Source organism: Podarcis tiliguerta, assembly GCF_965153285.1.
Source record: "Podarcis tiliguerta genome assembly, chromosome: 2".
NCBI classification, from domain to species: domain Eukaryota; kingdom Metazoa; phylum Chordata; class Lepidosauria; order Squamata; family Lacertidae; genus Podarcis; species Podarcis tiliguerta.
Window position 1 is genome coordinate 1248750 of NC_139535.1, and position 141346 is coordinate 1390095.

The window sequence follows — 141346 nt, forward strand, 5'->3', positions numbered from 1 at the left end:
CCTCCTGCGCCCCCCGACCTTTCAGGGCTTCGGCCCCCCTTGGCGGGGCGAGGAGGAGGGTCGCCCAGAGGCAGCAAAGGGCTCTTCCTCCTCTTCTTCCTCCTCCTCCTCTTCTTCCTCCTCCTCCTCTTCCTCCTCCTCCTCTTCCTCCCCCTCCGGGCTCCATCTCTGCAGCTCTTCCTGGGCCGAGGCGGGCGAGGGGCGATTCAAGCCCAAGTGTCCCTTGCCCCTTCCTCCTGGATGCTCGCCCTCCAAGTGGCTGTGGGGCGGGGGCGGCCAGGGGGCGGCTTTGGCGGAGCAGAAAAGTCCCTGCCAGCTCGGCCAATGAGAAAGCGCCCTGGCGATGACCAGCCTGTCTCCAGGTAAACCAGCCCCAGGCAGGAGCCTCAGCCGGAGACGGAGCGAAAACAGCAGCAGGAAAAGGGCAGCGAATATTTGGGGGTGGGGGCTGGATCTCCCCAAGAGGGGAGGGGTCTCCTTCAGGGAAGGGGCTGCGGGGGCTCCTCTCTGTCTCCCCCCTGTGTGTTTCTTCCTGGGGCTCCTCAGACACCAGCGCCAGGGATGTTTCTTGCAAAGGGGGGCTGGAGGGGGCTTTTATTGGGGGGAGGGGTCTCCTTATTGGGGGGCTGCCAGGTCTCCTCGGGATGCAGGCTGGGGGGGCGAATGGGGGGAGCCCCCTCCCTCAATTCCCCCCTTGAAACTTCCTTCCTCTTTCCGGATACATTGAAATAACGAAGGTTTAGTGGCTTAAAACGCAGCAGAAGAAAAGCGCATCTCGCTGTTTTGAAGCCTGAGGCTGAAATTTCCCTTTTTTTTCTGTCATAGTAAACTTTTGGTTGGAACTGACAAGATTCCTGTTAAGCTTTATATCCCCTCAAAGGTTTTCTGGGGAAGATCTTGATTCACCCGCGACGCAGCAACAATGGAGAGCTCAGAAGCAGCTGAGAAGGCAAAGAGGAACTTGCAGGTCGAGCGAGAGCAGAGAGAGCCCTTGAGAATGCTCTTTCCAGGAGTTCCCTGCCTGGCGACCGATGACGCTGCCCCGGCTCGGAGGCGGATTGGACGCTCGCGGGGCGGGGAGGTGGAGTGGGCGGTGCTTGGGCAGGAGTTTCCCCCGGGGCTGAGCGGAGAAAGTCCCATTTGGGGGCGAAGAAGAGAGAAGGATGGGGGGCTCCGGCGCTGCGCCTTTGGCCTTTGGGGGGCTCCTGCTGGGGATGCTGGTGGTCTCCGCTTCGGAGGGGCTGGGCGTGGAGGCGCCTCCAGGTGAGGAAAGATTCTGCCATGGGGGGAGAAGGAAGAGGAAGGGAGAGGAAACTCCTTTGAAGATCCCTCCTGGATGGTCTTCCATGATCTTAGCAGGGAGTCCGTTAGTGACTGTGGAACCAATTCTGGATCCCCACGTCCTTCCACAGGGGGGACAGATGTTTCTGGGCGGGAGTTGATCCCTTGAGGGTTTGCCAGGCGTGCCTTCCTCTTAGCACGTTTCTCCCTTGTGTTCTGAGTTCGAGTGTCTTCAAAGCCCATGACGCCTTTGGTCAAGGCTGTTCTCCAACTGGAGCACTCGCAGGCCAGTGTTTCCCAGTTGTCAGTGTTTATACTACATTTTGTTAGATTTGCTTTGAGAGTCTTTTAACCTCTTTTGTTGACCACCAGCATTGCACTTTCCGTTTTTAAGTTAGGACTAGAGTAGTTAATCAGGCATCCAAACAACCTGGTTTAGTTCAGCAAAGTTGATGTTGAAGAATCCTTGCTTCCCCACGGGGGATCTTTGCTCCTTCCAGGACACTGGGGGCAAAGGGACAAGAGGGAAGGGGAAACACTCCCCCCCCCCCGAAAAGGAGCAGCTCAGGCTTCTGGGATTGGGAAGGAGAAAGCATTTAATTATTGCTATTAATTATATCCAACCTTTCAGGATTAAAATCCTACCCCAGCAGCTTACAAGTAACATTCAATTGAATTTTAATAAAACCACAATATTCACACATTAAATAGTCTTCCTGCAGGACAGCTGAGGGCAGGCAGCCCTAGGGGACTTTTGGGGGGCGGGGGGCGCAGCTGAATCTGGCCCTGAGCTCTTCTTCACCTGCCTCTCAAAATCATCCTCATCATTATTAGTCCATTTATCTCCCATCATTTCCAAGAGATCTCTTTTTTTAAAAAATAATAATATTTATTAGATATTTTATAGTTACAAAAAGAAAAAAGGGAAAAAAGAAAAACCAATACAAAAATTCAACACACAATACATCAAAGATAAAAAAAGAAACAATACAACAAACTAACGAGAAAAAACAAAAACATTTAAAAACACATCCAAATTTCATATCTTTATCTTTCATTTGCTTGTTTCCTCGACTTCCTCGCACCTCCCTTTTTTGTATTCTAATTCAAATTAACTGGTTCAGCAAATCCTTTCCCTCTTTCTCAAGTTTTTGATCTATAATTTATCTTAACCCAGTCTTACTTTAAATTTTCCAGTTTAACCCATTAACAATCAATTTTTGCATAATCCTTAATAACATTTCTGCTAAAACCATATAACTTCATTCCAGTATTCTTCTAACATTCATTAATTTTGCAATATTTCTGTAAATATAATTTAAAATTTTTCCAATCTTCTTCCGTCGATTCTTCTCCCATGTCATTTCCAAGAGATCTCATAACCAATTCTTAACTCTATAAAGGACTCCACATACCACATAAATATGCCTTTCTTAACACAGGTATGTGTGTAGTCAGGATTTTTGTTGGACGGGGGGGACAACAGGACTTTTGTTATGAGGGGGAACCTAAGTTTGCTACGTATTTTTATTGATTCTTATTGATGGGGGGCAGTTGCCCCTCTCTGTTCCCCTTGGCTACACCCATGAAGCAGCAGCGAAACTGGGGCCAATGGCTCCCTGCTCCTGGGACCCTGAACTCTCCCCCCCCCGTGGCAGGTCCCCTCTCGCTGTCATCCACCCCCCATTGAGGTCCCCTGGGTGCTGAAATGGGCTCCTGCGTAGACAGGCGTCGCTTCCTGCGCTCTGGCAGGGAAAGCGAAAGTGAAACCGGGTCTCCCGCAGCAGGAGGGGTTCTCAGTGAGGGGAGGGTTTTTTTTGGAGTGAAGCCCCTTCAGAGCAGAGAAGCGTCTCCCCCCCCCCTTGGCATCTCGCCCTTTTCCTGGTCTCTCTCCCACCCCCAACATTTCCTCTTCCAGCCGGAGGGCAATAAAAGGGGGGAGGGACGAGATAAGCATGGGCGTAGCTATTAGGGGCAGGGAGCAGCCCCCCCCCAAATAAATGAATAAATTAAAGCAGATAGGTCGGTTCTCTTCCCCCCCATAAGTCCTGGCTGCGCCCATGGGGTTCAGGGTCTTGGAGGTTGTGGCTCCCTCTCCACAACGGCTTTTCGCTGCCGCTCTCTCCCTTTCCTTTGGGAGGGGGTGAAAGGGGGGGTCTTCCTGCTCAACCCCCCCCCCGCCATGGGATCACGTGACATGAGAGAGAGAGAGAGAGAGAGAGAGAGAGACAGACAGACAGACAGACAGACAGACAGACCGACCGACCATCTCTCTCCTGCCCGGCAGGGGCAACTATCCGCTATTGTGGGAACTGTGTCCTTAAGGAAACCGGAAGTCTCCACCCCCCCCCATTTTCTCCCCCCTCCCCCCCCCAGAGCATTTCCTGTACCAGTCGAAGGGCGAGTGCCACTTCTCCAACGGGACGCAGCGGATCCGCTACCTAGATAGGTACTTCTTCGACCGGCAGGAGCTCTTCTACTTCGACAGCGACCGAGGGAAGTACGTAGCGGTGGCTGAAATGATGGAGTCCGACGTCGAGGGATGGAACCAGGACAAGGACTTCTTGCGGGGTGTGATGGCCAACGTGGATGTCTTCTGCCCGCACAACTACGGGATCTTCGAGCCCTTCTCCCAGGCCCGGGGCGGTGAGTCCAGAATCGGGGAGGGGGGGCGTCATGGGAAACGGGACCCCGGAAGGACCCCAAATGGGGGGGGGGGCGTGGGGTGGACCCGGGACTTTCTCCCCTCCCAACCCCCCCCCCCGCCGCTCTCCCGCTTTTCAGAGAGATAAAGGGGCCTTTCCTGATGCCCCACTTCAGGGGCAGATGCTGGCCTGTGGGGCAGGAGGAGTTTCTGCGTCCCTGGAAGCATCATAAACCACTTTGTGTATTGCACTGTGGGTGGTTTCTGCCTTACTTCAGTTATTTATTATTACAGTGGTACCTCGGGTTACAGACACTTCAGGTTACAGACTCTGCTAACCCAGAAATATTGCCTCGGGTTAAGAACTTTGCTTCAGGATGAGAACAGAAATCACGCAGCAGCAGCAGCAGGCCCCATTCACTAAAGTGGTGCTTCAGGTTAAGAACAGTTTCAGGCTAAGAACGGACCTTCAGAAGGAATTAGGTTCTTAACACAAGGTACCACTGTAATTAAAACTGCATCCCACCCTATACCTATAGGTCTCAGGATGGCTTGCAACAGAAAACTGCAGTGTTTACAATAATAAATAAATAAATATTTATACCCCGCCCATCTGGCTGGGTTTCCCCAGCCACTCTGGGCAGCTCCCAACAGAATTAAAAGCACAATAGAACATCAAACATTAAAAACTTCCGTAAACTTCATTTACTGCCTGTCCATTCCCACCGTTTCCCCAGAGGAGCTTGAGATGGTGTTCTGTCCATGGTTCCCCCTCTCCTCATTCCATCCCCACAACGACCCTGTGAGAGAGGCCAGGCTGAGGGGAGGGGCTGGCCAGGGACACCCAGGAGACTCAAGGCCCGGGGAGATTTGAACCCAGGACACAGTCCAACACTGAACTACATTAGAGTGGGGGGCTGCAAGGGGGAATAGGCAGCCTTTCAGGGAAGCAGAGAGAGCACATTTCAAGCAGAAACCATGAACATTTTTAAAGTACAAAATTCTGCCATATGTCCAGGTTTTCCAGGGAATCGGGGTGTTTAAATCGGGGTGTGTGTGTGTTTAAAAATTAACCCCATAATGTCAAAATCACATACATTCAGGATCACATACATTCCTTCCCACCCACTCATTACTATTATTACTATTTTCAGCTACCAGGCTCCCCTCCCCCCGTCCTCCATGGATCATCCGTAAAAAGGATACTGTGCAGTGAATTCTGAAGAGCATCCTGTGTGCTAGGAAAATAGGAAGGAGAAACTCCTGAGATTCTCAGCACTAGGAAATGAGACAGAAGGGGAGGGGCATCCCAAGGACCCCCAGGGAGGAGCAGTTCCCTGTTTGAGGAATGCCCAGTCTGACCACTGGGGAAACTGGACTGACTTTGGGTAGATGGGGGGGAGGTCAGAGATCCCACTGGTGGGAGTGGGAAGTTGGGGGCTGGGAGCGCAGGATTGACTGACTGTCCCAGGGCCAAATCTAGGCTTACTGTCACCTGGGACAAAGAACCTGTTTTGTCACACATCTCCCACATGCATTTGCGTATACACACCCACACACCTGGACACGTTTGTTCATAAAAGAGGTTTGAAAGAGGCTGGAAAAGAGAAATAGTCTCTCCAAATAGTAACATTGTCCGTGTGCGTATCTGGCTTTCATTCAACTTTAAGAAGATCTCCTCAGAGAGCAGTAGATCATTTGAGGAATTCTAAGAAATATCATGACTGTATGTAAAATAAAATAAATAAAGGAAACTGTGATAACGATCAGGCACATACCAGAGAGTAAGTTCTATTGAACTCTGAGTAAAAATGCTTAAGATTGCCTTATAAGACTACAGAATCTTTACACAGTTACCTGCGAGTAAGTTCCATTATATTCAGTGGGACTTCTGAGTAGTAAAGGCTTGCAGTTTAAGGCTTTAAAGAATAAAATAAAAGAATAAATACTCCACAAGATTCCTTCAAAAATTGCTGGCTGCTGAACCATTGCAAATAAAGAATTTAAAGTGGAGCCACCAGGAGGTGGTGCGGTTGGAGGAAGCCACCCCCCCTCCCTGGGCAAGCTGGGAGCCTCAGTGGTGCCCCTCCAAGTGGATGAGACCCTGGCTAGCCCCACCCGGCCGGTAAGGCCCTGGACTGCCCACCTCCCTGCCTAAATCTCTGACCCTCCTCCCACATCTCCCTTGCCTCCCTCCCACAGTCCAGCCCAAGGTGAAGATCACCCCCACAGACAACGTTGAATCTTCACCACACAACACTCTGCTGATTTGCACGGTGAACCGCTTCTTCCCTGCGGGGATCGAGATCAAGTGGTTCAGGAACGGGAAGGAGGAGCCCAAAGTGTGGACCACGGACCTCATCCGGAACGGGGACTGGACCTTCCATATTCAGGTGATGCTGGAGACAAAGCCAGAACGTGGAGACGTCTACACCTGCCAGGTGGAGCACGCCAGCTTCGAAGGCCCCGTCACGGTGAAATGGGGTAGGATGCCTTCCCAGCCCTGACCCATCTCCTGCCCAATGAATTGGGGGGGCATTCCTGGGGGGCTAGATGGGTTGCTCCCCCACTCACGACTTTTTCTTCCTTCAGAGCCACAGTCGGACTCTGCCAGGAGCAAGATGTGGACGGGGATTGTGGGGATTGTGCTGGGGCTGGTCTTTGGGGCCACTGGACTCGCCCTTTACCTGAAGAACAAGAAAGGTGAGGGTGGGGTGCCAGGGGGAGAGGGAGGGTTGGGTGTGGGGCTGGGGTGGGCTCCGGGCCCCCCTCCTCTTCTTAGGCAGAGGCTCTGGAGAGGGTTCTGTTCCTTCTCCACTCCTAGGAGGTCCCTCTTGGTGTCTCAGATGGAGCCTCAGCTCTTATGAAGATGGTCTGGGTTTTAAATCTGTAGATTAAGACCTAAACATCCCATTCAACATATGAGGGAGAAATTCTAAAGCATCTCTGGCTCTGAAGCCTTTGAGCAGATTAAGGACACAGAGGTTTTGCACCTTCCTGGTCCCAGCAGTAAGTCAAAGGCTCTCTCTCCCTGATGAGCGAAGGGCCTTTGAGACACTTACAGTCAGGAGGCGGAATTCATCTTTCTTGGGTCTGAAATAAATCCCCAAATCAACAACTGGGCAATGCAGAGCCCCAAAGGAGGCAGCTAAGGGAATATGGGGGGGGGGGGATTTGTGGGGTGGGGGCATTGGGTAATGGGAAAGAGGTTAGTTGGCAAGATGTTCCCCAGGGCCGTTTCTGTATTGGGAAGGAAATATTTATTTCCTATGAAGACTCTTCTTTCACCCCTCATACGCCATAGAATGGGGGGGGGGGAGTTCCTAGCAGTGCCTTCAGTGTGTTATCTTGATCTTGGGGGGGGGGGGGGTTGCCGTATTCCCTGAGAAGCTATTTCGGGGGATATCTGGTGCTGACTGAATCTTTCTGTTCTTTTTTCTCTCTCCCAGGGCAAGCTGTTCCTCAGCCTGCAGGTAACTTTCCTCTCTGCTCTTCCATCCTCCCCCTCCCCCAACCCCCTTCTCCTGGCTGCTTGCTGTGCCCCCGCCATGGCTTCCTTGTAGAACAGAGGGGAGGGGCTTTCTATGGACAAATCCATCCCCTGATGCACACACTCCAATATCATGTCCTGGAAGGGGGTCTCCAGGGGAATGTCCCACCTGGGAGACAGTCAAGGAAAGTGAGGAGACCAGGGCTGGCATTTGGCCACATTTAGTCCAGGGTCTGTGGTTCCCCATTTCTGATCTAGACCTGATCTAGATCTGATCTAGAGATCTCCTTGGTCTCTTTTGAACCTCCTCTTCTCCACTGCCAAAGCCAGCCAAGTCTCCCTCCCTCTGCCTCCTTCCCTCCTCAGAGCCCCCCCTGCCAGGCCCATAACTGGTGGCGATGGGAATTGTGGTTCACAATCTCTGGGGGCCGCTCTATGGAGTGTCCCCCCAATCTTGCCAGGGATTCTTGACCCCTTTCTCCCCATTCCTCACCCCACAGTGATGGCCTTGTCTCTCTCTTCTCTGCCTGCAGGACTCATCAGTTAGACTTCGCTGCTCCATCAGGATCCTGGGATGTGGAGAAGCTCTGTTCTTCCTGCCAGTTGCCCTCTGTCCATGCTCAGAGGGTGGAAACCTCCTTGGAAGGTGGATGGAAGGAGTCACAGATCAAGAACGACAGTGCCCTCTCCCCCACCTCTGTTGCTTGCTTGTCATTTGGGGAAAGTTTCTTTTTGTGTTTCCCTTTCCGCTTGTTGATTGCAAGTTATGACAACCTGATTCCTTCTTTGCACCTCTCTGCTAGAGAATTTGTGCCTTGAATCCTCCTGGAGGAGCCTGAGCTGTCCCTGAAAACAGCCATGAATCTGGTCAGTCTGCCAGGACTGGTCCTTCAAGCCCTGATGGGGAGACTCTGAGCTGGGTTGTGGAGGGGTCCCATGTGGCCTCCCAAACCCCTCCATGTGGCCCCTGGGACTCTCCCCAGCCTTGTGTTGCACCTTCCTGCAGAGTCTTTGCCTGGCTGCGATTTGTCCTTCAATCATGTTTCTTGCTTGCCTTGACGGAGAGGGGAGGGTGAGCTTGTGCAGAGACTGGTCTCCTGTGAAAACTTTACACTGGCCTTTGATGCTCTGCTCCTGCCCACCATTGGTGTGTGGCCCTCAGAATGTTCCCCAGAAGAGAATGTGGCCCTTGTGTTGTAGAAGGTTCCTCACTCCCAAATCCTTTGCTGCTCTTCTTGCTGTAGACTAAGATGGCTACCCACTCCCAGCTGCCCTTTGGGTGACCTGGGAACACAGGGTCACTGGAAACTGCCTTAGACCAAGTCCATCTGGCTCAATTTTCTCCAGAAGGCAGCATTTCTGGTCCCATATGCCCATACTGACTGGCAGTGGCTCAACTGATGTTTCAGAGGGCGAGTCTTTCTAGCCCTTCTTGAACGTTCCGGGGACTGAACCTTCTACACTCGAAGCAGCTGCCCTTCCATGTACGATACTTAAAGTGCAGTCAAACCAGCAATGCATGCTTTCATGGAAAGGCACGTGATAGGATCTGGAGCTCACAGAATTTCCCCGTAAGTTTTCCTCCTCGTAAGCTTTGACTCACTTTCAGCAAGCCCCTTCTTGGAAGGACCTGCCTTCTGGAGAAAATAGGAGTCAAAGACCCGTTTCCCCTTGTTGCAAATTAGTCCCAACAACTTCCTCGTGAACAAAGTGGGCATTACCCAACTATTTTGATACACTCCACCCAAATCTTTGAGTGGTGTGAGGTTCCAGGGGTCCAGGAAATGAGGAGCAGCGAAAACTCTGGTGTCTTTAGGTTATATGGTTTATTGACACACACACATATATATACATCCTGAGTCTATGATGGGCTCACAGCATCAAAACCCCAAGAGGTCCCTAGCCAAAGCAGCTTTGGATTCAGACAGACACCAGCCATGTTCCGAGACTCCTTCCAGCTTGCTGCTGACAGACTGAAACCTCCCCCCCCCCCATCAGGCCACAGCAACTGAAATCCCCAAAACTCTTGTCCCTGCTCACTAATTTGGACCTCAGGGTGGGGCTCCCCCCACTTTCTTCATGGCTCATTCTTAGCAGCCATTATCAGTATTCCAGCTTTTGAATCCCTTCTAGATCTGGAGAGACCTTGATTCAACCCATTACTGGTTCCAGGAATTTAGGGGTGCCGGCTCCCCCAATATAACAATAAATTAAATGTGCACACCCCTATTATTCCTCCTCTTTCCCCCCTCCCTCGCAACATGAGTCCATTTCCAGGGACAGCTCATCTCCTCCTTTTGCCCTGATGCTTTTGTCTCCACTGAGCTGGTGATTTCTTAATTGCTCCGTAAAGATTCAGCTATTTTGTGGTGATAACCATGTTAAGCCTTGGGATGATTTGCTCTGAGCTGCACCAATAAAGATTGTCCTCAATCTCCCTCTGTTGTCTTTGAACTGTTTCCTTCAATTAAAGGTCAATATTCACAGAATGCGTCACTTGTCCATCCTGCGGGGGGGGGGGGGAATCTGCCCATTTCCACACAACTTCACCTGGGAAAAGGTGGTTTTTGTTGGTTTCTGTGTGTTGCCACTGTGCAGTGCTCTTGGAGTCACAGGACTCTGTTTACATTCCAGAGATTCCAGGCTGTTGGAAGTCTCACGGAAGACAGGAGACGGATGTGATGTTACTGGTTTCCTGTTCCTTTGTTTTTCAGTTGCTCTCTGTCTCTCACAGAGAGAGGATGTATTTCTTTTCTGTCTGCGTAGCCTAGAAAACAAAACCTAGCAATGTAGCTCAAACTTCTCATCACTTCTGCTGCTTTGAAACTCTGCGTAATGGGAATCTGCCTGGAGCCTTATCAGAGGCTCAGGTCGTTAATCACGTCGGAGGCGATTCCAGATGAGCTCAGTCGAACGCAGGTTCTGACAGTTTTTACACCTCTGGTTATTCATTTATTTAAACCCTTCTGTAGGCGCAGACCATCTCCCAACTCAAAACTAGTTCATTAAGAAAATCCCCAAACTCGGTTCCATGGGTGAATCTGGGTCAGCGCCCTGCGGTAGTTTATCTTAAAGTTTCAGGTGCCTATACGATTATCGCATTTATAAATTTTAAATTTATTGTTGTACATTGTTCTAGTTGTTTGTTTTCCTACTGTGACTGTACCCCCAAGTATGTTTCTCCAACCATAATAAATTATCTATCATCTATCTATCTATATCTATCTATCTATCTATCTATCTATCTATCTATCTATCTATCTATCTACCCTTTTTAGGAAATAGGGGTCTTGGTGAACCACAAGCTGAACATGAGTCCACAGTGTGATGCAGCAGCAAAAAAAGCTAACACTATTCTAGGCTACATTGACAGAGGTCTAGTGTCCAGATCAAGGGAAGTAATAATACCACTCTATCTTGTTCAGACCACACCTAAAATACGGTGTCCAGTTCTGGGCACCACAATTTAAGAAGGATGCTGACAAGCTGGAAGGTGTGCAAAGGAGGGCAAGCAAGATGATCCAGGGTCTGGAAACCAAGCCTTATGAGGAACAGTTGAAGGAGCTGGGGATGTTTAGCCTGGGAAAGAGGAGACTGAGGAGATATGGGCGCCATCTTCAAATATCTCAAGGGCTGTCTCATGGAAGATGAAGCAAGCTTGTTTTCTCCTGCTTTGCAGGGTAGGACTCAAACCAATGGCTTCAAGTTGCAAGAAAGGAGATTCCGATTAAACTTTCGGGAAAACTTTCTGACAGTAAGAACTTTTAAGAAATGCTTCTGCTTGCCATGCGGTGTTGTTGTTTTTTTAGGACCTCTGAGGGGCCTTGGAGTCCTCCTGTTCCCACCCATTCAGTGGTCCCCCCCCCCCCCGACTGCTCTGATTTTAGTAAGCGTGTTTTCTACCTTTGGAAGCCTGATGCCACCTTCGCAGGGACGTAAGTGTATGATTTTCTCTCATGGAAGATTAAATGATTCAGGATGCTAAATTGTGTAGGCAATATCAGGTGCAGAATACAGACCCTTATGATGACTCTGGCCCAGGAAGGGTTAGTTTTCTCACTCTCCTGAGTTGCATGAGAGTCTATCTGCTCAGCTGCATAGGGGCCGCACAGGGTCCCATGGCTGATGTGGGTGGCCAAAGCTCCCCAGTGAAAACTGTCCTCACCAGAGGCAGAATTGGGGGACCACAACTGGTTTGGGCGCACTGGTCTAGCATTGTCAGTGAGCGAGAAGGAATCCTTGCGCCCTGATCCTTGGGAAGAGCATGGCAAAATCTCCCTGTTCCCATCTGTGGAAAGGCTGGAGAACACCTGAGATTCGACAGAAGGTGCGCAGCAGCAGAAAGGTTAATCCCCCAAAGTCAGAAGTTTGACAAGGACTGATCCAGAGAAGCAGAGTTGAGGGAAAGCTCTCTCTCTCTCTCTCTCTCTCTCTCTCTCTCTCTCTCTCTCTCTCTCTCTCTCTCTGCCTGCTTTGCACCCGCTGCCGTCATTTGCCCAGAGAAAGGCTTCTCCTCAGTCTGGGCTGTTCAGCGAGGATAGTGACAAGTGTTGGGTTTTTGCAAAAGTGACACCTTCCCTACCTAGCAACTGATGACCAGGCAGACTCGGAGCCTGGGATTGGCAGGGATCAAAGCTCAGCTGCAGGGAAAGTCCCCGGCCAGACAACTCAAGACTCACCAAGGGCTGGTCTGGAAATCCCCAGCACGGGGTTCAGCATGAGCGGGGGGGGGGGGGGGGGGGCGGAAAGCAAGCAAGGCGTAGCGAGCAGCAACAACAGCAGCAGCAACAGACTCCCTTCGCCACTGGCCCAACCGAGAGTTTTTGCTTCAGTAGGAAAAAACAAACTTCGCATGCACACACGCATTTTGGAATGTGCTGAGCTGTATAACCAGAGTGGATTAATTTACCAGGACGCCATTATCCTTATTCTCCCTTCTTTTTTCAGTAATTTAATCAGGTCCAGCAAGCATTGGCGCCATTTCCAGGGGGCCCTGGGGTCCCACAAAATTCTTGCTGTGGGTGCCCCCCTCCGCCCCCCACTGTCACTGCCCACACACTCACGGCAGCTGGCTGAGAGCTCTAACAACCTCAGCAGACCACAGCAACTGCGTAATTCAAATTAGGCCTTCTATTGCTTTCATATAATTAATTATAGGTTCACACAGTTTTGCAGTTGGGTCAGCTGCCTTATTTATTTCTGTGGTACATAAAAAAGAAAAAAATATGCGGTTTAGCTTCCTGAATCCTAGGCTGGTCGGTCCAACCACATAGGTGAAAAGAACAGACAACTAATTGTGGTGCCCAGTGCCTCGGGGTGCCTGTCAGTCGTGTCCGACTCTTCGTGACCCCCTGGACCAGAACACTCCAGGCACTCCTGTCTTCCACTGCCTCCCGCAGTTTGGTCAGACTCATGCTGGTGGCTTCAAGAACACTGTCCAACCATCTCGTCCTCTGTCGTCCCCTTCTCCTTGTGCCCTCCATCTTTCCCAACATCAGGGTCTTTTCCAGGGAGTCTTCTCTTCTCATGAGGTGGCCAAAGTATTGGAGCCTCAGCTTCAGGATCTGTCCTTCCAGTGAGCACTCAGGGCTGGTTTCCTTCAGAATGGAGAGGTTTGATCTCCTTGCAGTCCATGGGACTCTCAAGAGTCTCCTCCAACACCAGAATTCAAAAGCACCAATTCTTCGGCGATCAGCCTTTATTGGCGCATGTTTTCGTGTATTTACTCCTTTCTACATACATTCCTATTCCACCGTGTATGTCATGACTTGTTTCCCCATCCAGAGATCTTGAAAGGGTGGTCTATAAATGGAATGAATGAATAAATAAAATTTCTATTCTTTTCCACATTTATATTACATTTTTACCCCTCCTTACCCCACCGCTGTCTGAGGCAATAAATGCCTCTGAAGAATACCACTTCCTGGGAGTTTCAAGTGGGGAGAGTTGGTGCTGCTGTTCTGCTCAGCTCCTCCTGCTAATGGGTGTCTTCCAGTCTGGGGCACCTGAACAGCCATTGTGAAAATAGACTATGCTGGACTTGAGGGGTGGGGTGGGGAGTCCGTCTATGCCCTGATCCAGGTTTAGGGCTCTCCGTATATGTGCTTATGTGCCTCCTTCAGACCACATCCAGAGACCTCGGAGGGAGATGGGGATTCTGAGTGTGTTTGTTAGCAACCGGGGCATCAGGACGAGGTGGGAAGGCCAGATTATGGCACTGCAATAATAATAATTAATAATAATAATAATAATAATAATAATAATAATTGTACCTTGTCCGCCCATCTGGCTGGGTCTCCCCAGCCACTCTGGGCAGCTTCCAACAAAGATTAAAAATACATTTTAAATGTCACACATTAAAAACTTCCCTGAACAGGGCTGCCTTCAGATGTCTTCTAAATGTCAGTTGTTTATCTCTTAAACACAGAATGGCAATATCTTGCTCAACTTTTGCTCATGTGGATCGTGCTAGAGCAGGCTTCCTCAGCCTTGGCCCTCCAGATGTTTTGGGACTACAGCTCCCATGATCCCTAGCTAGCAGGACCAGTGGTCAGGGATGATGGGAATTGTAGTCTCAAAACATCTGGAGGGCCGAGGTGGAGGAAGCCTGTGCTATAGCTATCCTTATACAGCAGGCAATGCAGGCGTGGGTGTGGGGAGGGGAAGGCGGGGGAGTTTTTTTGGTTTTTTTAATCCCGGTGGCCAGACTCCCCCTGAACCTTCTGGTGGAAGTGAAAGTTCCCTAAACAAACAACCTCCATTTTAACTCTTTGCAGAATTTCTTTTGCTTCCCCTCTCAGCCACCTACCACTTTGTACCAGGAAGAGCCTTGCTTTTTCTCTCTCGCTGCAAAACAATGGCAAAACTTTGGCACAGGTTCGGAGGGAAACCCACATTTTGGGGCTCGTAGTCAGTAATCCTCCCCCTCTTGCCTCCCCAGAAGCATTATTGCCAAATCCACTCTCTGGGTGACCAGCGGGCTCTGCCTGAGCACAGCAAGATCTGAGGACTCCGGCCAAGGCTGGCTGCTCATCGTTTCTAAAGGGGAAGGAAAACCTGACGTCTGGGCTGCATATTGGTTTCTGTCCTTAAGCCCAAAGGCGTAAGCATACTCTGCATGTGCTCAGAGGCACTGTCCTGTCCAGCCAGCCCAAAGGTGGGAAAGCAGGTGCTGTACCTACGGGACCGCCTCTCCTGGTATGCCCCGCGGAGGACCTTAAGGTCCACAAATGACAACATTTTGGAGGTCCCAAGTCACAAGGTGGTTAGGTTGGTCTCAACTAGGGCCAGGGCCTTTTCAGTACTGGGCCCAATCTGGTGGAACGCTCTGTCCCAAGAGACTAGGGCCCTGCGGGACTTGACATCTTTCCACAGGGCCCGCAAAACAGAGCTGTTCCACTTGGCCTTTGGTTTGGACTCAGTCTGACCCTTACATTTCCCTCCCCTTATGGTTTTGACTTCTAAAATGAGGCTGCATTTTAAATTGCATTTTAACCTGTATTTTAAATTGTTTTTTCTTTTTCTTTTTTTCTTAATATGTTTTTCCTGAAATTTTATTGGTGTTAGCCGCCCTGAGCCCGACTCTGGCCAGGGAGGGCAGGGTATAAATAAAATATATTATTACCATTATTATTATTATTATTATTATTATTATTATTATTATCTCCCCAAGGGTTTGACTTCAGCTGCGAAGGTGCCTGCCTCCATTGTCTCCCAAGACAGACATCAACCACAAGGTTTTGATAATAGCAAGAAACTGGAAATAAGGTCTGGGAAATTTTAAAAAGGGGTCCTCTTGAATAAACATTACTGCACTTTGGAGCGATGGAGTCCCCCCAGTCTGGGCTGAAAACCAGGGCAGGGGGCAGTTTTGTTTTTCGGCCATGCCAAGCCAGAATAAAAAGCAGGACGTTGAGGTGCCAGAAGAGACTGGGAGGGAGGCGGCGGTTCCCCTTTAGCAGGGTAGAACAACTCCCTCACATACCCCAGTTTCCCACTGAGTCCGCTTGAGTTTCCTTTTGTTTTTTAAAAAAATAATTTTATTGAGTTTTAACACAAAAAGCAAAACAGAAAAGAAACAGAGACTAGAAAAAAAAACCAGAAAAATACAAAGTTACAAAAGGAAAAACAACAACAATAAAAACAATTCCATCTTCATGATATTTCTTGCATTAACTTATTTCACTGACTTCCCCATACCTCCCTTCACTGTATTCCAGATCTTATATTTAATCAGCAAATCCCTTCCCTCTACCTTAATTAATCTTTATCTTGATTTTGATATCTTAGTGTAACTTAATCTCCTTAAGTTGAGGAGGAGGCAGAGACCTGAAATGTGAGAACAGTGCAGCTGCTGCGCCATATTTTTAATGCCCCCTCATGTGAAGGAGAAGGGAAAAGTGTCCTGGCAACAGATTGGCGTGCAACATTTCTCCCTGATGTGCTAGATTTCTCACTGCAGGGAGTGCCAATGTAATTTTGGTGTACGTGCAGACCCTGCCTGAGGCTGAGAAGGAGGACTCTTGTTGGGTAAACGGACGGAGGGGTGTGTGGGTGCAAAGGGGGGCTCTGGACAGGAGACTTTCTTAAGCTACTATCTTGGCAAGGGGGGGAACTTCTCGTCCTTCCCCTCCCCCCTCCCCTCCACTGGTCACAGTCCCTGACAACAGAAGCAGGACCTCTAGGCGCAGAGTGTGTGTGTCCCCCACCCCCTCCTTCCTTCAGGCCCCACTGGCAGCTGAGGGGACGCTTCCCCATGCGTCAAGCACAGCTCAGCATTCAGGGAAATGAAAGAGGGAAGCTGGCCACGATCCAGGAGGCTGAGGTCAACAGTGAGCGCAGCAAAACCTCCTCACAGAGGAGTCATTTCTGCTTCCTGCTGGGAACGACCCCCACCCCACCCCAACCCAAGCAGAAAGGATTAGCACAAAGGATTGCGGGTGCAGAACATCTGCTTGGCATTCAGAAGGTCCCAGGTTCATTCCCTGATGGCAACTCCGGGTGGAGGAACCCCTGATCCTGAAAGACCTACATTGGCTCCCAGTATGTTTCCAGGAACAATTCATAGTGTTGGTGCTGACCTTGAAAGACCTAAACAGCCTCAGCCCAGTATACCTGAAGGGGCATCTCCACCCCCATTGTTCAGCCCAGATACTGAGGTCCAGCTCCAAGGGCCTTCTGGCGGGTCCCTCATTGCAAGAAGTGAGGTTACAGGGAACCAGACAGAGGGCCTTCTCGGTGGTGGCTCCCGCCCTTTGGAACGCCCTCCCATCAGATGCCAAGGAAATAAACAACTATCTGACTTTTAGAAGAAGACAGGGAAGTTTTTAATGTTTGATGTTTTATCTTGTTTTTAATATTCTGTTGGGAGCCACCCAGAGTGGCTGTGGAAACCCAGCCAGATGGGCGGGGTATAAATAAATAAATTATTATTATTTATTATTATTATTATTATTATTATTAACCCTGGAGAGTCACTGCCCGTCAGTGCAGACAGCACTGAGTTGGTTGGATCTGAAGGCAGCCCTGTTTAGGGAAGTTTTTAATATTTAATGCTGTATTGTTTTTAACACTTGATTGGAAGCCACCAGCCAGATGGGCGGGGTATAAATAATATATTATTATTATTATTATTATTATTATTATCTCCCCAAGGGTTTGACTTCAGCTGCGAAGGTGCCCTCCTCCGTTGTCTCCCGAGACAGACACCAACAACAAAGTTTTGATAATAGCAAGAAACTGGAAATCAGGTCTGGGAAATTTTTAAAAAGGGGTCCTCTTGAATTAACATTCCTGCACTTTGGAGCGATGGAGTCCCCCCAGCCTGGGCTGAAAACCAGGACAGGTGGCAGTTTTGTTTTTCGGTCATGGCAAGCCAGAATAAAAAGCAGGACAACGTTTTCATTGAGGTGCCAGAAGAGGTTGGGAGGGAGGCTACGGTTCCCCTTTAGCAGGAGAGAACAACTCCCCCTCTCTCCTCACACACATCCCGGGTGCTGAGACCCTTCTCAATCTGTGCTTTGGGCCAATTGTCACATACCCCAGTTTCCCACTGAGTCCGCTTGAGTTTCCAAACTGAATTCGCACTCAACTCCCCTGGCATCCACAGGGACGGATGAGAAGGCAGAGACCTGAAATGTGAGAACAGTGCAGCTGCTGCGCCATATTTTTAATGCCCCCTCATGTGAAGGAGAAGGGAAAAGTGTCCTGGCAACAGATTGGCGTGCAACATTTCTCCCTGATGTGCTAGATTTCTCACTGCAGGGAGTGCCAATGTAATTTTGGTGTACGTGCAGACCCTGCCTGAGGCTGAGAAGGAGGACTCTTGTTGGGTAAACGGACGGAGGGGTGTGTGGGTGCAAAGGGGGGCTCTGGACAGGAGACTTTCTTAAGCTACTATCTTGGCAAGGGGGGGAACTTCTCGTCCTTCCCCTCCCCCCTCCCCTCCACTGGTCACAGTCCCTGACAACAGAAGCAGGACCTCTAGGCGCAGAGTGTGTGTGTCCCCCACCCCCTCCTTCCTTCAGGCCCCACTGGCAGCTGAGGGGACGCTTCCCCATGCGTCAAGCACAGCTCAGCATTCAGGGAAATGAAAGAGGGAAGCTGGCCACGATCCAGGAGGCTGAGGTCAACAGTGAGCGCAGCAAAACCTCCTCACAGAGGAGTCATTTCTGCTTCCCGCTGGGAACGACCCCCACCCCACCCCAACCCAAGCAGAAAGGATTAGCACAAAGGATTGCGGGTGCAGAACATCTGCTTGGCATTCAGAAGGTCCCAGGTTCATTCCCTGATGGCAACTCCGGGTGGAGGAACCCCTGATCCTGAAAGACCTACATTGGCTCCCAGTATGTTTCCAGGAACAATTCATAGTGTTGGTGCTGACCTTGAAAGACCTAAACAGCCTCAGCCCAGTATACCTGAAGGGGCATCTCCACCCCCATTGTTCAGCCCAGATACTGAGGTCCAGCTCCAAGGGCCTTCTGGCGGGTCCCTCATTGCAAGAAGTGAGGTTACAGGGAACCAGACAGAGGGCCTTCTCGGTGGTGGCTCCCGCCCTTTGGAACGCCCTCCCATCAGATGCCAAGGAAATAAACAACTATCTGACTTTTAGAGGAAGACAGGGAAGTTTTTAATGTTTGATGTTTTATCTTGTTTTTAATATTCTGTTGGGAGCCACCCAGAGTGGCTGTGGAAACCCAGCCAGATGGGCGGGGTATAAATAAATAAATTATTATTATTTATTATTATTATTATTATTATTATTATTAACCCTGGAGAGTCACTGCCCGTCAGTGCAGACAGCACTGAGTTGGTTGGATCTGAAGGCAGCCCTGTTTAGGGAAGTTTTTAATATTTAATGCTGTATTGTTTTTAACACTTGATTGGAAGCCACCAGCCAGATGGGCGGGGTATAAATAATATATTATTATTATTATTATTATTATTATTATTATTATTATTATCATCATCATCATCATCATCAATATCAATATTTTGATTTGGTATAGCTTCCTGACTATCTTGGCTTTTTTGAAGTGACACATCCACCCCACGCATATGGGAGAGCATTGAGAGAGGAGACCTGCTGGATTAAATCAGCCTTTGTCTTGATCCATCCGTCCAGCTCTTCTGAGTGTCCAAGGCAGGTAAATGTCCTCAGTGCTTTTTCACTGTCACCAATAGTACTGGGCTAATGGACCAATGTTCTGACCCTGCACAGAGCACACAGATTGTTCCTATGATGTTCCTAATCACTGAGGAAGGAAGCCTTTGGGAATGCTAGAGCTGAAGGCAAGCATAACGGGGCGAGGGGGGACAGGCCCTACTGGAGGAATGGGGCACTGGCCCCTTTATTCAAAATAAAGGTAAAGGTAAAGGGACCCCTGACCACTAGGTCCGGTCGTGGCCGACTTGGGTCTACCCCCCCCCCGACCTGTAACTCTCCAGATGTTAAATGATATCTGAGAGTGGAGTTTTTAAGAAGCGTCCTTTCTGGTGCCAAGGCTTGTTCAGGGACATTACAGTGGCCAACAGACAAGGCCCAGCCTGCTGTGCAATCTTATACTTTCCAGCTGCCGAGATTTGACCAGCACTCCATCCTCTCCCTATTTTGCCACTATTTTTTGTGTGTGCCTTGTGGGGTGCTATGTGTTGGGCATGTTAGACCCTTCTAATAGCTGGATCCAGCAAGTGTTAAACTGTAAGCCAGGCTAGCTTCTGAATGAGACGATCCCCTGGGTGATGGGCCATTGAGGGAACAAAGGAAAGGGGCTCTCTGTAAGATGGCAAGTGGGTGGTACCCTCCCCGCTTCCTCAACTTGCAGATAGTGAGAAGGACAAAAGCCAGAGTTTAGAGTTGAGCTGCAGTGATGTGAGCCAAAGGGGAAAGCAGCGAGCTTGAGAGAAAGATCAAGGTTTGATTTCTGTTTGAACCCAAAGCTCCAGCTACGGGAGAAACAAAACGCTTTTTTGTTAATGCTATTAACTCCTCCATCGCAGGCTCAGGATGCATATATATGTGTGTGTGTGTAAATAAACCATATATCATAAAGATGCTACAGTCTCCCCTGTGCCTCATTCCCAAAAGGAATCACAAACTCTGGGTAAATGCATTGAACTCCGGGAATCTTGCATCACTCAGTGACTGAGGGGTGGGGCGTGAAATATGGGAATTGCTTCATTTTCAAAAAATATACTGCAAGTTGAAAGCGTTGTCCGTCCTCCTTCAGGATTCAGAACCCCTCCTCCCCCTGCCAAATCTTGGCCTTTCGCCTAAGATCAAATATTTGGGTTTTGGTTAAGAGCTCCCAGCGGTGTTTGCGAGAGGCGTCCATTCTGGAGCCAAGGCTTGAGCACGAACATTCAAGCAGCGAAGTTGCAAAGTAAGCAGAGCGAATGGAATTGTCATCTTATTGCAGGTTACCTTTCACCGAAAGAACAAACATTCTTCTAGATCTCAAATGGACGGGAACCAAACTGGTGAGAGTTAACGAATACAGCGAGACAATGGAGACCCTGTTAATGGGGGGCACCAGAGCAATAATTTGGGGCAGACGGCCAGGGTCCCAACTCAGCAGAAAGAGTGGGGAGGTGGGCTGGTTGGCCTAATCTATGCAATAATAATTGAAACAATAATTTCATTATTCACATGCTGCCCATTAGCCTGGTTGCCCTAGCAAGGCTGTCTTGAAGCCTTTTCTTGCCCCACTCCTGCTGCCCCACCCCACCCGTTGCCCAGAAAAAGGCTCTTTCTACCCTCCAGCTGCCTGGGATACGGTCAGAGAGGAAAACAAGTGTTGGTTTTTGCAAATGCTTAACCTCCCCTGCCTAGCAACTGATGACCAGCCAACTTTGGAGCCTGTCATTGGCTCAGATCAAAGCTCAGCTCCAGGAAAGTCCCCAGCCCTGCTGCTGCCCAATTCAGAGGAGAACACAGCAGGGGGGGGGGGAGGGGGGGGGGAGGGTAGAAAAGTCGGGCCAGGCCACCAGAAGCAATAGAACTATTTTGCTGTCAGCCCAAGAACCACTACACCCTGAACATTTACTGATCAGCATAACAAGAACAGATTAAACAAAATTAAAAAAATCATTCCAGTAGCACCTTATAGAGACCAACTATTTTTGTTATTGGTATGAGCGTTTGTGTGCATGGACACTTCTTCAGATACACAGTGTGCATGCACACGAAAGCTCATACCAATAACAAACTTAGTTGGTCTCTAAGGTGCTACTGGAAGGCATTTTTTAATTTTGCTTCGACTACAGCAGACTAACACGGCTACCTACCTGTAACAAGAGCAGATTAAGTTGCCATGCTGCCATTTCCTTATTCTTGTGTCATATTTTAATTTTATTTGTGCATTTTCTATTTTGCATATACAAGTGAAATAAAAACATAAACATACAATCCCCTTTGACTCCCCCCCCCTTGTGGATCTTAATATAATGAGTTCCCCCTCTGCAGCACTTTCATAACTCTATTCTTATAAATCCCTTTTCATTTCATAGTTCAATTTTTTGTTACAGGTTTTCTGTCAATCCTACCAATGTGTGTAATTGTTTGCACTGTTTTTATCCCCCCAAATAGATTATAAACTTTCCCCATTCTTTATTACAGACTGCCTCTTCCTGGTTTCTAATTCTTCCTGTAAGTTTTGCCATTTTGGCATAGTTCATCAATTTTATCTGCCAGTCTTCTTTGGCTGGAGTTGTACCATCTTTCCATTTCTGGGCTAACAGAATCTGTGCAGCCGTGGTCACGTACATGAATAGTTTCATCTGGTCCTTTGGGATCTCTGGGCCTATAATACCTTAAAGAAATGCTTCTAGTTTCTTAAAGGTAAAGGGACCCTTGACCATTAGGTCCAGTCACAAACGACTCTGGGGTTGCGGCGCTCATCTCGCTTTATTGGCCGAGGGAGCCGGCGTACAGCTTCCGGGTCATGTGGCCAGCATGACTAAGCCGCTTCTGGCAAACCAGAGCAGTGCACGGAAATGCCGTCTACCTTCCCGCCGGAGCGGTACCTATTTATTTATTTGCACGTTGCTGTGCTTTCGAACTGCTAGGTTGGCAGGAGCTGGGACCGAGCAACGGGAGCTCACCCCATAGCGGGGATTCGAACCGCCAACCTTCTGATCGGCAAGTCCTAGTCTCTGTGGTTTAACCCACAGTGCCACCCGCATCCCTCTGGTTTCTTAGGAAAAGTTATTTTCAATATTTTTTCAATTTATTATCTATCATTTCCCATAAATCTTTTATCACCTTACATGACCACCACATGTGATAAAAAGTACCCTCTTCTGTTTACATTCCCAGTTTTAGACTTTGATTTATACATTTTAAATAATTTACTAGGAGTGAAAAGCAATGATACATCATTTTCATTTGGTTCTCCTTCAAGAGAACTAAAATGTAACAAGCTGTACATTTTAACCCTGTTTGTCCGTAGTCTCTCCCATGTTGCCAATTCAATAGCATAACCAAAATCCTTCGCCCATAACCAATTTGACCTGTTCACCTTTCATTTGCCAATCTAACAAAAGTGTATACATTTTAGAAATTAACTTACGTCACATTTTTATAACTGAATTGGGTTCAATACCAGGCCGTATCCTGAACGCATGATCAGCCTGCCACTGCTACCTTTCAAAGAAAGAAAGAAAGAAAGAAAGAAAGAAAGAAAGAAAGAAAGAAAGAAAGAAAGAAAAGTCTCCATAGCCTGAAAGCCTTGTGTGACTCTATTTACAGCAAAGTAAATTCACTTTGTGCATGCTCAGGGACACTACTCAGTTGCAGGCAATGTGGACAGGGAGACCAGGTTAAGGTACTGGAATTAAGAACAAATCAACAAAAATTGGATTCCGCTCAGTGATTGTTTTTATTGTGCTATATCTATCGTTAGGCTGTTCAGCAACAGATAATGCACAAATCTAGCAGGGGGGAGAGGAAAACAGCAGAGCTGTGTGTGTGTTTTAATCGAGGTCAGCTAGACCTCCTTTGGGTGAAAGTGGAAGTTCTCTGAGCAAACAAACAAGATCCTTTTTCCTCTTCACAGAATTAGCGCTGGGCTCCCTCCCAGCCACCACCAGCCATTTCCAGGAACAGCACTGCTTTTCTGAGAACAGCAACCTTCCCCACCTTCAAATAAATTCCTGCCCAGTCCGCTAATGGATCGAGGCCAGCATCACCAGTTGCCGGGAGAATCTGCCTGAGCGCAGCAAGGCAACAGGACTCAGGCTCAGGAATCACAGAATTGTAGAGCTGGAAGTGTTGTAAACAAAATGTGCCCTTTCCCCCTTATGGGGTATCCAAGAGCCCATATAGAGTCCTTACGTGGGTTCCCTATTGGTAGGAGAAAATAACAGAGGCCAACCGGAGAATATTGAGAAGCAAAGCAGCTAGTAAGCTTGATCTTTATTGATCTGTTGCAACAGGGTGCTCCCCTCACACGTAGGAAAGGAGGAGGGCCCAGAACAAAGGTGCTCCTGCCCTTATATAGACATTTTAAATTCCCTGCCCTGGAGCTCAAGACCACCCCTCCATACATCATACCTACATCACAGAAGGGGTGTAACCCAAGACCACCACCCCAGATACATCATACCTACATCACAGAAAAGGCGGTCTACAGCAGAAATCTGAGTGTGTTGTTTATCTCATCTGACAGGTTACCTGTTTAATGGTCACTTGATTGGATTCCCTGAGGAGCCTGGCTAGTCTTTTGTAATGATAAATACTTAGTTCCTGAGCCAGGTCATAGGCTCACCCTATTCAAACACAGACAGACATACCCTTAAGACAGGATTTGTGAAGGAAAAGACAATGGGGAGGCTTTTCCATTTTCCTTTGACCTTGCAGAGAAAATATTTGGTCAGTTTGGGAATCAAAAATGGTTTTCAGGTCGGTCTTCCTGTGCTGATCTATGTACGTGCTTGGTTGGTACATTTATGAACATTTAATATATATCTAAGACCTTAAAATTCTTATCGCAGAAGGGACCCAACGGCCATCTAGTCCAACCCCCTGCAATGCTGTTCGCAATTCATAAAAGCGAAGGCATTGGGGTGGATGAAATCCCGAGGCCTGAGCTGGTCTCTCGCCCTAACCCCAAAGGCATGAGCATACTCTGCGTGTGCCCAGAGGCACTCTCTCCCATCCAGCCGGAAGCACGAGTCGGACTCCAAAGCTGGCATCTGATCATAGCAAGAACATAGAAGTTGGGCCTGGGAAATAAGGAGGAGGAGGGTTCTGCTGCCACCAGGCTGAAATCCAGGGCTGATGCAGCTGTTGGCTCTGATTCCACCTTGGTCACGCCAAGCCAAACTCAGAACACAGCAGCATTTCCATCAGGGTGCCAGGAGAGGGGAGATGATTCCTCTTGAGCAGCAGAGAGCAACTCCCTCTCTAGTTTCGTATATTCAGTATGCTCAAACTCTGTATCTTCAACTACCATCCTGACAAGGGGAGAAACTCCTCTCCTCTGGCCCCTCCCAGCCCAGAGCTTGTGTTCCCCACCCCCGCTTCTCTCTGCTCCATTGGCAGTGGGGGGGGGGACACTCAGTGGCGTTGCGTCGGTTGTCAGCACCCGGGGCAAGGCAAGTAATTTGCGCCCCCCCCCGCTGCACTGTCCCTCCCCCAGATAGTCCCTCGCTCTCTCTCCGCACCGCACCGCATGCCTGGCACCCCCCCCCCCACAGTGGGCGGCGGCTCGGATGGGATTCACACAGCCAGCACTGCAGTGAGAGAGAGTGAGTGAGCCAGGTAGGGGCAGACAGCTGCGAGTGCGAGCGCGCCCCCCCAGATGTTGCGCCCGGTGCGGCCGGCCCCCCCTGCACCCCCCACGCTACGCCACTGGGGACACTGTAGAGAGGCGCTGGGGGGAGTTTCGCTTCCCCATGCCTGAGCACCTCTCAGCATTCAGGGAAATGGAAGAGGGAAGTTGGCCACGATCCAGGAGATTGAGGTCAGCAGAGAGCAAAGCAAAGCCTACTCAAAGAGAAGCTGCTTCAGCTCCCCCTTCCCAGTCGCAGCAGAAATATATATATATATATAATAATTTCCAGGTTTATACATTTCAATAATTTTTACAGTCATTTTAACATTTTGAAACGTGACTTCCTTCCCCCTCTTTCTGAGGTTCCTTATATTTACCGTACTTTTCCATGTATAAGACAATGAATTTTTATTTAAAAATTATGTTTAAAAATACACACGGGGGCGTGTTATACATGTTAAAATATTGTATTTTTTATATTTTCTGCATATCCAAATTAACTTAATTTGGTCATTTATTTCATCTTCTTTCAATATATACTCTTATAAAACTGCAGGTTATTACACTAAAATCCTGCCAATGTTCTTATCTGTCTACAATTTGTTTGTAAATAATAAACCATTTCCATTGTTTTATAAAAAAAGTTTTTTATCGTGATATTTGATTTTTCTGGTAAGCTTCACCATTTCTGCATATTCCATAAGTTTTTGTATCCATTCTTCCTTTGCTGGGACTTCTTCTTCTTTACATTTTTGGTCAAGTGACATTCTTGCCACTGTAGTCACATACATAAATAATTTTCTATACAGTTTAGGTAGTTCTACACCCATTGCTCGGTCCCAGCTCCTGCCAACCTAGCAGTTCGAAAGCACATCAAAGTGCAAGTAGATAAATAGGTACCACTCCGGCAGGAAGGTAAACAGTGTTTCTGTGCGCTGCTCTGGTTCTCCAGAAGCGGCTTAGTCATGCTGGCCACATGACCAGGAAGCTGTACGCCGGCTCCCTCAGCCAGTAAAGCGCCGCAACCCCAGAGTCGGTCACTACTGGACTTAATGGTCAGGGGTCCCCTTTACCTTTACACCTATAATTCCCAAAAGGAAAGCTTCTGCCTGATTTGGTGGGCAGTGTCCCAAAGTCTCTGCCACCTCCTCACCCCCAGGGGTTTAGCCTGTATCTGGACTGCACCACTTCAGCTTGCAAGGAAGGGCCCCTATTTTGGGACACACACATTGATTCCACCACATGGGAAAGCAATGATTTCCAGCCAAGACCCTCCTCTCCTGGGGTCGTTAGGGGCGCACTGAAGAGCAGTCCATCCTCTGAGTTGCCTCCTCTGCAGTCTGAGGCAGGACAGATCCAGCCCTGCCACAGATCCACCACTTAGGGGAGGATGAGGACAGAGACCTCGGGTGCAACTAATAATAATAATAATAATAATAATAATAATAATTTATTTGTACCCCGCCCATCTGGGGGGGGGGGGCTTCCCCAGCCACTCTGGGCGGCTTCCAACAAAGATTAAAAATACATTAGAATGTCACACATTAAAAGCTTCCCTGAACAGGGCTGCCTTCAGATGTCTTCTAAATGTCAGGTAGTTGTTTGACATCTGATGGGAGGGTGTTCCACAGGGCGGGTGCCACCACCAAGAAGGTCCTCTGCTTGGTTCCCTGTAGCTTTCCTTCCTGCAGGTGTTAATGGAGGAATCCGAGGGTTCCCTTGGGCAAAAAATAAAGACACCAAACAGGACAATTTGGAGCAAAACAGCAGCCTGTAGGCTTGGCCATTATTGGAAACTGTCATGACAGGACTCCCACCCACAACAAGATGAAGCAAGATGGAAGTCCAGAACAAAAGAAGACCCCAACTTTTATTAGTTACTAATCCCCCAAACTACACCGCTAAGACTACATTACAACTACATCACTACATCACAAAAAGGAGGGGTTGAGGGAGGAGTTGTGAAGGTAACCTGAGTATCTTGTCACCTGGCTGGTTCCCCCTTTCCCCCCTCCCCATGAGTACTTTCCAGGTGACAAAGGGGAGTTTGCAGTGTCCTGCCCCAAGAGGGAAGAGCTGATCATTGTCCTTTGTTCCATTCTGTGCTGAATCCACTCCCATATGCAAGTTCTTTGTGACCTTGATGGTCTTCTGTCTAGGACCATCAGGGTTGGCATAGCAACTGGGCAGGGCTCCTGTGGATGTGCTGGGATGCTCAAGGGATTATGGCTGCCCTGTATCCAACCTTCCCCGTTTTGTAGTCTTTTCTTCATGGAGTAAAATAAAAGTGGAACAGTGCAAATCCGATGTATGGTTGATTTTCTATGCATTTATAACAGAAGTGTAGCATATGTCGTGTTTGAGTGTGTGTCAAGTTTGTACAAACTGAATTATGGGGGGGGGGGGGTTCCCTGCGACACAGGGAGGGAACCGCCAGAAGGCCCTCTGCCTGGTTCCCTGTAACCTCACTTCCCGCAGGGAGGGAACCGCCAGACAGGGGTCAGCAGTGGGGGGCAGCGAGAGAGGAAGGCGGAGGGCCCTGGATTTGGAGATTCCAAGACCATGGAGAGGATGAGGCCCTGCAGAGAAGAGGGGGGAGACCACCCCCCATTATTACGAAGGAATTTACCAAATCACAAAATCAAAGCTTTCACCCATCTAGGTGGCCCAGACTAGGAAATGAGAAATGCCCGGTGCGGGCAGCTAGATGGGCACCAGCCTGCAGAAATGCACACACAAAAAACACAACTTCCTTCCGCAGACCTGTTGTGTTGTTGTCATAGTAGTCGACAAGGCAACACTCAAGGAAAGCGCCGGACAACCAACCTCACGTCATTCCTCCACTGGCCACGAGAGGGCGAGCTTTCCCTATATGTATATATTTCCCTATGATAGCTGCGACCCTACCTTTGAGTAGCAAAACAACTGCAAAAGTTTGGCACAGGTTTGGGGGGAATCCCTAATTTTGGGGTTCGTGGTTAATTTTCCTTCCTCCCCCCTCCCAGAAAGCAAATATCTTCTTACCTCCAAGCAAGCTCTATACTGTAATCCCATTTCTTTCGTGAAAAGGTCGCAGCAGCAGCAAGGAATGAGACCCCCCCCCCCACCAAAAAAAAAGTCCTTCGGGAAATGAAGCTGGCATCCCTGTTGTTCCCACTGGTTTGGAAGCTCCGTCTTCATTACACCGCTTTTACCACGGCGGGGGAATCCAGTGTCCTTATGGGTAGCGCGGCTGGTGTTTGGGACTGAGCTTGCTTATTGCGGGGGGGGGGCATAGCTCTGTGCTGGAGCAGCTGCTTTGCATGCAGAAGGTGGTCCTCGATTCAGTCCCCACCACTGAAGAAGAGCCCCCCCCCCAAAAAAAAACCCAGGTGGGTGAAGCTTGCACAACTTTACAGACCTCCCCTCTGGAGTCACCCGCTCCCACCCCTACTTGGAGACTCCGCTGTGGGGAGGAGAGGCAACCTGGGGGGGGGGGGGCAGGACGCAAAAGGCTGCGCCTTCACGGCTGGTCCCCATCCTAACACGCAAACGGGCTGCTCTGCACCGTAGCTCTATGGGCTCCTGCGTTCGAAAAGAACCGCGAAGTGTCGGGAGATTCCTGGTGGCCCAAAGGAAGGACGCCCCCCCCCCGGGAAGTGGGAGGTTTTACAAAGGGGAGGAGGGGTGTCGGTGGAATAACACGCCCCCGATCCCGTATTTCCGGGAAGAAAACCGGTTTCGCGAGCAAAGCACGCGGATCACCAGAGAGGACAAAGAGGTAAAGGTGCGGCGGGAAGAGGGAGATTGGAGAGGGTGGGGAGAAAAGGACAGAGAGACACCCCCCCCCCGCAATACAAGCGCCTTTCCGGGGCCCCATCGGCAGGGGCTCCGATCCGCGCGACCCTGCTGCGAAGTGGGGACCCAACACCTACAGGGATTGCATTGCCCGATCTCCTTTGCAGCGGCCCCACCGCTTGAGGGCAAGCGATGCTCAACTGCCCTGCACCCCTGGGGCGCCTTTGCAGGAATTGGAATGTGATGCCCACCAAGGGGGTCCCGACGTGGACCCCTATCTCCAAGCATCCCTAGATTTGATCCCAGGACCCAAACATGACGCGCCCCGCTTTCTGCCGTTTCCCCCCTGGCCGGAACCCCTCAAGGCGCTCCTGATGGAGAGACAGAGTCCATGAAAGGGTTAAAGGAAGTGAAATAGGCCTGGATAAAGACCCACCTCCTCACTCTCCCGCCTTCCTGTCCGTCTTGGTGCGCCCGGGAGAGATTCGATTCTGCGCAGAGGTTGCAGGGGAGACTGGTTGCAGGGGAGACTGTGGGACGGAGGGAGGTGGGCAGAGGAAACTGGGGGGCTGAGGGAGGAATGGCAGCATCCCTGGGAGATAGAAGGCCAGCCGAGCAGAGAGAGAGGGAGAGAGACTCTTCCTTTTGGAGAGATGTCTCCATCCTTGGGCGCTGGAGGAGGAATCTCCGGTGGTGGGTCTGCCTTGGCTTCTCCCTCCTGCCCAGGAATCTGCCACTCTTCTAAGTTGACTAGAGAGAGATGCCTGATAAAGGGGGGGGGGGAGCTTCCACTGATTCCCCCACCCTTTTCTCCCTGGAAGCTCCATCCTCTCCCCACTGATCCTCGAAAGCTACTGCATGGCTGGCTGTGGGCTGCATTATACCAAGTCAAACTGTTGGTCCACCTTGGAGAGGAGGAGAAGAGAGAAAAAGGTGGAAGGTCCTGAGAGGGAGGAGGAAGGAGGAGGAGGCCTTCTCCAAAGCGCCTCTTTGCTTCTGGAAGCCCCTCCCAGGAAGTGGCTAGAGACCTCTTCCTCTCTCTCACGCTCTACCACTCTTTCAAATCAGAACCAGTGAAGGTGGTTTAGGTCCTGTGTGAGTGTCTGGAGGCAGTTGGAAGACGGATTGTGGCTAACAGATTAAGGTTGGATCCTGACAAGACAGAGGTACTGTTTTGGGGGGACAGGGGGGTGGGTAAGTATAGAAGACTCCCTGGTCCTGAATGGGATAACTGTACCTCTGAAGGACCAGGTGCGCAGCCTGGGAGTCATTTTGGACTCACAGGTCAATTTTGGATCCAGGGCAGCTCTCTACCAGCTTTGTCTGGTATGCCGGATGAGACCCTACGTGCCTGCAGACTTTCTCAACTAGTTTTTTTCTGCTTAGACTACCTTCTGCTTAGACTGCCATGCACTCTACCTGGGGCTACCTTTAAAGATTACCCAGAAACTACAACTAATCCAGAATGCAGCAACTGGACTGTTGACTGGGAGTGGCCACCGAGACCATATAACACCTGAAAGACCTACATTGGCTCCCAGGATGTTTCTGAGCACAATTCAAAGTGTTGGTGCTGATCTTTAAAGCCCTAAACGGCCTCAAAGGCCCAGTATACCTGAAGGAGTGTCTCCACCCCCATCATTCAGCCCGGGCTCTTAGGCCCAGCACTGAGGGCCTTCTGGCGGTTCCCTCACTACAAGAAGTGAAGTCACAGGGAACCAGGCAGAGGGCCTTCTTGGTAGGGGTGTCTGCTCTGTGGAAAGCCCTCCCATCATATATCAAAGAAATAAACAACTATCTGACGTTTAGAAGACATCTGAAGGCAGTTTAGGGAAGTTTTTAATGATTGATGTTTTAATGTATTTTTAATACTCTGTTGGGAGCTGCCCACAGTGGCTGGGGAGGCCCGATCAGATGGGCAGGGTATAATAAATAAATTATTAATATTAGTATCATTATTATTAAAGGGACACCGGATGCCTTGTTATACTTTCTTCAACACATGAATATTTTTGAATACTTTTCCAGTGACGTAAATAGCACTTCCGTTTTACCTATTCCGCACAGGAGAGAATCTGGTCTGCAAGTCTGAGCTCAACTCCTTCCTTGAAACAGAAAAATACAGAGACTTTGAGAGGTAGGTCCTTCCTCTTGCCTGGGAGACTGTAGGTCTCGTTTCAGTTTGTGGGAACATGAGAAAAGTCCTGCTGGATTAGGATCAGGGCCCACCTCGTCCAGCATCCTCTTCTCACAAGGACCAGCCAAGGAGAACCCCCCCCCCGCAGGCCAACAGCTGTCTCCCCACTCAGGACTCCCAGCCCCTGGGATTCAGATGAATAATTCCTCCGTAGGGGAGGGGGACTAATAGCTGGGAACTGAAGGACTGCTACTGAAATGGTGGGTGGTTCTGAGAAGGTGGACACAATGGAGCCAGGAAGTAAATGGTGCAGGATTAGGGAGTGTGTGTAGTTGCTTGGAGTGTATCAGGAAGATGTTACACATCACGGAGGAAGGAGGAAACAGAATACAGATATTTAGTGTTTTCAGAGGAGGAGGAAGATGGAGAAAGTGCGTCCCTCCAGATGTTGTTCCAGTAGAACTCCAGTCATCCCTGGTCATTGGCCATCCTTGCTTGGGCTGATGGTGCTTTGAGTCCAACCACATCTGGAGGGCCAGAGGTGCCCCACCTCACCGTAGATGGTTCCTCTAGGAGCTCAGACTCACTTGGGAGGTCCAGGTGGGTGTGGATACCAAGGGTTACTGAGACACATTTTCAGGGATTATGATTGATACCTAGACTCCAAATCCAAGGTGCCAACACTAAATGGAGGTCTGGATGATACCCTCAAAGAGGTCTGGTTTATATTCCAGAAGACTGCCAACCAGAGGATAGATCTGAAGGTGCAGAACTGAGTTAACATCGAGATTCTGAGTTACAATTCAGGCTGAGAAATGGAGGCAGGGATGCTTAATGTCATCTAAAGATGGTTTTCCCCCTCACGTTCTCTTCTGGCGGAAGCATCTCTGATTGCACATCCTCTCTCAAATGTCAGATACTTTCCTTCCACCCCCTTTTGTTGGCATCTGGACAGAGTTGTTGAGCTTTTTTAAAATGCAAATTCTCCCAAAAAGAAGCAGCTTTTGAGCTTTCCTGATGTTTCCCACCATAGAAATCTTCGGAATGTAATGGAGTCCGGCACGCTTCCCTGTGCCGGCTTGAGCCTCACACTCTCTTCCTGGCTCCAAGCAGAGTATCACAGCAGCGGTTTTGCCTTGTGTGGGTGATAAATCCCAGTCTGTACACAGGCTTCTTGCTTAATCGAAGAAGTCTTTAATCATTGTACAGAAAAAACATCATAAATCACCCCGGAGATCGGGCGGACATTCTCTCCGGCTCAACAGCTAAAAGCGTAAGTAACTCACACACAAAGGAAGATTCCCGTATGTGAACAAAACCAGGCCTCAGGATGTGAGACGTCACACAGAACTGTTTAACCCTGTTAGTTCTGGTTCTCCTCGCAAGAAACGGCAGCCTTGCCATACGTCTGGGTGGACCTTTTGCCGATCTTGTGAAAATCCTCCTCGATTCCCAGGGGTGGACAGACCTATGGCAGCCCTACCTTCTCAACCTTCTTGATATGGTCCAAAGGGCATATATTTTTGGCCCCAGCTTGGCCACAGGAGTTACCAGAAGGAGGCGTACAAGGACTCCATCCAACATGTTGCAATGTATTAGGACCGATAGAAGCTCCATATAAAGCACTCAGGAGTCCAGCTGTACAGTGGTGCCTCGCAAGACGAAAAGAATCCGTTCTGGGAGTCTTTTCGTCTTGCGGTTTTTTCGTCTTGCGAAGCAAGCCCATTGACGGAGTAGCGCTATTAGCGCTATTGGCTAAAAAAGGGCTAAAAACGGCTTTTCTTAGGGGGGGGGATTAGCGGTTTTGCTGCTAAAATGCTTTTAGCAGCTTAGCGATTCAGAATAAGGGGTTTTGGAGCAAAAAATTTTTTTGATTTTTTCGTCATTTTTCGTCTTGCGAAGCAAGCCCATAGGGAAATTCGTCCTGCGAAGCGCCTCTGCAGACGGAAAACCCTTTCGTCTTGCGAGGCATTCGTCTTGCGGGGCACCACTGTATTTCGTTTCCTGCTTGGCAGGGGGTTGGACTCGATGGCCCCTGTGGTCTATTCCAACTCTATGATTCTATGATTCAAGGAGGGCTTTATTCCAGCTGCAGTCCTGCAGCATCATAAAGTACCATAAATCAGCCTTCCTACATACAGGGGAGAAGCCATTGTGGAGAAGTCAAGCATACCTCTGTATACTAGCTGGCTGAAGACCAATTAGGCAGCGCCGCATCTCTTGGGATGCTGACTCACCACATGAAACTGAGTCAGCATTTCCACTTAGCATAGTGTTAACTCCTTGATACCCACAACACTCCAACACAATCGTCTTAAGGACTCCACTCCCGATTCGTGTAGCATTTACTTCTTAGCCTATTCTTTTCCTGAAGATATTCACGCAAGGCAGCAGAGGTGTAGGATCAGAGTTTTCCTTCTGCTGCTTGGCCTCCCTTCCCAGGTTGATGAGCCCCTCACTTCCCTCTACGGCACTTGCATAAACCACCTGCTTGACCATTGGAGACACTATTGGTCTCGTCTGCTCAATGTGCCAGAGCCTGTCATCACATGCAGTGAAAGTCCCCGACTCATCAAGGGATTGAGACCCATCAATTATCCTCAACTGGTTTAGATGGCCTGTCGAAGCTTTTCCTGGGTTGTGTCTGCTGTTGCATGCTGACAGCGTCTAGGACCCACAGGTGAGAGCTGAGTACAGGTTGGGGATTAATGGTGGACCAATCACCCCAGAAGGAGCCCTATATGTCCCCCACGAGAGATACTACCCCAGCCCCAACACCCCATGACATAACACTATTAATGTATTTGATGCCTCAGGAATAAATTTGTGTCTCCACCAATAAAACTAACAGCTTCATCCCATGAATGAATCAGTGCTAAATATCCAAGGCTGAAGTTTCCATTAAGTACAGTTATATATTGATGTTTAATATCGAGCTTCTTCAGTGTGACACAGATTCCGCTTTGAAATAGAGGAGGTACGTCCAGGAGTGATGCAAATGGAGAAAGGACAGTGAGAGAGGCCTGGGCAGAGAATTTACATTAGGATAGTCCTGTGTCAGAAAACGGGCACGAGATCAGGTGGCACATAATAATTATAAATACTAATTGGGATGAGTGCCAATTGAACTTGATGTGTATCATATTCCTTTGTTCTCTCCCTTGAAACACCAACAGGATTTTGTCTCGCTGCACTCTGAAGCAGACGATGGAGAAGACAGGCAAGAGTTCTAGGGGGCCATCTGTAAATTCAAAAGGAATAACGAAGAAAGCATTTGAATGTATAGAGTGTGGAAAGAGCTTCAGTCGAAGTGAAACCCTTAGAAAACATCATCGAACTCACACAGGGGAGAAACCATTTGAATGTATAGAGTGTGGAAAGAGCTTCAGTCTAAGTGAAACCCTTAGAAAACATCAGCGAACTCACACAGGAGAGAAACCATTTAAATGTATAGAGTGTGGAAAGAGCTTCAGTGATAGTGGGAAACTTCGACTACATCATCGAACTCACACAGGTGAGAAACCATTTAAATGTATAGAGTGTGGAAAGAGCTTCAGTGATAGTGGGAAACTTCGACTACATCATCGAACTCACACAGGGGAGAAACCATTTAAATGTATAGAGTGTGGAAAGAGCTTCTCTAGTAGTGGGAAACTTCGACTACATCATCGAACTCACACAGGTGAGAAACCATTTGAATGTATAGAGTGTGGAAAGAGCTTCAGTCAAAGGGGAAACCTTAGAATACATCAGCGAACTCACACAGGTGAGAAACCATTCAGATGCATGGAGTGTGGAAAGAGCTTCAGTGATAGTGGGAAACTTCGACTACATCATCGAACTCACACAGGGGAGAAACCATTTAAATGTATAGAGTGTGGAAAGAGCTTCTCTAATAGTGGGAAACTTCGACGACATCATCTAACTCACACAGGTGAGAAACCATTCAGATGCATGGAGTGTGGAAAGAGCTTCAGTGAAAGTGGACACTATAGACTACATCAACGAATTCACACAGAGGAGAAACCATTTAAATGTATAGAGTGTGGAAAGAGCTTCAGTCAAAGTGGACACTATAGACTACATCAACGAATTCACACAGAGGAGAAACCATTTAAATGTATAGAGTGTGGAAAGAGCTTCAGTCAAAGTGAGAAACTTCAACAACATCATCGAACTCATACAGGGGAGAAACCATTTAAATGTATAGAGTGTGGGAAAAGTTTCAATAAAAGTGGACACTATAGAGAACATCAGCGAACTCATACAGGGGAAAAACCATTTGAATGTATAGAGTGTGGAAAGAGCTTTGCTCATAGTGGGAAACTTCGACTACATCATCGAACTCACACAGGGGAAAAACCATTTAAATGTTTGGAGTGTGGAAAGAGCTTCAGTCAAAGGGGAAGCCTTAGACTACATCAGCGAACTCACACAGGGGAAAAACCATTTAAATGTATAGAGTGTGGAAAGAGCTTCAGTGAAAGTGGGAGACTTCAGCGACATCATCGAACTCACACAGAGGAGAAACCATTTAAATGTATAGAGTGTGGAAAGAGCTTCAGTCAAAGTGGAAATTATAAAAGCCACCAAAGAACTCACACAGGGGAAAAACCATTTAAATGTATAGAGTGTGGAAAGAGCTTCAGTGACAGTGGAACACTTAGAAAACATCAGCGAACTCACACAGGGGAGAAACCATTTAATTGTATGCAGTGTGGGAAAACCTTCAGTCAAAGGGGACACTTAAGAGATCATCAACGAAGTCACACAGGGGAAAAACCATTTGAATGTATAGAGTGTGGAAAGAGCTTCAGTCAAAGTGGACACTGTAAACGACATCAACGAACACACACGGAAAAAACCATTTGAATGTATAGAGTGTGGAAAGAGCTTCAGTTGAAGTGAAAACTGTTGGCTATTTGCTGTTTAGTAGCGCTGCAGAGAGCTTGCTGGCGAGACCATGCATTAAAAAGGGACTCAAAAATAACTTAAACAAGGTTTTAATAACAAAAACAAAAACTCCTTATACACTAAGTCCATCAACAACAAACCAGACCCAACCACCAACCCATCCCCCAGGGTAATGAGGGAACTAGGTGCTGCTCCTTATATACTATGCCCAAATGCTGACACAGCTTGATTAACACAACTCAGCAGCACCTGTAAGCTGTTTGCACCTATTTCCCCTGGCCCTGGCCCTTAAAGACATACACAACTTGTGAAACAATAATGAACCATCACATTTTAAAGTGACCATTCAACATTTCTCCTGCGGTTCATTATTGTGGAACAAAAACATAAAGGCTGAAGAAGCTAAAGAGATAGCAGTGGCCACAGGGGGAAAAATACCACCAATACATAGACAATTGGAAGACCATAGGTCAATGTTGTCTATGATTGAACTGAAGGAGAAACAAACAAACCTGAGGATCAGGGCTGTACCAGAACTTGAGAAAGATAAGCTAAGTGACTTTCTTATGCAGGAATTTGCAGACTTTTGGGAATTAGATCTGGGGAAGGAAGAATTCAAGATAGTGAGTGCATTCGGGCTTGGAAGAGGGGGAAAAAAGACCAGGGTGAGAGACTGTGATTACCCTCAGATCAAAAGAGGAGAGAGATAAAATCTTGGGTCTGCATTTCCAGAAGGCCCTGAAAATACATCAGTCAAGAGTGGAGATATTAAAGGACATTCCGAAACATCTTTTGGAATTTAGATCTAACTACGGAGATTTGGTTGCCCTGCTGAGAAGCAATAGCATCATCTTCAGGTGGGAATTTCCCCAGGGCCTATCTCTTAGTATTAAAGGAAGAAAGATTAAAATAAGATCAGTGGACGACAAAGACAGATTTCTAAAAGACTACGGGGAAGATCTACAGAAAGGACTTGGAAAGGAGCAAAGAGTATCAGAAAGAGGAACAATAGACAAGGCAAAAATACTTCTTGATATAGACAGCTTGGAGAAGGTGGCACCACCGACAGAGCAAGAAGAAGCATTGGGTGCAGTTGGAGGGAAAGCAAGGTAATTACATCATGTCTCTGCAACTACTAAGTTGGAATTGTAACGGTCTGAATTCCCCTCAGAAAAGGAGACAGATTTTTCATTTGTTAAAAAAGGAACAATTGGACTTGATTTGTTTACAGGAAACTCATGTGATAAGGCTACACAGAAAAGTGTTGATTAACAAGAGATTGGGTCAGGAGTTTATTTCATCAGATAGAGTTAAAAAAAGAGGAGTAGTGATTTATGTAAAGGAGAGCCTATCACCGAAATTCATTTTTAAAGATGACCAAGGAAGATTTGTGGCAGTTGAAATTCAAATACATGGAGAGAAGTTTTTGATAGTAGGTGTATATGCACCAAATGAGGGGAAATCTGAATTTTTTAAGAAGTTGCATGAGACATTGACAGACTTCTTTGGACTATAATGTGATTTTGATGGGGGATATGAACGGAGTGGTATCTACAAATATGGATAAGGCACAAAGACAGGTAGTTACTAAAGATGGCAGACTACCGAAAACCTTTTTTGAGATGACAGACAATCTGGATTTAGTGGATATTTGGAGAACGAAGAACCCCTTGGGAAGAGAGGGAACCTTCTTCTCTGAAGCCAAAATGACATGGACAAGAATTGACCAAATATGGATTACTAGAGGTATGGCACCAAAGACAAGAAAAGTGGAAATCTGCCCCAAAACTTGCTCCGACCATAACGCCATGAAGATGGAGATGAACTTAACACCAATTGGCTCCTTCAGATGGAGGATGAATGACAACTTATTTAGAGATGAAGAAGTAACTAAGAAGGCCCAAAAAACCTTGAGAGATTACTTTGAGATAAATATGAATACTTCAGTTGAAAAAAGAGTAATCTGGGACGCAAGCAAAGCTGTTATGAGAGGATTCCTGGTACAACAGAATGCATTAAAGAGGAGAACCCAAAATGAAAAGAAAGAAAAATTTTTGGAGAAAATAAAGGAAAGTGAGAAGAGATTGAGAGTAAAACCAAAGTCACAAGAAATTTTGAGAGAAATAAAGTTATACCAAGTACAATATATGCAAATAATAAATCAAGAGATAGAATGGAAAATTAGACAAATGAGACAAAAGACATTTGAGTCAGCTAACAAATGTGGGAAACTGTTAGCTTGGCAAATGAGAAAAAGACAAAAATTAAATACCATTACCAATTTAGAAGTGGATGGAAAGATTATACAAAATCCAGCTGAGATTAGAAAATGTGTTCAGAGGTATTTTAAACAACTATATACACAACGGCCACAGAAAGAGACTGATATAGATCAATTTTTGAAAATAAATGGACTACAAAGAATCTCTCAAGAAAACAAAATGAGGCTGAACTATAAAATAACTGAACAAGAGGTAGAAAGTGCCATTCAGAACATGCAACTAGGTAAATCTCCAGGGCCGGATGGATTGACTTCCAGATACTACAAATCGCTGAAAGAATGGCTGGTACAACCTTTGAAGGAAGTCTGTAATGAAATATTGGAAGGGAGAAGGGCACCAGAGTCGTGGAAGGAAGCGTACATCACACTTATACCAAAAACAGAGACTGAAAAGACACAGCTCAATAACTACCGCCCTATATCATTGCTAAATGTGGATTACAAAATCTTTGCAAATATTTTGGCTAAAAGATTAAAAAAAGTTTTAGTAGAAGAGATTCATAAAGATCAAGCAGGCTTTCTCCCGGGTAGACACTTATCTGATAATATGAGAAACATAATATTCTAGAACTGTTACAAGAGAACATCAACACTAAGGCAGTTTTGATTTTTGTGGACACGGAGAAAGCCTTTGACAATATTTCTTGGAGTTTTATGAAGAAGAATCTCCAGGGGATGGGGGTAGGACAAGGGTTTGAAAATGGTATAGGTGCAATTTATTCTGAACAAAAAGCCAAACTAATTGTTAATAATGTTGTGACGGAGGAATTCAGGATAGAAAAAGGAACACGACAAGGTTGCGCAATCTCCCCATTGCTTTTTATATCGGTCCTGGAGGTCCTTTTGAATATGATCAGAAGGGACCAATTGGTTAAAGGGATACAGGTCGGAGCCAAACAATATAAATTAAGAGCATTTGCAGATGACTTAGTTTTGACTTTGCAGGAGCCAGAATCTAGTACTAAAAGAGTTCTAGAACTGATTGAAGAATTTGGTCAAGTGGCAGGATTTAAATTGAATAAGTCAAAAACAAAGGTTTTAGAAAAAAATTTAACAGGAACTGAGAGAGAGAGGTTTCAGAATGAGACAGGTTTAACAGTGGTTAAGAAAGTGAAATACTTGGGGATTAATATGACAGCTAAGAATGGGAACTTATTTAAAGGCAACTATGAAAAATGTTGGATGGAGGTGAAAAAAGATTTGGAAATTTGGTCAAATTTGAAGCTTTCACTGCTAGGCCGCATTGCAGCGATAAAAATGAATGTATTGCCTAGAATGTTATACTTGTTTCAAACATTGCAAGTTATTGACAAAATGGATTGCTTCAAGAAGTGGCAGAAAGACATTTCTAGATTTGTCTGGCAGGGCAAGAAGCCAAGAATAAAATTTAAAATACTAACTGATGCAAAAGAAAGAGGTGGATTTGCCCTGCCAGACCTTAAACTTTACTATGAATCAGCAGCTTTTTGCTGGTTGAAAGAATGGCTGCTTCTTGAAAATACAGATATTTTGGATTTAGAAGGTTTCAATAACGCATTTGGATGGCATGCAGATTTGTGGTATGAAAAGGTTAAAGTGCATAAAACATTTAAAAATCATATTGTCAGGAAAGCATTGTTTAATGTCTGGATAAGGTATAAAGACCTACTTGAAAATAAAACCCTAAGGTGGTTGTCACCGATGGAAGCGAAGGCTGTGAAAAAGCTCAATATGGAGGCCAAATGGCCGAAATATTGGGAAATCTTGGAACAAGAGGGAGATAAATTGAAATTGCAGAGTTTTGAAAAGTTAAAAAACAAAGTGCGAGACTGGCTTCATTATTATCAGATAATGGAGGCATATAAAGTGGATAAGAAAATTGGTTTCCAGGTGGAAAAATCAAAATTGGAAACAGAATTGTTAGAACCCAAAACTAAGATCTTGTAAAAAATGTATAACTTGCTGCTGAAATGGAATACTCAGGATGAAACAGTAAAATCTGCTATGATTAAATGGGCACAAGATGTTGGACATAACATCATGATGGCTGACTGGGAATAGTTATGGACAACAGGTATGAAGTTTACGGCATGTAATGCCTTAAGAGAGAATATTATGAAAATGATATACAGGTGGTACATGACACCAGTCAAGCTTGCAAAAATCTATCATTTGCCCGATAATAAATGTTGGAAATGTAAAGAAACTGAAGGTACATTCTTTCACCTTTGGTGGACGTGCCCAAGGATTAAGGCTTTTTGGGAGATGATATATAATGAAATGAAAAAGGTATTTAAATATACCTTCCTGAAGAAATCAGAGGCCTTTCTCCTGGGCATGGTTGGCCAATTGGTGTTAAAGAAAGACAGAACTTTCTTTATGTATGGTACAACAGCAGCAAGAATACCCATCGCGAAGTATTGGAAGACACAAGAACTACCCACCCTGGAAGAATGGCAGATGAAGGTGATGGACTATATGGAATTAGCGGAAATGACCGGCAGAATCCGAGACCAGGGAGAAGAGCTGGTGGAAGAAGATTGGAAGAAATTTAAAGACTATCTACAGAAATATTGCAAAATTAGTGAATGTTAGAATGATGTTAGATTGAGGTTAAGGGGTTTTTAGCAATAATGTTATGAAAGAATATGCAAAAATGGAATGTTAACAGGTGGAAAGTTAAAGCTAAAATATATTAAGATCAAGATTAAGATAAAGGTAAAGAGGGAAAGAATTTGCTGAATAAATAAATTGAATTGGAATACAAAGAGGGGAGGTGTGGGGAGGTCCGAGAAACAAGCAAATGCAAGATATGTTATGAAAGATTGAACTGTTTTTAATTGCTTTTTACTTTTTGTATTTTTCTTTCCCCCCCTTGTTTCTTTTTGTGAAAATCTTAATAAAATATTATTATTAAAAAAAACATAAAACATATTTTGTACATGTCTTTCATGTGCAACCTTTGGAAGAGCTTTAGTAAAAATGTCTGCAATTTGATTGTCACCTGGAACATACTGAAATACAATCATTTCATCAGCAATTAGTTTCTTTACAAACTGTAAACGTAACCTTAAGACACTAGTGGGCTGCGTATTGGTCTCTGAACACAGGATAGCGAGTCCACTCTGGGAATCAAGGTAAACTTTTACTGGTAGTGTTACTTGCATCTGTAGGTCGGCAAATACTTGCAGATACCATTCCACATCACGAATGCATGCACATAATTCATTCTCTGTTGTGGAGAGACAAATAATGGTTTGTGTCTGGGACCTCCATTCAAATGGACAACCATTATAACAAAACACCATACCAGACACACCCCTGCAATTATTTTGTGCCACTGCATGAGATGCATCGCAGAAAATTTCAAAACCTTTGTCCATACTTGTTGTAAACTGCAACCTATAATGTTTGGTATGTTTAAGGTACATTACCACTCTCTTAAGAGTAGAGAAACATTGCGTTGTGGGCTTTTCCACAAATTTTGCCAGAAAGTGAAAAGCATAAGTTATATCTGGTCTTGAGGTTCTTTGAATGAAATTTAGCTTGCCTATAGCTGAACGATACAAAGTTTTGTTAGGAAATAGCTTATCTTCACCTGTAAAGCTGAAACCACACACCATAGGTGTTTCCTTCCCATCTGCATTTTCTAAACATAGCATTTCAACAAGATCATCAATTTTTGCAGTTTGATGAACCAGGAAAAATCCATTTTTGCCCTTCTCAATTTGCATGGATAAGTAATTTTTAGCTATGCCTAATTCCACCACTTGAGCCAGACATCCTGGAGACCTTGAGCCAGACATCCTGTAGAGTGAAGTCAAATGGGCCTTAGCACTGCTAATAACAAGGCCAATGGAAGTGATGCTATTCCAGCTGAACTATTTAAAATTTTAAAAGATGATGCTGTTAAGGTGCTACACTCAATATGCCAGCAAGTTTGGAAAACTCAGCAGTGGCCTGAGGATTGGAAAACACTCTACATCCCAATCCCAAAGAAGGGCAGTGCCAAAGAATCGCTGTGTCGTCTGATATGTTCACCCACAACTTAACACCCACAGTGCTTTCTGCATACTGCAATTGAATAATGAAAAGACTTTTTCTAATCCTACTTCTGAGGCAGGGAAGGAGGGGCTGCAGGCACAGGGAAGTCTCCTCGTGAGCCTATTTTCGCTCAGAGGCACCAAGTGGCAGCCCCAGGGCTTCTGCTTCCTTTGGGTTTAGGGGAAGATCCTGCTCAAATCTTCCATTCTTCGGCTAGGTGAGTGAGCGGGTGGTTGCGGAACAACTCCAGCCACGCCTGGAGGATGCGGACCATTTGGATCCCTTCCAATCGGGATTCAGGCCTCACCATGGGACTGAAACTGCCTTGGTTGCGCTGGTCGATGATCTCTGGTGGGCCAGGGACAAAGGTGAGAGCTGTTTCCTAGTTCTGCTGGATTTCTCAGAGGCCTTTAATACCATTGACCATGACAACCTCCTGGACCGTGTAGAGGAGCTGGGAGCTGGCAGAACTGTTATGCAGTGGGTCCGCTCCTTTCTCCTGGGTTGTATCCAGAAGGTGGTGTTGGGGGATGAGTGTTGGACCCCTGGGCTCTCACTTGTGGGGTGCCACAGGGTTCCATCCTCTTCCACATGCTTTTTAACATCAATATGAAGCCACTGGGAGAGATCTTCAAGGGGGTGGGCTGGGCTGTTCATCAATATGCGGATGATACTCAGTTCCACCTCTTTCAAATCGGAACCAGTGAAGGTGGTGAATGTCCTGTGCCTGGAGGTGGTTGGAGGATGTATGGCAGCTAACAGATTGAGCTTGAATCCTGACAAGACAGAAGTATTGTTTTGGAGGGACGGGGCAGGCAGGATTGGAGAATTCCTGGTCCTGAAAGGGGTAACTGTGCCCCTGAAGGACCAGGTGTGCAGCCTGGGAGTCATTTTGGACTCACAGCTGTCCCTGGAGGCAGAGGTCAATTCTGTGTCCAGGGCAGTGTCTACCAGCTGCATCTGGTATGCAGGCTGAGACCCTACCTGCCCGCAGACTGTCTCACCAGAGTGGTGCATGCTCTAGGTATCTCCCACTTGGACTAATGCAATGCACTCTACGTGGGGCTACGTTTGAAGGTGACCTGGAAACGACAACTAATCCAGAATGCGGCAGCTACACAGGTGACTGGGAGCGGCCAAGACCACATAACAACACCAGTCTTGAAAGACCTACACTGGCTCCTAGTATGTTTTCGAGTGCAAAACAGCACCCAAGGGGGTGTTGGTGCTGACCTTTAAGCTGTAAACAGCCTTGAAGGAGCATCTCCACCCGCATCGTTTTGCCTGGACAATGAGGTCCAGCTCTGAGGGCCTTCTGGCGGTTCCCTCACTGTGAGAAGCGAAGTTACAGGCAACCATGCAGAGGGCCGTCTTAGTAGTGGCGCCCGCTCTGTGGAAAGCCCTCCCATCATATATCAAAGAAATAAACAACTATCTGACGTTTAGAAGACATCTGAAGGCAGCTCTGTTTAAGGAAGGTTTTAATGATTGATGTTTTCATGTATTTTTAATATTCTGTTGGAAGCCACCTAGAATGGCTGGGGTTAATAATAATAATAATAAAATTTTGAACTAATTCTTCAGTCATGCTTCTGGGGAGTCTTCCTGCAAGCAGACCACTGCGTACACAAGGGTTTCACAAACTTGGGTTTCCATCTCTTTTTGGAAGACAAGTGCTAAAGACATAGGAAAAACAATCATTGGAAAACAAATAAATATTGATATATATTTATGAAGACAACCCAGCTTAGGGAAGATTTTTATGTTGATGTTTCATCGTGTAAATAAATAATAATAGTCACGCATCTGTATATATGTATATTATTTAAACTATACAAATAATTGTAATAAATCAGCACGCCCCCTGCGTCTTATTACTGCCTCCCTATTACCTAGCCCAGTCTTCAGCAGACATGGATTATGCCTTTCTTGTTCTTCTGGCCTTTTTGAGGACCCAGGAAGAGTCTCCGTAAGACCCTCAACTTAACTCTATTGAAATGACACAAAAGTACTGTAAATAAGGAAAAATAAGTGTGTAGCTGCCACCCTGCTGTGGAGGGAAACATAAATCCATCAGCTCATACACAATTAGCCAGCCACCCGCTCCCGCCCCCATTTCCACTCTCCGCTGTGGGGAGAGGGGCGACTTGGGGGGAGGAGGGGGGGGCATTTCCCGGGGGCGGAGCCCCAAGAGCAGGAGGCCAAAGGCAGCGCCGTCTCTTCCTGTTCCCACCCCAACACAGGCAAGGGCTGCTCTGCCAACGGAGCTCTAGAGGCGCGCGCCTGCGACAAGGAACCCGAAGTGTCTATAGGGCGGAAGTTTCCAGGGGGCCCAAAGGGAAAAGTGGGAGGTTTTCCGAAGGGGAGGAGGGGTGTGGGTGTTGACTACCCCACTTCTCATACTCCGCTTTATTTTGCGGGGAAGGAGCCCGGAAGAGCGAGCGAGGGAGGCGGAGGTCCAGAGAGGACAAAGAGGTAAAGAGGCTGCGTGGGGAAAGGGGGCGATTTAGGGGGAAGGTGAAGAGGAAAAGACAGAGACCCCTCCTGCAAACAGAGCCATAGCTATGGGGGTGGTTGTTTTTTTGCACCAGGTGACGCCTCCAGCAGGGCGCCATTGAGGATGTCTTTGTGGGGGCGCAAATGTCCCCAATTGGGTCTTGGACTCGGGGGAAATCCAGCCTAGTTTCACCCCTGCCCGCAAGAAAGCTCCTGAGCCTTGATGGAGAGACGGAGTCCATGAAAGGGTTAAAGGAAGTGAAACAGGCCTGGATAGAGACCCCCCCCCCCATCTCCGTCTTGGGAGGCACCTCCGGATGGAGAGGTTGGTGCGCCCGGGAGAGATACGGCGCAGAGGGCGAGGGTTGAGCGGTGCCAAGGTTGAGCTTCTGGGCGCAGGGGAGACTGTGGGACGGAGGGAGGAGGGCAGAGGAAACTGGGGGGCTGAGGGAGGAATGGCAGCATCCCTGGGGGATAGAAGGAGAGCCGAGCAGAGAGGGAGGGAGAGAGACTCTTCCCTTTGGAGAGATGTCTCCATCCTTGGGCGCTGGAGGAGGAATCTCCGGTGGGTCTGCCTTGGCTTCTCCCTTTTGCCCACTCGTTCAAATTGACCAGAGGGAGATGCCTGATAAGGGGGGGGGGGGGTCCACTGATTCCCCCATTCTTTCCTCCAGGAAGCTCAATCCTGTCCCCACTGATCCTCAGCTGCATTGTTGTGTTTAGTCGTGTCTGACTCTTCGTGACCCCCTGGACCAGAGCACGTCAGGCACTCCTGTCTTCCACTGCCTCCTGCAGTTTGGTCAAACTAATGCTGGTAGCTTCGAGAACACTGTCTGACCATCTCGTCCTCTGTCATCCCCTTCTCCTTCTGCCCTCTATCTTTCCCAACATCAGGGTCTGTCCTTCAGGATCTGTCCTTCCAGTGAGCACTCAGGGCTGATTTCCTTAAGAATGGAGAGTTTTGATCTTCTTGCAGTCCATGGGACTCTCAAGAGTCTCCTCCAGCACCAGAATTCAAAAGCATCAAATCTTCGGCGATCAGCCTTCTTTATGGTCCAGCTCTCACTTCCATACATCACGACTGGGAAAACCATAGCTTTAACTATACGGACCTTTGTTGGCAAGGTGATGTCTCTGCTTTTTAAGATGCTGTCTAGGTTTGTCATTGCTTTTCTCCCAAGAAGCAGGCGTCTTTTAATTTCATGACTGCTGTCACCATCTGCAGTGATCATGGAGCCCAAGAAAGTAAAATTTCTCACTGCCTCCATTTCCTCCCCTGCTATTTGCCAGGAGGTGATGGGCCCAGTGGCCATGATCTTTGGGTTTTTGTTGTTGTTGTTGAGCTTCAGACCATATTTTGCGCTCTCCTCTCACCCTCATTCAAAGGTCTTTTAATTCCTCCTCACTTTCTGCCATCAAGGTTGTGTCATCTGCATATCTGAGGTTGTTGATATTTCTTCCAACAATCTTAATTCCGGCTAGGGATTCATCCAGCCCAGCCTTTCGCATGATGAATTCTGCATATAAGTTAAATAAGCAGGGAGACAATATACAGCCTTGCCGTACTCCTTTCCCAATTTTGAACCAATCAGTTGTTCCATATCCAGTTCTAACTGTAGCTTCTTGTCCCACATAGAGATTTCTCAGGAGACAGATGAGGTGATCAGGCACTCCCATTTCTTTAAGAACTTGCCATAGTTTGCTGTGGTCGACACAGTCAAAGGCTTTTGCATAGTCAATGAAGCAGAAGTAGATGTTTTTCTGGAACTCTCTAGCTTTCTTCATAATCCAGCGCATGTTTGCAAATTGGTCTCTGGTTCCTCTGCCCCTTCGAAATCCAGCTTGCACTTCTGGGAGTTCTCGGTCCACATACTGCTTGAGCCTTCCTTGTAGAATTTTAAGCATAACCTTGCTAGCGTGTGAAATTGGAGCATTTTTGGCACTGCCCTTCTTTGGAATTGGGATGTAGACTGATCTTCTCCAATCCTCTGGCCACTGCTGAGTTTTCCAAATAGTCAAATCGTTGGTCCACCTTGGAGAGGAGGAGAGTGAAAAAGCTGGAAGGTCCTGAGAGGGAGGAGGAGGAGGCCTTCTCCAAAGCGCCTCTTTGCTTCTGGAAGCCCCTCCCAGGAAGTAGCCAGAGACCTCTTCCTCTTTCTCAGGCTCCCATTCCACTGCTTGGTTAATCGATGATAGTGCTGCTGCTGCTGTATATATACCAATCAAGGAATATGGGAGAAGGATGCTATAGAAAGGAGAAAAAGCTGGTTAATTGGTGGTGGTGCTGATGATGTATATATACCAATCCAGGAATATGCGAGAAGGATGCTATAGAAAGGTTTTCAGAGTTTATCCGCAAGTATATCCTGAAAGCATTTCTATTACTTTTATTTTTTGCAGGCAATGTAAGAGTGGGTTACAAACTGAGATACAATCTATCAGCATACAAAGATCCATAATCCACCCCAGTCTGGGGCATTTCCATGATAGACAATACCTGTGGCTGGAGGCTCTACACCCAGGGCTGTGCATCTGCAGGCCAGGAATTGCCAGTATTACAGGCAAGGGGTGTGAGCTTGCCAAAATTACAGACTGTATGTGAGTGAGAGTTTGTGTGTGGGGTGATAGTTTACAGCAACCGTGTAATTTTCTCCATCCGTAACTTTTCATGAGCCGATATTGCAGTAGGAATTCCAAAATAACTGTGCAAAATCTACAAAGAGACTCGCAGGATAATGGTGGCGTGAGCTTTCCTGGTCCACACCCTCAGCCTGCAGCCCAGAAATGCTGAGAGCATCATACTTTTATTAGCCCTTAACGGGACACCAGCTACTTTGTTATAACTTTCTTCAACAGAATACTTTTACAGTGACATAAATGGCACTTCCGTTTTACTCATTGTGCACAGGAGAGACTCTGGTCTGCAAGTCTGAGATCAACTCCTTCCTTGAAACAGAAAAATACAGAGACTTTGAGAGGTAGGTCCTTCCTCTTGCCTGGGAGACTGTAGGTCTCGTTTCAGTTTGTGGGAACATGAGAAAAGTCCTGCTGGGGTAGGATCAGGGCCCACCTCGTCCAGCATCCTCTTCTCACAAGGACCAGCCAAGGAAACCCCCCCCCAGGCCAACAGCTGTCTCCCCACTCAGGACTCCCAGCCCCTGGGATTCAGATGAATAATTCCTCCGTAGGGGAGGGGGACTAATAGCTGGGACCTGAAGGACTGCTGCTGAAATGGAGGGTGGTTCACAAGGCAGCAGCCTCAGGGCTTAAATGGTGCAGGATTAGGGAATGTGTGCTGTTGGTTGGAGTGTACCTGGAATAATGTGCAGAACCAGTTTCTTGACCGTTGGATCCACGCTTGGCGTCATCCGCTAAATCCACCAGAACTTGTCTTCACATACAGAGGAAGGCCCCAACTCCCTGAGGGTTTGAGACCCATTGACTATCCTCAACAGGTTTAGTAAGCCAATCAAAACTATTCCCTGGGTTGTGTCCGCTGTTGCATGCTGCCAGCTTCTAGGGCCCACCGGAGAGAGCTGAGTGCAGGGTGGGAAGCCCTATATGTCCCCCACGAGAGGTACTACCCCTGCCCCCAGCACCCAGTGACATAATACTATCAATGTATCTAAGATAGATTAGGAATAAATTTGTGCCTCCAGAAACAACACCAACAGCTTCATCCCATGAATGAATCAATCCTATACAGTGGTGCCTCGCAAGACGAAATTAATTCGTTCCACGAGTCTCTTCGTCTAGCGGTTTTTTCGTCTTGCGAAGCAACCCTATTATCGGCTTAGCGGATTAGCGCTATTAGCAGTTTAGCGGCTATTAGCGGCTATTAAAGGCTTAAGGGATTAGCGGATTAGCTGCTAAAAGGCTATTAGTGGTTTAGTGGCTTAGAAAAAGGGGGTGGGGAGCGAAAAAAAATCTCAAAACTCGCAAGACATTTTCGTCTTGCGAAGCAAGCCCATAGGGAAATTCGTCCTGCGAAGCGCATCGAAAAACGGAAAACCCTTTCGTCTAGGGTTTTCCGTCTTGCGAGGCATTCGTCTTGCGGGGTGCCACTGTATATCCAAGGTTGAAGCTTCCATTAGGTACAGTTATACAGGGTGAGTCCTTTAAAAGAGGCCCCATGGATACAGAGGACACATGTTCCACGGGGGCTCTTTATATTGACATTTAATATCGAGGTTTTTCAGTGCCATACATATTCCCCATTGAAGCATAGGTGGTACATCCAGAAATCCTTGACCACCCACTCCAAGGGAGAAAGGAACGTGAGAGAGGCCTGCACAGAGAATTTCCACTGGGATATTCCAGTGTCACAAGATGAACATGAGATCAGGTGGCACATCATAATTATAAACAACAATCGGGGTGGGTCTTTCAGTTTCAGATTCTCTAAATTGAAACCTGCTTTCCTTCTGCATTTCCAGCACTTCCCGTGCAATGCAAGGCTAACAAGGGGCGGTCCAGATCCAAGAACATTTTCCTTCCTGAGCACTCATTTAGCTGTCCCCAGGCACCAACCCTTACCACTATTTCACTGACAGACCCATACCACAGTCCCTAGAAAAGACTCAGACCTGGGTCTCCCAAGGTGGTTACTATGGACCTACAGTCATACCTCTTGTCACGTTCGGTTTAGGTTACATCTTTTCAGGTGGCATCCCACGGTGACCCGGAAGTACCGGAAAGGGTTACTTCCGGGTTTCATTGCATGCGCTCAAAATGACGCCACGCGCATGCGCAGAAGCGACGAAACACGACCCTCACAGACGTGGGTTGCGTTCTGCTCATGTTGCAAACAGGGCTCCAGAACGGATCCCGTTTGCAACGAGAGGTGCCACTGTACTGAGGTGAAAGGGACTGTGCAGGTGATTAATAAACATCTAGGGGATAAAGGGGTTAAAATGTGGCCCAGGAGATGGAGGATTATCATGCAAGCAGAGGATGAAAAATTTCATTAGGAACGCTGAAGCTGAGAAATAGGGGGCAGAAAGCGGCTCCCTTTCCTGTGAGTAACTACTTTCGTTAAAGAGGCTATTCTGCAGCAAACCATTTTCTAAGATCATGCTGTTTTCATAAGGATTATGAAAGGTTGATGATGCATTACTATTATTTAACATTACCGTATTTTTCGCCCCATAGGGTGCACCGGCCCATAGGACGCACCTAGGTTTTTTTTGTGGGGGGAATAAAGAAAAAAATATATATTTTTCCCCCAGGCGTGTGGCTGGGGCAGGGGAAGCCCGAGCTTCCCCCGACCCTAGCCCCCAGAACAGGCAGCTCTCCGCAAGCTTTGGGAGACTGGTGCGACTTCCCGCCGGGCTCCCACGGCTTGCGGATATCTGCCTGAAGCCGAAACCAGGTCGGGGAACAGCGGGATGGCGGCGCTGCGCCTCCCCGCTGTCCTCTGAGCTTGTGGGGCTGGCGGCAGGGAGAAGTGCATTTCTCCTCGCCGCCAGCCTCCAAACCAGGTCCGGGGACAGCGGGATGGCGGCGTTCCGACCCCTCTCGCTCTCCAGGCTTCAGCGAAAGCCTGCATTCGCCCCATAGGACGCATACACATTTCCCCTTCATTTTTGGAGGGAAAAAAGTGCGTCCTATAGGGCGAAAAATACGGTAATCTCCTTTTCATTTCCTAAACATGTGGGACATAGGGAGGATGCAGGGGGATGTATAAGATGTTAAAATAAGACAATATGCTAATTGCACTTGATTTGTGTCACATTCCTTTTTTCTGTTCCTTAAAACACCTACAGGATTCTGTATTTTCCTGTACTCTAAAGCAGGCGATGGAGAAGAAAGTCAGAATTCTGCAGGGCCTCCTTTCTGCAGATCAACAGACTCACACAGGAAAGAAACCATTTAAATGCATGGAGTGTGGAAAGCAGTTCACTTATAGTGGAAATCTTAGAAAACATAAACGAACTCACACAGGGGTTAAACCATTTAAATGTTTGGAGTGTGGAAAGAGCTTCAGTCAGAATGGAAACCTAAGACAACACCAACGAACTCACACAGGGGAGAAACCCTTTAAATGCATGGAATGTGGAAAGAGCTTCGGTGAAAGTGGGACACTTAGAAAACATCAACAGATCCACACAGGGGAGAAACCATTTAAATGTATGGAGTGCGGGAAGAGCTTCATTGAAAGTGGGACACTTAGAAAACACCAGCGGACTCACACAGGGGAGAAACCATTTAAATGTACGGAGTGTGGAAAGAGCTTCAGTCAGAAGGGAAACCTTAGAGAACATCAACGAACTCACACTGGGGATAAACCATTTAAATGCATGGATTGTGGGAAAAGCTTCACGTTTAGTTCAACATTCAGACAACACCAACGGACTCACACAAGGGAAAAACCATTGAAATGCGGAAAGAACTTCCCTGATACTGGAAATATTGGAGAACATCAACAAAGTCACGCAGGGGGGAAACCATTTAAATGTATGGAATGTGGAAAGACCTTCAGTCAAAAAAGTAACCTTAGACAACACAAACAAACTCACATGGGAAAGAAACCATCCACATAGGGATAAAACCCTTTAAATACAGAGTGTGGACAAATCTTAATTTGTGGAGCACTGTGAAAAGATCAATGGACTCACAGAGGGGGGAAACCATTCAAATGTATGGAATGCAGAAGGAGATTCACTTATAGTGGGACACTTAGAATTCATCTACGGACTCTCAGAGGCGTGAAATCATTTAGATGTCTGGACCTGGAAGCTGTCTGCGGACAAACGCCAGCTCCCTCGACCTATAGATCGAGATTAGCGCAGCAACCCCAGAGTCGTCCGCGACTGGACCTAATGGTCAGGGGTACCTTTACCTTTAAATGTTAAATGCATAGAAGTCTATGTGATGTTCTGGTATTTGTATATAAACTTGTATGTACTTGTTGTTGTTGTTGTTGTGTCTGGTATTTGTATATAAACTTGTATGTACTTGTTGTTGTTGTTGTTGTTGTTGTTGTTGTTGTTATTTTAGTATTTATGCCCTACCCATCTGCCTGGGTTCCCCCAGCCAGTCTGGGCAGCTTACAGCACATTTAAAATGTGCAGATAACGTCTTACAATAGTGGGAGTATGATATTAGTATGACAGCCGCATTACTCCCATTGTAACTGCAATAAAGGAACAAGGAAGACTCAGAGCATCTTATATGCAGAGAGTAATCTTGAAGTCCTCTTATATTGTTAATATTTCATAAATTAATTGTCTAATAAATAAAACAAGAATATTGGACAGGGGTCCATCTCACTAGCGCTCTGTTATACAGTCATACCTCATGTTACGTCCCCTTCATATTACGTTCTTTCAGGTTACGTCCCGTGGCGACTCGGAAGTACTGGAAAGGGTTACTTCCGGGTTTCGCCGCTCGCGCATGCGCAGATGCGCAAAATGACGGCATGCGCAGAAGTGGCGAATCACAACTCGCGTGTGCGCAGGCGCGCCGCTGTGGGTTGCATTCTTTTCATGTTGCGAACGGGCCTCCGGAATGGATCCCGTTCGCAACCAGAGGAACCACTGTAACAGGTTCATAATAATCATGTTCGACTCGTGGAAAGTTGAGAGCTCTGGGCACTTCCCCAGAAGCAGTTGAGTTCCCTCATGGGTTTTTAGTGGAGGTAAAAGGTAAAGAATCCCTGGACGGTTAAGTCCAGTTGAATCTGACCATGGGGTGCAGAGCTCATCTCTGCTTTCAGGCCGAGGGAGCCGGCGTTTGCCCACAGACAGCTTTCCGGGTAATGTGGCCAGCAGGACTAAACCGTGACGGAAGCCAGAGCGGACGCAAACGCTATTTACCTTCCCACCACGGCAGAAGAACGACAGCTGGTGGGGGTCATCCCTGCACCCACCAATACACATCTTGGTAGAACCTGGGGATTTAGGAAGAAGGCCACCCCAAAAAGGGGACAGCTCTCTAACCAGCACCCTGTTCCCTCTGCACATCTTGGGCACTGGACCTGGTGACTGAGGAGACCCCTATGGAAGTGAGAGGGGAAACCCTAGCAGCCTCTTGGGTTAGAGGACACTTCTCTCTCTCTCTCTCTCTCTCTCTCTCTCTCTCTCTCTCTCAGTGTGGTGTAGTGGTTAAGAGCGGCAGTCTCGTAATCTGGGGAACCGGGTTCGCGTCTCCGCTCCGCTCCTCCACCTGCAGCTGCTGGGTGACCTTGGGCCAGTCACACTTCTTTGAAGTCTCTCAGCCCCACTCACCTCACAGAGTGTTTGTTGTGGGGCAGGAAGGGAAAGGAGAATATTAGCCGCTTTGAGACTCCTTACAGGGAGTGAAAGGCGGGATATCAAATCCAAACTCTTCTTCTTCTTCTTCTTCACACACACACACACACACACACACACACTCCACCCCTACAATGCCCAAAATAACTTTCTATCCTGTTCCTGCTCCTGCCCGAGGATGTTTCACTCCGCAACAGTCTGTTCGCCAGGATGCTTTTTCTATTTTTCCCTTCTCCCCCCCCCTCAATAATTTTCCAAGTACCCCCCTCTACGTCCCTCCGCTCTCCCGACTTCCCCTCCCCCATGTGAGATCTTATTGGCAATTGTATTATTGTTTCTTGTTGTGTTAGCAGTTATTTATACTTAATAGTCATATCCTTTATAATATCATCTTGTATCCTTGCGAGTCTTTCCTTTCATGTTTATGTTAAACTCAATTTCCATATCCATATTTTTTCATATATATCTCAACACACTCCCACTCTCTCTTAATTTTTTTGCTTGGGGCAGCCCCTAATGGAGGCCATTAATTTTGCCATCTCCATAAATCCGCAGATCTTAATTCACCATTCTGATAATTCTGGTATTTTTCCTGTTTTCCAGTTTTTTGCCACTAGTAATCTAGCTGCTGCTGTCACATAGAGGAATATGTCCTTTTTATCTTTGGGGATATTGTTGGTTATTAAGCTTAACAGATATGTTTCTGGTTTTCTGAGAATTGTGCTCTTAAATATTCTTTTCAACGCTTCATGTATCTTGGTCCAAAACTGTTTAATCACCTTACACCCCCACCACATATGGTGCATTGTCCCCACTTCCGCTTTACATCTCCAACAAAGGTCTGAATATTTTTTATAGATCTTTGCCAATTTTACCAGGGTGCTTTTTCATTGGCAAGATTTTTCTGCTCTGCCACGGCTGCCCACCATGGCACCCCAAGCAGGAACAGACTTTGGCAATATGGAGCCTAAAGGGAGGCAAATTTTGACACCCCCCAAAAAAATATTCCCTATTTCACAATAATTCCTTTTGGTGCAGTTGTTTTTTAAATAGATCTCCTCAACAGGCACCAATTTCCTCCCCATTTCACTCTGCACATGCTCTCAAGTGCACCATGTCATAGTTGTGGCAACTCAATCACCCGTCTGGCCAGGGCCTAACTTTGAGTAGGCACACAAATAAATTGTGGTTGGCCTCCACTTGTCTCAAGAGACAATGGAGTGCGCCTCCAAGGGTGAAGCCCAACCGTTGTTTGGCAGCCCTGAAGTGGCCTCCCCAGAGCGTAATCCTGGACAATGTGTATGGAGGCCCTGGGCTGCCCAAATAAATATAGGTTTACAGTGGTACCTTGGTTTACATGCACTTCTGGTTAGACTCCGCTAACCCAGAAATAGTGCTTCAGGTTAAGAACTTTGCTTCAGGATGTGCTCTGGCGGCACAGCGGCAGCAGGAGGCCCCATTAGCTAAAGTGGTGCTTCAGGTTAAGAACAGTTTCAGGTTAAGAACAGACCTCCGGAACGAATTAAGTACTTAACCCGAGGTATCACTGTATATATATTTTATATATATATATATATATATATATATATATATATATATATATATATATCCTGTTTAGGGAAGTTTTAAATGTTTGATGTATTTATTGTGCTTTTAATACAGTGGATGCTCAGGTTGCGAACGTGATCCATGCGGGATGCATGTTCGCAACCTGCAGCGTTCGAAACCTGCAACGGCGTGTCTGCACTCACACAGGTTGCAATTCGGCGCTTCTGCGCATGCGCAAAGTGCGATTTAGCACTTCTGTACATGTGCGGCCGCCGAAACCTGGAAGTAACCCATTCACGCTGGCCACGTGACCCGGAAGTGTCTCTGGCCCTGGCCTTTTAAGTGAGATGGGCGCACAACCCTAGAGTCGGACACAACTGGGCCGTACAGGCAGGGGTACCTTTACCTAACCCAAAAAAATGCAACCTGAAGGGTCTGTAACCCAAGGTATGACTGTATTCTGTTAGGAGCTGCCAAGAGTGGCTGGGGAAATCATCTGCACCACCCTAAATCTGACGCTGTCCCCAACCTACTTTGAGGCCAGGCAGGCAAGAGGAGCTGGCAGTGAAAGCTCTTCCTTGGGGCACCTCTTTGCCCTCCTCCGTTCCTCATCCCAGGAAGAGATGCTGAGATGGACCCAAGAAGAGGGTCTGATGGGAGTTGTAGTCCTAAACATCTGGATGGCAGCAGGCTGGGGAGGGCTGGGTTACAGGTTAGTTTTTTGTTACAGCTTACAAATTCCAGGCAACGTTTTACTTTTCTTGTGTATTTTGAACTCAAGTTTCTCAATGTTCAAATTTATAAAAACATTGTTGCTAAAGAGATTATTCAGCTTGGCAATTGTATCTGTTAAACACGCACACACAGCATCAGTGCTGGATCTGAAGGAATTGGAGACAAAATCTGCAAAGGAACGGGCACGTCGAGTGAGATTTTGATGTGCCTGAAATGGAAACTTTTTCAGTGCCTTGAATTTTAACACCACAGTTTGCAAGGTCTGTGCGCTGGAACATTTTCTTTGGTATTTGCTGTGCTACTTACTCCGGCAATTTGAAATAAACTTGGCAATTTCAAGTTTTGTGCTCTTCACTTTCTTGCTATAAGACACCTATTTCTGAAAACTGAAGTTAGCAAATTTTGGGCGTGGGGTGTGCGTGCGTGCAAATAGTTAGCCTTGCCTAGGGTGCAAAATAGCCTGGCACCAGTGCTAGGAACATAAGAAATGAGAACAGTAAAAGCAGGGAAGGCGTAGCCAGGATATTGGGGTGGGGGCAGGCAGGACACCCACCTGTTGTCATGCTCACTCTGGCTCTGTCTAGCAGATTTGGAATGAAATGTCTCAACAACAGTTGCTTTATATTACAGTGGTGCGTCGCAAGACGAAATTAATTCGTTCTGTGAGTCTCTTCGTCTAGCGGTTTTTTCGTCTTGCGAAGCAACCCTATTAGCGGTTTAGCGGCTATTAGCGGCTATTAAAGGCTTAAGGGATTAGCGGATTAGCTTCTAAAAGGCTACTAGCGGCTTTGCGGCTTAGAAAAAGGGGATGGGGAGCGGAAAAAAAATCTCAAGACTCGCAAGACATTTTCGTCTTGCGAAGCAAGCCCATAGGGAAATTCGTCCTGCGAAGTGCATCGAAAAACGGAAAACCCTTTCGTCTAGCGGGTTTTCCGTCTTGCGAGGCATTCGTCTTGCGGGGTACCACTGTACTTTCTTTTGACCCTAAGTGCTCAGAAAAATCTTTTTGCGTTTTCTACTTTTAGTTGAGCATTTTTATTTATTTTTACTTGATTTAGGAAAGGGAGCTGCCTCCCCAGTGGTGGAGGAACCCTCTACTGCAGCCAGGGCAGGGCAGCCCATATGGAGTGCGCATGTGCCGTACGGTCGCTGCGCATGCACACTCTGTACAGGCTGCCACACATGCGCAGTCCGTACAGGCTGTTGCTCACGCACGGTGACCGTACAGGCTGCCGCGCGAGGGGCATCCCATACAGAGTGCGCAAGTGCGGCATCCTGTACGGACTGCGTATGTGCGGCGACTGTATGGGATGCCGCACATGCACACTCCGTACAAGATGCTGCTCGCGCGTGGCGACCATACGGGCTGTCATGCGAGAGGCAGCCTGTATGGACAGCGTGTGAGAGCGGTAGCCTGTATGGACGAAGCACATCCTTGGCCGCCCTACAGCTGCGGGGAGGCAGGGACCACCTTGTCACCCCCCCAAGAGTGGCACCCAGGGCGCACCGCCCCCTCCGTCCCCCACTTCCTACGCCTCTGTACCTTCCCACCCACCCCCGGCTACATCCATGGCGAAACGGGAAGCATAAATAATATCAATGACACTGTTTTCACATATTCCATGCGTCTACCAAGGCTGCTTTCAAGGTGTGTGGCAGATTTGCCCTGTTACTATATTAAATGAGATGTCTCCAAAACTTCCCAAAGGCTTCTGGCTTAGTCCTACCGGACAAGAGAATTCCATGCCCTGCAAGCCTTTTCTGTACATGGCATACCCTAGACCTTACCCCACTATATCCCACTATCAGTCTCCTGTAATAATAACAATAATAATAATAAAATTTTATTTATAGCCCGCTCTCCCCAGCCGAAGCCGGGCTCAGAGCGGACACCAACCATAAAAGCAACACAGTTCACATAAAATCACAATGTCGTCTTCCACTTCTGAACAGTGGTAGTTCATCAGTTTTGTTGAATTAAGAGAAATAATTTAAATTGGATTTCGGACAAATGTGCAATTAATTGCTGCTGGTGGTAGTGGTGGTCTTAAATTTCCTTGGGCTATTCCCTTGCAAATCGCTTTCGGGGCACCCAGGACAGTGAAAAAGTTTTAGGAAACGCCGGCGTAACCCTTGGCTTGCACCTCCCCACCCCCACAAAAAAAATCTACCAGCAAAAGCACAAAATGAGGGTAATTTGCACAGGCGCCACTTGCTGGTCGTCCCTGCAAGGGTTAAAGGCACGTGCTGCAAAGTCCTAGAGAGGGTTTGGGGGGGGAGAGGAAGAGGAGGAGTTACGTCACTTCCTCCCTTCACTCCCCTGCCCTCCTCCCTCCCCAACTCAGAGAGATAGAAGCAGAGAGAGAGAGAGGAAGGAAGAGGTGGGGGGTCTCGGGTGAGTTTGCAATGTGGGTTTTTTTTGGAGGGGGTGTGGAAATGATGGGGGGTTTTGTCGGGTTGAGACGGAAGGGGGGGGGGAAGGAAGTTGAGAAAGGGAAAGTCTTCCCAGCTCTCCCCCCCCCCCGGAAAAGAGACGCCCCCGTCTCATCGAAGCCCCCCTCCCTCCTTGACAAGGCCCCTCTGCCAGGCAAGCCTTTTGGGGGAGCACCCGCTTTGCAGGGCGCCGCCTCCTTGGCGTGTTTGATACCGTCCACAGAGCTGGAAGGGACCCCCAGGGGCTATCCAGTCCGACCCCCGCGGGAATCCCAGGCGAGGAATCCCTGGCATGTGGGCGAAAGAGAGTTAGCCCGTTCCTCCCTCAAACAGCTCCTACTTGTTGTTGTTTAGTTTAGTTTACTTGTTGTTGTTGTGTCCGACTCTTCGTGACCCCATGGACCAAAGCATGCCAGTTTGAACTAAGCTCCCGCAGTTTGGTCAAACTCATGTTCGTAGCTTATTTTTTTAAAAAAATAATTTTTAAAAATTATTATTTTCCTTATACAAATTTTACAATACAATACAATAAATTAAAATTATTTTTCCCCCCTTACCTGAACTGATGATAGCTTTTATCCGTTTCCGCAGACACACAATCAACCATTCAGTAGCTGAACTGGGTTCCACGCAGTCACAAAAACAAATTAACCGGAAAAGCCTCAAAATTGGTCATGCACCCTGGAAACAATAGCCAACAGCGCATTGGACGTTCAGCTTCCGAAAAACGTTCGAAAACCGGAACACTTACTTCTGGGTTTTCGGTGTTTGGGAACCAAGGCATTTGAGAACCAAGGTACCACTGTATAAATAATTTTCTTGGACTTGGGGGAGTGCTCACACCGCACTGCCTGAGAGGCGGCGCAGAGTAGTGGTTAGTGTGCTGGACTAGGACATGGGAGATCAGGATTCAAATCCCACTGGGTGACTTTGGGTCGGTCAGGCTGACCTACCCCGCAGGGTTGTTCTGAGGTGTGGCGTTCGCCCGTTCGTTTGAAAATGTCTGTACGGGGGAGGGAAAGGGTTAATATGTAGACCAATAGGAAAGCTGGAGGCGGAGCCTACCTGCTTATAAAAGGGCTTAGCCCAGGTTGGTTTTAGTGGGTTGGTTGGTTGGTTGGTAGGTAGGTAGGTAGGTAGGTAGGTAGGTAGGTTGGTAGGGAGGGAGGGAGGGAGGGAAAAGCAGTTGGAAAAGCAGTTGGCAGACAGTTGGAAATAAGAGAGACAGTTAGTGCAGTTGGTTTTTGTGTGAGGGGAGGTAGAAGAGTTAGAGACAGGATAAAATAAGACTAAGAAGGTAAAGAATAACAGCGTTTGGAATGCAGTTAAAGTTTGTGTCTGCAATAAACGACACTCTTCTTGGTTAACTTGAGAACCTGACTGAGACTTAAGTGATTTACCGGGGAGGACCTGGTTGGTGGCAGCGGATTAGTGGCGTACGGGTCAATAGTCCGTGAGACGAACGGGGGCTCTGTACGGAAAAATTGAGAGGGGGCAAAGTGTGTACATCCCCTTGAGCTCTTGGGAGAAAAGGTGGGGTAGAAATGTAATAGCATTTTTTAAAAAAAATCCAGTTACTGTCCTGTTAAATTGGTGGTAGGACTCTCAGGGCGGTCTAGAAGCGATTGTACAAGACACTTCCTTCTGAGTGGACTTGCCATCGTACAGATATATGGCGCGACCGTGTTTGTAATGCTGTGTATGGTTCTGGTCATGCCTCACCTCCAAAAGGATATCGCAGAGTTGGGAAAGGTTCAGAAAAGGGCAGCTCAAATGTTCAAGGGGATGGAGCGACGTAAGGAAAGGTTGCAGCCTTTTGGACTTTTTAGTTCTTCCTCTCTCATAACACCAGCAATTCGTGGGCGTCCAATGAAGGTGAATGTTGGGAGATCCGGGGCAGATAAAAGGAAGCCCTTTTTCACACAGCCCAGAGTTAAACTGTGGAACTCCCTCCCACAGGAAGAAGTAGGCACCAACTTGCATAGAGTTAAAAGAGAACTGGATAAATTTGTAGAGAGGGTTGTCAATGGCTACCAGCCACGGTGGCCACATTCTAATAATAGAACTGTAGAGTTTGAAGGAACCCCAATGGTCATCTGTTCCAACCCCCAGCAATGCAAAGGGAATATTTATGAGTGAGGGAATACAACAGTACATCGATATGTGACACAATCTCTCATTCTTATTTTCTTTCCCAAAGGGAGAATCTTGAACTGACTGCTGAAAGCCTCCTGTTTTGCCTAAAACTCACCTGCTTGCCTGTAGACCAGCAGTGCATTTCCTGCGTGCGTCTACTCAGAAGTAAGCCCCGCTGATTTCAACAGGACTCCACTCCCAGGTGAACGCATATCGGATTGCACCCTTTTAGGTCTTTTGAGACTAATCAGGGGCCTCTTCAAAAAAACCTTTGTCCTGGGAATGGAAGGAACTTTGCAGCAAGAGGACTTTTTGGTCTGGAAGGGAGCTGAGATGGATCTCAGAGGTAAAATGGGTCTTCCAGGCCCAGCAAGGGAGGCATCAGGAAAAGGCCCCGGCTCATTTTTGGCTGAGAACTCTGGGGAATTCCAAAAAAGAAGAGGGCAGAAGATCCTGGATGAAGGAGCAGTGAGTTCAAACACTCTCTGCCAGCGCTTCAGGCGTTTCCGCTACCAGGAGGCCGAGGGCCCCCGCGTGACCTGCACTCGACTCCACCGTCTCTGCCGCCAGTGGCTCAAGCCGGAAAGGCACACCAAGGCCCAGATGCTGGACCTAGTGATCCTGGAGCAGCTCCTGGCTGTCCTCCCCCCGGAGATGGAGAACTGGGTCAGGGAGTGTGGGCCAGAGACCAGTTCCCAAGTGGTGGCCCTGGCCGAAGGCTTCCTCCTGAGTCGGGAGGAAGACAGAAAGCAGGAAGAGGATCAGGTGAGAAAGTTGAACACCCTGATAGTTCTAGGGAGCTGGGATTGTACCTAAGGAGGGGTTGTTTTTTGTTTTTCTAAATCATTTTTATTAAGTTTTCCATTTTAAGAATCCAATCAGGTCACATTAAATATTCCAAATTATACATATAAAATAATCCAAATATTCTGCCGAATTATAATTTTTTTGTTGGGGCTTCCCATGCTTCGAGTTCGGGGGGGGGGGGCTCTGATCATCTCATATCTCTGCTGCTTTTGATAGTCATTTCTAATAGTTCCTTTAAATCTTCCTGTTGTTTTCCTTCTTTCACTGCCTCCGAGTTGTTTCCACAAACGTGTTGAAGTAAAACGATGTGTTTCTGTCTGGGTTTTATGTGTATGATGCCCCTCTGTCCACGCAGCATCTCCCCACGCGCTGGTATTTCTGCCGAATCAATCCAAAAGTCTTTTCACAGCTGGCAGCCGCCATCTTCTCTCAGTTCCGATGAAACAATTCCAGGCGCCTGCTCATTAATTTTCCCAGACCGGTTGCATCAAGCATTACCCTTTCCAGGGGAGATTGACCAAAATTGAACTTGAAATACAAATATAATGACATATTAAGGGCTCGCCTCCCTCTATGACTATTTATAACTCTGCAGCTTGGTCTTATTCCATCATGGCGGATTTCCAGATTAAAAGGAAGGGTTGCATTTTGACATGCAGTTCCTTGCAATGGAGAGATTTCACTACCTCTAGAGGCCGATTGTTCCGCTGGTCAGACAAGGCCATCTGACTTTGCCTGTGGCAAAGCTGCAAGCAGGACAGCACAGCACAAGAGCCCTCTCAACCCCTGAGGTTTCCAACAGCTGGTTTTCAGAAGCCCTGCTGGCTGCAACTGTGGAGAGCAGAGCACGGCCACCATGGATTGCCAGATAGTTATCCACGATGCGCTGGGTGGGGAGGCCCAGACATTCCGCCTGCCCCATTGATTTCAGCAGGGTTTTGCAGAGGGAGGCGTGAATCTGTCCCTCAGTCAGTATTGCTTCTCTCAACTCCTCCCCATTTCCCTGCACGGGACCCTTGCTTCTGTTTCAGGTGCTGGAAGTGATCATCGATTCCCCCAAGGCAGAGTTTGGCCTGCCCAGTGCCTGTCAGGTCCCGTTATTTGGGGTAATCAACCAAGAGGATCGTCCATGGAACATGTTACCGGGTAAGGGAGGATCCCTTCTTGGTGGGGGTGCACATAGCTGTCAACGCTTCCCTTTTTTAAAGGGAAATTCCCTTATCCCGAATAGGTTCCTCACAAGAAAAGGGAAAAGTTGACACCTATGGTGCAAAGTTCCCAGGAGAAAGTCCAGCTTCCCCTCTCCTCTTGTGGGGGCCTGGAATTCACCCACAGTTCGCTGGCGTACTACTACTTTCCACATTTTGCCTCCACCACCTCTTCACAGGGAACGGGATGACATCACCGCCAGCCCCTGAAAGGTCTCTTAACGGCGGAGCAGAAGCAGCTGCTGTGCAGCCGGCTCAGGTAAGGAAAGGATCATTGAAAAATATTTGCAAGGCAGGGAGAGACTGATTGATATCAAAACTGTGTGTGTATAGTGAGGGGGGAAAGTATTTGATCCCCTGCTAAATTTGCCCATTTGCCCTCTGACGAAGAAATGACCAGTCCATAATTTTAATGGTAATGTGTTTTTGCTTATAGTCACTGGAATATTTGCTAATTTTAAGTGCTGTTGTTACGTGACATCTGAAGTCAACTCTGTTTAGGGAATTTTTAATGTTTGATGTTTTATCAAGTTTTTATTATTTTGTTGGGAGCTGCCCAGAGTGGCTGGGGAAACCCAGCCAGATGGGTGGGGTATAAATATATTATTATTATTAATGAACTGCTTTGACACCAACAGTCATTGTTGGAAAAGCAGAATACTTTTTTTATATTATATTAAATCACCCCTGTAGGGAAATTACCTTTCCCTGCACACATCAGACATCTCTCTCCTCATTTGGGAGCGAAGGACTACTGTTATCCTTTGACTTGCCTGTTAACAGGGGAACACCATGTTCTTCTTCCTCCTCCTCCTCCTCCTCTTCTTCCAGGGTCCCCTGTCCTTTGAGGAGGTGGCCGTGTGTTTCACCGAGGATGAGTGGTCTCTGCTGGATCCAGGCCAAAGAACATTGTACAGAGAAGTCATGCTGGAGAATTCCCGGAACGTGGCCTTGCTGGGTAAAGGATTTCATATTATTATTTTACTTTAGCAGTTTCTGTATTGCCTTAACTGCATAAGTCTATAATCTGTGTACAAGAAATGCAGTTCAGGGAAGATTCAAATAATTAGTTACAATGGTGAATTAAGAATTCACTTAAAGGATCTATCTTTGCTCTGAGTTTAGGTAGCTGGAGAAGAACACAAGGAAAGGCTGCTGGATCCGACCAATGGTCCATCTAGTTCAGCAGGCTGTTCTAGCAATGGCCATCCAGATACCTGTGGGAAACTCATAAGCAGAACCTGAGCTCAAGAGTTTCCAGCAACTAGTACTTAGAAGCAGCAGCATCATGGCAAGTAGCCATTGATAGCCTTTACCTCCATAAAGCCATCCACATTGATGTCCATCACTGCCTCCCGTGGGAACAAGCTCCATAGTTCAACTATGTGTTGCATGACGATGTACTTCTCGTTTTATTAAAGCAATAATTTTAAAGAGATAATTTTATTAAATGATAAAGAAGGGAGCCCAGTCTAGGAACCCGCTTCTGTTGAATTATACACAACACCTCTAAGGGCAGATCCATTGAAAACGGGCATTCAAAACACACGTTCTCAAAGCACAGGACTTCCCTCGAATCCTGAGAACAGCTGTTCCATTCTGACAGAGTTACAGTTGCCAGCACCCTTGATAAGCTACGGTTCCCAGGATTCATTTGAGGAAGCTTGAATGTTGGAAAGGACCACAAGGGTCATCTAGTCCAACCCCCAGCAGTGCAGGAATCTCAGCCAAAGCATCCATGACAGATGGCCATCCGACTTCTACTTAAAAACCTCCCAAGGAAGGAGAGAGCCCACCACCTCCTGAGGGAGACAGTTCCACAGTCAAGCCACTCTTACTGTCAGAAAGCTCTTCCTGAGGTTTAGTCGGAATCTCCTTCCTAGCGTATCCAGAGGTACCACTGTACCTTGAATCCATTGGTTTGGATAAACCTGATGTGCCTTGACTAAACCACATATGTGCAGCCTCTTCTCTATGGGAGTGAATTTGGTTTGATGAAAAGCTTTCCGCAATTTCTTTAAAAAAAATTTTTATTAACAATTTCAACATAACAAAATATCAAAACATATATTCATTATTATTTCCCCCCCACTTCCCCAACGAACCCTCCCTCCCCCACAAGACTTCCCTCAGTTCCTCTCTCTGATTTCTCAGCACATATTGTTCTCTGCATACTGTAAAATTGTATAAATCCTTATATTTATCTATCTACTATATTAACCCTCAATAAATTTGTGTATGTTTATTCAAAACCTGCCAAGGAGTCCAGTTCATTTTGTTGTCTTTTTAGGTAATTTGTAATAAGTTCCCATTCTTCTTTGAAGTCACAGTTGTCCTTATCTTGCAGTTTGTATGTCAGTTTAGCCAGTTCTGCGTAGTTCATCAATTTCTCTTGCCACTGTTCTTTTGTCGGGGTTTCTTCATTCTTCCATCCTTGTGCTTTCAAGACTCTTGCCGCTGTTGTAGCATACATAAACAAATTCTTTATTTTCCTTGGCAGGTCTTGTCCTACAATCCCTAATAGAAATGCTTCTGGTTTTTTTTTACAAATGTCATTTTAAACATATTCTTCAATTCATTATATATCAGCTTTCCACCTTTTCTAACCAGGCTCGTCTCCTTTATTCCAGAAGGTGATGGGTGGCCCAGTAAGGATGAGGAGGGACCATCCAGAGAGTCATCGGAAAGGAGCAGGTATGAAGAGACAGAAGAGGAAATCAGAAATCACGAAGGGCCAAAAAATCAGGAGCGGAATCAGCTGGAGGTGTGGATGAACGAATCAGTTAATTGGCAGGGCAGTAGCTTCCCCAAAGTTCCCATTCAGCATGAAAAGCAGAAAGGAGCAAAGAGGAACGTCTGCCCGGTGTGCGGGAAAGGGTTCAGTCACAAATCGGACCTTAACGTTCACTGGCGAATCCACACGGGAGAGAAGCCGTTCAAATGCCCGGAATGCGGCAAGAGCTTCACCCAGCGTGCAAACCTTGCGTCACATCAGAGAATCCACACAGGGGAGAGGCCGTACAAATGCGCCGAGTGCGGAAAGGGCTTCTACGACAAGTCGAGCCTCGCTATCCACCAAAGAATCCACACGGGTGAGAAGCCGTACCAGTGCTTGGTGTGTGGAAAGAGCTTCCACCAGAGCTTCGGCCTCACCTCTCACCAGAGGATCCACACGGGGGAGAAGCCCTACGTCTGCTCGTACTGCGGGAAGGGCTTCTACGACAAGCCGCACCTCACCAGGCACCAAAGGGTCCACACCGGCGAGAAGCCGTACAAATGCTTGGTGTGCGGGAAGAGCTTCAGCCAGATCACCAGCTACACGTCCCACCAGAGGATCCACACGGGGGAGAGGCCCTTCATGTGCTCCCACTGCGGGAAGAGCTTCTACGACAAGTCCAACCTCCTCACACACCAGAGAATCCACACGGGGGAGAAGCGGTACCAGTGCCTGGAGTGCGGGAAGAGCTTCAGCCAGAAGAAGAACCTGACTTGCCACCAGAGCATCCACACCGGCGAGAAACCTTACCAGTGCCTGGAGTGCGGGAAGTACTTCCGCCAGCAGACGGACCTCACTTCACATCAGAGAATCCACACGGGGGAGAAGCCGTACCAGTGCCTGGAATGCGGGAAGAGGTTCTATAGGAAAGCCGATCTAAACAGGCACCAGAGGATTCACGTCGGGGCAGGGAACCCCATAATTTCCTGGAACGTTGAGATGCCTTCAGAGGGGGTGTCGGTCTTGCGTCCCATCAGAGAATTCACCCAGGAGAGCCAGTATGTCACCCCTGAGATGCTGCTGAATCACCCCTTGTTAGTCATTGAGGAATCCACATAGCAGAGGCTCCTCCTGTTGTTGTTTAGTCGTGTCCGACTCTTCGTGACCCCATGGACCAGAGCACGCCAGGCACTTCTGTCTTCCACTGCCTCCTGCAGTTTGGTCACTCATGCTGGTGGTTTCAAGAACACCATCCAACCATCTCGTCCTCTGTCGTCCCCTTCTCCTTGTGCCCTCCATCTTTCCCAACATCAGGGTCTTTTCCAGGGAGTCCTCCCCTTTCATGAGGTGACCAAAGTATTGGAGCTTCAGCTTCAGGATCTCTCCTTCCAGTGAGCACTCAGGGCTGATTTCCTTAAGAATGGAGAGGTTTGATCTTCTTGCAGTCCATGGGACTCTCAAGAGGCTCCTCCTAGTTCCGCCAAATAAATATTTGGGGTGTGGAAAGGAGCAAACTATAGAAATATGCAGACTTTTTTAAACAAACCAAACATCAATGCAGACACAGACTGATGCTGGTAGCCGTCACCCTTCGGGGCGGGGGAGAATAGGCCCCACATTTATTTACTTGGGTATATTATAGCCTATAGCACCCTTCAGGTGATTTTGGACTACAGTACTCTGAGGGAGGCTGCTATAATGCATGTTTTTATGCCTTACTGGGTCCTGTTATTATTTCTTGACTGGTTTGCATGAAGCTTCCTTTTAATTCCCCTGTGCCTTAGTTTTTTTATTAAAAAATTATTATAATACACACACACACACACACACACACACACACACACTTGACGGAAACTATTTCTCTCCATTGGCCTGGAATTCTGACTGTGCCCTGCCTTTTGTAGTCAATGCACATTAAAACACGTTTAGCTAATTTTAGAGTCTCTGCTTCCTTGTTTGGGTTTGAGGAGTCCCAGGATTCTTGTGGGGTGTCTGGGCGTTCCGTATCCGTACAGATATACATCAAACAGAAGTTTGCAGGATGTGGCTTTGATGCTACAGCCATCAATAGTGCCAAAAATGGGAGGCTCCAGGCAAATCCAGCCCTGGCCTAGGCTATACCAGACATGGTGGCCTACATAGAATCATAGAGCGCATAGGGTACATCTAGTCCAACCCCCTTCAGTGCAGGGATTGAAGAATCTCTGACAGGTGGCTAGCCAACCTCCATTTAAAAACCTTCGAGGAAGCAGAGTCCACCTTCTGAGGGAGTCCTCCAAGCTCTCCAAAGTCCCAGGAAGACTTGGTGAAATTATTTGTGAGAATTGAACTAAAATGGGTAAAGAGATGTGGTTTTGTTGACGCCATCTCCCTCACTCACTGGGAGGGGGGCGGGGATCCATCTAGAAGAGACCTTCCTAATGTGAAAGGTCTCAAACTCCACATTCTGAGGAAGAATTACTTCACTGGCTCTGTGTTGCAGTCAGGTCTGGCATATGGGGACAAACTTCAGGAGCGTACAGCCCACACGGCCTTCAAATGACCACCCAGAGAGCCAGTGTGGTGTAGTGGTTAAGAGCGGTAGACTCGTAATCTGGGGAACCGGGTTTGCTTCCCCGCTCCTCCACATGCAGCTGCTGGGTGACCTTGGGCCAGTCACACTTCTCTGAAGTCTCTCAGCCCCACTCACCTCACAGAGTGTTTGTTGTGGGGGAGGAAGGGAAAGGAGAATGTGAGCCGCTTTGAGACTCCTTAGGGTAGTGATAAAGCGGGATATCAAATCCAAACTCTTCTTCTTCTGTGTGGAAAACTGTTCCCTCAACTATCACAACATAAAGATTTCCTTCGGTCCCACCTTTTAATAAACCCTGCTGGATCAGGCCCGTGGCCCATCTGGTCCCAGCATCCTATTCTCACAGTGGCCAAATCCAGTATACCCAGCTAACACTGGAGAGAACGAACCATTAACTAAGACTGTTTTTTAAAGGCACATTAATGCCATCAAGAGGACACTGATACTGACTTGGCGGCTTTTGATGTGCTCAGTGACAGTTTCTGTGGACTGGACTCAATAGCAGTTGCTGACAGCAGCCTCTAGAAGGCAAATTTACCTCAGGCCAAAGACCCTAAACCTCCACCTTGGCCATGTATGCTCACAACCCGGTTTAGCTACTGGGGACATATGCCTCTGGCCATAGGTGCCAACTCCCTGGGGCCAACTCCCCTGGTGCTCCTGCCTCTGACCGCCCCCCAAAGCTCCTCCGCTTGTACTTCTGGCTGCTTGGCCAGCTTAGCCAATCTCTGAAAAAACCTGCTTTTTTGAAATCTTTAAGTTAAGGCTTTTTTAAAAAGCAGGGCAGCCTCGGCCTGGCACAACTGCCAGCTCCCCTTTCCTGGCCCTAATGGCAGCTTCATATCCAGCCCTCAGCTTCCTCTCAGCGCTCTTTGCCTCACACCTTCCCTCACCAACTGACATTCCCAACTGTCACTATTTCTGCCAGCTGTCAGTCAACTCCCTTTTCTTTGCTGGCCAATCAGAGTCTTGTTGCATTCCGTCCCAGACCAATCAGCATCAACGTGACTGACTATCATTTCTTGAAACTTTAGTTTTCTTGCAATTCACAGCCAGCTGTTCTCTTTGGCAGTATCCTGAGAATGCCCTCATCCATCTTTTTAGGCCTACTCTTGTTTGGGATAAAAGTACCACACCGTCTGCGTATAATAATAAATAATATATATTTTTTTATACCCCGCTCTTCCTGGTTCAGAAAACCGGGCTCAGGGCTGCTAACAACAAATTTAAAACACTTAATTGATGCAACAAAAACCAGCATAAAATACGGTATAAAACATGAGTAACAATAAATTCAGAATTCAAAAATCAGTTTAGGGGGAAATCCATCCAATAGTAATACAGAGAGGGCTTTTGTGGCCAATTTCGAGGCATGATACTCTGGGGATGTTAAACTCTGAACAATATCATTTATACATAAATTAAGCAGTGTGGGAGCTAGGATACAACCTTGCTTAACTCCCTTTGTGGCTGGTACTGAAGGGGAACAGTTAGCTTACCCTAAAAAACTGTTTGTGAACCCCCCCGCCCCAGCCAGGCCTCAAAGCCTCAAGCACTTTTCAAACTGCACTTCTCAAAGTTTTTTTCTCTAAGGCTAAAAGCTTTTAGCTCAGCATCTTTCTATGTAACAAAGGTAGAGAACAATGTCTTTTGCTTCTCAGGCTAGCTGACCTTGTCCAAGCACTTTTAGATTGTTGCAAACTCTTCCGGGAGCAGAGCCAGGGAACAAGAGAGAAACATTTTCTATGCAATTCTGTGAAGGCGGAGAGGGAAAAGGGGGATTTGGGAAAAAGGATAAAAACCTGCTGTAAAATGTTTTTTCTGCGGCCTGTTTTTGTGAATCCATCACACAGGTGCCTCTGCCCCCCCCCCCCATGGCAGAATAAAGCTCTTTCTCTGGATTTAACCCCTTGGTGTCGTCTGACTCTTTTCGTCCCTGCCCGGGCGCAATGCTTTCCTACCCATGGTTAAAAAGGCCTAGAAAGGCTACAGTACAAATCCTGTGAGCTGCCCATTTGTAGAGCAATGCACTTTCAGCAGTTTTTATATAGACGTTTAATCAATAACAATAATCTTTTATCTATACTTGAAGAGTTCAGCTTATCCCACAGTCTTTCTCGAGAGACTGAATCGAATGCAGCTTTCAGATCAATTAAAGTATAGCACACCACCTAGTTTCTTACCATACTTACCTATAAAATGGGCTAGTACAAAGCAATGGTCTGTAGTGGATCTGCCTTGTCTAATTCCTGCTTGCTCTTTGGCAAGAATAGCTCCATCAGTTATTCAATCAACTAGCTTATTGTAAAGATGCTTTGCATAAAAGGTAAAGGTACCCCTGCCTGTACGGGCCAGTCGTGTCCAACTCTAGGGTTGTGCGCCCATCTCACTTAAGAGGCCGGGGGCCAGCGCCGTCCAGAGACACTTCCGGGTCACGTGGCCAGCGTGACATCGCTGCTCTGGCGAGCCAGAGCCGCACACGGAAACGCCATTTACCTTCCCGCTAGTAAGCGGTCCCTATTTATCTACTTGCACCCGGGGGTGCTTTTGAACTGCTAGGTTGGCAGGCGCTGGGACTGAACGACGGGAGCGCACCCCGCCGTGGGATTCGAACTGCCGACCTTTCGATCGGCAAGCCCTAGGTGCAGGTAGCAAACTAATTGGTCTATAACTAGCCAGATCGGATGGAAGGCCCTTTTTGAATAAAGGGATGACCACAGCAGTGGCCCAAACTTCAGGAAATATTACCACCAGCAGGGAGGCCCACCAGCCGATGTTGGATTTCAACAGTTCTGGGGGCAAATAGTCTATGCCGGGTGCTTTGTTATTATTTAACTGAAATAAGGTGCTTGACCTCTGTTATAGATAATGGAGGCCAGTCTGGAAAGTTTTCCATAGATTCTCTTATTTGGTTGACCTCTCCATCCTGCCCATGATAGAGAGAATGAGAATACTGCATCCATTCACTGAGTCCGATAGTACACACATTGCAAGCATTCTCCAGCAGGCCTAATATTGTACGCCAGAAGAGGGAGGCGGGAGGCCTTTATTGAGATATTCCAAGCATGTTTTTCTGCTTTCTGTTTTTTCCATCTTAGCAGAAGTTTGTACTTCTGCCTGAGGGAAGCATACTCACTAATTAAGAGGGGTTAGAGTTCCTATATTTGCATTTTCTATGTGTGCTTGTGTGTGCCAGAACCTGGCACTTAAGCATCTACTGTTAAACTGGCCTAAAACACAGGGGAAAGCACAAGACCTCAAACTGTGACAGCAACAGGCTTACTTCCCCCACTTTCAAAACATAAATAATGATAATAGCAGTTTGAACTTTTAAAATCTTCAGCTGTGCACTTTTTTTTCATTGGGGTTTGCAATCCTTAAAAGTTTGTTTTTATTCACTCCTAACAGGAGTGAGGGAGCAAAGAATGGAATGAATGCTTTGGAAGGGGCTGGTTGGTGGGAGGAGAGAACAGAAATGCCAGTCTAGAATGCAAAATTAGCTGTGATTCCGGCCCTGCCGGGGTTCGGACTACATGACCACGTTGTGTCCCCTTCTAACTCCCCGAATATTTGATTCTATGAAAATCGCACCGTGGGCTGCATCTGATTCCTGCGACTTGGCAGAAGGGCAAAATTGTTCCAAGGGCGGTGGACTCTCCTTCATCAGAGGTTTTTTAAAAACAGAGTTGGCTGTCCATCTGTCGGGGATTCTTTAAATGTGACACCTGCATTCCAGGGGGTTGGACTAGATGACCCTCGGGACCCTTCCAACTCTACCATTCACAACCAAGAGCCCTCCTTCCACCTCCGTCTCTGCTCCCTTGCCAGGGCTGAACTCTTTCACCCTGTCTTTTATTTTTTAACTGTGGCCATGTCCATACCATATACTTATTTTAGGGTGGCAGAGCCCCCTTCTACCTGCTTCACTTGCGTCCTGGGCAGACAGAGCCTGCTCAGGACTTTAAGCGCCCCTCATCTGAAATCTTGGGAGAGCTGCTGCTGCTGCTGCCAGTCAGTGCAGGCAGCAGGACTCAGCATAAGGCAGACTTCCTAGGCTCCAGCCTCCGACGTGGCTGCCCTGTCCTTCACGGGAGACCTTTAAGCAGAGGTTGGGTCATGTATGATCTAGCGGTGATCTCTGCATCACAGGGGGTTGGGCTAGATGACCCCTCCGTGTCCCATGCAACTGATTCCATGATCTCCCTTTGCTGTTTTCTTGAGAAACCCCCACAAGCACTGCAGGATTTCCTGCAAATCGCACCCACCCACACCCCTCCCTTTCCCACCAAGATTTGGGAGGAGGAAGTGACTATTCCCAGGGACCTCTCTAGGGCTGGAGAGCAATTGCTTTTAACCCTTGGGGGGCGTGTATTCCTTTTGCAAAAAATAAATAAAGGCGGGGTGGGGGGGAAAGCCACTGAGAAAGGGGCGGCCGGATGCCTAGAGAGGCAGCTGTGCGGGGGGAGGAGAGGAGCAGCTGAGCTTTGCAAGATTCCATTCCTCTCCACTCTCTGCGCTTTGCATGTGGGAAAGAAAGAAAAGATCTTCCCACGGGTTGCATCCCTGGATGAGGTGAGTGACAGCTGCCCCCCCGATCCCACTTCCCCACAACTTGGGCTCGAGGGGCGTCCCGGGGCCGGGGGGGGGGTGCAAAGGGGGGCGGGATTTGGGTGCAAAGATCTGAACAGTCAAAGGAGGCTTAACAAAAAGAAAGAAAGGCAAGGGAGGTCAAAAGCATATAAAAATATTCAAAGCATTTATACAGATACAGATGTCTTTTCGATAGTCTCCAATATGACTGGGCTCAAAACAACTCTGCGTGAGGACACCAGTTTAAGAAGACCAAGCCGGCTTCATCCTTTAATCTGTTTTCATCTCTCTTTCTGGCCTGGCTATAAATCTCAATTTTTATGTGAGCTCGCTCTTTCCCTTAAACAAAACAATGTGAGCCCAAGGCAAAGATTAAGCAGATTTGCCTAACTTTTCTTCCCCTTCATTTCCCTTATTGATATGTTTTGTTACCTCCCCCCCCCCCCAGCTGTCAACGTTTCCCTATGCTCCCACAGCTTGAGAGTTATGGGTACAACTTCTGCAAGATGCGAGTTTTATATGGCGTTAGTTTTGCTGATAGAATTCTGCCTATCGCTCTCGATCCTGTGCTCAGAAGCCCCTGCAGTCTTCTCCACTGAATCACGCCCCACCCCAACCTGCTATTCTGCCTTCCCTTATTTCTGCTTTAAAAAGCCAAATACTTCACAACACCAAGCGCTCTGAGCTCTTCAGAACTGAATTGTCTGCCTTTTTCATTTTTCAGCAAACTCTTTCCTGGTGTCTGCAGGTGTTAACAATAACAATAACAATTGTATACCACCCTTTATCCAAAGATCTCAGGGCATAAAGCACAACCCCCCCCCCCAATATAATAAGAACAGAACAGAACAGACCCTTTAACAGAGTGTTAATGAGCCCAAAGCCTGGTTGTAGAGAAAAGTTTTGCCAGGCGCCAAAATATGTATAGTGAAGGCACCAGCCGAAGCTCCCTGAGGAGAGCATTCCACAAATGGGGGGCCACTGCAGAAAAGGCCCTTTCTCGTGTTGCCGCCCTCTGGACCTCTCGAGGAGGAGGCACATGAAGAAGGGCCTCAGATGGTTATATTAGTGTCCGGGCCAGTTCACAGGGAGAGAGGCGGTCCTCAAGGCATTGTACTCCTGAGCCGTTTAAGGCTTTATAAGTCAAAACTTGCACTTGGAATTGTGTCCAGAAACTAATTGGTAGCCAGTGCAGTCGGACCAGGATCGGTGTAAGACTATACTCAAACCGTCTTGCTCTGGTGAGCAACCTGGCTGCTGAATTTTACACCAGCTGAAGTTTCCAAACAGTCTTCAAAGGCATCCCTACGTATATTGCATTGCAGTAATCTAACCTTGAGGTTACCAGAGCATAGACAACAGTAGTTAGGTTATCCCTGTCCAGATAGGGGCATAGCTGGGCCACCAGCCGAAGATGATGGAAGGCACTCCGGGCCACTGAGGCCACCTGAGCCTCGAGCAACAGAATAATAATAATAATAATAATAATAATAATAATAATTTATTTATACCCTGCCCATCTGGCTGGGTTACCCCAGCCACTCTGGGTGGCTTCCAACAGAATATTAAAATACAATAACCTATTAAACATTAAAATCTTCCCTAAACAGGGCTGCCTTCAGATGTCTTCTAAAAGTCTGGTACAGTGGTGCCCCGCAAGACGAATGCCTTGCAAGATGGAAAACCCGCTAGATGAAAGGGTTTTCCGTTTTTCGGTGCGCTTCGCAGGACGAATTTCCCTATGGGCTTGCTTTGCAAGACGAAATGTCTTGCGAGTCTTGAGATTTTTTTTCGCTCCCCACCCCCTTTTTCTAAGCCGCTAAACCGCTAATAGCCTTTTAGCAGCTAATCCGCTAATCCCTCAAGCCTTTAATAGCCGCTAAACCGCTAATAGCGCTAATCCGCTAAGCCGCTAATAGGGTTGCTTCGCAAGACGAAAAAACCGCTAGACGAAGAGACTCGCGGAATGAATTAATTTCGTCTTGCGAGGCACCACTGTAGTTGTTTTTCTCTTTGACATCTGGTGGGAGGCGTTCCACAGGGCAGGTACCACTACTGAGAAGGCCCTCTGTCTGGTTGCCTGTAACTTCGCTTCTTGCAGTGAGGGAACCGTCAGAAGGCTCTCGGCACTGGACCTCAGTGTCTGGGGCTGCACGATGGGGGTGGAGACGCTCCTTCAGGTATACTGGACTGAGGCAGTTTAGGATCCAGGAGGACCCCCAAGCTACCAACCCGCTCCTTCAGAGGGCGGGTAACCCCATCAAGAGCAGGTCACCTCCCACCCATCCGGTTCAAGTAACCACCCACTAACAATGCCTCAATCTTTTCTGGATTGAAGTTTGATTTGTTAGCTCTCTTCCAGTCCATTACCAAGAGAAGACCTCAGTGTCATCAGCATACTGCTGACAGCGTACTCCAAACCTCCAGGTGACCCCACTCAGTGGTTTCATGTAGATGTTAAATAGCACAGAGGATAGGTGTTGAATTTTACAACTTTGTTGATTCATTCCTGTATTACCTTTATGCATTTGTCAAATACGGTTCCGGTGTTTTAATTGTGTGCTAAGCTGGGGCGTTTGGGCAAATGACAACCTAGAAATATCTAAAACGAATAAACAAATGTTCTTGTTCTTCAAGTCTTCTTGGAAGCTCAGCTGCTGCAGAGAACAAAGATGGAAGAGCAGGGGTTAGCTGGACCTGGGCCAGGAAAAGGACCCCATTTAACCCAAGCTGGGAGCAGCGGATACTTCTGGGAAAGGGGACAACAGAAGACCCTCGATGAGGACAATGCCAACCCAGACGCTCAGCGCCAGCGCTTCAGGGAGTTTGGCTATCAGGAGGCTGAGGGGCCCCGAGAGGTTTGCAGCCAACTCTACAATCTCTGCCGTCGGTGGCTGAAGCCGGAAAGGCTCACCAAGGCCCAGATGCTGGACCTGGTGGTTCTGGAGCAGTTCCTGGCTGTCCTCCCCCCGGAGATGGAGAACTGGGTCAGGGAGTGCGGAGTGGAGACCAGCTCCCAGGCAGTGGCCCTGGCAGAAGGCTTCCTCCTGAGCCAGGAGGAGGGGAAGAAGCAGGAAGAGGAGAAACAGGTGAGAGCTGTTTAATCCTTGCAGGGCCAAAAGGTGGTGTCAGGCCTGGGGAATTCTCTCTCTCCCCCAATGGCAGCAAGAAGAAGGGAGTTTATTCAGTCATCATGGTGAGAGACAAAGAAATCCAGTCATTCCTCAATAATGGCGTTGCTCACACTGAGCTCCACCCCTTTCTAGCAACAGCATCTGTTTCTACGGTGTCTTCAGTGGTCAGCTGTCTCTGTGCCCTTTGTTCTTGCGCTCTTAATGAACACCGAGTTCTAGGGGACGGGGGATCAGCTATGTTGTCCAGTGACAACGTGTCAGCTGGCTCTGTCTCCCTTCCCACTTCTCCTATCACCTCCCAACTCGTTTGTTCGTCTGCCTCTGTGCTGTGATCTTCCTCGAAACCCTGCTGTAATTCAATGCTGCCATCTTCTGCTCTGGAGGCTACAGGAGAAGGGTTGGGTGATTTCCACCATTCCTCCTCCTCTTCAGTCCATTCCCTGACAGGTGGATGGCATGAGCCATAGGATTCTGAAATCCACACCTTTTGCCCTCACTTTCCCTGCCTCCTTCATCTTCTAATGCCTCGCAACTAATGGTCGCAACTAAGGCCAGGGCCTTTTCAGCACTGGCCCTGACTTGGTGGAACGCTCTGCCACAAGAGACTAGGGCCCTGCGGGACTTGACATCTTTCCGCAGGGCCTGCAAGACAGAGCTGTTCTGCCTGGCCTTTGGTTTGGACTCAGTCTGATCCTTGTGTTTCCCTCCCCTTATGGTTTTGATGGGGCTGCATTTTAAATTGCATTTTAACCTGCATTTTAAATTGGTTTCTTCTTCTTCTTCCTATTATGTTTTTACTGTAATTTTACTGGTGTTAGCTGCCCTGAGCCCGGCTGTGGCCAGGGAGGGCAGGGTATGAATAAAATTTATTGTTGTTGTTGTTGTTGTTGTTTAATCGTTTAGCCATGTCCGACTCTTCGTGACCCCATGGACCAGAGCACGCCAGGCACTTCTGTCTTCCACTGCCTCCCGCAGTTTGGTCAGACTCATGTTTGTAACTTCGAGAACACTGTCCCACCATCTCGTCCTCTGTCGTCCCCTTCTCCTTCTGCCCTCCATCTTTCCCAACATCAGGGTCTTTTCCAGGGAGTCTTCTCTTCTCATGAGGTGGCCAAAGTATTGGAGCCTCAGCTTCACGATCTGTCCTTCCAGTGAGCACTCAGGGCTAATTTCCTTCAGAATGGAGAGGTTTGATCTTCTTGCAGTCCATGGGACTCTCAAGAGTCTCCTCCAGCACCATAATTCAAAAGCATCAATTCTTCGGCGATAAGCCTCCTTTATGGTCCAGCTCTCACTTCCATACATCACTACTGGATTATTATTATTATTATTATTATTATTATTATTATTATTTCAGGTGGAGGGGTGGAGAGAAGTGGTCAGAGGTCCTCTCGAGGCAGAGGACACCCTGGGTCCCATGCAGAGGCCACAGTTCAGGTGGATTGTGCTGGAGGGTGACGGAGGAGCTGCCTCGCCAGGTGAGGGTCCACAGGTGATCTTGAAACATTTGACTCTATCTCCTCCCACGGTTTATGAAGATGTGCTCATCTACAAAAGCTTTGCTTCCACTCAAGGAGATGGACTGGAGCTTAAAACAACAACAACTTATTTAGCTCCAATCCATCGCTTTGAAAGGAAGCAAAGCTGTGATGTGAGGAGGGAGGGTTGTTTTTCTCACCAGGTGCTGAACTGTCAAAGGTGTCTGGATGAGAATGTGTTTCTTCCATGGCTTTGGTTTCTTGTAGAGCAGATCCTCCTGGGGGGAGCCCCTAGGGTGGTTGGATGGCGCCTTGTCCACCTCCTTCCAGCACCTCCTGCAGCCAAGCTGGTGCCCAAAGTCTTGCTCTGCTTTTGTTTGGACCACATCAGTCTTATCTAGGCAGCCTCGGACCACCACACACACTGCCCAGGCTTGCGTCTTGCAGAGGTCACTTCATTGTCTCTCAAATCTGTCTAATCTTCAGAAGAAGGCTAGCAATGGCCATTAGGGGCCTTTACTACTAAGGTCCAGCACCTCGAATGGGCAGCTAACAGGATCAATAATAATAATAATAATAATAATATTTTATTTATATCCTGCCGTCCCCAGCCAAAGCCGGGCTCAGAGCAGCTAACAACAGTAAAAACAGCACAATTTACATAAAATTGCAGTCAATTAATTAAAATACATTCTTTCTTTTTTTAAAATATTTTTTATTAGGAGTTTCAACATAACAATTCATCAAAAACACATCATCATTTTTTCTCTCCAGTTTTCCCTCCCCGAGAAAGATTAATTTAATTAATTAAAATACATTCTAAAATCAATTCAGAATCAAATTATGGCAACCATTGGGCTAGAGTTCTATGAGGATTACAGAAGGGGGGGGGGTCAGACTGTGCCTTGGCCAAAGGCCTGGTGGAACAGCGCTGTCTTGCAGGCCCTGCAAAAAGATGTCAAGTCCCGCAGGGTCCTAGTCTCTTGTGTGACAGAGCGTTCCACCAGATCGGAGCCACTGCTAAAAAAGCCCTGGCTCTGGTTGAGGCCAGCCTAACCTCCCTGTGGCCCGGGACCTCCAATATGTTTTTGTTTGAAGACCGTAAGGTCCTCCGTGGGACATACCAGGAGAGGCGGTCTCATAGGTACGAGGGTCCTAGGCCGTATAGGGCTTTAAGGTTAAAACCAGCCCCTTAAACCTGACCCTGTACTCCACCAGGAGCCAGTGCAGCTGGTGTAGCACCGGGTGAATGTGATCCTGTGGCGAGGACCCTATAAGGAGTCTTGCCATGGCATTCTAACCCGCTGGAGTTTCTGGGTCAGTCTCAAGGGCAGCCTCATCATCCCATCATTTTTGTGTCCCTCCCAGGCGGCGAAATGACCCTGGAGCGTCCTTCCGGCCCTTTTCGTCTTTGGGATGGAGCAGACGCGGTTCTTACCAAGCCCCCGGATCAGGTAAGAGGAGAACGGTTTGAGAGATTGGAAGCAGGGGAAGACTGGGTGTCTCTGGGTTCCCCTTTTGATCCTTCCACACCTGCCCAATAGGAAGCCTTTGCTTGCAAATGCTGTTGCCTGTGTGTGTGGTAGGGGGCAAATATGTTATTCTTTCTTTTTTCAGAGCCCAGTGATCTTTGAGGAGGTGGCTGTGCATTTCACGGAGGAGGAGTGGGCACTGTTGGATCTGGGCCAGAGAGCTCTGCACAAGGAAGTCATGGAGGAGATTTGTGGGAACCTGAGATTTCTAGGTAAGGATCACTCTTAGCTGTCTTCTGGTGTTTGAGGCAAACCTATGTAGGGTAATAGTGGGGGAGGGTCCACCCCCCCTCACTCTGAGATGATTTGGCACTACACCAAAAAACCCTTCACCACCTGTGAAGCCATGAGCTGGGGTTTTTTTAATGCGTGTTTCGCTAACCCCCTTTATTTCTGCGGCCACCACAGATAACATTTTTTAGAATTCTCCAGCCCTAGCACAGCCAAGCATAGCGGAATGTTTGGAGATGGGGTGGTGGACCCTCATTCTTTGGAGGTTTTTAAACAGCGGTTGGGTGGCCGCCTCTCGGGGGCTTTTTAGTTGTAAATAAGGTGTTTTGCAACATGACCCTTTGGGCCCCTCTACAGGGTATAGCTTTTGTCTTCGTTTATTTGTTTGTTTATTACAGTGGACGCTCAGGTTGCGAACGTGATCTGTGTGGGAGGCACATTCGCAACCTGCACCGTTTGCAACCCGCAGCGCCGCGTCTGCGCATGTGCGGGTTGCAATTTGATGCTTCTGCGCATGCACAAAGCATGATTTAGCACTTCTGCGCATGCGCGACTGCCGAAACCTGGAAGTAACCCATTCCGGTACTTCCGGGTTTCGGCGTGTCTGTAACCCGAAAAACACAACCTGAAGCGTCTGTAATCCGAGGTATGACTGTACAATGACAAGAAAGGCTACTGTACTGCTGCTCCTACAGTACTGAACTAGTCCTGCTTCACGTCCAATTCAAACTAAACGCAAACTTGCAGGGTGTCAGGCATGGAGAGTACTCCTCTTCCTTCAGTAACTTCACAGATAAGAATTAACGAGCAATTGATAGACTTATAGTCCTTTCATTACAGCCTCGTGTTGCAAGCACAAAAAACACATCTCTCCGCAAGGCTAGTCTGACTCCTCCCTTCCACTTCCCCAGCAACATCCTGAGTGCCAACGGGAAGGCCCTCCCCCTCTCTGCCTTCTCTGATATGATTGGACCTCCTAGAATTTGGGGAGGGGGGTCCCTCCACACTCTCCAATGACGTATCTGCTAGCTGCTCCTGCTCGTTTCTCATTATTTCATAGCTAGGCAACTCCTGGAGAATATGTTCTGCGTCTGTATCTCTCTCTGCTTCTGAAAATGCTGGAGGCAAGGGGGGGGACTGTTAGGATATTTCCGTTCCACCTTAAAAGGGAGCAGGATGTTTGTGTCACAGCCTGTGTATTTCCTGTTTTCACAGGATGTTTCAGTTGTGTCTTTGCTTTCGTCTCTCTGTGCTGGAGACACTGAAGCAGGCAGTCATGTTTTCTCTTTGTTCTGACCAACGCTGAATAAACTTGTAAATAATGCTCTCCTGAGTGCATCTTTCACTGTGCATTATCTGCTGATAGAGCGTGCATCGGCTCTGGAATGTGGCAAGCTATTTCTGGAGCTCGTGTCGCTAATTGCCGATACTGCGTGTCTACGGGAGATCAATGGACGTCCGGAGACAACGTGGAGTCAGGATGGACTTTGTCTCCCTGTCTTCTCCCTCCTCTTCTGAGAGGAGCTGATCTGCCTGTGAATGCATTCCCCAGTCCTCGTCTTCAGACCATTCCCTGACACAGGGGTTGGACTAGATGACCCTGTTAGGATTCTTGCTCCATGTTTGCAGTCATGGGATTGTTTTCTATCACATGACGGTGTATGTTTTCATTCCACAGAGTGGGAAGTGACGGAAACAGGATGTTTTGATGTTACTGTGTTCCGTGAATTGGGACTATTGCCCTTTGTTTTTTTCTCTCTTTGCTGTCTGATGAGAAAGAGGAAGGAGCTAAGTCAGAATGCTCTGAATGTATTATATGTAAATAAAGTAGATTAGCCAAAATGCTGAGCTAGTGAGTCTGTTACGCGAACTGCTAACATTCTGCAGGATCCCTAAGCATGCTAATGCCTTTTGGTATCAGTCGCTGTGATGTTCGGGCGGGAGAAAGCTTTTGAAGCTCCTGAATGACAGACCAGGAGGAGAGAACATGCTAGTCAGGCATGTGTCTCTGCCAGGGTCCTACAACCCTTGGTGGTTTGTTCCAACTCCACAATTCTATGATTCTATGAATCTCAACTGCTTCTCCCCCAACATTCAAACTCCCTCCCAAACTCTCGTTCAATCATCACTCACCATCCAACAATCCAAACTCACTACCGCCTTCCCTATCTAAGATTTAATTTAAGTCTTCTTGTATTCTAATTCTATTATGTAAAATACTATGAATGGAAATACCAGAACCTCACACAGGGCAAATGCAGAAGTCCCACCCCTGCTCCAGATGATGATGATGATGATAATAATAATAATAATAATAATAATAATAATAATAATAATAATTATTATTTATACATCGCCCATCTGTCTGGGTTTCCCCAGCCACTCTGGGTGGCCCCCAACAGAACATTAAAAACACAGTAAAACATCAAACATTAAAAACTTGCCTAAACAGGGCTGCCTTCAGATGTCTTCTAAAAGTCAGATAGTTGTTTATTTCCTTGACCTCTGGTGGGAGGGCGTTCCACAGGGCGGGCGCCACCACTGAGAAGGCCCTCTGCCTGGTTCCCTGTAACCTCGCAGGGAGGGAAGCACCAGAAGGCCCTCGGAGCTGGACCTCAGTGTCTGGGGCTGCACGATGGGGGTGGAGATGCTCCTTCAGGTATACTGGGCTGAGGCGTTAAAAGGGAAGATCTGAAGATTGTTGTTTTATTGCTATGGCCAATGGCTGACACAAATAATGAAATGAAATAGTTTGTACGGAAATACCAAAACCTCACACAGGGCAAATGCATAAGTCCCTCAGTATTTTGGCTAATCTACTTTATTTACATATAATTTCATTTATAATGAAATGATTTTAGAATGTTGTTTCATTTTACTATTGTTAGCCACTCTGAGCCTGGCTTCAGCTGGGGAGGGCGGGTTATAAATAAATTATTATTATTATTATTATTATTATTATTATTATTATTATTATTTATTATTATTATTAAATAAAGATTCATTCATTCATTCTGAATGCAACCTCAGAATAATACACAGTTTGGTTAGATGAATAATTCTTCCTTTAGATCTCAGCCAAATGACTGGGTAAATTAAAAGGTTGCTCAGAGGTAGAGCATTCCATGCTGGAGGCAACAGGTTCAATCCCCAATGGCATCTCTAGATAGTCCTGGGAGAGATCCTGGTCTGAGCTAGGTGGACCAAGAGACGGAGGCAGCTTTTTGTGTTCCTATGCCTTCAGAAGGCACCTGAAGCTCATCAGGGCTGGCACCAGCAGAATGTGGGGAAGGGCTGTAGCTCAAGGATAGAGCTTCTGCTTTCTGGACGAAAAGTCCCAGGCATCTCCAGGTAGGCTGGAAACCCTGGAGAGCTGCTGGCGGTGGACCAATGAGCTCACTCAGTATAAGACACCTTCCTATTTTCAGGATCTGTGCATTGAATGCATTCTTCCTTCCGCGATTCTAACAGTGTCCTTTTGAAAAGGGCTCAGAATCCCTACTGAGACCTTCTGTCCCTATACAGAAAGATCTGAAGGAGGAGCTGGTGCCTGTAAGGGGGGTTGGGGGGTGGGCCTTGTATGCACATAAAAGAGAAGCAGCTAATTGGGCTTCTCCCTGATGAGGTCGTTGGTTTCTGCCTTGTCATCTTAACAGGATTTCCTTTTCCTTCCCAAACAGAAGGTGGTCAGCCCAGCGAGAATTACGTGCAATCATCTGCAGAGTACGAAATGTGGAAAGAGAAATTTGGAAACCAAATTGGACCCGAAATCGTCACTCCGAATAAGCAACAACATTGTCAAAATAATATAAGTATCCAGACCGGGGAGAAACCGTACACATGTCTTGAGTGTGGAAAGAGCTTCGGCAATCGAGGAGACCTTGCTACACATGAAATAATCCATGTGGGGGAGAAACCGTATAAATGCATAGCTTGCGGAAAGACCTTCTGCACCAGTGGGAATTTTAGTAATGAAAGAATACATTCAGGGTGGAAGCCATATGTATGTGTCGAGTGCGGAAAGAGCCTTGGCGATAGCAGATCACTTGCTAAACCTCTAGGAACTCACACGAAAGAGAAACCAGATAAATGTGCGATGTGTGGAAAGTGCTTCAGGTGTAGTGGGAAGTCCCCGAAAGAAAGGAAGAAAGCGGAGAAAAAACTGGCCATCATGGCAAGGAGCAGGAGGGCTAGAACAGCCCACACACTGAAGGTCAAGCTGGAGGTGGTGGAGCGGGCAGAGCGCGGGGAACGAAACAAAGACATTTCTTTAGCCATGGGCTTGTCGAAGTCTACAGTCCGTACCATATTCAACAACCGCGAGAGGATAAAAGCAAGCGCTGAAAATCTGCAGAGCGAAAAGCTAACCAAGGTGACAACCGGGCGAGCAGAAATTTACGAAACTCTGGAGAGGCTGCTGGTTCAGTGGATTGACTGCCACGGCGATCGGGGCGCCCCATTGTCCTTCCTCCTCATCCAGGAGAAAGCGCTGTCTTTGTTTGAGGATCTGAAGAGGAAGAAGGCGGAGAAGGGGGATGCGAGTGCTGTAGGCATGGGGTTCAAGGCCAGCAAGGGGTGGTTTGACAGATTCAAGAGGAGGGCGTACCTTCACAACGTTAAGCTAAGGGGAGAGGCAGCTACTGCCGACACTGCGGCCGCATCAACCTACCCCACACATTTCCAGGAAATCATTGAGGAAGGCGGGTACCACCCGAAGCAGATCTTCAACATGGATGAAACGGGGCTGTTTTGGAAGCGCATGCCGTCTCGGACGAGCATCTCCATCCAGGAGGCAAAGGTGCCGGGGCCCAAGGTGTCAAAGGATCGGCTGACGCTGCTGCTGGGGTGTAATCTAGAGGGTGACGTGAAGCTAAAACCCCTCCTTGTGTACCACTCAGAGAACCCCAGGGCGCTGAAGGGGATCCCCAAATCAACTTTGCCCGTTTTGTGGCGTTCCAACAAAAAGGCATGGGTCACTCGCGAAGTTTTCAGCGACTATATCAGGAGCTACTTTTCTCCCTTTGCGGCTGACTATTGCCAGGAGAACAACCTGGACAACAAAGTGCTTCTCCTGCTGGACAACGCCCCTGGCCACCCTGTCAGCAGCCACGATTATTCCGACAATGTCCGTGTTCTGTTTCTGCCTGCCAACACGACTTCATCATTGCAGCCTATGGACCAAGGAGTCACCAGCAAATTCAAGGCTTACTATCTGCAGCTTGTCATGAAACACATGGTCACGAAGAGTGCCGAAGACAACAGCAGAAGCCTCGTGGACATTTGGAAAGAATTCAACATAAGGAAGGCTGTGGATTTCATTGCTACAGCTTGGTCGATGGTTACAAAAGAGACTCTGAACGCTGCCTGGAAAAGCTTATGCCCCAAGTATGTTCATGATCACAGAGCGCTGGCGAAGGACTTGCCCGCTGCACATAAGACTATTGTGGACCTGGCAGCACAGGCTGGCTTTGAGGGTGTGGATGAGGAGGACGTGCGAGAGGTGCTTGCGTCTCGCACGGAACGCCTTACAAACGAGGAGCTGATTCAGCTCGATGAGCAGTGCTTTGGCGGGAAGAGGGAAAAGGGTGAGGGCAAGGAAAAGGAACAGAAAGTAATTGGCATGAAAACGCTAACTCAGATGTTGGCGCTGCAAGGTGGCTTACTGTCCGTGACTGGGGAATATGACAACAACTTTGAATGTGCTCTAAACACAGAATTGATGCTCGGCGAATTAATGGAGCCCTATACATTTCTCCATGACAAAAACCAGAGGGAGGCAAAGCAACCCACAGGCCACGATCCTTTTCACAGGGTACCAAAAGACAGCGCTTCTGATCTCGAAGCCTTGCCTTCCACATCTGGTTATGTTCCTCCCGAAAAGGAAGTTGCCATCAAGGAAGAGATTGTGGTCATCGAGGTGAACGCGGAAGAAATGGAAACTGAACCTGCAGACAGAACTGATTCGCAATCTTCCATTTCATTGTGTTTGTCTTGCCCTGCACCATCGCCTTGAATACAATCATCTTGCTAAGGATTGGGATAAGGAGAACCTTACGGGACTTCAAATCATTGTCTGCAGAAAATGTTTCCGTTAGCACAAACCATGAGTTGTATTCAACTAGCTTTTACTCTCTCATAGACACTAATGACCATAACTATCTTAGGTCCATTCATTTTAATGGGTCTACTCTGAGTAAAAATTAGCTGAATAGAACCACATTTATCTACACTGGAGGAAAACAGGTAGGGCCAAAAGGGGTGCTTTTAAAAAAATAATGGGTTTTTAAAATTAGCTTCCCATATAATTTTTCCAAAATATCCAACTAAATACAAAAGACAACAGCAATTTTTTTTCAATGCTGATAAATATAATGTATGTTGTTTCATATTGTTTGCTGTAGGTTTGCTGTGACCTGATAAAACATACACTGCTTAAAAAACCCAAGTTGAGGAAAATGAGGGTAGGAATAAGGTAGAAGAAAAGAGAAGAGAGAAAAAGGACCAGACCTTTTGCTAAGCAAAACAATAACCTAAGAGGATTTTTATGACCACCAGACATTTCTGTTCACCTGTGGCATTAAATCACATAGATTTTTTTGTCATTAGCATATTATCTGAAGCCCCACCACACTGAAAAGCACAGCCTGTGGCTGTGCTTTACCTTGAACTAGTCTTAAATTTGATGTAAATCCTCCCCCCCAATTTCAATGTTCTATGCATTCTTGTACCACATTTATATATTCAAGTTGTCGAGTTCCTTCCAGTGCTGTACGAAAGTTCATCTAAGCTGCAAATACTGAGAAGGTGATAAATTGTTTGGACGTTAAATCTTTATTTGTACCTTGAAACGATGTTAAAAAAGAACATTCCGGAGCAAAGTTCCTATGTATCGCTAATAGTTCTGTGTGAATCAGGGACCAGAATGTTTGAATGTGTGGTCACTTCCACCATAGATGAAAGTAGGTCCCATTAGTATCACAACCATGGCAACACATAGGGCTTATTACAGCTGATGTAATATGTGCTAGTTGGGCTATATATGTCCCATACCATCTATGCCGCATTTCGTGTGAGAGTTTTCTAATATTTGCCAACAGAGATATACTTGCCAACCACAGCCCTTTTCTGGTGGAATCGTCAGTATTTGTTATTAAATCATATTCCCACACTGATTTTAAGCTGGACAAATCACCTAGCTGGGCTTTTTATCAAATGATCAAAGAATTCTGAAACTCTTCCTTTACCTCTTCTCCCTTGCCCAGGCAGGCAGCAGCCAATATAGAGCAGCCCCCTCCTCCCGCCTCTGCCCTCACCAGCCCACCTCTCTATCCACTCACTTGCCTTTTCTTTTGTGACGCCACAGGCAGGCAGCAACCAAAGGCAACCTTCGCAGCCTACTCAGGCCCCACAACAGTCTGTGGGGGTGCAATGCAATAGTAGCTCATGTGCCCCAGAGTCAGGCCCAGCTGAATCACTGAGAGGCCAACCAGGTGAAGGGCTTGTGGCGCTTTCAACCCGGGGACATCTCTTGCCTCTCACACACCTGTAGTTGCTGCCAGGTACCCCTGCCCAGCCCACAGTGGGGGAGCGGATAGTTTGGGTGGGTTGTGTGGCTGGGGGATTTTGCCCATTTTGGAAGGGTGTTGCCTGTGTCTCATTTGTAGTGTGTGTGAGACTGCATACACATTTTAAGTGTCTTTTTCTTTACCTCCCTAAATGGTGGGAATTCATTCTTTGTCTTTTGAATGTAAATATGTGTTGTATGTGTAGTCTTTTGTGGGAGGGAGTGTTCTGAGTACCACCAGTGAAATGTGTATCTTGCGCTGCCCGCAACGGTTTCTGTCATTCCTAAATATATGCCTCCAGTCCCAAAACTCTCTGGACCCCCATGAATCGGGGTGCTGAATGCTGCAGTCACAGCCAACCTGTTCTGTTTCTCTCCATGATTCCTTCTGGGCTCTGGATTCTTCTGTGACCCAGGGGGGGTTCACAACATAACATTACAATATAAAAACCACAGAACACATAGTAGAAATAACAACCACAGCAAACCAGCAACCCCCTCTCCAACAACACATTTAAAAGGGCATCAGATGTCAGTCAGCCAAAGGCCTTGAAGAGGAATGTTTTTTGTCTGGTGCCTAAAGGTGTATAATGAAAGCGCCAGGCGAACTTCCCTGGGGAGAGCATTCCACAGATGGGGAGCCACTGCAGAGAAGGCCCCTTCTTGTGCTGTCACCCTCCAGAGCTCTCGTGGAGGAGACACACGAAGAAGGGCCTCAGAGGATGATCTCCAGGTCCAGGTAGGTTCATATGGAGAGAGGCGGTCCCTGAGCAGTTCAACTCCTTCAGTTGCCAGTTGTGGCTGGGATCTCTCCTGGCTGCACCTATATTCCCTTTCCTCTAAGGAACTCAAGGTGACCTATATGGTTCCCCTCCTCCCACTTGATCCTCACAACAAGAACATCTCTGTGAGGTAAGTTAGGCTGAGGCACAGTGTCTGGCCCTTAAATCCCCAGTATGGAGATTTAAGTCCTCTTCTCCCAAGCCCTAGTGCAACACGTTAACCATTGCACAACACAAAGTTTGGATTAATACGCTTTTTTAGACCTCAAATTTTTTTACAAAGCCCAGAACAGCAGCACCATCATGTATGAAACTGCCTTATACTAAGTCAGGCCATCAAGCCTAGCATTGTCTTTACCGAATGGCAGCAGCCATCTAGGATTTCAGACCAGGCTCTCTCCCAGGGACTGAGTCTGGGACCTTTCGCATGCAAAAGTGGGTACTGAGCTTTGACCCTTCCACACAGGGCAAAATGGCTACTGTGGCACTACCTTCCTAACTTCCCCAAGAAACGTGGCTTTGGTGTACCAGGCAGGTGTACCATTCACCACATGACATGTCTCTGCCTTCCTCTACCACCCAGCATGCTTCCTAGCCAACTCAAGGGCAGGTGGTCCAGCATGTGAAGGAAAGAGAAGAATCCTTTTCCCATCTCACCCTCCCCGCAAGGTCCCACTCTGACTCCATTGTGGCTGGTAGGGCAGAAGGCAGGGAGCCCAACAGTAGATGGCGCCACAGCAGATAACTGGAACCAGAGCCAGGAACAGACAGAACCAACCGATTCAGGTTTTGTTCTTGCCTTCCTCCCTTGTTGAGTTCTGCAAGGGCAACACGGAGTCTAAGGAGGAGGTGGGAGCTGATAGCGAGGACCATCACCTGGGCTGTTTGTAAGAAAGGAGGCAGGAAACTAGGTGGAGGCAGACAGGTTGGTTGGGCAGTGCCCCCCTTGCCCATAGGGACCACCCTCCCCTGGCTGTTTAGACTGACCCACTGCTTTTCTAATGCTCTTGTCACCAAAGTTTGGGCAAAACACTCTCTCACACAACCCGTGCCAACTTTGGAGCTGCATCTGTAATCCCTCACAAACATATTTTCCTCCAGTGCTGCAGCTGCCACAATGATTTCAGGATGTTGTGGGGATGAGCTTTCCTCCTAATTATAATTACATCAAAATCATAGTGATTTATTCTTGCCAAAGCTCGAGAGAGATTTCTGGAGATCGCCTAGACATTGGAATAAAGGCCAGCCTGAGGTTATCTGTTGCGTTCTTCCAGGGGGAGTTGGGGGAGTTGGTGCACAACGTATCTCCTGTGTGAGACACAAACTGAGGAGACACAGAGCAGGTGAAAGGGAGGGATGTGTCTGCTTGAAGCTGAATGCTCCTGTAGGGGTGAAGCTGCTGTGGGTTTGGCCTTGCAAGAGTTCTCACCATCTTCTGATTAGCAGGCTCTGGAGGAGAGACAGGTGCAGGAGGCAGAGCCAGGATGGTACCCTTGCTGGTTCTGCTCGTTCTGCTATTGATACCCCATGGAGTGTGTGGGAAGCTGAAGGCAAAATGCCCCTTGAATCTGAGCATAGAAGAAGAAGCTTGGAGTTACTTCCGGCCTGGAGATTTCCTCATTAGCGGGATCATATCTCCACAATATCCTTTTAAGCAAAACCTATATGACTTTTCTCGGCTCCCGGTAACCAACTTTGACCAGTAAGTCATTATAGGCTGATGGAAGTTATGTGTCTCCAGTTTACAACAGAAATTGTCCCTGGATCAAGGCTGAGGACCACCCAAACAGTGGCGTAGCGTGGGGGGTGCAGGGGGGGCCGACTGCACCAGGCGCAACATCTGATGGTTAGGGTTAGGGGGCGCAAATCCACGGGTTAGGGGGTGCAAATTACTTGCCTTGCCCCGGGTGCTGACAATCCACGGTACGCCACTGCACCCAAATGTTGCTGGGCTGTCATCCTGGGCCATAGGCCATGCTGGCTGGGGGCTTATGGGAGACCAGCAACGATTGCAGTGGGGGCACAGGTTCCCAAGATGCCTGTCCTATTTTCTAGTTCCCTTTGTCAGCCCTGGGAAGATGTTCTGGCTGCTATGATGCAGTGTTGCCTGTTGAAGGATGTAAGTAAATCTGTTCAGCAAAATGATTCATTGAGGCGAGGGTGTCACCCAAGTCATGCAATTTCCTAAAGGCAAACAGATGTCAGAACTTCTCTCTCTCTCTCTCTCTGTGTGTGTGTGTGTGTGTGTGTGTGTGCGCGCGCGCGCGCGCGTGCATACACATAGGTTTCTTCCTGGCCCAAAAACTCATGGAAAAATCCCTCCTAGGTTTCCACCCTGCCTCCTGAGATCTTTTGCTTTTGTGCTGTGTATTTTTCGGTGATAAGCCCTCGTAACAGTGACATTTTAAACCTGCCCTGGGAGACATTTTTGGCAGAAGTGCCAAAATGAATAATAATTTATTTTTTAAAAATCAAGCCAGTAAGTCATAGGACCTCCTCATTACCAGTGTCAAATCTCCAAAATTTGAGAAGTAACTATTCAGTTTTTTGAACAACAACCAACCACAAAACAACAACTTCAACCCACTAGGCTTCGTTCATAAGTAAAGTTATATTGATGGTTTTGGTGCTTCCTCAATTACACTCTAGATTAAGGTCACCAGATTTTTTTCAATGAGTCTGGGACACTTTTCAACTTCAATGGGTTTTGTATGGGGACTGATGTGTGAATCTGGGGACTGTCCCCGGGAAATGGGGATGTCTGGTAACCTTACTCTAGATGCTCCTAATTACAAGGGACATCCTCAGTTTCTTAGTCCCTTTAGGCTGTGTGTTTCTTTCCCTTCTGTGATGGAGTGTTCATTTCCTTACTTTTATTGTTAAGTGGCAAATGGGTTTTTCATATTGCAAGAAGAATATGACTTTTCTCAGTCCTCACGGCAGATGTACAGGCCATTATGTGGGGGAATCAAAACAACTGTATAGTCGCTGAATGGTGAACAGTTGTTTCACATTTTTTTTTAAAAAGTATTTATTTATTGCAGTTTCTCAGGTAGGCTGTACTGGCACATCTTGTCCTTCTTGTTCACCATCCAGGAGATCAACAGGGACCCCAGGCTCTTAGCCAACATCACCCTGGGCTACAACTTCTATGAGAGCTTATTCAATGCAATGATAACATCCGACGCCATGCTAAACCTGCTTTCAGGTGGGGAAAGCAACATCCCAAACTATACCTGTGGAAAAGGGAATGATAACCTGCTGGCTGTTCTTGAAGGGGCCAATTCTGTGATTTCCAAACACATTTCAATCATGTCAAGCATCTACAAGGTACCACAGGTATGAAGGGGAAGGGGCAGAATAGAAATTCATAGGCATGAAATTCCACTTTCTCTCCAGGGAAATCAAGGCAGGGCATCCAAAACTAAGTTAAAACGCTGCAGATTGGATCCAGGGCTCCCAAACCCAGTCTCTGCCCACCTGGCATCCCACCTCTTGATGTTTCAGACCAGCACCAATATTAATCATTTCAGGTTAATAAATGTCTGGTTCTTATCCTGAGACCAAAGCAAAGCACAAATCTCTTTCTTTCCTCACTAGATCAGTTACGGCTTCAATGCTCAGGCTCTGGATGACAAATCCCAGTTCCCTTTTGTCTACCGGTTGCTCCCCAAAGAGGATCCCCAGTACCGGGGGATTGTCAAGCTGCTCCTGCATTTTGGATGGACGTGGATTGGCCTCGTTGCTCCAGACAACGAGAATGGAGAGAGGTTCATGAATGCCCTGACATCTCTGATGATCCAGAGTGGAATCTGTGTTGCCTTCACAAAACGACTGACAGAAGGCACTCTCTATAAAGGGTTGGTATCCGGGGTACCCTTTGCCATATGGAGACAAGTCAGTGTGTTTATTTACTATGAAAACACGCGGATGGGATGGGTGGCAATCATCACACTACAAAAAAGGATTTGGGAACATGTTGGAGCAAGGGTCTGGATCACAACCGGTTTTCAGGACATCAACGTAGTATTGCAAGGCGAAGGTTTTCAGTACATCCACGGTTCTTTCTCCTTTATAATTAAGACCCCCAAAAGGACCACACACGACTACTATGGACCATATTCCTATCTTCTTTCTCAGTTTTGGGATGAATCAGATCGTTGCTCGTATTCAAAGCACACCTTGTCTGTGAAAGGTCAGATGAGATGCACAGAGAAGGAGCAGCAGCAGCAGCTGGAGCCTCTGCCCCGGGAGGAGGTGGAGAGGGCCCTGTCCCAAGACAGCTACAGCACTTACTTCCATGTCCAAGCCGTGGCACACGCTTTACATGCTGCACGTTCGTCGAGATCAAAACGGATGCTGATGGGAGATGGCGGAGACAGGTTGGGACATCAAAGGCTGCAGCCATGGCAGGTATTTCCTTTCCCTCTTTTCAAAGAATAAAAACCTCATACATGAAGACAGAGAGCTTTTCATCATGCGGGGAAAAGTTGTTGAAACAAAAATGTTTTTCCAGCAAGCACAGATATTGTTAAATTATGGGAAATGTTTCTAAATCAATGTCTATTTGACCATGGGAATGTAAGGAGGTGGAAATTTCAATTTCGTCCTTTGATTGTTGCAATCAGCGTTGCTTCTGTTCGGCTAAATGTGTGTTGCTCTTAAATTGTTTTCTAAAAATTGAGTAACACAGCTGCTGAGACCACATTTACCATTCTTGTCCCGAAGAACACTAAAAGCCCAGATATTCATTATGGCATATACACTAGCTGAGTGTTACACTTGCCAAACTTCATGGGAGCTCAAAGGGAGCAGGGCTGGTCTATTATGCTTTCTATATCCTGGTGTTTCCCTTGTCATTCCAGCTTCACCCTTTCTTGAGAGCAATCCGGTTTTCTAATACCTCAATGGGTGAACTGTATTTGAACGAGAATGGGGAGCTGCCCGGCAGTTATGATATTGTGAACTGGGTGATGTTTCCCAACATGTCTCGCGCCAGAGTGAAAGTTGGGAGTGTAGAGAGAGAGACATCCGCTGACATAATGTTCAAGATTAACCCCGAAGCTATTGTGTGGCCCAAACAGTTTAAAAAGGTAGGGGATACTTTATTTGATGTGGCACCTGTTAAAATGTAGCAAATGGGACTTGATTGCAAACTTTTAAACACTTACCAGGGAGCAAGACTTACAGAATAGTGTGACACATGGGAGCAGCATCAAAGGGGTCTCCCATTTCTATGGAATGCAGATAGAGAGAATTGATAAGAATAATGATCTGTTGTGACCTTGACGGAAGCATACAATAGATGAGCCTTCTTGTGTTTTGGCTCATCTTCCTCTTTTTTTCTTTTTTCTTTTTCTTTTTCTTTTTCTTTTTCTTTTTCTTTTTCTTTTTCTTTTTCTTTTTCTTTTTCTTTTTCTTTTTCTTTTTCTTTTTCTTTTTCTTTTTCTTTTTCTTTTTCTTTTTCTTTTTCTTTTTCTTTTTCTTTTTCTTTTTCTTTTCTTTTCTTTTCTTTTCTTTTCTTTTCTTTTCTCCTCCTCCACCTTTCTGTTTTCCTTTTTCTTTTTTCTTTCCCATAATGGCTTATGTTCTATGCCATGTGCTTTGATATTTATTGTAGTTTTTTTTAGCTTTTTTCATCATCATTATCATTATTAAGGATTTTTCTTTTGTAATTTTGGTTGTTTATATTTACCTGTATGTGTTTAAAGCAAAATGAAAGTATTAAATCTTTTTAAAACAAAAACAAAGGGGTCTCCCGTTCATACAATGAGCTTTGTATCCATGAAAGGGACATGGATTAAGCACATCCCATTTGGGAATGTGGAAATTCAGAGTTGACAGCAACAGCAGTTAGCCAATGGCACCTCAGAAGGTTAACTCACCAGCCTGCCACTGCTTTTGAACAGGAACAGTGTTTGGTTTCCATTCTCACTGGCTGTCCACCATGTTAAATTACCCATCATGTAACCCCCCCACCCTACAGAACTATGAAATGTTAGCCCACCATCTAAATACACGATAAGAATCAATCCACAAAAGTGCATCCCATTGAGATAGTTGTTCATCACCCAAGTTTTGTTTTGCAGTTGCTCTTATTCTTGGATTTGGATTTTGTGCCTTTTGTCCTGTACCTTGAGCACAGTAAGAGCTCCTCCACACTTCTGCTAGACCTGGGCTTGCTAGGCACAGGTCTGAGAGGAGGAGTTGTTTTTTCCATTTCGAAACCCACTCTTTACTACTGAATCGTAACAAACGCCAGTTGGGTTTTCTGAGGATTGACTTCGCTCTGATTCTCAGTGGTAAACAGCACCTTTTTCTCAAGGAAAGGAGTGGGGCAAAGAAAAATATTCTCAGACCCATGCCTAGAAGGAATGGTACAAGTAGAGGAAAATTTGGCCACCCTTAACGTGATCTCTGGATCCTTATCCTCTATCAGGGATTTTAAACATTGAGGTTCAGACCCACTTGGAATTTTCTGTATAACAGGGATGATAAAGACCGAGAATATATCCTCATAAAAAGGACATCGTAGCAAGACATGAGGGACAATTTCCACCTCTATCAGACTCGCTCTGCCTATCGTTTACCCACATATCTGCCCTGCAATAAGGCAGCATGTTGAATCTAGCAAGACCCTAAGACATAGAAAAGAGGAATAATAAATGTAGAAACAAGCAAACAAACACACCAAAATAGTATGCATCAAAAGAAAATTGCCTTGGGGTTCAGTGGAGCTCAGTGAGGAATGCGTTACTTGCAGGTTTCGGCGCTCGCAGATGCGCAGATGCTCAAAATGACATCACGTGCATGTGCGGAAGCAGCGAATCGCAGATGCGGGTTGTGTTCACTTCAGGATGCGAACATGGCTCCAGAACAGATCCCGTTCGCATTCAGAGGTACCACTGTACAGTATACTCCTAACACTTTCCCCTCACTGCACCTTCTTGTCTTACCCATTAGGCTGTCCCTCACTCCAGGTGTACTGAAAGCTGTCGCCCTGGATATGCCAAGGCAGTTCAAGAAGGAAAACCAGTTTGCTGCTATGCTTGTTCCCCATGTGCAGAAGGGACAATCTCTACTCGAAAAGGTGGGTGACTCCTTATCAAGGGCAGAGGGCCAAGATTCATTCAGAGACAGACTCTGGGAGGGACTGAGAGGTATTTCATCATCACCACCATTAATTTATTATACAGTGGTACCTTGGGTTACATACGCTTCAGGTTACAGACTCCCCTAACCAAGAAATATTACCTCGGGTTAATAACTTTGCTTCAGGATAAGAACATAAATTGTGCTCCTGCGGCGCGGCGGCAGCGGGAGGCCCCATTAGCTAAAGTGGTGCTTCAGGTTAAGAACAGTTTCAGGTTAAGAACGGACCTCCAGAATGAATTAAGTTCTTAACCCGAGCTACCACTGTATGTCTCCCATTTAACTGGGTTGTCCCAGCCACTCTGGGTCGCTGAATAGGGTTCTTGCTTTGCCCTTGTTTTTAAATCACCTCCCACAAAATGAAATACTTTACCTGTCAAAGCCCAAGGTTAAGAGATGTGTCCTCAGTATGCAGAGAAAGATGTACAATGAAGACTCCAGATGCACCTCTGGACAGTTTCAATTTTCTCTTCCTCAGATGCCAGACACTGCACCAAATGTCTGGAAGAGGAACATCCAAACAAGGACCATGATCAGTGCGTTCCCAAGATGATCACCTTCCTGGCCTATGAAGGGTATTTGGGGATCATCCTGGCTACCTTTACCCTACTCTTATCCTCAGCCACAGGCTTTGTTTTGGGAATATTCATGAAATACAATGAAACTCCTATAGTCAAAGCCAACAACAGGGACCTTTCTTACATCCTCCTCTTCTCCCTCCTGCTCTGCTTTTTGTCCTCCTTCCTCTTCATTGGACGGCCAAGAAAAGTGACTTGCCTTCTCCGACAGACAACCTTCAGCATCATCTTCTCAATTGCTGTCTCTTCTGTCTTGGCAAAAACCATCACTGTTGTGCTAGCTTTCCTGGCCACTAAACCAGGGAACAGGGTGAGGAGATGGCTGGGGAAGAGTTTGGCCCACTCCATTGTCATTTCCTGCTCCAGTGTCCAAGTTCTCATCTGTACCATCTGGCTAGGGATCTCTCCTCCATTCCCAGAATTTGACATGAGCTCCCAGCTTGGAGAGATCATTGTCCAATGCAACGAAGGCTCTGTTGCCATGTTTTACAGTGCCCTTGGCTACATGGGCTTCCTGGCTGCCATCTGCTTCACGGTGGCTTTCCTAGCCAGGAAGCTTCCTGGGGCCTTCAATGAAGCCAAGCCGATCACCTTCAGCATGCTGGTCTTCTGCAGTGTTTGGGTGTCCTTTGTGCCCACCTACCTGAGCACCAAGGGAAAATACATGGTAGCTGTGCAGGTCTTCTCTATCTTGGCTTCTAGTGCTGGCCTCCTGGGCTGCATCTTCATACCCAAGTGCTACATTATGATACTAAGACCTGATCTGAACAAGAAGGAGCACCTGACAGCAAAAGAATAAACTAAATATATATAGAGTCTCTGTGTGAAATCATTTGTCCTTCCATTTGTATGTATTCAAGGTATTGTCAATCCTTTTCAGTAGGTGATGCTGAGTTTGTTAGGATATTTCTGTTCCACCTTAAAAAGGGAGCAGGTTGTTGTGTCACAGCCTGAGTATTTCCTGTTCACAGGATGTTTCTCTTTTGTATATAGCTGTTGTTTTTCTCTGTGTGTGCCTGGACACGCAGACAGGGAGTCATGTTTTTCCTTTGTTCTGACCAACGCTGAATAAAGTTGTAAATAATGCTCTCCTGAGTGCGTCTTTCGTTGTGCGAACTCTGCTGAAAGAGCATGCACCAGTCCTCGGAATGTGGGAGCTGTTTCTGAGGCTTGTGTCGCTAATTGACTGATACTGCGTTTCTACGGGAGATTGATGGATCGTCCGGAATCGACGTGGAGGCAGCTCCCTGGCAGTATCCCAACAGAGTTTTCATGCCATGCTCTGATTATTATAGAAAGGACAAGCCATGGACAACCACAACAAAAATTGCTGACATATTGATGATTTTATATTACAAAATGAAAATGTCACACAGGACCTGGCATCTATATTAAGAGAATATTAATAATTCTGTAGAGCTGATAAACATACCATATGGGAGACTTCAAAGGCAATAAGGAGAGGTCAAATAATTCAAAAGCGTCATATATATTTTTTTTTGGGGGGGGGGGACACACACCAAGGGAGAAAGCACTGAATGATGAGGTTGAAACTGAAAAACTAGAATTTGTTAAAAACCTTAAACTAGCTGCTCTTAAAAAATTATAGAAAATCAGAGCTACTTAGAAAGTAATCTCTTAATATTTGCTCAGAAAGATATAAAAAGCTAAGGTTGTAAGACAGTGTTTATTTGAAAAAGCGAACAAAGCTCCCAAATTGTTAGCACATTTTTACACAATCACACACTTATATACTTTCAACAATTAAAGACCAAAGAGGATAACAAGATCTGATGGGATCACAAATGAATTAATTTTTTAAAATAAGAAATCATATACATCTGATTGTCACAAAAAAGATGCTATTGAAGCCTTTTTATATCTAAAAATAATAAAAACACAATGTCTAACCCAATCTGGTTGTGATAAGCTCCAATCTCTTATAACACTCCCTAAACTCTGCAGAATGGTTAATGTGTTAAAATGCAATGAAGTCCCCAGACTGGATAGTTTCACAGCCAAGTAATATGAAAAATTATTGAATGAATTAGAGTAATCTTTGAAAGTGACATTAAATAAAATTATGCTAAGAACCGTTTTTCCTAAAACATGGCAAATGGCTAGAATAGTGATCACATATTAAAAAAGATAATGTCCAGCCGTACTGTCCTACAGCATTGCTGAATCAGGGCTTTGTTTCACAATTCTAGCAAATAGATTAAATATAGTATTACATAAATATATAGCAGAAGATCAAACTGGATTTCTTATGGGACATAAACTCTCTTGAAACATATGTAAGGTGCTACGTTTCATTCATGTTACCAATAAAGTGAAACAACTGTATGGCATATTATTTTTTTGATGCAGAGAAAGCCTTTGATTGTTTGGAATGGGGCTTTTTATAGCCTGTATTCCATTATATAGGACTACGTAACTGGAACCAGAGCCAGGAACAGAGAGAACCAACCCTCCCTCCAAGGTCCTTCTCTAACTCCATTGTGGCTGGTAGGGCAGAAGGCAGGGAGCCCAACAGTAGATGGCGCCACAGCAGATAACTGGAACCAGAGCCAGGAACAGACAGAACCAACCGATTCAGGTTTTGTTCTTGCCTTCCTCCCTTGCTGAGTTCTGCAAGGGCAACACGGAGACTAAGGAGGAGGTGGGAGCTGATAGCGAGGACCATCACCTGGGCTGTTTGTAAGAAAGGAGGCAGGAAACTGGGTGGAGGCAGACAGGTTGGTTGGGCAGTGCCCCCCTTGCCCATATGGACCACCCTCCACTGGCTGTTTGGACTGACCCACTGCTTTTCTAATGCTCTTGTCACCAAAGTTTGGGCAAAACACTCTCTCACACACAACCCATGCCAACTTTGGAGCCGCATCTGTAATCCCTCACAAACATATTTTCCTCCAGTGCTGCAGCTGCCACAATGATTTCAGGATGTTGTGGGGATGAGCTTTCCTCCTAATTATAATTACATCAAAATCATAGTGATTTATTCTTGCCAAAGCTCGAGAGAGATTTCTGGAGATCGCCTAGACATTGGAATAAAGGCCAGCCTGAGGTTATCTGTTGCGTTCTTCCACGGGGAGGGTGGGGAGTTGGTGCACAACGTATCTCCTGTGTGAGACACAAACTGAGGAGACACAGAGCAGGTGAAAGGGAGGGATGTGTCTGCTTGAAGCTGAATGCCCCTGTAGGGGTGAAGCCACTGTGGGTTTCGCCTTGCAAGAGTTCTCGCCATCTTCTGATTAGCAGGCTCTGGAGGAGAGACAGGTGCAGGAGGCAGAGCCAGGATGGTACCCTTGCTGGTTTTGCTGGTTCTGCTATTGATACCCCACGGAGTGTGTGGGAACCTGAAGGCAAAATGCCCCTTGAATCTGACCATAGAAGAAGAAGCTTGGAGTTACTTCCGGCCTGGAGATTTCCTCATTAGCGGGATCATATCTCCACAATATCCTTTTAAGCAAAACCTATACAACTTTTCTCGGCTCCCGGTAACCAACTTTGACCGGTAAGTCATTATATGCTGATGGAAGTTATGTGTCTCCAGTTTACAACAGAAATTGTCCCTGGATCAAGGCTGAGGACCACCCAAATGTTGCTGGGCTGTCGTCCTGGGCCATTGGCCATGCTGGCTGGGGGCTTATGGGAGACCAGCAACAATTGCAGTGGGGGCCAAGGTTCCCAAGATGCCTGTCCTATTTTCTAGTTCCCTTTGTCAGCCCTGGGAAGATGTTCTAGCTGCTATGATGCAGTGTTGCCTGTTGAAGGATGTAAGTAAATCTGTTCAGCAAAATGATTCATTGAGGCGAGGGTGTCACCCAAGTCATGAAATTTCCTAAAGGCAAACAGATGTCAGAACTTCTGTCTGTCTGTCTGTCTGTCTGTCTCTCTCTCTCTCTCTCTCTCTGTGTGTGTGTTTGTGTGTGTGTGGTTTCTTCCTGGCCCAGAAACTCACGGAAAAATCCCTCCTAGGTTTCCACCCTGCCTCCTGTGACCTTTTGCTTTTGTTTCATGCATTTTTCAGCGATGAGCCCTCGTAACAGTGACATTTTAAACCTGCTCTGGGAGACATTTTTGGCAGAAGTGCCAAAATGAATAATAATTTATTTTTTAAAAAATCAAGCCAGGAAGTCATAGGACCTCCTCATTACCAGTGTCAAATCTCCAAAATTTGAGAAGTAACTATTCAGTTTTTTGAACAACAACCAACCGCAAAACAACAACTTCAACCCACTAAGCTTCGTTCATAAGTAAAGTTGTATTGATGGTTATTGTGCTTCCTCAACTGCACTCTAGATTAAGGTCACCAGATTTTTTTCAATGAGTCTGGGACACTTTTCAACTTCAATGCATTTTGTATGGGGACTGATGTGTGAATACGGGGATTGTCCCCGGGAAATGGGGACGTCTGGTAACCTTACTCTAGATGCTCCTAATTACCAGGGATATCCTGAGTTTCCTAGTCCCTTTAGGCTGTGTGTTTCTTTCCCTTCTGTGATGGAGTGTTCATTTCCTTACTTTTATTGTTAAGTGGCAAATGGGTTTTTCATATTGCAAGAAGGATATGACTTTTCTCAGTCCTCACAGCAGACGTACAGGCAATTATGTGGGGGAATCAAAACAACTGTATAGCCGCTGAATGATGAACAGTTGTTTCACATTTTTTTAAAAAAAGTATTTATTTATTGCAGTTTCTCAGGTAGGCTGTACTGGCACATCTTGTCCTTCTTGTTCACCATCCAGGAGATCAACATGGACCCCAGGCACTTAGCCAACATCACCCTGGGCTACAACCTCTATGAGAGCTTATTCAATGCAATGATAACGTCCGATGCCATGCTAAGCCTGCTTTCGGGTGGGGAAATCAACATCCCAAACTACACCTGTGGAAAAGGGAATGACAACCTGCTGGCTGTTCTTGAAGGGGCCAATTCTGTCATTTCCAAACACATTTCAGTCATGTCAAGCATCTTCAAGGTACCACAGGTATGAAGGTGAAGGGGCAGCATTGAGGGGCAGAATAGAAATTCATAGGCTTGAAATTCCACTTTCTCTCCAGGGAAATCAAGGCAGGGCATCCAAAACTAAGTTAAAACACTGCAGATTGGATCCAGGGCTCCCAAACCCAGTCTCTGCCCACCTGGCATCGCACCTCTTGATGTTTCAGGCCAATACTAATCATTTCAGGTTAATAAATGTCTGGTTCTTATCCTGAGACCAAAGCAAAGCACGAATCTCTTTCTTTCCTCACTAGATCAGTTACGGCTTCAATGCTCAGGCTCTGGATGACAAATCCCAGTTCCCTTTTGTCTACCGGTTGCTCCCCAAAGAAGATTCCCAGTACCGGGGGATTGTCAAGCTGCTCCTGCATTTTGGATGGACGTGGATTGGCCTCGTTGCTCCAGACAACGAGAATGGAGAGAGGTTCATGAATGCCCTGACATCTCTGATGATCCAGAGTGGAATCTGTGTTGCCTTCACAAAACGACTGCCAGAAGGCACTCTCTATGAAGGGTTCGTATCCGGGGTACCCTTTGCCCTATGGAGACAAGTCAGTGTGTTTGTTTACTATGAAAACACGCGGATGGGATGGGTGGCAATCATCACACTACAAAGAAGGATTTGGGAACAAGTTGGAGCAAGGGTCTGGATCACAACCGGTTTTCAGGACATCAACGTGGTATTGCAAGGCGAAGGTTTTCAGTACATCCATGGTTCTTTCTCCTTTATAATTAAGACCCCCAAAAGAACCATACACGACTACTATGTACCATATTCCTCTCTTCTTCGTCAGTTTTGGGCTGAAGCATATCGTTGCTCGTATTCAAAGCACGCCTTGTCTGTGAAAGGTCAGATGAGATGCACAGAGAAGGAGCAGCAGCAGTTGGAGCCTCTGCCCCGGGAGGAGGTGGAGAGGGCCCTCTCCCAAGACAGCTACAGCACTTACTTCCATGTCCAAGCCGTGGCACACGCTTTACATGCTGCACGTTCGTCGAGATCAAAACGGACGCTGATGGCGGATCGGGGAGACAGGTTGGGACATCAAAGGCTGCAGCCATGGCAGGTATTTCCTTTACCTCTTTTCAAACTGCAATGCACTTTCCAAACCATAGAATCTAACTTAGTAGTCTCTCCAGCATTGGCACTTGTGGGGATAAATGAAGGGCGCTAACTTTATCACTGTATATAAAGATATGCTGCTGTTTCTGCTAATAGCCGCCCATCTAGAGATTGCCAGATGCTGGCAAATGGCTGAAAGCCTAACAATTGAAGCATGGTACCAAAGGGTCAGGGACACGGGTGGCGCTGTGGGTTAAACTACAGAGCCTAGGAATTGCCGATCAGAAGGTTGGCGGTTCGAATCCCCGCGACGTGGTGAGCTCCCGTTGCTCGGTCCCTGCTCCTGCCAACCTAGCAGTTCGAAAGCATGTCAAAGTGCAAGTACATAAATAGGTACCGCTCCGGTGTGAAGGTAAACCGCATTTCTGGGCGCTGCTCTTGTTCGCCAGAAGCGGCTTAGTCATGCTGGCCACATGACCCAGAAGCTGTACGCCGGCTCCCTCGGCCAATAAAGTGAGATGAGTGCCACAACCCCAGAGTCGGCCACGACTGGACCTAATGTTCAGGGGTCCCTTTACCTTTACCTTACCAAGGGGTCTGGTTGGTAGCACTATCAGAAAAACTGACATGCCAAATCCACACAGCCAAGGGAAAGGAACTCCCCTCTTCCTTGCCACACAGCATGGCAACTGCTTATATCTTTCATGAGACAGGAAGAACAGACAAGGACTTCCACACAGCCTCATGGCAGCCTTTATGTATGCTGTTTGCACAATGTGACAATGCATTTTAGCTTTCATTCATGATACTTTGGATGCTCTAACGGGTGAGCAATGCAAGGGCAGTCAAGATGTTTGTAGCAGTTCTTTATTATTAAATTGCAAAATGAAGCAAAAACATTTTCCGACATTCGGGAGTGAGGGGAGGGAAGTGTCCATTTGTAAGGCAAATGCAATTGGGGAGGCACCTGGGTGAGGCCAATCTTTCTGCCCACTGTGGGAATGTCAGAAGAAAAGCCTTCCAACTTCCTGGGCTTCCTCCTTGGTGCTCTGAGAGAGATCCAGCCATTTTAGCTGAAGTTGGACTCTCCTCAGCCTTGGCTTTGTCTCTGCTGAGCCTCAGCAAGCAGCTAGAACAAAAAAGGTAAAGGACCCCTGGACAGTTAAGTCCAGTCAAAGGCGACTACGGGGTTGCAACGCTCATCTCGCTTTCAGGCCGAGGGAGCCAGCATTTGTCCACAGACAGCTTTCCAGGTCATGTGGCCAGCAGGACTAAACTGCTTCTGGTGCAACAGAACACTGTGACAGAAACCAGAGCGCACGGAAATGCTGTTTACCTTCCCACTGCAGCGGTACCTATTTATCTACTTGCATTGGCATGCTTTTGAACTGCTAGGAGCTGGGACAGAGCAATGGGAGCTCACCCTGTCCCGGGGATTCGAACCGCCAACCTTCCAATTGTCAAGCCCAAGAGGCTCAGTGGTTTAGACCACAGCGCCACCCATGTCCCATAGAACATAGATGCAGCAGGCACAGAGGCCTCCTGGTGACACAAGTCTGTCCCACAATGTTGAAATGTACTCATTTTATATTGAGTTATTTCTGTTTAAATGCTTATATACTGCTCTTTGTCAAAAGATCAGATTGTGGTTGGTTTTAGAAACAATGCAAAACAAGTTTTGGGCTGAGTTGCCATCAGTATGCTGATGACACCCAACTCTATCTGTTGATGGATGGCCATCCTGACTCGGCCCCAGACACACTGACCAGATGTTTGGAAGCTGTGGCTGGATGGTTACGTGGGAGCCGGTTGAAGCTAAATCCTTCGAAGACAGAGGTCCTGTGGCTGGGACGGGACAATATGGGATTGGGGGGGCAACTCCCATCTCTTGCGGGGGCGCAATTAGTGCCAGCACCGTCCTTTAAGAGTTTGGGTGTAATCTTCGACACCTCCCTTTCCATGGAGGCGCAGATTGCAGCTATAACAAAGGTGGCATTTCTCCATCTCCGCCAAGCTAAGCAGTTGGCTCCTTACCTCTCTCGCCCTGACCTAGCCACTGTGATCCACGCGACGGTCACCTCCAGACTGGATTATTGTAACTCGCTCTACGTGGGGCTGCCCTTGAGATTGACACAGAAACTCCAGCGGGTGCAGAATGCTGCAGCGAGACTCCTTACGGGGTCTTCGCTGCGAGATCACATTCACCCGGTGGTATACCAGCTGCTCTGGCTCCCGGTGGAGTACAGGATCAGGTTTAAGGTGCTGGTTTTAACCATTAAAGCCCTATACGGCCTAGGACCCTCGTACCTACGGGACCGCCTCTCCTGGTATGCCCCACGGAGAAACTTACGGTCTTCAAATAAAAACATCTTGAAGGTCCCAGGCCTCAGAGAGGTTAGGCTGGCCTCAACTAGAGCCAGGGCTTTTTCGGCCGTGGCTCCGATCTGGTGGAACACTCTGTCACAAGAGACCAGGGCCCTGCGGGACTTGACATCTTTCCGCAGGGCCTGCAAGACAGAGCTGTTCCACCAGGCCTTTGGCCAGGGCACAGCCTGACTCCCTCCATCGGCAATCTTCGCAGAGCTCTGGCCCAATGGTTGCCAGTGGCTTGAATTAATTAATTTTATAATGAATGATTTTAGAGTGTTGTTTGTACTGTTTTATTGTTGTTAGCCGCCCTGAGCCCGGCTTCGGCTGGGGAGGGCGGGATATAAATAAAATTTATTATTATTATTATTAACTGAGGATAGAATAAAACATCATACATGAAGACAGAGAGCTTTTCATTATGCGGGGAAAAGTTGTTGAAACAAAATATTGTTAAATTATTGGAAATGTTTCTAAATCAATGTCTATTTGACTATGGGAATGTAAGGAGGTGGAAATTTCAATTTCGTCCTTTGATTGTTGCAATCAGCGTTGCTTCTGTTCGGCTAAATGTGTGTTGCTCTTAAATTGTTTTCTAAAAATTGAGTAACACAGCTGCTGAGACCACATCCACCATTCTTGTCCCGAAGAACACTAAAAGCCCAGATACTCATTATGGCATATACACTAGCTGAGTTTTACACTTGCCAAACTTCATGGGAGCTCAAAGGGAGCAGGGCTGAGAGGTCTAATATGCTTTCTATATCCTGGTGTTTCCCTTGTCATTCCAGCTTCACCCTTTCTTGAGAGCAATCCGGTTTTCTAATACCTCAATGGGTGAACTGTATTTGAACGAGAATGGGGAGCTGCCCGGCAGTTATGATATTGTAAACTGGGTGATGTTTCCCAACATGTCTCACGCCAGAGTGAAAGTTGGGAGTGTAGAGAGAGAGACATCCGCTGACATAAAGTTCAAGATTAACCCCGAAGCTATTGTGTGGCCCCAATGGTTTAAAAAGGTAGGGGATACTTTATTTTATGTGGCACCTGTTAAAATGTAGCAAATGGGATTTGATTGCAAACTTTTAAACACTTACCAGGGAGCAAGACTTACAGAATAGTGTGCCACATGGGAGCAGCACCAAAGGGGTCTCCCGTTTCTATGAAATGCAGATAGAGAGAATTGATAAGAATAATGATCTGTTGTGACCTTGACGGAAGCATACAGTAGATGAGCCTTCTTGTGGTTTGGCTCATCTTCCTCTTTTTTTTTCCTTTTTCCTTTTTTCCTTTTCCTTTTCCTTTCCTTTCCTTTCCTTTCCTTTTCTTTTCTTTTCTCCTCCTCCTCCTTTCTGTTTTCCTTTTTCTTTTTTCTTTCCCTTAATGGCTTATGTTCTATGCCATGTGCTTTGATATTTATTGTAGTTTTTTTTAGCTTTTTTCATCATCATCATTATTAAGGATTTTTCTTTTGTAATTTTGGTTGGTCAAATGCTTCTGTATGTGTGGTAAAGCAAAATGAAAGTATTAAAATTTTTAAAAACAAAACCAAAGGGGTCTCCCGTTCATACAGTGAGCTTTGTATCCATGAAAGGGACATGGATTAACCACATTCCATTTGGGAATGTGGAAATTCAGAGTTGACAGCAACAGCAGTTAGCCAATGGCACCTCAGAAGGTTAACTCACCAGCCTGCCACTGCTTTTGAACAGGAACAGTGTTTGGTTTCCCTTCTCACTGGCTGTCCACCATGTTAAATTACCCCTCATGTAACCCCCCGCCCTACAGAACTATGAAATGTTAGCCCACCATCTAAATACACGATAAGAATCAATCCACAAAAGTGCGTCCCACTGAGATAGTTGTTCATCACCCAAGTTTTGTTTTGCAGTTGCTCTTATTCTTGGATTTGGATTTTGTGCCTCTTGTCCTGTACCTTGAGCACAATAAGAGCTCCTCCACACTTCTGCTTGACCTGGGCTTGCTAGGCACAGGTCTGAGAGGAGTTGTTGTTTTTTCCATTTCGAAACCCACTCTTTACTGCTGAATCGTAACAAACGCCAACTGGATTTTCTGAGGATTGACTTCGCTCTATTCTCAGTGGTAAACAGCATCTTCTTCTCAAGGAAAGGGGTTGGGCAAAGAAAAACCTTCTCAGACCCATGCCTAGAAGGAATGGTACAAGCAGAAGAAAACATAGGAGAAGTGGAAGTGTAGATGAGCCCTAAGACATATGAAATGAAATGAAGTTTATTACGGTCCCAGACAAGATTCACATACCATACTAAGCAAACATAAAACACAATAGAATTAAGTCTGAATTTGGAATCGAATATAACAATAAACAATGTGACTATGACAGCCATTAGAAATGTGTTTTAGGTCTTAGTCTCTAAAATAGTATCTAGGGTTTGCATCTGAGGCCTCAGTCTTTGTAGTAGCACAGCTTGTTCAATGAGTTTTATGGCAGCCGTGCAAAATTTGGCCACCTTTAGTGTGATCTCTGGATCCTTATCCTCTATCAGGGATTTTAAGCATTGAGGTTCAGACCCACTTGGAATTTTCTGTATAATAGGGGTGATAAAGACCGAGCGCATATCCTCATCAAAAGGACATCGTAGCAAGACATGAGAGACAATTTCCACCTCTATCAGACTCGCTCTGCATATCGTTTACCCACATATCTACCCCGCAATAAGGCAGCACGTTGAATCTAGTGAGACCCTGAGACATAGAAGAGAGGAATAATAAATGTAGAAACAAGCAAACAAATACACCAAAATAGTATGCATCAAAAGAAAATTGCCTTGGGGTTCAGTGGAGCTCAGTGAGGAATGTGTTACTTGCAGGTTTCGCCACTTGTGCATGCGCAGACGCTCAAAATGACATCACGTGCATGTGCGGAAGCAGCAAATCGCAGACGCGGGTTGTGTTCACTTCAGGATGCAAACAGGGCTCCAGAACAAATCCCGTTCGCATTCAGAGGTACCACTGTACAGTATACTCCTTACACTTTCCCCTCCCTGCACCTTCTTGTCTTACCAATTAGGCTGTCCCTCACTCCAGGTGTACTGAAAGCTGTCGCCCTGGATATGCCAAGGCAGTTCAAGAAGGAAAACCAGTTTGCTGCTATGCTTGTTCCCCATGTGCAGAAGGGAGAATCTCGACTCGAAAAGGTGGGTGACTCCTTATCAAGGGCAGAGGGCAGAGATTCATTCAGAAATAATAATAATAATAATAATAATAATAATAATAATAATAATAATAATAATAATAATTTATTATTTGTACCCCGCCCGCCATCTGGCTGGGTTTCCCCAGCCACTCTGGGCGGCTTCCAACAAAGATGGAAAAATACACTAAAATGTCACATATTAAAAACTTCCCTGAACAGGGCTGCCTTCAGATGTCTTCTGAATGTCAGGTAGTTGTTTATCGCTTTGACATCTGATGGGAGGGTGTTCCACAGGGCGGGCGCCACTACCGAGAAGGCCCTCTGCCTGGTTCCCTGTAACTTGGCCTTTCGCAGTGAGGGAACCGCCAGAAGGCCCTCGGAGCTGGACCTCAGTGTCCGGGCAGAACGATGGGGGTGGAGACGCTCCTTCAGATATACTGGACTGAGGCCATTTAGGGCTTTAAAGGTCAGCACCAACACTTTGAATTGTGCTCGGAAACGTACTGGGAGCCAATGTAGGTCTTTCAAGACCGGTGTTATATGGTCTCCGCGGCCGCTCCCAGTCACCAGTCTAGCTGCCACATTCTGGATTAGTTGTAGTTTCCGGGTCACCTTCAAAGGTAGCCCCACGTAGAGCGCATTGCAGTAGTCCAAGCGGGAGATAACCAGAGCATGCACCACTCTGGCGAGACAGTCTGCAGGCAGATAGGGTCTCAGCCTACGTACTAGATGGAGCTGGTAAACAGCTGCCCTGGATACAGATTTGACCTCTGCCTCCATGGACAGCTGTGAGTCCAAAATGACTCCCAGGCTGCGCACCTGGTCCTTCAGGGGCACAGTTACCCCATTCAGGACCAGGGAATCCTCCACACCTGCCCGCCTCCTGTCCCCCAAAAACAGTTCTTCTGTCTTGTCAGGATTCAACCTCAATCTGTTAGCCGCCATCCATCCTCCAACCGCCTCCAGACACTCACACAGGACCGTCACCGCCTTCACTGGTTCTGATTTAAAAGAGAGGTAGAGCTGGGTATCATCCGCATACTGATGAACAGCCAGCCCAAACCTCCTGATGAAACAGACTCTGGGAGGGACTGAGAGGTATTTCATCATCACCACCATTAATTTATTATACAGTGGTACCTTGGGTTACATACGCTTCAGGTTACATATGCTTCAGGGTACAGACTCCACTAACCCAGAAATAGTACCTCTGGTTAAGAACTTTGCTTCAGGATAAGAACATAAATAGTGCTCCAGTGGCGTGGCAACAGCAGGAGGCCCCATTAACTAAAGTGGTGTTTCAGGTTAAGAACAGTTTCAGGCTAAGAACAGACCTCCAGAAAGAATAAAGTTCTTAACCCGAGGTACCGCTGTATGTCTCCCATTTAACTGGGTTGCCCCATCCACACTGAGTCTCTGAATAGCGTTCTTGCTTTGCCCTTTTTTTAAAATCACCTCCCACAAAATGAAATATTTTACCTGTCAAAGCCCAAGGTTAAGAGATGTGTCCCTAGTATGCAGAGAAAGATGTACAATGAAGACGCCAGATGCACCTCTGGACAGTTTCAATTTTCACTTCCTCAGATGCAAGACACTGCACCAAATGTCTGGAAGAGGAACATCCAAACAAGGACCATGATCAATGCGTTCCCAAGATGATCACCTTCCTGGCCTATGAAGGGTATTTGGGGATCATCCTGGCTACCTTTACCCTACTCTTATCCTCAGCCACAGGCTTTGTTTTGGGAATATTCATGAAATACAGTGAAACTCCCATAGTCAAAGCCAACAACAGGGACCTTTCTTACATCCTCCTCATCTCCATCCTCCTCTCCATTTTGTCCTCCTTCCTCTTCATTGGTAAGCCAAGGAAAACAACCTGCCTTCTCCAACAAATGGTCTTCAGCACTGTCTTCTCATCTGCTGTCTCTTCTGTCTTGGCAAAAACCATCACTGTGGTTCTGGCCTTCTTGGCCACAAAGCCAGGGAACAGAGTGAGGAGATGGCTGGGGAAGAGTCTGGCCAACTCCATTGTCATTGCCTGCTCCAGTGTCCAAGTTGTCATCTGCACCACCTGGCTGGGAGTTTCTCCTCCTTTCCCAGACTCTGACATGAGCTCTCAGCCTGGAGAGATCATCTTGCAGTGCAATGAAGGGTGTGTTGCCATGTTTTACGCTGCCCTTGGCTACATGGGCTTCCTGGCTGCCATCTGCTTCACGGTGGCTTTCCTAGCCAGGAAGCTTCCTGGGGCCTTCAATGAAGCCAAGCTGATCACCTTCAGCATGCTGGTCTTCTGCAGTGTTTGGGTGTCCTTTGTGCCCACCTACCTGAGCACCAAGGGGAAATACATGGTAGCCGTGCAGGTCTTCTCCATCTTGGCTTCCAGTGCTGGGCTTCTGGGCTGCATCTTCATACCCAAGTGCTACGTTATTATACTAAGACCTGATCTGAACAAGAAGGAGCACCTGACAGCAAAAGAATAAACTAAATATATATAGAGAGAGAGTCTCTGTGTGAAATCATTTGTCCTTCCATTTGTATGTATTCAAGGTATCGTCAATCCTTTTCAGTAGGTGATGTTGAGTTTTCATGCCATGCTCTGATTATTATAGAAAGGACAAGCCATGGACAACCACAACAAAAATTGCTGGCATATTGATAAATTTATATTACAAAATGAAAATGTTACACAGGACCTGGCATCTATATTAAGAGAATATTAATAATTTTGTAGAGCTGATAAACATACTTTATGGGAGACTTCAACGGCAATAATGAGAGGTCAAATAATTCAAAAGCTTCATATATATATATATATATATATATTTTGGGGGGGACACCAAGGGAGAAAGCACTGAATGATGAGGTTGAAACTGAAAAACTAGAATTTGTTAAAAACCTAAAACTACCTGCTCTTAAAAATTATAGAAAATCAGAGCTACTTAGAAAGTAATCTCTTAAGAAAGATAGAAAAAGCTAAGGTTGTAAGACAGTGTTTATTTGAAAAAGGGAACAAAGCTGGCAAATTGTTAGCACATTTTTACACAAACACACACTTATATACTTTCAACAATTAAAGACCAAAGAGGATAACAAGATCTGATGGAATCACAAATGAATTGATTTTTTTAAATAAGAAATCATATACATCTGATTGTCACAAAAAAGATGCTATTGAAGCCTTTTTATATCTAAAAATAATAAAAACACAATGTCTAACCCAATCTGGTTGTGATAAGCTCCAATCTCTTATAACACTCCCTAAACTCTGCAGAATGGTTAATGTGTTATAATGCAATGAAGCCCCCAGACTGGATAGTTTCACAGTCAAGTAATATGAAAAATTATTGAATGAATTAGAATAATCTTTGAAAGTGACATTAAATAAAATTATGCTAAGAACTGTTTTTCCTAAAACATGGCAAATAGCTAGAATAGTGATCACATATTTAAAAAGATAATGTCCAGCCGTACTGTCTTACAGCATTGCTGAATCAGGGCTTTGTTTCACAATTCTAGCAAGTAGATTAAATATAGTAATACATAAATATATAGCAGAAGATGAAACTGGATTTATTATGGGACATAAACTCTCTTGAAACATATGTAAGGTGCTGCATTTCATTCATGTTACCAATAAAGTGAAACATCTATATGGCATATTATTTTTTTGAGGCAGAGAAAGCCTTTGATTGTTTGGAATGGGGCTGTATTGGATTATATAGGATTACGCAGGGGATCTATGACATGGATCAAGTTAATACACTTCAGTCCTAAACAAAATCTGAAGGGGATCATGTTGGTGACTCCTGTTCTAAAAAGGCTTAAGGATAGGCCAAACCCAGCTTTCCCTTTGCTAGCCATTTATCCATCTTTAGCTTAACTTTTTTTTATTTAACTATTTAAATTTGTAAACCTCTGTCTACAATGAAGTGGTATGGGAATTTTATTTCAAATAAAAATAGAGGTTTAGGTCAAGTCATGGAGGTGGCTAAGGATATGAACAGAAACTGGTCCTTATGGATATGTCCTCCCACCACTGTTTGAGGCAGGAAGACTCTGAGTTCCAGTTGTTGGGCATCACTTGTAGGAAAAGGGCTGCTGCACTGACCCTTTCCTTGTGGGCTTCCCTTTGGGGCAACTGATTGTCCATTTTGAGAAGAAGATGCTGGACTTTATGGACCCATCACCTGATCCAGCTTCAGGGCTCTTCTCATGTTAATCATGTTCAGCCAAACTCAACTTTCTTCCTCCTTGAACCGTGTCAGTCTCTTGAGTCAACATGTTTTTCTCCTGCTCTGCACCTGCTCCCGGAGGAGACCTTTCTTCCCCTTACAATTATCAGAACCACAGTGATCTATTCTTATCCCCTTTGCACACCCTTTGAATGCTGCCTTTGGAACAATAACACAAACATCACAATCAAGAGCAGCAGGAGGTTATTTACTCCACCGTGTCTGAGAAGTTTGATACATAAAATATATTTTGTGCCATAGAGTCCTTTGAGTCAAGATATACGTCAGGTGAAAGGGTGTAGGGGATAAGTCCTTGTGTAGCTAAACAGAACCTAGGAAGCCACCTTCTAGCTTAGTACTATCTACTGACTGGTGGCAGCTCTCCAAGTAGAGGACATCCTCAGCTGTACCTGGAACAGTTGGCTGAGGTTGAACCTGGCACTTCTGGGTGCAAACAAGTGCTCTACCACTCCGTTATATCATGTCCACTTTGTCTCAGAAGCTAGAGCTGGACACGTCCTTGCAAGAGTTTAGGCTTCTTCTGATTAGCTGGCTGTGGAGTTGAGAGGAACAATCAGAAAGGAAGTGTAGCAGGTGGATTCAGAATGGTAACACTGCTCTTGTTGCTCCCTCTTGTAACCTGTGGGATGCAGCAGAAGGCAAAATGCTCACTCAAGCTGATCAGGGATGTCAATAATGCTGTGAATTATTACAGGCCAGGAAACCATCTCATTGGTGGAATTGTATCTTCAAAATTCATTGGAGATCGTTTGCCCTTCACCTTCAACAGCACCCCCTTGAACAGGGTTAATGCGTGAGTAATGCATTGATGTGTTTCTGCTTCCCTTCAGTTCCCTGGATGCACCTGGATCAGCCCCTCTGAGATGAAAGTGACTGAAGCTAGGGTTGGTCTCTGCTGGAGATCTGTGGGATCCTGGAGGTCTTTGGGGGTGTGGCTGTTGCACATTTTCTGTAGTTAACAAAATGAAATCTGCAAAAAACTTTGTGAAATCATTGCAGGAGATATTGAGGTCCTCAATATGGAGGTGGTTCCATTACATTGCAACCCACCCACCTAAAAGTGTCACCTGCTGCTGTTTTCTGCAGATGCAATGGAGGCGGGGAAGAAGTTTGTGTAGTATTGTGTTTTATCACAACCAAATCTTGCTGCATCAGTTTAAGAATCTCCATAAGCTATTTTAGGGCTGTGGGATTCAAATAATTTCCAGCCTCCTCCCCCCCTTCATTTTTGGATTGACCATTTCATGCTCAGTTGAAGGAGCTCCATCTCCCTCCGTAGTTCTGATACAATTGTACCTCCGCTTACATATCCCTTCGCTTATGTAAACTTCGGGATACATAAGCGGCAAACCCGGAAGTGTATTTCTGGGTTTTTGCCACGCGCGCATGCACAGAAGCGCTCTACCAACATGTGCGCATGCGCAGAAGCAGTCCCTCCAGTTGCAGAAACCTTGGGATCTGACCAGAGCTCCGGAACGGATCCCGTCCTCAACCGGAGGTGCCACTGTATTTATCTTGCTCATAATTAAGCCTCTTCAAAATTAGGAGTAAAATAAGGCAGCAGGGAGGATATTTACCCAATTAGACATGATTTTTGTTTGCAGTTTAGTATTATAGTTTATAATGGTTTTTTCTCCATTCTATCCTGCAAAGATACTGTGGACCTTACCCTACTTACTGGGCTCCTTTCCCATTTGCTTTGATTTATACAAAAAAGAATGCGACTTTCAAATTCACTAAATCGAACATGACTATGTGGCCCAATTCTTTTTGCAGCTCTGAGACTGGCTCTGTCAGCTGAGACAGGGAGACGGCTGGGCAGTGTGGTGGGTGGTAAACCAGCACAGTCCCTCCCTAATCTGTCCAGACTGCCCAATGCCAGAAACACACTTTTTAAAAAAGAATATATATTTTATTAAAGTTTATATATAAAAAAAATATAAACTTCATATATTTTCCCATTTTCTAACCAAACCAAGACTTTTATATAGATACAATAAAAATACAAAAAGGGAGAGAGAGAGAGAGAGAGAGAGAGAGAGAGAGAGAGAGAGAAGGAAGAAGAAAAACATTTTAAAAAATAGAAAAGAGAGGGGGGAAATAAGATTCAGAAAGATACTGAAGAAGCTGGTCTCTAAGGTGCTACTGGAAGGAATTTTTTTATTTTGTTTCGACTACAGCAAGCCAACACGGCTACCTACCTGTAACTAAAACTAAAATCAGTTAACCTTTAAACAAGATCCCAACCAAAATGCTTTTAATACAGACCAAAGGAAAGATGGATAATCTCTCTCTCTCTCTTCGTTTATTTTTTTGCCGTCAGGTGCTCTTTTGTGTTGAGTTCGGGCTTCAGTATAATAATGTAGCACTTGGGCATGAAGATACAGCCCAGATCATCAAGCAAACAATCTGTGAGCACCTAGAAAGGAATGATGTGATCACCAATAGTCAGCATGGATTTCTGAAAAATAAGTCATGTCAGACTAACCTGATCTCGTTTTTTGACAGAATTACAAGCCTGGTAGATGAAGGGAACGCAGTGGATGTAGCCTACCTTGATTTCAGCAAGGCATTTGACAAGGTGCCCCATGATATTCTTGTAAAGAAGCTGGTAAAATGCGGTCTTGACTATGCTACCACTCAGTGGATTTGTAACTGGCTGACTGACCGGACCCAAAGGGTGCTCATCAAATTTCATATTAGTTAGTATGGCTAGTAGGTATCTCCATTCTAAGCAATCAAAAGCCTAGAGGATGTCTAGGAACCTAACTGTCAGTCAGAGTCTAGTTACCTTGCTGTGTTCAAGCAGATTCAGTAGTTTCCTGATGCGGTCTGTCATATCGCAACCTGGGACAAAGCCAGTGTGGTCTGGGAGTATTAACTTGTGTAGAAAATTTTTAGGCAGTTAGCCAAGATTGATGTGAATATCTTGTGGTCTTGGTTTATTAATGAGATTGGATGGGTATGATTCTACTTTGAGGCTGTCTTTGAGGGGTTTGGGGATAGAGACTATCATGGAGGTGGTCTAGGTTTTAGCAATGGGGCCGCCCTGTTATGGTGTTGTTGATCCTAGAGTAGAAAGATGACTCCATCCTTCTTAGAACTTTGTGTTCCACATGTGTTCCACGTTCCACATGTCATCCATGATGACCATTCTTTACATAATTTCGCAAAATCATAACCATCTTTTCCAACCTGGTTTTCTCTGCTCTAGCTTCATTCATTCTTGAAAGAAGTCCATCTGTCTTCTAATACTTCAACTGACGGACAGTACTTGGATGAGAATGGGGCACTGGCGGTTGACTTTGATATTGTGAATTGGGTGTTGTTCCCTAATAAATCTCATGCTAGTGTGAAGATCGGGAGCATAGAGAGACAGGAGTCCTCAAATCTAAACTTCACCATTAGCCCAGAAACAATAGTATGGCCCACACTGTGGAAGAAGGTAGGAGAAATGTTATGTGCTTTTTTAATATTATGATTTCTGTTATGCTCTAATAGCTGGTTGAACAGTGTTTATGAAGCTTTTATTGCAATCATGGACACTTCCCTGGAGGTAAATCCCATTGCGCTGATTGGATCTCACTCTTGAATAAGCATCTATGAAATCTGACAATGAATAAGAGACTTACAAAATGAATTACAAAATGAGCAGCTATAATAAATATTTATTCACCCAGCTGGAAAAGCTTCCTAAAATGAAAATGGGAAGTACAGATATGCCTCACGAGCAAACTAGGTGCCAATTTTTGCACTAGGTGCCGCCTTCATCCCAACCTCAACAACGCCATTTAGCCTTTGAAGCAAAGCAGAAATCAGTCAGTACAGTCTTATTTCTCAACTGCGCAACACAACTGTGTCAGGAGTTGTTTTAGTGCCCCATTTTGTTGGAATTTTTTTTTTGTCGCTGGTTCAATTCACATGTTGCCTGGATTTTCTGTATGTGTAGAAAAGTGTAGTATATCAATGCTAATGGGAAGAAGCAGAAACACTAAAGAGATTTCACAGCCATGCTGCTCTACAAAATCACAAAGAAATCAGTCCTAATTGGGTCTGAGCTCACTTTGGGCCATTGGATGTAAAGATGCTTTATTATATTTAAAAATATAATAAAGTTTCATGCTTTATTATATTTTTTTATGTGCTGGAAACTGCTCAGAGTGTCTGGGGAAACCCAGCAAGATGGGTTGGGTATGAACAACAACAATAATGATAATCCTTTCAAAACTCAACAATCCCTTTCCTAAAGCCTCGATGCTGCTCCTTCTATTGATTTCCAGACCACTCCTCATGCAAGATGCACAAAGAGCTGTTGCCCTGGATATGCCAAGAAGATTCAGGAAGGGAAGCCTCCGTGTTGCTATGACTGTGCTCCCTGCTCAGAAGGGACAGTCTCCACTCAGGAAGGTAGGACACAACACCAGTAGAAAGAAGCCATGGGGTGAAATTTCTCTACCAGTGAACACAGTGTTCTTTCTTGATCTCTCCCATATGCCAATAATTTTGCACAACTGTAACATCATTCAGACTGCTCTAGGTGTATGATTAATGTTTACATACTGAAGTCTCTTTTTCTCTGTGCAGATGCCAATGAATGCACCAAATGTCCAGAAGATCAGCATCCAAACAAAGAGCGAGGTCAATGTGTCCCCAAAGCAATCAACTTCTTGTCCTATGAAGATTACTTGGGGAAACTTCTGGCCTCCTTTGCCCTACTCTTATCCTCAACCACAGGCTTTATTTTGGGAATATTCATGTGAAATACAATGAAACTCCCCTAGTCAAAGCCAACAACAGGGACCTCTCCTACATCCTCCTCTTCTCCCTTCTGCTCTGCTTTTTGTCCTCTTTCCTTTTCATCAGCCGGCCAAGGAAAGTCACCTGTCTTCTCCGACAAATGATCTTTAGCATTGTCTTCTCATCTGCCATCTCTTCAGTGTTGGCAAAAACCATCACTGTGGTGTTGGCCTTCTTGGCCACCAAGCCAGGGAACAGGCTGAGGAAATGGCTGGGGAAGAGTCTGGCCAACTCCATTGTCATTTCCTGTTCCACTGTCCAACTTGCCATCTGCATCACCTGGCTGGGAGTTTCTCCTCCTTTCCCAGACTTTGACATGAGCTCCTTACCTGGAGAGATCATCTTGCAGTGCAATGAAGGGTGTGCTGCCATGTTTTACGCTGCCCTTGGCTACATGGGCTTTCTGGCTGCCATCTGCTTCACGGTGGCTTTCCTAGCCAGGAAGCTGCCTGGGGCCTTCAATGAGGCCAAGCTGATCACCTTCAGCATGCTGGTCTTCTGCTCTTGTTGCTCCCTCTTGTAACCTGTGGGATGCAGCAGAAGGCAAAATGCTCACTCAAGCTGATTAGGGATATCAATAATGCTGTGAATTATTACAGGCCAGGAAACCATCTCATTAGTGGAATTGTATCTTCAAAATTCATTGGAGATCATTTGCCCTTCACCTTCTACAGCATCCCCTTGAACTATGTTGAAACGTGAGTAATGTATTGATGTGTTTCTTCTACACTCGGGTTCCCTGGATGCACCTGGCTCAGCCCCTCTGAGATGACAGTGACTGAAGCAAGGGTGGGTCACTCCTAGAGGTCTATGGTGTCCTGGAGGTTTATGGAGGTATATGGGGTGTGGCTGTTGCAGGTTTTCTGTAATTAGCAAATGAAATTCATTCTCTCATTGTAGTCTCATCAAACCTTGGAGCATTTACTGGCATGAAAACCTTGGAGTTCTCCCACTCTCAACCCAATAAAATTTTCTAGAAGTTTATGAATTAGTGCCCCAGGACTGAGCCACTACTCTCACCTGGAAATGAACGGGAGATTAGTTCTCTCACTCAGAAGTGAGTGAATGTTAAAAGGCAGGGTTGTCCTTTATAGCAATGCTAGATGGGGAGAACAATGTTCAATGCACAATTATTTTCCCCAGGCACAAAGTAATCTATGCAACTGAAATCTGTAACCCTCTACTATGCTTAGGCAGGTGCTCTTCTCATGCTTTGATTCCAAACATGCCAACCCTTTTATGGGAAGCAATATTTGTGAGATGTATAATGCCTGGAGAAGACCTAAGATACAGGGTAGCTACTGACCACTGGACAAAGCGGAGCAGGGCTTCCACAATTTCCCTGCCCTCGTGGGGTGGAGGATTCCAAGCCCTGGAAGGTCGCTGAGTGTGAGAGATTTTATTTAAAAAATTTTAGAATAATTTATTTATAAAAAGATAAAAGTATAAAGTAGGATTTCCCCAGAGAGTAAGTTTAGCGTGTGGAAATTGATCCTAATACTGTCCACTTAACCAAAGGCTTTACTGTATGTATGTATGTATGTATGTATGTATGTATTCTCTAAAGTTGCTCAGCTCAGGAGATTAAGACCACCAGCAGGTCTCCAGTGTCTGATACTTGACAATAAATAAGCATGCTGGTATAATTCCAGATTTGGAATTCCAAAGCCACCTTCCTTAATTTGTGATGGCATTTTCTGCAATGATATTCTCAGTACATTTGAACTCCAAATACATTTCCTAAACAAGAACTTTATCTTCTGGAAATATGATCGGGATTTAAAAACTGGAAGTCTTCTCAGAATATAAATAAATCTAGGATAATGTTCGTTTTGAGAGAGTTCACCCTTCTCCAAAGGATGAGGTTTAATGACTCCCCTCTATCAATATTGGAGAAGCCTCTTTTGTCACTTTTTGGATTAGTTGTAGTTTCCGGGTCACCTTCAAAGGTAGCTACATGTAGAGCTCATTGCAGTAGTCCAAGTGGGAGATTACTAAAGCATGCACCACTCTGGTGAAGCAGTCTGAGGACAGGTAGGGTCTCAGCTTGCTTTCCAGAGGGAGCTGGTAGACAGCTGCCCTGGACACAGAATTGACCTGCGCCTCCATGGACAGCTGTGAGTCCAAAATGACTCCCAGGCAGTGCACCTGGTCCTTCAGGGACACAGATACCCCATTCAGGACCAGAGAGCTCCCCACACCTGCCCTCCCCCTGTCCCCCCCCCAAACAGTACTTCTGTCTTGTCAGGATCCAACCTCAATCTAGATTCAGGTAGGTAGCCGTGTTGGTCTGACACAGTCAAAATAAATAAATTTTGTCCAGTAGCACCTTAGAGACCAACTAAGTTTGTTCTGGGTGTAAGCTTTTGTGTGCATGCACGAAAGAAGAAGTGTGCATGCACACGAAACTTAATTGGTCTCCAAGGTGCAACTGGACAAAATTTATTTATTTATTTATTTATTTATTTATTTATTTATTTATTTATTTCAACCTCAATCTGTTAGCCATCATCCATCCTCCAATTGCCTCCAGACACTCACAGAGGACATTCACCGCTTTCACTGGTTCTGATTTAAATGAGAGGTAGAGCTGGGTATCATCTGCATATTGATGGACACCCAGTCCAAACCCCCTGATGATCTCTCCCACCGGCTTCATATAGATGTTAAAAAGCATGGGGGAGAGGACGGAACCCTGAGGCACCCCACAAGTGAGGGCCCAGGGGTCTGAACACTCATCCCCCACCACCACTTTCTGAACACGGCCCAGGAGGAAGGAGCGAAACCACTGTATAACAGTGCCCCCAGCTCCCAGCCCCTCTAGAAGGTCCAGAAGGATGTTATGGTTGATTGTATCAAAGGCCGCTGAGAGATCCAGCAGAACTAGGAAACAGCTCTCACCTTTGTCCCTAGCCCACTGGAGATCATCGATCAGTGCAACTAAGGCAGTTTCCGTCCCATGATGAGGCCTGAATCCCGATTGGAAGGGATCAAAATGGTCTGTATCCTCCAGTCATGATTGGAGTTGTTCAGCAACCACCCGCTCAATCACCTTGCCCAAGAATGGAAGACTTGAGACTGGGAGGTAGTTGGCCATATTGGCCAGGTCAAAATGTATTTTTAAGAGTTTAGTATTACAGAAGTATTTTAGAAAGCCTTAAGATATTTAGTGGCTATAGGAGAAGGCTATACTTTCAATTTCACTGAACTGAATGTCACTATGTGACATAATTCTTTTTGCAGTTCTGTGAATAAGAGGGGATGGCAAATTCTTAGCTTCTTTCTGGCCATGCAGGATGTCAATCATAACCCCAGACTCCTACCCAACATCACCCTGGGCTACAGCATCTATGAGACCCATTTTGATGGAAGAACCACTTCTGATGCCCTGACAGATCTGCTTGCTGGTGGGAAAATCAATATTCCAAACTATACCTGTGGAAGGCAGAAAAGGATACTGACTGTTCTTGAACGGGGTGAATTCGACATCTCTATGCACATTGCCAGCATATTGGGAATCTACAAAATCCCACAAGTAAGAATGGGCTTTGCCATCTCATGAAACAACAAATTATGCTGAGTATACTATAACTATTTTAATAAATAAACTGAGCAAAATGATAGGAAGAAAGGGACATAATGTTAAATGTACAACCGCTTTAATATAAATACAGTGGTACCTCGGGTTAAGTACTTAATTTGTTCCGGCGTTCCGTACTTAACCTGAAACTGTTCATAACCTGAAGCACCACTTTAGCTAATGGGGCCTCCTGCTGCCACCGGAGCACGATTTCTGTTCTCATCCTGAAGAAAGTTCTTAACCTGAAGCACCTATTTCTGGGTTAGCGGAGTCTGTAACCTGAAGCGTATGTAACTCGAGGTACCACTGTATTTTTCAATGTGCATTAACCAATATTTCCCCCTGTCAAATCTACAAGTAGTGTAATAAAAATCCATGCTAAAGGTGAAATAATACTTGGAGGTGACTTCAATGGTATGATTTCATGATTTCATCCATGATTGACATATCTCAAAAAAGGCAATCTAGCCAAGACCTAGCCAAGGAAATGCAAGAAAGCAAAGTGGCTATCCAACGAGGCCTTACAAATAGCAGGGGATAGAAGGCAAGCAAAATGTGAGGGAGATAGTGAAAGATACAGGAAATTGAATGCAGATTTCCAAAGGACAGATAAGAGGGCCTTCTTAAAAGAACAATGCAAAGAAATAAACAACAGAATGGAAAAAATCAGAGATCTGTTCAAGAAAATTGGAGATATGAAAGGAACATTTCGTACAAAGATTACCATAATAAAGGACAAAAGTGGAAAGGACCTAACATAAGCAGAAGACATCAAGAAGAGGTGGCAAGAATACACAGAGGAATTATACCAGAAAGATATGGATGTCTCGTACACCCCAGGTAGTGTGGTTGCTGACCTTGAGCCAGACATCCTGGAGAGTGAAGTCAAATGGGCCTTAGAAAGCACTGCAAATAACAAGGCCAAAGATGATGCTGTTAAGGTGCTACACTCAATATGCCAACAAGTTTGGAAAACTCAGCAGTGGCCAGAGGATTGGAGAAGATCAGTCTACATCCCAATCCCAAAGAAGGGCAGTGCCAAAGAATGCTCCAACTACCGCACAATTGCGCTCATTTCACATGCTAGCAAGGTTATGCTTAAAATTCTACAAGGAAGGCTCAAGCAGTATGTGGACCGAGAACTCCCAGAAGTGCAAGCTGGATTTCGAAAGGGCAGAGGAACCAGAGACCAAATTGCAAACATGCACTGGATTATGGAGAAAGCTAGAGAGTTCCAGAAAAACATCTACTTCTGCTTCATTGACTACACAAAAGCATTTGACTGTGTCGACCACAGCAAACTATGGCAAGTTCTTAAAGAAATGAGAGTGCCTGATCACCTCGTCTGTCTCATGAGAAATCTCTATGTGGGACAAGAAGCTACAGTTAGAACTGGATATGGAACAACTGATTGGTTCAAAATTGGGAAAGGAGTACGACAAGGCTGTATTTTGTCTCCCTCCTTATTTAACTTATATGCAGAATTCAGCATGCGAAAGGCTGAACTGGATGAATCCCAAGCCAGAATTAAGATTGCTGGAAGAAATATCAACAACCTCAGATATGCAGATGACACAACCTTGATGGCAGAAAGTGAGGAGGAATTAAAGAACCTTTTATTGAGGGTGAAAGAGGAGAGCGCAAAATATGGTTTGAAGCTCAACACCAAAAAAACTAAAATCATGGCCACTGGTCCCATCACCTCCTGGCAAATAGAAGGGGAAGAAATGGAGGCAGTGAGAGACTGAGAGCAGTCACGAAATTAAACGACACCTGCTTCTTGGGAGAAAAACAATGACAAACCTAGACAGCATCTTAAAAAGCAGAGACATCACCTTGCCAACAAAGGTCCGTATAGTAAAAGCTATGGTTTTCCCAGTAGTGATGTATGGAAGTGAGAGCTGGACCATAAAGAAGGCTGATCACCGAAGAATTGATGCTTTTGAATTATGGTGCTGGAGGAGACTCTTGAGAGTCCCATGGACTGCAAGAAGATCAAACCTCTCCATTCTTAAGGAAATCAGCCTTGAGTGCTCACCTGAAGGACAGATCCTGAAGGACAGACCCTGATGTTGGGAAAGATTGAGGGCAGAAGGAGAAGGGGATGACAGAGGACGAGATGGTTGGACAGTGTTCTCGAAGCTACCAACGTGAGTTTGACCAAACTGCGGGAGGCAGTGGAAGATAGGAGTGCCTGGCGTGCTCTGGTCCATGGGGTCACAAAGAGTCAGACACGACTAAACAACAAACGAAGACCTTTAAAACATAATGGAAGTAAATAGCTTAATATATATTTGGAGATTCTAACATCCTACTGATAAAGACCTCACATTCTATTTTCATGTCCACAATTCATATTTCCATAGAGATTTTCTCTCATTGCTTCATGCCCAGTAGCAAAGATCACTAAAACTGAAATCCACCCAATGACTTGTGCTGATTATGCCCCTTTATAAACTTCCCACTGATAAAATAACAAGTTAATACAACAATCTACAAATCTTCCACACACACCCAAAGCCACCTATAGTTCAGAAGCTTTAATTATATCTATTCCTAACATACGGACCTAAACCAGCTGAATCATATAGAACAACTCCTTTGCTAAATGAAGATGCTGAGATAGAGCTGTTCCGCCTGGCCTTTGGTCTGGACTCAGTCTGACCCTTATGTTTCCCACCTCTTATGGTTTTGATCTATGGGCCACCTTTAAAATGAGGCTGCATTTTAAATTGCATTTTAACCTGTATTTTAAATTGGTTCACACATACCCCATCATGTTTTTACTGTAATTTTACTGGAGTTAGCCGCCCTGAGCCCGGCTCTAGCCGGGGATAGTGGGGTATTATTATTATTATTATTATTATTATTATTAATCTCCTCTGTAATTGCTAAGGTTTTAAGCAGTTTATACATTGCTAAGCAGTTAAGTGGTATATACATAAATAAAATAAAAATTATTTCAAATAAGGTTGAGTTGATAATTAAATTTGTCATCCAATATTTGTCCTGAAAAGCAAAGCATCAGTCTCTTTCCCTTCTCTCACCAGCTCAGTTCTGGCTTCGTTCTTCATGATAAAAAACAGTCCCCTTTTGTCAACTCAATGGCCCCAAATGAAGAAGCTCAATACGATGGGGTGGTCCAACTCCTCCTGCACTTCAGGTGGACATGGGTCGGCCTCTTTGCTTCAGACAATGACAATGGAGAAAAGTTCTTGAGCACCTTGACACCTCTGATGAGCAAAAGGGAAATTTGTGCTGCCTTCACTGAAAGAGTACAACGGAAAACCTCCCTGTGGTTCTCTCATGAGCCATCTGCCATGTGGAGACAAGTCAATGTATTTGTTTACTATACAGATTCTCAGTATGGATTTTATGTTATCATAGAGGTACAATCTTTCTTTGAAAGGACACAAACCGGGGGGAAGGTCTGGATCACCACCGGTCTTCAGGACAACATCTTGTTTTATGAGACGGAAGCCTTCCGATATGCCCATGGTTCTTTGTCCTTTGTAATGAAGACCAAAAAGGAAGCAAAAAAGGACTACTATGAGCCAAAAGCTTCTGCTTCTTGGCGGAAAGCATTTGGATGTTCATATTTAAAGCATGCCTTATCTGTGAGGAGTTGGCGAAGATGCAGGGAGAAGGAAAATCAGATGCTGCTTCCCCAGGAGGAGATCGAAGGAATCCACTCCCAGGACAGTTATATCACTTACTACAGTGTCCAAGTTGTGGCTCAGGCCTTGAATGCAGCCTATTCATCCAGATCAAAGCGGAGGTTGATGGTGGGTGAAGGAGACAAGATGGAGCTTCAAAGTCTACAGCCATGGCAGGTATGGCCTCTTCATATCTATATCTATATATCTATATATGTAATATTTCTTACTGTACAAAAATACATGCATTGTCTTTTTTTCAAGTTGTGCTTGTACAGATCGGTTTCATTTGGTGTGAGACATTAGTGTTACATACAAGGTTAGGTTAGGAATAAAAGAGGGGGAAAGAGGGGGAGGAGGAATGGTGAGTGGGCTGAGGTCAGGTGGTTATGCTTCTATTCTTCTGCTGAGTGTATGCGTGGGGTTTTGTGTCAGCATCACTTGTGTAGGTTCTCTTACTATTTGCTTGTTGTATTTCCTTGGTGGTGAGAGAGGTTGGGCATGGCTTAGGGGGTGGTTGGTTGTGTTTGGTTGGCTCTAGTGAGATTTGGTTTTGTGCGTGAGTGGGGTGTGTGATTCTTGTTGTTCTTTTGTTGGGCTATGTATGTGATAAAGGGGAACCATACCAGGGTGAAGGTGTCTTCTTCTATTTGTCCCCGTGTCAGTTTCAGTTTATTGGTTAGTTTTTCTAGGAAGGCTGTTTCCCATACTATTTGATACCATTGGTCCATGCTTACTCCACGATGCTTCTGGCTGCTGAGAGTAGGTGGGTTATGAGCTCTTTATAATGTGAGTGGGCATATAATGTGTGTTCTGGGTGACTTAGTTATTTTGCATATTTCTTGTATGATTGATGTCCAGAAGAGTTGGATTTGGGGACATTCCCACCACATGTGGAAGTATGTGCCTGTGAAGGTGCATCCTCTCCAGCATTTTGGTGCGGTTCCTGGGCATATTAGCGATAGTTTCCATGGTGTTCGGTGCCACCTGTACGTGAGTTTCAGAGTGAGTTCTTTTCTTTTCCCTGATATGGATTTAAAGGGAGATTTAGACCACATTCTGGTCCATTGAGTGGGGTTAATCTCATAGCCTATGTCATTCTCCCATTGTTTTTTGATTGCATCTAGGGGATTTGCGGGATTATGGAGTAGTATTTTGTATACAGAGAAACCTACGGTCTGCAAATAAAAACATCCTGAAGGTCCCAGGCCTCAGGTCCCAGGCCTCAGAGAGGTTAGGCTGGCCTCAACTAGAGCCAGAGCTTTCTCGGCTGTGGCACCAATCTGGTGGAACGCTCTGTCACAAGAGACTAGGGCCCTGCGGGACTTGACATCTTTCCGCAGGGCCTGTAAGACAGAGCTGTTCCACCAGGCCTTTGGTCAGGGCGCAGCCTGACCCCCTCCTCTGGCAATCTGCACAGGGTCCTGCTTGCTGGTTGCCATCAATTTGTTTCTGATTGATTTTATGGTGAAAAGTTTTTAGAATGTCGGATTGTTTTTATTGTTGTTAGCCGCCCTGAGCCCGGCTTTGGCTGGGGAGGGCGGGGTATAAATAAAATTTATTATTATTATTATTATTATATTGCGGATACCGTCCCTTTGCTGTGTCCCTTTGTTGTTAGGAGGAGGTTTTCGAAGGTTGTCAAGGTGTTCACATATGAGGTGTTCACATATGAGGTGATGCGTTTTCTTTTCATAGGGTTTCCCAACCCCCTCACATTTAATGTATTTGCTTCTAAGCTAGTCATCCTGCTTATCTACTTTATAGAATGATTCCATTCCAACCCATCTGGGTTGCCCTGTGTCTCTCACCTTGTATTTTCTATTAAACCTTAAGTTGTGTTGACATAAACTGTGATGGGTGGGGAAGGAAGGGTAGAATTAGATATGGGTTAAAGAGTGGGGGGTAGATTACAGAAACTGCCTCTTGCTTTTGAAGATTGTGATTTATTTTCCAACTCTGGAATTATCATACAGTGGTACCTTGGGTTACATACGCTTCAGGTTACAGATGCTTCAGGTTACAGACTCCGCTAACCCAGAAATAGTACCTCAGGTTAATAATAATAATAATAATAATAATAATAATAATAATAATAATAATAATAAATTTTATTTATATCCCGCCCTCCCTAGCTGAAGCCGGGCTCAGGGCGGCTAACAACAATAAAATAGTACAACATTCTAAAATAATTTCATTATAAAATTAATTCAAATCAAATTGATGGCAACCATTAGGCTAAAGTTCTGTGAAGATTGCCAAAGGAGTGAGTCAGGCTGTGCCCTGACCAAAGGCCTGGTGGAACAGTTAAGAACTTTGCTTCAGGATGAGAACAGAAATCGTGCTCCGGTGGCGCGGCAGCAGCGGGAGGCCCCATTAGCTAAAGTGGTGCTTCAGGTTAAGAATAGTTTTAGGTTAAGAACGGACCTCCGGAACCCAAGGTGTTGTTGTTTAGTCATTTAGTCGTGTCCGACTCTTCGTGACCCCCTGGACCAGAGTACGCCAGGCACTTCTGTCTTCCACTGCCTCCCGCAGTTTGGTCAGATTCATGTTTGTAGCTTCGAGAACACTGTCTAGCCATCTCGTCCTCTGTCGTCCCCTTCTCCTTGTGCCCTGCATCTTTCCCAACAGCAGGGTCTTCTCCAGGGAGTCTTCTCTTCTCATGAGGTGGCCAAAGTATTGGAGCCTCAGCTTCATGATCTGTCCTTCCAGTGAGCACTCAGGGCTGATTTCCTTAAGAATGGATGCATTTGATCTTCTTGCAGTCCATGGGACTCTCAAGAGTCTCCTCCAGCACCATAATTCAAAAGCGTCAATTACCCGAGGTACCACTGTAATAGGAACACAGCATACCCTACAGGTGTCTTGGAAAACCTGGGACAGCTCATTTTCTTCTCATGTGCGCACAGCAGACATGTCCCCATATGACAAGTAAATGAATATCCAACCAATGATTTCCACCTCCAAATGTCTTTATAATCAATACCGGTATATGCCATCCAACGTGGTTTTCTCTGTTGTTCTAGCTTCATTCATTCTTGAAAGAAGTCCATCTCTCTTCCAATACTTCAACTGATTCACAGCACTTGGATGAAAATGGGGCACTGGCCATTGACTTTGATATTGTGAATTGGGTGCTGTTTCCTAATAATTCGCATGCTACTGTGAAAATTGGGAGCATAGAGAGACAGAAGTCCTCAAATCTAAAGTTCACCATTAGCCCAGAAACAATAGTATGGCCCACACTGTGGAAGAAGGTAGGAGAAATGTTATGTGCCTTTTTAATATCTATGGTATATTCTACAATTCTAACAGCTTGTTGAACATTACGTATGAGGCTTTTATTGCAGTCATTGACACTTTCTTGGAGATTAATAGCAATGAGCTCAATGGATCTCACTGTTGAATAAGCATGTATAAAATCTGACAATGAATAAGAGGCTGACAAAATGAATTACAAAATGAACAGCTGTAATAAATATTTATTCACCCAGCTGGGAAAGCTTCCTAAAATGAAAATGGGAAGTGCAGATTGGCCTCACGAGAAAACTAGGTGTCAAGTTCAGAAGCCTTCATGCCAACCTCAACAATGTCATTTAGCCTTTGAAGCAAAGCAGAAAACAGTCAGTCCAGCCTTATTTCACAACTGCACAAACACATAGCAGGTGTGATGGCAACAGTGTCAGGAGTTGTCTTAGTGGCCCATTTTGTAGGAATGACTGGTTCAATTCACATGTTGCCTGGATTGTGTCTGTATGTGTAGAAAAGTGCAGTATATCAATGTTAAAGGAAATAAGCAGAAACACTAAAGAGATTTCACAGCCATGCTGCTCTACAGAAAGCAAAAAATAAATCACTCCTAATTGGGCTTGGGCTCACTTTGGGCAATTGGAAGTAAAGAGGATTCTAATGTTTGACGCTTTATTAGATTTTTATCTGTGTGGGAAGCTGCCCAGAGTGGCTGGGGTAACCCAGCCAGATGGGTAGGGTATAAATATTATATTATTTTATTGTTAGTATTAGTGTTAGTGTTATTCCAGGGATCTTTCCAATACTGAACAATCCATTTCCTCAATGCTCTATCTTCTATTGATTTCCAGACCATGCCTCATGCAAGATGCGCAAAGAGCTGTTGCCCTGGATATGCCAAGAAGATTCAGGAAGGGAAGCCTCCATGCTGCTATGACTGTGCTCCCTGCTCAGAAGGGACAGTCTCCACTCAGGAAGGTAGGACACAACACCAGTGGAAAGAAGCTATGGATCGAAGGTTCTCTACTGGAGAACACAGTATAGCTGGACGAGCGTCTCCACCTCCATCGTTCTGCCTGGACACTGAGAACCAGCACCGAAGACCTTCTGGCAGTTCCCTCACTGCAAGAAGCCAGGTTACAGGGAACCAGGCAGAGGGCCTTCTCAGTAGTGGCACCCGCCCTGTGGAACGCCCTCCCACCAGATGTCAAAGAGAAAAATAACTACCAAACTTTTAGAAAACATCTGAAGGCAGCCCTGTTTAGGGAAGCTTTTAATATTTAATAGGTTATTGTTTTTTAGTGTTTTGTTGGAAGCCGCCCAGAGTGGCTGGGGAAACCCAGCCAGATGGGTGGGGTATTATTATTATTATTATTATTATTATTATTATTATTATTATTAATCTCTCCCATATGCCAACCATTCCCCACAATTGTAAGACTGCCCTAGGTGTATGACTAATGTTAACATACTGAAGTCTCTTTTTCTCTGTGCAGATGCCAATGAATGCACCAAATGTCCAGAAGATCAGCATCCAAACAAAGAGCGAGGTCAATGTGTCCCCAAAGCAATCACCTTCTTGTCCTATGATGATTACTTGGGGAAACTCCTGGCTTCCTTTGCCCTCCTCTTATCCTCAACCACAGGCTGCATTTTGGGAATATTCATGAAATACAATGAAACTCCCCTAGTCAAAGCCAACAACAGGGACCTCTCCTACATCCTCCTCTTCTCCCTCCTGCTCTGCTTTTTGTCCTCTTTCCTCTTCATCGGCCGGCCAAGGAAAGTCACCTGTCTTCTCCGACAAATGGTCTTCAGCATTGTCTTCTCATCTGCTGTCTCTTCTGTCTTGGCAAAAACCATCACTGTGGTTCTGGCCTTCTTGGCCACCAAGCCAGGGAACAGGCTGAGGAAATGGCTGGGGAAGAGTCTGGCAAACTCCATTGTCATTTCCTGTTCCACTGTCCAAGTTGTCATCTGCATCACCTGGCTGGGACTTTCTCCTCCATTCCCAGACTCTGACATGAGCTCCTTACCTGGAGAGATCATCTTGCAATGCAATGAAGGGTCTGTGGCCATGTTTTACGCTGCCCTTGGCTACATGGGCTTCCTGGCTGCCATCTGCTTCACGGTGGCTTTCCTAGCCAGGAAGCTGCCTGGGGCCTTCAATGAAGCAAAGCTGATCACCTTCAGCATGCTGGTCTTCTGCAGTGTTTGGGTGTCCTTTGTGCCCACCTACCTGAGCACCAAGGGGAAATACATGGTAGCTGTGCAGGTCTTCTCTATCTTGGCTTCCAGTGCTGGGCTTCTGGGCTGTATCTTCATGCCCAAGTGCTACATTATTATACTGAAGTCTGAACTGAACACGAAGGAGTTCCTGACAGCAAAAAACTAAACAGAGGGAGGGAGGGGAGGAGAGGGAGGGAGGGAGAGATTATCCATCTTTCCTGAGGCATATTGTCTCTATATCATAGAGATCTGAGTGGAAGAGTGAACAGGCTGGACTTGGCCTCACCCAGCTGTGCCCACCTGGGTATGTGGTGCAGCAGCAGGGCAGACCCGAGGGTCGGGGAGGGGTAGTATCTGGGTCTAAAGAGAACCCATCTCTCTGTCTAGTTGGGGGGGGGGGGTAACTAGAATGTGTGTTCTCCTTTGTTACAATATATGCTCACCGCTGCGAAACTTTTTTCTGCACAAAGATGCAAGGACACATCATGACCAACAATGGAATAATGGCTGTTAAAGCTAACAGGTTTAGCTGAGCTGGCAAAATTGACATGTTGACTCAGAGAAAAGCCGTTGTTAACATTTGTTAAGGACCGGAAACCTCTCATAGACTTTTTGCATGAAAAAGAAATTGAAATAATGACATCTGGATTTGAGGTTTGAAGATAAGTTTTGTTTATAGGTTTATAGATTCTCTCTCTCTCTCTCTCTCTCTCTCTCTCTCTCTCTCTCTCTCTCTCTCTCTCTCTCTCCCCCCCCCCAAACACACCTTTCTGTGTTTTTATTGTATCTATATAAAAGTCTTGGTTTGGTTTAAAAAGAGGAAAGTACATAAATTTTGTATTTTTCTCTGTAAACCTTAATAAACTATGTAGACATGTAAAAGTTGACATGTTCTTTAATCTTTCTTTAGCTTAACTTTTTACTTGTGGTTCGAGGACCCGACCCCCGCAATGTGGAATGAATACACAAGGACACGTGATATAAGGTTAATGGGCAAGAAAAGGCCACAACTTTATTGATTACAGCAGTGAAAAGGTATTGGCTTAGGCATTGGATGTCCAAAACAAGGGGGGTTTATTCACCAGTACGTGGAGCCTGTTGATGCTAATCCAACTATAGGCTCTCCCCTGATGTCACCGAGGGTCGTGCCATGGCCTCCCGCCAAGCAAGGCATCGGACAGAATACACGACCGCCAGATTCCTTTAACGGAATACCCAAAAATTGAAGGCATAGGCGATGGCCACACCTAGCCCTTCGACACACCACAACACATTATTCCAATGCCTAACCGCCACCCGAGCCAAAAAGGCTCGCCGCCAATACCCTCACAGCTGCAACCAATCCCTAATGCTGCTGATGACGCTATCCAACCAAAAGTCATTCCCGTGGTCTGAGAGATGAATCCCGTCATTCCGGTACAAGGACTTGTCGCCAATCCGGATACGGTCATGAGAAATGACTCGGCCATTCATAAAGCGCACCCAACGGGCTATTGCCCGATTCAAGAGTTTCCTGGTTTTTTCAGTGGCCATACAGTTCTGCGCACCGTGCCAAACAGTTCTCTTCAGGAAGGAGGACCAGAACACCGTTGTTCCAGGACACAAGGCAGCAATCTCACCCAAATCACTTCTTATGTTCCACGACAAGTCCGCACTTCTTCTGTTAACAAGGTCATTCTCCCCTAATTGAATGATAAGGATGTCGGGAGGGCCGAACGTGGCTACTTTCTCCCTCAGCAATGGCATAAGCTCCTCCCAACGCATGCCTCGTCTCGAAAACCAGGAAACGTGAACTCCAGGTTGCAAACCAAGATTAGGAGTGAGGCCACAGCTGACCGCCCTTGCGCGGGCCCAATGGACTATACTGTGGCCGCAAATCCACACATTTCTCCTGAAAACAGCTGAGAATGAAAAGAAAGAGAAGACGGGTAAGTAGGGGTAATGTAGCAGAGCGCATTCTAGCGAATATAAACTTTATAAGCATCGGATTTCCACCGGCCCATCTCCTTAATCCTATCCGCAGGCAGACCCAAGCGCACAGCTGTTGTGGCGGCGCCAATCCTGAATGAGTGTGCAGCATAATCCTGAGAAGATAAACCACAAGCATCAATAGCTCTGCGGAGTACCCTTGTGAATTGGTGTCTCAATAAAGGTGACCCATCTTCGTGAACCAGAAGTGGACCCGGGCCGGGTGGCCGGAGGTAGAGGTACCGCCTAGTGTCCTTGATCGGGCATGGGCCCTGCTGCGCTGATGCTGTAAGTTTAACAAGAACACCCCTACCGACCTGATCAGTTTTGGACTGACGTATCCACACCGTCATGCTCGTTTCGGACAACTGCACGTCCTCCATAAGGAGGCCGCGTGTTGAGCTGTTTGCAATAACCTCGGCTACAACTTCGCCAACCCACAAGGCGCCAAAAAAGGCGATAGCATATGCTGCGGAAAAAAGGCGGGCCTCAAACTTGGACCAGCAGATTGACCTAAGCTTTGTGCGTATCTGAGAGAGCAACCCATAAGAAATTGGCTTAAGGCCCTCGGCCCTAGGGGGTTGTAGCCTGCCCCAACCCTCAATAGCTCAATAACCCTTCAACATCTTTATCAACGACTTGGATGATGGACTCAAGGGCATCCTGATCAAATTTGCAGATGACACCAAACTGGGAGGGGTGGCTAACACCCCAGAGGACAGGATCACACTTCAAAACGACCTTGACAGATTAGAGAACTGGGCAAAAACAAACAAGATGAATTTTAACAGGGAGAAATGTAAAGTATTGCACTTGGGCAAAAAAAAATGAGAGGCACAAATACAAGATGGGTGACACCTGGCTTGAGAGCAGTACATGTGAAAAGGATCTAGGAGTCTTGGTTGACCACAAACTTGACATGAGCCAACAGTGTGACGCGGCAGCTAAAAAAGCCAGTGCAATTCTGGGCTGCATCAATAGGAGTATAGCATCTAGATCAAGGGAAGTAATAGTGCCACTGTATTCTGCTCTGGTCAGACCTCACCTGGAGTACTGTGTCCAGTTCTGGGCACCACAGTTCAAGAAGGACACTGACAAACTGGAACGTGTCCAGAGGAGGGCAACCAAAATGGTCAAAGGCCTGGAAACGATGCCTTATGAGGAACGGCTAAGGGAGCTGGGCATGTTTAGCCTGGAGAAGAGGAGGTTAAGGGGTGATATGATAGCCATGTTCAAATATATAAAAGGATGTCACATGGAGGAGGGAGAAAGGTTGTTTTCTACTGCTCCAGAGAAGCGGACACGGAGCAATAGATCCAAACTACAAGAAAGAAGATTCCACCTAAACATTAGGAAGAACTTCCTGACAGTAAGAGCTGTTTGACAGTGGAATTTGCTGCCAAGGAGTGTGGTGGAGTCTCCTTCTTTGGAGGTCTTTAAGCAGAGGCTTGACCAGTGGCGTAGCGTGGGGGGTGCCAGGGGTGCGAGCCGCACTGGGCGCAACATTTGGGGGGGCGCAAGTCCAGAGGGAAGGGACAAGCAATCGAGGCTTGGTTGGGGGGAGGGATTGTCGTCTCCGTTTGGCCGGCCCCCCTCGAGGAAGCGGGAGGGAAAAGAGCCGCGCAGCAGCTGCAGCAGCAGGGAGGAGGAGGTGGAGGAGGAGGAGGTGGAGGAGCACTGAGCAGCAAAGCCGGGAGGAGGAGGGTGGAGGCGCCGCCTGCCTGCCGCAGGATCCAATCCGAGCCTGCTAATCGCTTGCTCAAAGAGGCAAAGGAAGAGGTGGAGGCGGAGCCACTGGCCCGGCAGGGAGGAAAGTTGGAGAGAGCCGCGTGCCTGGGCGCAGCGAGGTTGGGTAGATGCGTGCGCCCTGGCTGGCTGCCCGCCTCCCGGGCTCAGTGCCTCCATGACCCCTCCAGCGGCGATGGGAGAGATCGGGGGTCTGGGCTTCCGAGATACCCTGGAGTGAAATCCTGCTTCACCTTCTTGGGAGTCCCTCTCTTATGCTTTGGGGGGGGGGTAGCAAGGGGGAAGAATAATGATTTCCTCCACCACCAGCCCCAAATTCTATAGTAAGAGAAATTGGGGGCCAAGCCAACTGGGGAAATGCTGAGTCTCTAACTATAGAGCTCAGGTATTTAGGAGCAAGCTGGCTCTGCCCATAGGGAGGAAAAGCACTCTGTGCAAGCTCAGAAAACCCACGCCATGCCACTGCGCGCTCACACTCGCAGCTCTCTGCCCCTACCTGGCTCACTCACTCTCACTGCAGTGCTGGCTGTGCGAATCCGATCCGAGCTGCCGGGTCGCCGCCCACTGTGGAGGAGAGGGTGCCAGGCTTGCGGTGCGGTGCGGAGAGAGAGCGAGGGACTATCTGGGGGAGGGACAGTGCAGGGGGGGGGGCGCAAATTACTTGCCTTGCCCCGGGTGCTGACAACCCACGCTACGCCACTGGGCTTGACAACCATATGTCAGGAGTGCTCTGATGGTGTTTCCTGCTTGGCAGGGGGTTGGACTCGATGGCCCTTGTGGTCTCTTCCAACTCTATGATTCTATGATTCTATGGTCCAAAAAGGTCAACCAAACCTCTAGGTCCGCCTTAACTGACTTGGGAAGTCTGACCCTGTGGTGTGGATGCTTGAGGCCTACTGAAAGCCTGGCCAGGCGGGCACAGAAGGGGGGTCCGGGGGAAACTACTGTGCACACGAAATTAAAATGACCTAACAGGGACTGAATCTGTCTAAGAGTGATCTTTCTTAGCGTAAGGGTAGTTCGGATTATTTCCATAAGGATGTCGATTTTCTCCTTAGGTAAGCGGGATGATTGGGCCATTGTATCCAACTCGATACCCAAGTACGTGAGGCGGGTAGCCGGGCCCTCGGTTTTTTCAGCTGCGAGGGGAACACCCAGGTCCTGGGCCAGGGCTGAGAAGGCCCCAAGCAGTGAGGCGCATTCCCCGGTGCTGAACTTTCCCACAAAAAGAAAATCATCCAAATAGTGTGTAACCCCAATGGAGTTAGTTTTAAAACGCAAGGCCCAGTCCAAAAAGGTGCTAAATGTTTCCAACGCCGAACAAGCTACTGAGCAGCCCATTGGTATGGCCTTATCAACATAATATCTCCCTTGAAATTTGAAGCCCAGCAGCCAAAAGTCATTAGGATGCATCGGCAAGAGGCGGAAGGCCGATTCTATATCGCACTTTGCTAAAAGACCAAAACTCCTGATTAATTTAACTGCCTGATCGAAGGTGGCGTATTTTACAGAGCATAACTCTGGTGGAATGGCATCATTTACTGAGCCGCCTTTTGGATAAGAGATATTGTGAATGAGCCGAAATTCCCCGGGGGTCTTCTTGGGAACGATGCCTAAGGGTGATATGTGTAAATTTGAGAGGGGGGGGCTATCAAACGGGCCCGCAACCCGGCCTGCGCTTACTTCTTTGGCTATCTTCTTCTCCGCAATTTCCGGTCTCTCCCTAACAGACTTCTGACTGGGAGAATCTTTTGCTATTAAACAACCCGCTACTGGGATTCGAAACGCCGAAGACTGTGACTGTGACCTAGTCCGAACCATCTCTGACCTAAGATTCGCGCTCGCCCTTGTCAACTGGGAATCATTAAAGAGGGCGGCCGAGGTGCTAGGTAGATCGTCCCATTGGGAAGATCGCGGGCTCTCCGGAACCATCTGTGTATCCGGAATGATGTCGGGAGAAGAGGGAGGGCTAGGATTTTCATCAGGGAAGCGCTGTTCATAATCGTCTATAAATGACCTAAATGCTTTGAGGAAGTGAGAGATGGGCTTTTGATTATTACTTGGTGCCGTGACTGGCACAATTGACATGTTGAATCAGAGAAAAGCCATTGTTAACATTTGTTAAAGACCGGAAACCTCTCATAGACTTTTTGCATGAAAAAGAAATTGAAATAATGACATCTGGATTTGAGGTTTGAAGATAAGTTTTGTTTATAGGTTTATACATTCTCTCTCTCTCTCTCTCTCTCTTTCCCAAACACACCTTTCTGTGTTTTTATTGTACAGTGGTGCCTCGCAAGACGAAAAGAATCCGTTCCGTGAGTCTCTTCGTCTAGCTGTTTTTTCGTCTTGTGAAGCAAGCCCATTAGCGGATTAGCGGATTAGCGCTATTAGCAGTTTAGCGGCTATTAGCAGCTATTAAAGGCTTAAGGGATTAGCGGATTAGCTGCTAAAAGGCTATCAGCAGCTTGGTGCCTTAGAAAAAGGGGGTGGGGAGCGACAAAAAACCCCCAGGAATCGCAAGACATTTTCGTCTTGCGAAGCAAGCCCATAGAGAAATTCGTCCTGCGAAGCACCTCCAAAACGGAAAACCCTTTCGTCTAGCGGGTTTTTCGTCTTGCGAGGCATTCGTCTTGCTGGGCACCACTGTATCTATATAAAAGTCTTGGTTTGGTTTAAAAAGGGGAAAGTATATAAATTTTGCATTTTTCTCTGTAAACCTTAATAAACTATGTAGACATGTAAAAGTTGACATGTTCTTTAATCTTTCTTTAGCTTAACTTTTTACTTAACAATAGTTTGGATTTCTAAATATATCTGTTTTTATCGTTGTCTTTCCCCCAGAAATTTATTATTCTTCTGGGGTTATTTTTTGTAAACCTCTATCTACAATAAAGTGGTATGTGAATTTTGTTTAAAATAAAAATAGTAATTTAGGCCACATCATGGAGGTGGCTAAGGCTATAAACAGCCACTAGCCCTTATGAATATGGACTCCCACCACTGTTTGAGGCAGGAAGACTGTGAGTGCTAGTTTTTGGGAATCCCATGTAGGGCTGCTGCACCGACCCCTTTCTTGTGGGCTTCCCATTGGGGCAACTGGCTGTCCGTTTTGAGAAAAGGATGCTGGACTTTATGGACCCTTCACCTGATCCAGCTTCAGGGCATTTTTGATGTCAATCATGTTCAGTCAAACTCAACTTTCCCCCTCCTTGAACCTTGTCAGTTTCTTGAGTCAACATGTTTTTCTCCTGCTTGCACCTGCTCCCAGAGGAGACCTTTCTTCCCCTTACAATTATCAGAACCACAGTGATCTATTTTTATCCCCCATGAACCCCCTTCCAATGTTGCCTTTAAGAACAATAACACAAACATCACAATCAAGAGCAGGAGGTTATTTACTCCACCGTGCCTGAAAAGTTTGATATATAAAATATTTTGTGTGCCACAGAGTCCTTGCAGTCAAGGTCAGGTGAAAAGGATGTAGGAGATAAGTCCTTGTGAAGCTTAATCAGAATATAGGAAGCCGCCTTCTAGCTTAGTACTATCTACTGACTGGTAACAGCTCCTCAGCCCTACCTGGAACAGTTAGGAACAGTTAGGAGAGGTTGAACCTGGCACTTTTTGGGTACAAACCAATGCTCTACCACTCAGCTATATCCTTTCCTCTTTGTCTCTCAAGCCAGAGCTGGAAACGTCTTTACAGGAGTTTAGGCTTCTTCTGAAAAGCTAGCTATGGAGTTGAGAGGAACAGTCAGAAGGGATGTGTAGCAGGTGGATTCAGAATGACAACACTGCTCTTGTTGCTCCCTCTTGTAACCTACGGGATGCAGCAGAAGGCAAAATGCCCACTGAATCTGATCAGGGATGTCAACTACGTTGCAAATTTTTACAGGCCAGGAAACCATCTCATTAGTGCATTAGTATCTGCAAAAATCATTGGAGAGCAGTACCCCTTCAACTTCTACAGCACCCCCTTGAACTGGGTTTCTGCGTGAGTAATGTATTGATGTGTTTCTGCTACACCCCTGTTCTCATGATGCACCCGGGTCAGCCCCTCTAAGATGAAAGTGACTGAAGCTAGGGTGGGTTGCTCCTGGAGGTCTATGGGCTCCTAGAGGTCCATGGAGGTCTATGGGGTGTGCCTGTTGCTGGTTTTCTGTAGTTAGCCAAATGAAATTCATTCTTTCATTGTGTCTCATGGAACCTTGGAACATTTCTTGGCATGAAAATGGCAAGGCTTGTCCTTTATAGCTGGGTGCAATGATAGATGGGGAGCACAATTTGCAATGCACAATTATTTTCCCCAGGCACAAAGCAATCTATGCAACTGAAAACTGTAACTCTCTACTATGCTTTTGCAGGTGCTCTTCTCATCCTTTGATTCCAAACATGCCAACCATTTTATGGGGAGAAATGTTTGTGAGATATATAATGCCTGGAGAAGGCCTAAGATACAGTGGTAGCTACTGACCACTGCCCTCTTCCCTGCCCTCGTGGGGTGGAGGATTCTAAGCCATGAAAAGCTGCAGCGTGTCAGAGATTTTATTTTTTAAAATATTAGAAGCATTTGATTTATAAAAAGATAGGGTGAGAAAGAAATGAGAAAAAAGTGATTAAGAATGAAAAATAGAGCAAAAATACTGTTACATTACCATACAATAACCTAATATATTCTGTGTAAACACATTCCAAATACTATTGCATTTGTACAAGGAAGTCTGTGTCTATAAGCTGTCTGCTCATATGCTGCCAGTCTTGTCATGTTGTCAAGCCTTTGATGAAGGGGAATTCTTCAAATTCATCAGCCTTTTGGCAACCATTAGGGCACATGGAATCCATTTTTGCTCTCCTGTTGCCAATTTCCATACAATGGGTATATAACTGAATAGAATATTTGCCTCTGAAAATTGATCCCATGTAAGTTGACTAGACAGGACTCTAGCATTCTCCTGCCCCGGCCCTGCTCCCACGGTGGAGTCTACCTCTTTCTGAATCTTAGCAAAAAAAAACCACTGCAAAAAACCCTGATGGTGGTGGTGGTTCCATTAGAAACTCCCTGAAAGTGTCTCCTGCTTCTGTTCACCACCACTATCACCACTTGGAAGGCTCCACATTGAGCTCTAACCTGGGTCCGATTCAGAAGTTTCCTGTTTTTCAGTTTTCGGTTTTTTCAGTTTTCCATCACTGGCACTCTAGCCGTCTCAGCGATTGTTTAATCACCCTCATTTCTGGGGGAAACCATGGGGCTGTCCACACCCCATGCAATCGGGAAGGGCACTTCAGTGCTAGACAGTCGATAGCCCTGGTTAACTCCGCATTCCAGTGGGCCACCAGGAAATCAGCTGGAAGGCCATCAACATGGGATAAAACATCCCCTACCACTCTTTGGAAACTATTTGGATCTATTAAGTGGCAGGGGCAGACCATCCGAATCAGTCCCACCTCCCTGCAGGTTGTGAATGCTGCGGGTTGCGAACGTGCCTCCTGCACGGATCACGTTCGCAACCCGAGGTTCCACTATACATGTTTTGACTCGCCTTTGGAGTCATTTCATGTCTTCAGAGTGTTATGACAGCCAAATCTTGCTGCATCAGTTTAAGAATCTCCATAAGCTATTTTAGGGCAGTGGGATGCAAATACGTTCCAGCCTCCCCTCCCCATTCATTTTCGGATCAGCTATTTCATGTGCCGTTGAAGGGGCTCCGTCTCACTCAGTAGTTCTGGTATTTGTTGTTCTTGTTGTTGTTTAGTTGTGTCCGACTCTTTGTGACCCCATGGACCAGAGCACTCCAGGCACTCCTGTCTTCCACGGCCTCCTGCAGTTTGGTCAAACTCATGCTGGTAGCTTCAAGAACACTGTCCAACCATCTCGTCCTCTGTCATCCCCTTCTCCTTGTGCCTTCAGTCTTTCCCAGCATCAGGGTCTTTTCCAGGGAGTCTTCTCTTCTCATGAGGTGGCCAAAGTACTGGAGCCTCAGCTTCACAATCTGTCCTTCCAGTGAGCACTCAGGACTGATTTCCTTCAGAATGGATAGGTTTGATCTTTTTGCAGTCCATGAGACTCTCAAGAGTCTCCTCCAGCACCAGAATTCAAAGGCATCAATTCTTCGGCCATCAGCCTTCTTTATCGTCCAGCTCTCACTTCCATACATCACTATTGGGAAAACCATAGCTTTAACTATACGGACCTTTGTTGGCAGGGTGATGTCTCTGCTTTTTAAGATGCTGTCTAGGTTTGTCATTGCTTTCCTCCCAAGAAGCAGGCGTCTTTTAATTTTGTGGCTGCTGTCACCATCTGCAGTGATCATGGAGCCCAAGAAAGTAAAATCTCTCACTGCCTCCATTTCTTCCCCTTCTATTTGCCAGGAGGTGATGGGCCCAGTAGCCATGATCTTAGTTTTTTTGATGTTGAGCTTCAGACCATATTTTGCGATCTCCTCTTTCACCCTCGTTAAAAGGTTTTTTAATTCCTCCTCACTTTCTACCATCAAGGTTGTGTCATCTGCATATCTGAGGTTGTTGATATTTCTTCCGGCAATCTTAATTCCGGTTTGGGATTCATCCAGCCCAGCCTTTCGCATGATGAATTCCGCATATAAGTTAAATAAGCAGGGAGACAATATACAGCCTTGCCGTACTCCTTTCCCAATTTTGAACCAATCAGTTGTTCCATACCCAGTTCTAACTGTAGCTTCTTGTCCCACATAAAGATTTCTCAGGAGACAAATGAAGTGATCAGGCACTCCCATTTCTTGAAGAACTTGCCATAGTTTGCTGTGGTCGGCACAGTCAAAGGCTTTTGCATAGTCAATGAAGCAGAAGTAGATGTCTTTCTGGAACTCTCTAGCTTTCTCTATAATCCAGCGCATGTTTGCAATTTGGTCTCTGATTCCTCCCCTTCAAAATCCAGATTGCACTTCTGGGAGTTCTCGGTCCACATACTGCTTGAGCCTTCCTTGTAGAATTTTAAGTATAACCTTGCTAGCGTGTGAAATGAGTGTAATTGTGTGGTAGTTGGAGCATTCTTTGGCACTGCCCTTCTTTGGGATTGGGATGTAGACTGACCTTCTCCAATCCTCTGGCCACTGCTGAGTTTTCCAAACTTGCTGGCATATTGAGTGTAGCACCTTAACAGCATCATCTTTTAAAATTTTAAATAGTTCAGCTGGAATACCATCACTTCCACTGGCCTTGTTATTTGTAATGCTTTCTAAGGCCCATTTGACTTCACTCTCCAGGATGTCTGGCTCAAGGTCAGCAACCACACTACCTGGGGTGTACGATCCATCCATATCTTTCTGGTATAATTCCTCTGTGTATTCTTGCCACCTCTTCTTGATGTCTTCTGTTTCTGTTAGGTCCTTACCACTTTTGTCCTTTATTATGGTAATCTTTGAACGAAAAGATTATTCCTTTCATATCCCCAATTTTCTTGAACAGATCTCTGGTTCTTCCCATTCTGTTGTTTTCCTCTATTTCTTTACATTGCTCGTTTAAGAAGGCCTTCTTGTCTCTCCTTGCTATTTTTTGGAATTCTGCATTCAATTTCCTATATCTTTCTCTATCTCCCTCGCATTTTGCTTGCCTTCTCTCCCCCGCTATTTGTAAGGCCTCGTTGGACAGCCACTTTGCTTTCTTGCATTTCTTTTTCATTGGGATGGTTTTAGTTGCTGCCTTCTGTATAATGTTGCGAGCCTCCATCCATAGTTCTTCAGGCACTCTGTCCACCAAATCTAAATCCTTAAACCTGTTCCTCACTTCCACTGTGTATTCATAAGGGATTTGATTTAGATTGTATCTTACCGACCCAGTGGTTTTTCCTACTTTCTTCAGTTTAAGCTTGAATTTTGCTATAAGAAGCTGATGATCTGAGCCACAGTCAGCTCCAGGTCTTGTTTTTGCTGACTGTATAGAGCTTCTCCATCTTTGGCTGCAGAGAATATAATCAATCTGATTTTGATGCTGCCCATAAGGTGATGTCCATGTGTAGAGTCGTCTCTTGTGTTGTTGGAAAAGAGTGTTTGTGATGACCAGTTTGTTCTCTTGACAGAACTCTATTAGCCTATGCTCTGCTTCGTTTTGATCTCCAAGTCCAAACTTGCCAGTTGTTCCTTTTATCTCTTGATTCCCTACTTTAGCATTCCAATCCCCTATAATGAGAAGGACATCTTTCTTTGGTGTCATTTCTATAAGGTGTCATAAGTTTTCATAGAATTGGTCAGTTTCAGTTTCTTCAGCACCAGTAGTTGGTGCATAAACTTGGATTACTGTTATGTTAAAAGGTCTGCCTTGGATTCGCATCGAGATCATTCTATCATTTTTGAGATTGCATCCCAGTACAGCTTTCGCCACTCTTTTGTTGACTATGAGGGCCACTCCATTTCTTTTGCGGGTTTCTTGCCCACAGTAGTAGATATGATGGTCAGCCGAACTGAATTCTCCCATTCCCGTCCATTTTAGTTCACTGATGCCCAGGATGTCAATATTTATTCTTGCCATCTCATTTTTGACCACATCCAGCTTACCAGGGTTCATGGTTCTTGCATTCCAGGTTCCTATGCAATATTTTTCTTTACAGCATTGGACTTTCCTTTCGCTTCCATGCATATCCGCAACTGAGCGTCCTTTCGGCTTTGGCCCAGCCGCTTCATCAGCTCTGGATCTACTTGTCCTCCGCTCTTCCTCAGTAGCATGTTGGACGCCTTCCGACCTGAGGGGCTCATCTTCCAGCGTCATAACTTTCATATGCCTGTTGTCTTTGTCCATGGAGTTTTCTTGGCAGGGATACTGGAGTGGCTTGCCGGTTCCTCCTCCAGGTGGATCACGTTTGGTCAAAACTCTCCACTATGACCTGTCCATCTTGGGTGGCCCTGCACGGCATAGCTCATAGCTTCTCTGAGTTATTCAAGCCCCTTCACCACACAGCAAGGCAGTGATCCAAGAAGGGGGTTCTGGTATTTATGTCGCTCATAATTAAGCCTCTTCAAGATTAGGAGTAAAATAAGGTAGCAGATACAATATTACCCAATTAGCCATGATTTTTGTTCACACAGATTAGCATTGTTTGCAGTTTAGCATTTTTTATGGAGACATTTCAGACCGGAAGTGTTGAGCGTGAGAAATGAGGAGCCATCGGCAACTGTGTTTGGCTCTATTCCCTCAGTTCCTCCCAAAATGTCATGCATGTGATGTCATATGCGCAGCCATCCTCCTCAATCTTAGGTGCAAGTTTTTATTTATTTATTCAATTAATTTATTTACTGCCATTCATCCTAATATCTCGGGCCTTGAATGAATAAAACTTTATTTGCATAGCCAACAGGCCATAGCACCGAAGGACAAACACCAACAGAAATACATTACAAATATAGTTAAAATCTTGTGACCTATTAAAACCCTAGGTAAATTAATAATCTCAGTACTTAAAACTTAGCAGAAGTAATAAAATAATAGTACTAAAACATGATAATAATCATAAAAACCCAGGCGAGGAATCCGGGTGACCACACTGATATCATTCAGATACCAGCTCTCAATCTCATTGCTCTCTCGATAAATTTGGCAACCTTCTCTGTTGTCGAGCTGTTCTGATCGGCTAGAAGTGAGCACAATTTGGCTTCGCAAGAGCGGCCGGGGATGGCAGATAGGAGCGGCGTGATGGTCTCGTCCCTAAGATCTTTATATAGGGAGCAAGACAAGAGAACGTGTGACGCCGTCTCTACATAGCCAGCTCCACAGGGGCAGAGCCGGTTCTCAAATGGAATTTTTTGATATCTGCCTTCAAGAACAGCTGACGGTAACATATTTAGTCTGGCCAGTGTAAAGGCCCGCCTAAGTTTTGGGATGGTTAAGGTGGACAAATAAGGTGCCCGAAAATCAAAATGGGAGGGGGGCAGATAGGCGTACCAAGCACTAAATTTCTTAATATAGGCCAGATTATTCTGCTGCTCAATATCCTTCAAGCGCTGTTCGATAATGGTTTTTGCCTTGGGGAGACCCACTTCCAGGAGATGCTGTGCTTGTAGGCCACATGTAAGTAGTTTTTGATGCACTACTTTGGACCACCGACTTCTATGAGCGTCTCGTGCTACTAGAGGTAATAGTCCGGATGGGTTTAAATTTAAACGAAGCCAATAGTTGAATGTTCTTATCCAGGTCCGGGTCTCGACGGAGAGGAGGCCGGTCTCCAGCCGTAGGGCCGCATTTGGTACGCATGATGGAACGGCTAGAATCTGTCTTAGGAATTTAGACTGGACTGTTTCGAGTGTGCGGCAATGATTTCCCGTCCAGATTTGGGCCCCGTAGAGTAGTTGTGCCAAGGGTTTTGCTTGAAAGACCTCCAAAGCTGCTGGGATATGTCTGCCCCCCTTCGTAAAGTAAAAGCGAGACAGTATTTTGACGCTTTGAGATGCTTTTTCCCTAGCATATTTATGGTGGGCCTCCCAGGCCCCTGTTGACTGGAAAACTACTCCGAGGTATTTGAAAAT

The 141346-nt window shown here is 46.4% G+C and overlaps 8 protein-coding genes and 1 pseudogene across 14 annotated transcripts in view; all 9 read left to right on the forward strand.

Moving 5' to 3' along the window:
• The first annotated feature begins 918 nt into the window (after positions 1–918).
• Positions 919–9853, forward strand: LOC310670793 (H-2 class II histocompatibility antigen, E-S beta chain-like; annotated as a pseudogene). The gene is made up of 6 exons (XR_014515522.1): positions 919–1263; positions 3658–3927; positions 6128–6409; positions 6518–6628; positions 7375–7398; positions 7949–9853. The product of XR_014515522.1 is annotated as an H-2 class II histocompatibility antigen, E-S beta chain-like (transcript).
• Positions 9854–28313: 18460 nt separating this feature from the next.
• Positions 28314–35762, forward strand: LOC310670403 (uncharacterized protein). 2 transcript variants are annotated; one of them, XM_083425716.1, is made up of 4 exons: positions 28314–28448; positions 30533–30602; positions 33045–33282; positions 33779–35762. In XM_083425716.1, exons 3-4 carry the CDS (start codon positions 33257–33259, stop codon positions 35472–35474), a joined length of 1722 nt encoding a protein of 573 aa, XP_083281842.1. In that variant the 5' UTR covers positions 28314–28448; positions 30533–30602; positions 33045–33256; the 3' UTR covers positions 35475–35762. The 2 variants fall into 2 exon arrangements, with proteins under 2 accessions (XP_083281842.1, XP_083281843.1); XM_083425717.1 differs by lacking the exon at positions 33045–33282 and having other exon boundaries at positions 28315–28448.
• On the forward strand, positions 33289–51227 carry LOC310670871 (uncharacterized protein). The gene is made up of 2 exons (XM_083426688.1): positions 33289–33507; positions 48411–51227. The coding sequence occupies exon 2, from the start codon at positions 50022–50024 to the stop codon at positions 50856–50858; it is 837 nt and encodes a 278-aa protein (XP_083282814.1). The 5' UTR covers positions 33289–33507; positions 48411–50021; the 3' UTR covers positions 50859–51227.
• A 5710-nt stretch (positions 51228–56937) lies between these two features.
• Positions 56938–65748, forward strand: LOC310670295 (uncharacterized protein). 4 transcript variants are annotated; one of them, XM_083425425.1, is made up of 7 exons: positions 56940–57246; positions 57876–58080; positions 59485–60185; positions 61259–61373; positions 61615–61694; positions 62267–62393; positions 64066–65748. In XM_083425425.1, the coding sequence occupies exons 3-7, from the start codon at positions 59703–59705 to the stop codon at positions 65268–65270; spliced, it is 2010 nt and encodes a 669-aa protein (XP_083281551.1). In that variant the 5' UTR covers positions 56940–57246; positions 57876–58080; positions 59485–59702; the 3' UTR covers positions 65271–65748. The 4 variants fall into 4 exon arrangements, with proteins under 4 accessions (XP_083281554.1, XP_083281551.1, XP_083281552.1 ...); XM_083425426.1 differs by lacking the exon at positions 56940–57246 and adding an exon at positions 57646–57735; XM_083425428.1 differs by lacking the exon at positions 57876–58080 and having other exon boundaries at positions 56938–57246.
• Positions 65749–71168: 5420 nt separating this feature from the next.
• Positions 71169–84876, forward strand: LOC310670127 (jerky protein homolog-like). Of its 2 annotated transcripts, XM_083424813.1 has the most exons (6): positions 71169–71295; positions 73951–74402; positions 75805–75925; positions 77294–77379; positions 77543–77669; positions 81369–84876. In XM_083424813.1, the coding sequence occupies exons 2-6, from the start codon at positions 73986–73988 to the stop codon at positions 83699–83701; spliced, it is 3084 nt and encodes a 1027-aa protein (XP_083280939.1). In that variant the 5' UTR covers positions 71169–71295; positions 73951–73985; the 3' UTR covers positions 83702–84876. The 2 variants fall into 2 exon arrangements, with proteins under 2 accessions (XP_083280939.1, XP_083280940.1); XM_083424814.1 differs by lacking the exon at positions 73951–74402 and having other exon boundaries at positions 71188–71295.
• A 2642-nt stretch (positions 84877–87518) lies between these two features.
• Positions 87519–94563, forward strand: LOC310672752 (vomeronasal type-2 receptor 26-like; the record flags this gene model as incomplete). Its single annotated transcript, XM_083430401.1, has 6 exons — positions 87519–87719; positions 88090–88153; positions 89063–89373; positions 89635–90447; positions 92998–93124; positions 93665–94563. The coding sequence occupies 6 exons, from the start codon at positions 87519–87521 to the stop codon at positions 94561–94563; spliced, it is 2415 nt and encodes an 804-aa protein (XP_083286527.1).
• A 2500-nt stretch (positions 94564–97063) lies between these two features.
• LOC310672754 (vomeronasal type-2 receptor 26-like) lies at positions 97064–107874 on the forward strand (the record flags this gene model as incomplete). Its single annotated transcript, XM_083430406.1, has 6 exons — positions 97064–97281; positions 97480–97543; positions 98517–98759; positions 99028–99837; positions 105250–105376; positions 106960–107874. The coding sequence occupies 6 exons, from the start codon at positions 97064–97066 to the stop codon at positions 107856–107858; spliced, it is 2361 nt and encodes a 786-aa protein (XP_083286532.1). The 3' UTR covers positions 107859–107874.
• A 7085-nt stretch (positions 107875–114959) lies between these two features.
• On the forward strand, positions 114960–127308 carry LOC310672755 (vomeronasal type-2 receptor 26-like; the record flags this gene model as incomplete). The annotated part of the gene is made up of 6 exons (XM_083430407.1): positions 114960–115126; positions 117672–117963; positions 121059–121841; positions 124691–124921; positions 125765–125891; positions 126410–127308. The coding sequence occupies 6 exons, from the start codon at positions 114960–114962 to the stop codon at positions 127306–127308; spliced, it is 2499 nt and encodes an 832-aa protein (XP_083286533.1).
• A 7333-nt stretch (positions 127309–134641) lies between these two features.
• Positions 134642–141346, forward strand: part of LOC310672756 (vomeronasal type-2 receptor 26-like) — a gene marked incomplete at both ends in the record, with an annotated part of 12628 nt that continues 5923 nt past the window's right edge. The window contains one exon of the mRNA XM_083430408.1: positions 134642–134850. Coding sequence (XP_083286534.1) covers positions 134642–134850 — 209 coding nt within the window. The remainder of the gene's footprint in view (positions 134851–141346) is intronic.

Excerpts from the sequence above, each read along its gene's own strand:
- LOC310670403 (XM_083425716.1), top strand. The coding sequence starts at position 33,257 with ATGCTGACAGCGTCTAGGACCCACAG. Across the intron at positions 33,283-33,778 it reads ACAGCGTCTAGGACCCACAG|GATTTTGTCTCGCTGCACTC; the intron begins GTGAGAGCTGAG and ends AAACACCAACAG.
- LOC310670871 (XM_083426688.1), top strand. The coding sequence starts at position 50,022 with ATGCTAATTGCACTTGATTTGTGTCACATTCCTTTTTTCTGTTCCTTA.
- LOC310670295 (XM_083425428.1), top strand. The coding sequence starts at position 59,703 with ATGGAAGGAACTTTGCAGCAAGAGGACTTTTTGGTCTGGAAGGGAGCT. Across the intron at positions 60,186-61,258 it reads GAAAGCAGGAAGAGGATCAG|GTGCTGGAAGTGATCATCGA; the intron begins GTGAGAAAGTTG and ends CTTCTGTTTCAG. Across the intron at positions 61,374-61,614 it reads TCCATGGAACATGTTACCGG|GGAACGGGATGACATCACCG; the intron begins GTAAGGGAGGAT and ends ACCTCTTCACAG.
- LOC310670127 (XM_083424813.1), top strand. The coding sequence starts at position 73,986 with ATGGAAGAGCAGGGGTTAGCTGGACCTGGGCCAGGAAAAGGACCCCAT. Across the intron at positions 74,403-75,804 it reads AGCAGGAAGAGGAGAAACAG|GTGGAGGGGTGGAGAGAAGT; the intron begins GTGAGAGCTGTT and ends TTATTATTTCAG. Across the intron at positions 77,670-81,368 it reads TGGGAACCTGAGATTTCTAG|AAGGTGGTCAGCCCAGCGAG; the intron begins GTAAGGATCACT and ends CTTCCCAAACAG.